The sequence below is a fragment of the Cygnus atratus genome, chromosome Z, assembly GCF_013377495.2.
Source record: "Cygnus atratus isolate AKBS03 ecotype Queensland, Australia chromosome Z, CAtr_DNAZoo_HiC_assembly, whole genome shotgun sequence".
NCBI classification, from domain to species: Eukaryota; Metazoa; Chordata; class Aves; order Anseriformes; family Anatidae; genus Cygnus; species Cygnus atratus.
In genome coordinates this window covers 73,198,472-73,337,168 of record NC_066396.1, presented here as the reverse complement: position 1 = coordinate 73,337,168, position 138,697 = coordinate 73,198,472, and the positions used below count along the sequence as shown (strand labels likewise).

Here is a 138,697-nt window from a genome sequence, read left to right as displayed (position 1 = left end):
GCATGTTTTAGTGCAGACAAGTGCAGCTAACTCCTTGAGAGCTTGGCATCAGAAGGCAACCTTCTGCAGGTGTGTTTCATCCCAGCTCATATGAACTGTCCCTGCCTTTATCCCAGCACTTGGGCACCAGGAGATGCTGAGACTGCATGTTCCTGAGAAACTGTGCTTGGGACATCGGGAGCTACAACTGGGAGCTTCTTTCCTATGACTGAGATGTGAGGTCAAAATGGAGAGAGGTTTATCTTAAATGGAAGTGATGAAAGATGAATGTTAGTTTTTTGTATCATCTGGCAGATGAGGTAACCCAGAAATAGAAGAAATGAGCTAACAGAAAGAAACCCTGAGAAGCATTGGTCAAAACAGGTAGTGCAACAGGGAGCAGACTCAGCATTGCTGAGTCAGGAAGCACTTAAAAGATGAGGAGCGTGGTCAAAAAGAGATGAAGAGAAGGTGAGGTGGAGATGAGAAGGGGCCTGTTATGTGGCAGCAGACCTGGAGCAATCAACATCTGCAGCTGGTGGAAAAAGAGGAATACTCTCTTTTGAAAGGGACACTTCACATCTGCAATGGTCAAGCTACCTTTTAGCTGCCTTGATTTTTTTCCAGGCAGGCAGATTTTCCAGATCACCTCTGGACGTTTATGGGAGAAGAGGACTCTTAATAACACCTCTTCTTGCAAGAATCCATCCCACAAGAATTTCCATTAATCTTTTGGCCATCACATTGCTGAAATATGGATTTTCCAGCTGTGGGAAGAGACCTGTCAAGCCTCGCAGTCCCAAACTCTGGGATAGCTTTTTACAGCACAGCTCACATGCCACGGTGCTTTGCACACTTTTCTCAGATGCACATGTCTTGATTCACTTTAAGATAATTTAGAAGATAATCCAGATGATTAATCTGCCTGTTCTGGGCACAGAGCTAAGAAATGCGATGTTAATGGATTTCCAGGTTCCCGCTGCACCAGCGAGACAACAGCTGTGGATGAAGAGATCCTCCTGCATCCACACACCAGGTTGGGCCTGCTCCTGCTATCATCATTACCATGACGGGGGTGGCATCTGAGCACACAGTCTGGAAAGTGCTTCTGGATCCTCTGGGGTGCAAGGACATGCCAGTGGAAGAGGGTGACATTGTCCCCTTGCTGCATTCGGGCTTTGTTGGTCCTCTAATGTGCCTCAGGACAGATGCACACCTGCATTTCCCCCTCCTTGCTCTGCCAGTAGCTTAGGTTTCAGATAGGATTACCATCATTTCCTGAGCACTGGCGGTATGGTTGTGTCAGCACAGGAGTTAAAAGCTATTTCCAGCCCATATTAGCCATCTGGCCGGCGTGGCCCTTGGGACCTCTCCTGGGATGGGGGGACATCTCCTGGGGACACTGTGTCTGCTGAGCCACACCACCTCTCCAGCACTCCCACCCATGGGGGCTTTGGCAGGCCTGAGGTAGGCAGCTTTTTTCCCCCATTTGTCTGTTTTTTTTTTTGTTTGTTTGTTTTCCTTTTTTTTTTCTTTTGATTGATTGATTTATTTTTTTTAAATAACATGATGCTTGGATAATTTCCCCTAGGCAATCAATGATTACATAATACTTTTCAAGTCTGCTATGTTTGTTAACAGCACTACATGCCAATACATGACAACACTTCATGGTGAGTTACCACATTGCCTGAGGTTACCAACATGGTATTTGCCTCAACTGATTGTGTTAGGCCTTCGTAAAACCTTCGTGCCTAGGTTGGACGTGGACTCACTAGGAGCAGAGTGGAGACCTGCAGATCCACGTGGTTTCACTCTGTAGGCGTGTACATCCTCAGTTCCCTGGTGCACCTGTAATGCCTGTGTCCTTAGATCAGAACATTAATATTTTATTCCATTTTTCCATGCACAACTAGTCCTGCCATCTGCTGAACATGACCCACATGCCAAGAAGTGCGTCACCTTGAACAAAATGTAGGAAAGCCTTTATGCAACAAAGCAGAGGCTCTATATAAATGAGCTAGGGCCCCACTCTTCATCTGTTCTTTATGGTGCTGGAGGATGAATGCTCCTTTGGGCAAGGGGCTGTTGAAGACATGAGCCATGGGAGACAAGAAGAGGTCACTTATGACTACCACTGAGGCTTACAGAGCCATAGCATGTCACCTGCTATCGCTAATCAGGGCATGGAGAATGATAGTTTGAAAACTGTCCAGCATTGGGCTAACTCTTCTCTTCCTGGGAGGAAGGGTAAAGGCAAGTGTAATGAAAAACAAACAAACAAACAAAAGCAAAACATAAAACAAAGCAAAACAAAACAACAACAAAAACATCAAACCAAAACAAACAAAAGAAAAAAATCCTCCTCCAGAATCATGAGGAAACTCATTTTAAGCAACTGTGTAAGAGAGACCTGTACCTGGCTGCAAGCAGTATGTGCACTGGGTTGGAGAATCAAAGGCAATAGGTCTCACACCACTTCCCAGTGACATCACTCCCTGGATCAGACAGACAGAAAAGCCTCTGTCTACAAGGGCTCTGCTTTCAGTTTCCATTTCCTCTCTACAGCCCCCACACTTCCCTTTTCCAACAGTTTCTCCCTTCCTGGTGTTAACACCTCTCGGTACAGTGAGCGTCATCGTGACATCCCTTTCCTAGAGCTATCCCTCAGCTCATTCCTAGTCTTCTCCCATCAGGTGTGAGTGCTCCTGCACAAAATGGCAGGAAATGCAGTCAGCGCTGCTGACACGTCTGTGGTAACGTATGATGGATCATTTCTGGAGAGGTCTCCAGCAGCCCAGCCTCGTTCAGCCATGTTATTTCTGTTCATCCCATCAGAGTTTGCTGCTTCTCGCTGCTGGCAGTGAGCGGTCACAGGGCAGCTCATGCTCCTCAACACTCCTGCTTCAGCTGGAGGTGGGAGAGGACCCTTCTGGGATTTGTAAGGGCTGCCGATACATGGGGATGGACGATCCTCGGGGGTCGGAAATGCTAGGTATGTGCTGAAGGCAGACCCATCTTCGTGCCTGGAATTCTGCGCATTCCCCAGCTGCTTTGGATAGTCCCTTTTGGCTGATAAGGCTCGCACCATACACATCCTTCAGTCAGCCTCCTATCCATTCCTCCAGCTTCCCTCTCTCCCCACCATCCGGTGGCCTCTGCTTGTCATAAACCTCACAATGCAGTGAGGATTTTCTCATGAGGCACTGAGTCTCTCCCTCAGCAGATGTACAACCTTTGCTAACTCTTCCCCAGGACAACCCACCGCTGAGCCAACCCAGGGGCTTGTTGTCAACAGGTGAAGAAGGGACGTACAGGTGAAATACAGCACCTATATTCCCAGTTGCCCTCTTCTTCACTTTTCTTTTAGATGCCAAAATTATTTGCTGAAAAAGAAAAATCACATTGTCTACCAGCTCAAAATTTATTGTAGCTGGATACCCAACTCGGAAGCAGGTAAAAGCAGTTAAAGTCAAACTAAATGGTAATTCATTTTATTCTTGGATATTTTTTTGACTCTGAGAAGGACAACGGATAGTAAACGTCTTTGAAAATTTGAAGGGTAAATGCATTTTAGTACTTAGCTTCAGGGAACAAAAGTTTTTAAGTGTTCACAATGTGTAAAAGGAGCTTCAGAAAAAAGCAGGTTAATCTGAATCCTACCTTTTTGAACAAGTCCCTTGCCTTCATGCTGCTGGGTCTCCAGGCAATCACACCCGCTTCTCCAGGGCACAGAATGTGCCAGGAAACAGGCATTTTCCCAGCTGGATGTGGGTCATTACCTGAATTCAGCGCTCCATTTTTTTCCTTGACTAAAAGACTTGTTGCTCTCAATTCTGAAATCTCAGAAACATACATGACATGAACAGCCCACAAATGGTAGTGGCAGGTTTGTAGGAGGTGTGGAGTTGGATGGGAGTGTTTCTCTGAAATGCATTTGCACAGTTAGTTTGGGATTCCCACTGGCTGAGAAAAGGTTTTTAATTTTCCCCATCATTAGCATTAGTTCTATCCAAGATGCTCAAAATAATGTGGAAAGCTTTTCTTTGGGGATCTCAGCCATTATGTCAAACTAAGAACAGGAACTTTACATTAAAAAAGGGAAAGTGTTATGAGGATAGTGATAACGATGATTGAAAATTAGTGCCTGATGTTTAAAACCAGTCTCACCCAAGTACTATCCATGCTCCACAGTCACACTTGCAGCCTTCCATGCCCTGATCACCTGCAGTCATGGAAGCAGCTCAGAGACTCAACACCAGTCCTTGTCAGAGGGGAACTTTGCCTCAATCTGAAAATTAATCTGGACTTCAGCTTTTTTTTAATGTTCGTCAGTTTTCAGGGGTTACATATCATCAAAGGCAGGTTTAGCTCCCACTCGAAGGATAGTAGAAACACTGCCCAGGTTTTGATCCTGGTTTTATGGACATATATATATGGAGTGGCTTTTCTTGTTCTGATATGGTCAGCTGGCACATACAGAGAAATGGTACAAAATCATGATCGTAGGGATGACAGTAACACCACTTTCTGCATTTCATCTTTTGTGGTTCTGACAGAAGCTTGAACAATCTATTTTACTAGGATTCTAAAGCCTTTTACCTCTTACAGCTAATTTGTGCAGAATATGCCACTTGCAACTCTATGCAAAAAACAATTTAATGAATTTATTGTGGAATAGTTCTCACTTCTGTTGGGTAAAGTGTTGAACACTACAAAAAACCTGATAGAGACTTCATGAAATGGGAATGCTGTTTTCCTCCAAAGAAGGCTGTCCTGTCTGAAGAGCATGTGTTTGCTCTAATGGACATATGCTCTTATCAGATGGACACAAATGGTTGGCATTCCAGCTAAACCAGTGGTGTGCACCACTGAGCATCCTGAGCATCCACCCTGAGGCATGCTGCTGGGCAGTGTGGGAAGCCCTGCACAGGTTTCAGTCCCTAGTGGAGACACGCACTTCCCTCCCTGGTAGGGATGTTCCCACCCAAACCTCTCTGAAGTCAGCAGGACTTCCTTTCACCCCCTTCTGGGGCTGGGAGAAGGCAGCAGACCTCTGAACTCACTGATTGTTCAAAATTACGTGGATGGGAAGTCTTGCATGTGCTGTGAGTCCATTAGCACTCTGTAACTTGAATTATTCTAGAGGCAAATCCCTTCCAATGGCACCAACCTTGTCAATCATGTCAATTGGACATGACATTCCTGTTCAGTTATACATATACTTGCAGGGGAAGATCCATACTGCCTTTCCCTCTGTCTTTACACAGAGACATGAGCACACTGCAGTGAGGCAGGTGTCAAGCCACTGTCCTACCACCTTCCTTCAGCTTTACCATACTTGGTTGTTTCTACAAAATTCAGCAAGACAGCGTTGGGCTGACTTTCAGGAGGACATGGCTACGGCCATGGCCTTGGCTTTGGTGAAGGAAACCAGGATCCTATTTTCAGTTGTAACAATGGGAAGGAAAGAAATAAGCCCAACTAAACTCAACACAACAGGAAACAGGGGCTAGCAGCCGGATGGCTTGGACTCCATCCTGCACAAAGTCCAATGGAAACCAACCCCAGCGAGCTGGCAGCCAGCCCACAGAAGGTCATTTTGATGTGGTCAGTGGAGCCCTACTCTGCCCCAGGTTACAAGTTTCATCTCAGAATTTATCTTAGTTGCCCCTAGGGTATTACCATGCATGAAAGGAAAGCAAGCCCAGGAGAGAAATCAGGGAACATGGCCAGGGAAAAGTCAGGTTATGTTTTTTCATGGGGTGTTGTGGATTCATGCTTCCATCCAACAGACATCTCTCCCGCTAGTGAGTTTGATGCAGTAGGTACCAGCCAAAATCCCTCATAATACATCTCTTGTTGTCAAGTCAGTCTGCTCTAACAAATGTCCCTCTGTGCTCTAGCCATACTTCGGTGCCGTATGGCTCAGCTCCTTGTTTTCCAGGCAAAGTGCATTCCCTCCCCTCTCCTCCCAAGTATCACAGGCTCACCTTCAAGAGTAGCTCACAGGTCCACAAGGTCCTACTGATTTTCCATAACCTTCCTCAGTAGCTGTAAGGATCTGGGTTTGCTTGGATGATAAACTTGCTAACTCAAGCCTTCCAGGCTGTCAGGAAATGTAGTCATTTCCCATTGGACGCTACTTCAGCATCCTACTTTCAAGCAGGTCTTTTGTTGCCTTCCTCATCTCCAGTCCTGCAGAAAAGCAAGCCTTGCACTCTCATTAGCTGTCTGGATGTTGTCCAGCAAGGTGACCGCAAGGAGTCTTTCAACTTTACTTTAAATCCATTACATTCACCTTTTCCTATATTTCTCCTGTTGGTTTACCAACACTGAACATATATTTTGCCTTCTTCCTTCATTACTATTTTTTTTTTAGTGTCTAACCACACTCTGATGTAATTCCCTCTTTCTGCTTTCTGGTCCCAACTCCAAAGAATGAGGTAAGTACATTACTTAGCAGCTCATCCCAGAGTTGACAGAGAGTCAACTGAGTGACTGAGTTGCTCTACTGAGGGACTCCTGACTCCTGCACCAGAAATGGCCTCATTTCCTGGTGGAACTGTCTCTCCTGCGGAGATGCTCATTTATTGCTCCAAGTCCTGCATAAAAGCATTACAAAGAGGCATTCCCCATTTTGTGGTATTCGTGGTGGAAAGGGAACAGAAAACTACTGCCCCTTGTTGAAATGGAAAACTGAGGTACTGCATGGAAATTGCCCACAGTCATGCAAAGCCCATGGCAGAGTCAGGAGTCGTATCTGTATCTCCAGAGTCCTGGTCCAATATTTTACTCAACTGGCTGTATTTCCTCTCTCTTTTGGTTATTTGCATTTTTCGGCTGTGTCCTAGGTCTCTGAATTAGAGGCAGGACCAGAAGTACAGGCTGGGGTTGGTGCAGTGACCGAACCACTGCATTGTGTTGGTGCCGTGGCCCCGTGCACTTACAGCAAGCCCCAGGAGCAGGGCACGAGTGAGACCGCAGCCACAGCCCTTGAGGACAGCACTCCACTGCCAGCTGTGGGGGCAAATCCGGTCACAAATGGGGCTGGCTAGGGAGGAAGGAGGAGGTGGAAGCCCACCCAGCCTGGCGGTGTTATTGCAAAGGCTCACGTAGCATTATTGATGAATGTCTCTTTGATGAATGACTGTATCTGCTTTGTTTTTCATCATACGCCTGACTTCCACACAGTGTTAACTAATGAAGTCATGGTTTTCTGTATTAAAATCACACGTATGTCACTGTTAGTTCATAACAAACAACATGGCTTCATAGTAAATTTATACACAGTGTAATTTTTTTCCACTCTTAATGAAAAACACACTGTTTGGCTTGGGCCACCTCCAGACTTTTCAGTTATGGAGTTACTCACTGAAGGTGGAAGCTTGTGGGAGGTTGCTTTAAGCAACATTACTAGCAAAGCCACTTACTCCAAATATTGGCTGTTCTTTTACTTTATTTGGATGAAGAGTAGTATTTTCAAAAGTGTCTGTGCTACTTAAGAGTCTATGGCCTACACCAGAAAAAAATTCACTGGTGCATGCTGGGCTGGCTGTGATGTTTTTCTTTCATAGCTTGCTCCTTCACACTGTAATACAAAGCACTTGAACAAAGGTGCCTTTTACCAGAAGTTTCTTTTGGTTCCTGAACCAGAATAACCTGGACTGGCACAAGCACTGGTGGACTAGTACAGACACATTTATGCAAGGGAAGTTGGGTCTCTTCCATCATACTCAGCAAAATGGATGTGGCCATGTTCATGATTGACTTGGTGCACTTAGGAAGAAAAGCCTGTCTGACTTTCTGCCAAAGTATTCTACCAAAACTTTATGTTTCTTCAGATAAGCAAATGCTTTGGGGAGATCCTAGACTTGCAAATAAAGGAATGGGGCACCAGAAACAAACAAACAAAATATACAAAACAAAGCAACTGTGCTGCAAAGGCTTTTTTTTTTTTTTTTTGGTACCACTGTATACTGGAAAACGAATAGAAAAAGAACATGAATTTTGTATAGATCACTTCTTACATGTTCTCCTTACGTAACTGCCTGTTGTCTGTTCATTAGTAAAATGGGCAGCCTGGCCACAGCTGTGCTGCAGGAAGCTTCCAACATTCTGCTCAAATGCTGGGGAGAAAAAATCCCCAGACCCTGCTGTAAAGTGTGGGATACTCTCATCCTGCTGGTTGTATCTGCTGTGGCACATACCTCCTGGTGAGGCAATGCAAGCCAGCAATCTCCATTTGCCAGGAGCCAGTGGGGAGGCAGGGGAGCCATCCTGCTGGTGGGTTTCCACCCTTCTGGTGGGACCCTGTCATACAGACAAAGTCATACACATCCTTGGACACATCCTTCTTGGCTAAGCTGTAGCCATCAAGCATCAAGAGCCATCAAGCTGAAGCTCCCCTCTCCTCCACATCCCCCTTCAGCCTCTGCCTTCTCCACCCTGTGGGGTGGGATACAGCATCCCCGGCCACATCTTTTCCTCTGAGTTCACTGGGTGCAGGTTGGATTCAGAAGCTGGTGAGCGTTTTCAAGGACTGCAGTCCTTCTACAGCAGCTAGGTTTACATGGTTTGTTTAAAACAGGAATCTGTCATCTGTGATGGTGATTAAAAAATCATAATTTCTCCTTTTATTATTGCCTTCTGTGCTTTTCCAGACTTTTTGAGCACTTGAGCTTCAGGGTGTGTTCTGCTTAGAAAAAAGTAACACATCCCAGTTTCTGTCAGATTTCCATACAGAAATATAGAACAATACTAAAAAAAACCACAGCCTTTTAAGTGAAAGTCTGCTAACCCTGCAAGTTTTCATGGAGTTTGTCTAAGTAAACGTGCTGCCTGTGTTGCAATTGTGTTTTATTTTTGCACTTAAAATAAGTCATTAAATGTGTCTCATGTTCCTGGACCAAAATAGCCATCACAATGCAGATGCTAAGCATGCCTCCAGCTGACAAGAAAGGAGGTCTGACAGTCAAGGGCCCCAGTTTACCTCTCCATATGCTTCCTTGATCCACACAGACCAAAAAGAAGGATTGGAGCACTGCTGAGCCTGCTGATGGATCATCTCCTCCCGCCCCATGTCAAGCAGTCCTCATCCCACCAGTGCTTCCACTGACACTGCTGCTTGGAGTACTTGCAAGGAGCGTGCACGTCTTGCAATAGCAAGAGAATGGACAGATGATCTGGAGACTAAACAACAGCTCATCCCAAAGCACGGTCATGCAAGGATGCAGGAATTTTGTTTTAAAATAAAAGAAAGGTCAGTCAGCTTTCTCAAGCTCTTAACCCACTCCAGTGCTGGGAAGTGTGTTTTCCTGGTGTTCCTCCTTAAGTAATGCCACAGGGGCAGCCAGCATGCCTGCAGGACAGTGTGTTAGCCGTAAGGATATATGCATGATATTGGCATCTCCTCTGACATAATTTCTAAACAAAATAATTGTCACTTACCAGCATCTAGTTGTGGCTCATACTTAGCCCTTGCTGTCAGCACAGAGGAGAAGGGTCTGGAAGGCAATAGCAGCTGGCCTAGCTCAAACCAGGCACATTTTTGAGTAACTCCCTTGAACTAAGGAGTGTTTACATATTTTGAAAAAGCAGGATTGCAAAGAGACACTTGAGGACAAGAAGAATGTACAAACTTCAAAATCTGTGGCAGGACAAGCATTAAAATATCCAGATATTGTGGACCTTGGAAAAAACGAGAAGTGAAAAAAAATAACCTATGTCAGTCCTTGAAGCATCCTTCAATCTTTTAGTGGTAAAGCATCATTTCTATAAAAACAGTTTAATTTTGTGTTCAGTGTGGGTGGGAAATGGGAAGGCTTATCCTTGTTTCAGTTGGCCTTCTGAGCTCTTAATAAATGAAATACACCTAAAACAACAAAGTTTTCCATCATACAAAAAGAAAAAAAAAAAGGCATGCCATGAAAAGGGCATTATCCTTCCTAAGAGAAAAAAATAGCAGGAACCTTTCCTGAACTTGACAGAAAGCCTCTGAAATAACCACAAAATAAGGCGCTGAAGGTAGAGGGGTGGGTCTCTTCTGTGTTTTCCCTTCCCCTCTGAAACTCTTCACTTCTGTATTCCCCGTGTGCTGTGTTTATCTCCCCCCTCATCCTCAGGGAATTACAAGGAAACCGTACCTGTGGTGGCAAGCACCTTGCAGCTCGTTTCAGGGTTGATTCAGGCTACCTGGAGAAGAAGGCTCAGAGGAAAACAACCCAAACGAGGAGCTGGAAGGGCTCTTCAGAGTGGGTGCAGAGAGAGGAGAAGTCCTGCCGGAGGCTGCGTGCCGTGACGGGAGGAAGGAGGCATGTGAAGGCCTCGCAGCTAGGAAGGGGAAGACTTGAGATAAAAGTGGAGCAGGCCCGTTTGCAGCAGCTCCCGCTCGCCCCGGCCCACCTGCAGCAGCCTGGTGCCAGTGTGAACACAGATAAGCCGAAGTGCTTTCCTAGAGAGCTTGCAAGCTGAGGCCAAAAGCCAGGGAGGCACCTGAGTGAGGAGGCCAGACATGGGGTCTTCCAGCAAACCCAAGCTAATGCTAGGAACCGAAACCAGACACAGCCTCCCACTTCAGCTCATGTAACCTCACCAAGGCTGGTTAGGAAAGAAGACAGGAGTGCATTCAGAGCTTCTGGAAGAAGTATGCTGCCCACAGCAATGGGACTGTAAAGAGTTTTCCCTGAAGAAAACTGTCCCTCTCAGGGCACCTCCTTTCTCTGCTTCTCTCCTGTAAAGCAGGGCCAGTGCTGCCGCTGGCTCCCGTGGGCAGAGACAGCCTTGCTTCAGCTTCCAGGCCCAAGGTCCCCAGCCCCAGAGGCTCTCTCATCCCAGCCACAACTGACCCAAAGGCTGATTGCAGAAAGCACAACACAGGAAAAAAAAAAAAACAAACCAAACCAAACACAAAAACAACAACAACAAAAAAAAACGTGAACAAAAGCAAAGCACTTAAAGCCAGGCAAGCAAAGGCAATGATGCTTGGGCAGCATGCGACACCCAAGGTTGGAGCCTCAGCCCGAGGAGCACACTGGCCGTGGTGGATACCATTCTGCTCCAGCACCACAAGGGACGTGCACCCTCTATTTTTCTCCCTATGAAGCACAGCTTCATGGTTGCAAAGTCCTAACGGACCTAGACCCTCTCTCCTCCAGGCTGGGGCCAGTGGCAGGCGGGTGGGTTGTCCCCTGGTGGGTTGAGCCCTGCAGGCTCTGGGCATCGTCACCCCAAAGCAGGCTGGTTCTCCATGCTTGTGCTCTGCGTGCTTCCTACTGCACCCTGCGGCCCCATCCTGCGTCGCCGCACGTGTTGTGTGTTTAACATTAACTGATCGCCATATAAACACTCTAACCTTGCCAACAAGTGGTGATCCAGCTCTTAAAACAAAAAATCCCAGAGGCATTGCATTGCATTTTCACGAGGCGTGATTTATTTAGCAATTGTGTGTTTTGGCTTTCTGCATGTTATGTCCAGCAATCAAGCCTATGGGGCTGCTTTACATTACACTTCCATGCTGTGCAAATCACCAGGGCATTAGTCATGGATCACCAGTGTTTTGGGAGAGGAAAAAATTGGACTCTTCCCTTTTTCTGTTTTTTAAGATATTTAATAATGTCCCAGTTGATTAGTACTGTAATTCTACTTTAGGAACGTCAACTTTATTTGCTGTTATGCTGAAACAGCCACTTGTATTTTTTTCACAGTATGTAAGTGATCAGCTTCTCTAACAAAAGGCAAGGGGTTAATTGACCCTTTATTAAAGACTGCTTTCCTTCGAAATGTGAGTGAAGTGGGAATTAGCATAAAAATAGAGTTGTAAACCAGTGGTATTCAACCAGCATTGCAGTAACTCTTTTTATTTTCCCGTCTTCCTACTTCCTGTGGCTGTACAAATCTGTGCATGGACACATTCAATTCCATATATAAGCTCTCCAGTCTTGGGTTAGTTATTGTATGACCTTCTATGGTTAAATCAAAAGCAGGGATATATTCTAGGAGAAACATGTCCATGCACAGAAGAAAAAGGGAGAAAGGAAGGGAAGGGAGAAGGGAAAAGGGAAAAGAGAGAAAGGAGAGGGAGAAAGGAAAAGAGGAAACAGGGAGAAGAGGCAGCAGGCTTGTCTCTCTGTACAGGAAGACTTTTCTGTGCATCATGAAGAGGGGGCCTGAGCTTAAGAGATGCAAATATGGACTTGAAATAGAGAAGGGCAGGCAGGTAGGAGTCAGGACCAGAAATGATCATTAAGTGGTCTACGTGAAACGACCTGTCCCTTCATTGTCCCTGCATTTCATCCCTGTCCTGTTGCCTGGGCCAGACAAGCCCGTGCTTCCACACAGACACACTTAAAGAATTCCCCTCCACACCCAACATACCAGCTGAAGGGCCATACCAAATGAAGGGCCTTTCTTGCACACTCCATATTACACATGCTAAATACTTTATTGTACTAGATACAACCTCTAAACATTTACAGTAAGTGCACTTAATAGCAAAATTGTTTGCCAAACCTCATTGGCTCTCTCCATACTTGTGAGTTATGAGCACAATTTTGTTTAAACAGGAAAACAAATGAACAGATTCCTGAGTCTCCCGCATACACTTCTGGTTATCAGAAGTTTATCATAGGCAAGGGGGAACATTTCGTGGAGGCTCTTGTTAAAACGCTGACAGCTTATCAGTGGGTTGCATTTCCTTATACTACAGAAGACAGCAGCATAGATTAATATCCTTTTATGTTTTTGTATCTACCTCTTCTTTTCTCATTGGTGTACTTAGAAAGCTGGAGCTGACTGAATAACTCTTTGGAAAATCCTCCAAGCTGAGAAAATGGAAGGAAAGATAAGGACACCTTTTCTTGAGGAGGCATGGCTGGAAAGGGGTGAGAGTTTGGACACCTGAAGTTTTCTTTTGGAAGTGATCTTTCCAATCAAGCTGCCCAACCAATCCTGGGCAATCCTGGGCAATCTGGCCCCCAAACCACATGAGATTGCAGCTGCAAAGACCCTCCAAGTACATAAATCAGTGTATAGCTGAGACTGGCTGCTATCTGGAAGAACTGATGGGAAAGAACATTATGCACTGTAACTGTGAGGGCACAGCAATGCTCTCCATGGCCTCATCTCTTCTCCATGGAAGAATTCACTGTCTTCTTCACTCGCAGACGTGGGATTAAGCAAAGGAGCCAGCCCTTTGTACTGTCTGTGTTTAACTCAAGTGGCAGTTATCTTTTTTTTAATAATGTTTTACTAAAGGCTGATGCATACCTACTGAGATAAGAAGCCTGAAGCATGCTAATGTAGGGTTCCAGATTTGGGGCCTTCCTATTCTGTCAGCTTTTGTTCTGATTTATCAGTGCTAACTAGAGCACTTGCAAATTGTTGTGCAGACAAGACCCTTAAAAAGACCATGAAGGAGAAGGTCATATTTGAGTTATGGCACTTCTGCAGCGCATGAGAAAACAAGCCAGTTGGTTCAGGCTGGCCTATGCAATCCTCTGCCCATCTCAGGGACACAAAGGGTGCACGGTTGTATCTCCCAGCTCTGCTTTGGCATCATCCTGCTTCCCTGTGAGTGAAAGACAGTAGGAGCATCTGCAGCAAAGCCTCTCCATCTGGTGATACCCTCTTTAATCTCACTTGGGTAGAACAAGTTTATTTCAAAAACTCATGGTTTTAGTCTGTAGGCCTCTACCCGCACTGAGGACAGACAGAGCTGGTGGTGGCAGCATCACAGAGAGAAAATCTAGCTGGCTTTATACTAATTTAACCTGGTATCTGCTAGCAAACTACTGGGACAACAGGAGGGTCAGAAGCTGTAAAATCTGCTTCAGAAGCAGGGCTGGCTTGAGCTGCCCAAGACAGGCTGCACCTGGGGGTCTGGGCTGGCCTGACCTGCAGAAATATAGCCCGAAAAATATACTCCTTGGAGTGACCCAAGAAGTTTCATATCATGCCATACAGGGAGCAATTTATGCTGATATTGACAAGGCACTTTGAGGGGAAAGCAGACGTAAGACATTGGTCACAAAAATATTTCTTCCCTCTCTGACACCCAAATTACTCGGGCGTAGTTTGTACCGTGAGCATATACAGCATGCTTGGCCTTTCTTTTTCACCAAGTGACCAGCTTTTTAAAGCAATGCCATAGTGCTGAGTAGTTGGGAAAGGCAAAGTCAAAAACACACCAACACAACCAATCAACCAACCAAACCAAAAAAAAAAACCACAACCCACAGTGGCTGGTCTTGGGGCAACTATGGACAGGCATGCTTAAGCTTTACGAAGCACTGTAAAAGCTCTTTACTGGTTTGCCATTTCTCCTCGTGCCAGTTATGTGCCCAGCCTTCAGCATCCCAGTCAGCAGCCAGCCTGAAGCCATAGAGAAATCCCAGAGAACAAGAAATGCACTGTGTAAAACAAAGAATATGTTTTCAGCTTTTCGTGTAAACGCTGCAACTAACAACTCTGTGGACCAGTGCGTCACCTAGCCTCTAATGTCAAATGTGATAGCAGTGGGGAGTTATAATTTTAGTTAATAATCCCTCATTCAAGGGCAATCTTTTCTATTACATTCCATACTTGTGCTGCCCCTAAATAAATGAAGTAGGAAAAACACATTTTCTTTGACCTGCAGGTGACTTCATCAGCCATTTTGCTACAAATACGCAGCTCCCACCGCTACAATTGCTGAAACAAACACCATTAAATTTGAACTTCAAGAGGATTTACTTGGACCAGAGGCAGCCAGCAACAGAAGAATTTTAATGACTGTGGGAGGATCACTGGTATTTTAAGAAGTCTTCTAAAACCTTTTGTAGGATTTGAGATAAGAAAAATAAGTGGAGCAATTTTTTCTCCTAAGTACTTCACACCGTGTTTTCACATAGCAGAAATGAGTTTTACATCTGCATAATGAAGGTGCAAAAGTCTGAATGGAGAAGAAAAAGATAGAAAAATCTGAGACGAAACCAAGTGGCATGGGAGCCACTCTAAAGAAGAGAGCAAAAGAATTCTTCTATTCCAAGCTCTTGATTTTATTCTCTTTGCTCACAGCAGCTTTAATTTCATTAGCTTGCAAAGAAACACTCAATCCACAGATCAGATTTCTCAAGGATATAGGGAGATCACGTCAATAAAACATAGCACTAATTAAATCTTTAAACAGCAGCCACATGCTCAGTTAGTTTCTCTAGTGGAATCTTAGAAGCAACTTTTGCATCCTGTTGCCTTTGATCTAAAGCATTGCACTTCACCTTCTAGAAAAAAAAGCCCCATGCTGCCAGAAGTGCTCCTGGATTAATCTACCCCACGGCTGAAATTTAGCTGCTGTTAGGAGTTCGAAAGGTCCAGCTTCTTGAATTGTCGAGTGCCTCCTTGGAGAACGTCTGATCGATGTACCTGGGCAGCACCTGCCACCTGTTGCAATGGTAACGAGAACACAAGAGCCTCCTTGGGCATCTGTCTTCACGTCGGGTCTCTGGACCCACCAGCATGTCATGAACGATCGCGCTCCCCATTAAGTTATTCACCCACTGCTTCTCCAAAACCACCGCGCACTCCCAGCACAGAAAACTGGGGTGAATGAAACACTGCTATTTCTTAACATCACCCTCCCAACTTATCCAGGACAGACTCCGTGAAGAACATGCAAACAGCAGTTAAAAGGACACTGGGAAAAGGAAGACTACCCCCAAAATAAAGTGTCTATGATGCTCCTCTTTTGTGAGGAAGCGGGGGACAGGAAAAAGTGCTCTCCCTAGATTCAGGGAAGAAAGTGACTCGGAGCACTTTTTAGATAAGAAAAAAATAATAAAAAAGTGTTTGTGAGATGTCCTCTCTCTTTGGAGGCACTCTCCTTTCTTCTGCTGACCTGCACTAGCTCAGCCATCATGCAGGCACCAAGAAACATTATGAGTGGCTTTGCAAGCAGATGCTTTTACATGAAAAATTTCATACAGCCTGTTCTCTTTCTCACTACAGTCATGTGAATAAAACACAAATCAACCTTTAGATTCACTTGCTTTTAAACACGATCAGATAAAGACCTCTGCTTTGTCCAAAGGAAGTGCAACATTTGATACCTTGATCAGATGGCAGATAATGCTTCATTTATCCCCTCTTCCCACTCCTCCTTCCACAGTGTCTGTACAAATTTGGCTTAACAGTACAAGTGAATTTCAGTTTTACTGAAAGCAGTGGCAAAACTCTCACTGTGTTTAGTGGGGACAGGTTTTGCTCACTTGCTGTTTTTCCCTCTCTCAGCAAGGAACTGCCTTTTCTGAGCAACTTTTTCCCATGATTTTAAACAGAGATGCTAAAAATTCTGCTTTGAGTTAAGCTGACCCTCTCATCTCCATTTCTTCCCTGCCCACATGGGAGAATATAGTCCCGTATGTTACATTCCAATACATTACATTGACTGATACACCTCACATTTTTTACTTTTTTTTTTTTTTTTTTTTGCTATAGAGACATATTACTATAAGGAAAATGGTCTTAGAAATTTACTGTTGATATATTTTACATTGTTAGGAGAACACACAGTTTCCCAGAGGAAGGTCCCAAGTTCTTTGTCTGCAAGATCCCATCTTTGCTCATGTTTGTTCCCATCAAGAAATTTTGATTAACATCACTGATTCTTGGGAATTGAAATTCACATTAGTGGCATTTCTCTTTGAAACAGCTACATATGAAAGTATCTGTCTGTCAGCTTAGCTTTTCATAGCAATGTGCATATGTGACTATTATATAGAATGGTTCAGTCATTTGCAATAGACTACTACATATTTGGTCTTGACTTTACAAAATAAAATTGTACCTTCATTCTTAGCAGCCCACTGCTTCTGAAATGCAGGGTAAATAATGTAGGAGATACCCTACAAACATTTCTCAGTGCAAAACACAGAAGTTGTGTTTCTAATTAGAATAAAAGTTTTTTAAAAATGTATATATTTTTTTCATGTTAAAAATCCCATTTCGTTCCATCATGAACAAGAAAAGCATTCCAACAGCAAAAATATGTGTTTTTTTTTTTTTAAACTTACCAACATGACTGTAGCCCTTGAAGAGCCCTAGAGATGTGTCCTACTTTAAGAACTTGACCCTGAAAAACTTGGGACCCCTCACATGTTACACATTTCATACCACACTTCAAAGAAGAACATTAAATACCTTGTGACTAGAGTATTGTTTATTTCATAATCTAAACAAACACTGGAATACAGTCTATGCTTTTCTACTTTCCTGCAGACTTTACAACAAGCTTTTTTTTTTCTTCCCATAATTAAAACAATCTGCATACACACAGAACATGCATGCTCTCTAACACCAGTAACGAAGGTAGGAAGAGTCAGTTTCCATCATCTTCCTGTTGCCTGTATTAGAAAAAATACTTTTGTTTTTACTGTAGTTACGGCAGTGTGGCTAAGGATACGAAGACTAGAGCACAGTTTTACTCCCTGCACAGAAAATGTTCATCAAAAGCATGCTGATGGTGATAAATATTACATGTCTATTAAATGAAAGGCATACTTTTATCCCCTTTACTCCCTTTTTAAAAAGACTAAGTGGCTACATGTAAATGCAGTGAAGCAGGTATAAGCTTAATTAATCAGAGTTGATTCAGACTGGCACCAAGACGCCGCGAGGGCCGACGAAGTCTCAGCGAGGCTTCTCAGGGGTGAGCGTGGCTGCAAGGCGTCTGCTTCCCACCTTCTGCGAGCAGAAGGCAAAGGCCTGGCAGCACGGCCGGTCCCGGCACCAGCTGCTGTGCCGGGCTGCCTGGAAGAGAAGCGCTCGTAGTCCATTAGTGTTTGAGAAAAAGAAAAAAAAAACAACAACAAAAAAACCTTTACGAGTGGGTTACCTCCCCGGGGTGGCTTTGTTGGCCGTGTGGCTGGCTGGCGGGGGGCTTTACACCACCGAGTGGTCATTGCTGTGGACGCCGGCCAGGATGGTGTGGTTGAGCGAGGACGCCGAGCGGTCCGAGCCTTCGGTGGGGCCGTTGGCGTTGTCGCTGCGCTGGCAGCAGAGGATCTGCTTGAAGGTCGCGCTCATCTCCTTGTCCCGGTAGGAGTAGATGATGGGGTTCATGGCGGAGTTGAACTCGGCCAGGAGCAGGAAGAACTTCTCGTAGGCCAGGACGTTGCACTGCGGGCAGCAGACGTCGAGGAGCAGCAAGACTAATCCCGGGGTCCAGCAGATTATGAAAGCACCTGGTGAGGGGAAGAGGAGACGACACACAACAAAACCCACAGATATACCAACGTGCTGGCACCCGTCACAACACCACGAGAACCATCCAGCTGGAAGTGGTGGTGTTTAGTTTTCTTATTCAAGGGCATCTTTCCCACACTATTTTCTTCACTGACCTGATGAGATGGCTGCCTTTCAGAGACCCATGAACAGTTATGGGCAGCACATCAAAAGAGCAAGGCGCTCCCCCCCCCCCCATGATTTTAAATGTTCTCCGCTTGGCACATACGCCTGCATTTAAAGTTGATGATGAGGAACATTTTCCCCTTCAGTTAGAGACCTCTGACTAATCAATCTCTTGATCAGGAGAAACAATGCTGTAATTTACTTCTCGAACCAATAACAACAAAGGAAACCTTTCTGTGAGAGCTGTGACTGAAGCATCAGTAATAGAGAAAAAGTGGTGCAGGCAGCAATTCTCAAGAAAAAAGAAAGCCTCGGTCTTGTTAATCCATTTCAGCCCTATTATGTAATGGAAAGTCCTAAACACACATCCTTCTTGCACTGAAATGCCGTCCTTCAACAAATCTACTCCTTTTCTTAGGGCTCTATTCAACAGAAATTCAGAGACTCCTCGGGCTTCAATAGTGCAAATGCCAAAGAGCCTTAGCCTGATTTAAATGCTTCCCCCTCCTTTCTCTGCTTTGCAAAGCCCTGATGGGGACAAGGCCCAGAACAACATTTGGAGCTCAATGCAGAAATGAAATCAAAATGCCTTGCATTTTACTGAAAGTACTGAGTCAAACAGTGATGCTAACTTTTTGCAGGGTTACAAAGGTTTTGAACCCAAGTACAACGGGGGAAGCCCTTGCCCACAGACCCTGTCAGAGCAAAGACAGTGCTCCTGAGATTTTCCAGGCTGACATGCTTGGTGGTGGTGGGAACCGAGGTCTTATCATCAGCCGGCAGGCTTAAGAGAAGCTATGAGGGCTTCCCAGCACTGCCCAGCCAACTCTGTTTCCAGCAGGTTCTTGTATCACCGTGGTATTTGCTAACATGCTGCCTCCCTTTTTTTGGCAGCAATGAGCTCTGTGGGTCTCATAGCTGCCCTCAGTCAGACTCTGCCTTGCTGCTTGCTGTCCGCAGCTTGGGCAGCAGCAGCCGCACGCCATGCAAACACCTTTCCCTTCAGATGCTGCTCACCCAGATCAGGCAGAGGAGTGGTTTCTGAATGGCTCTGAAGGGTGTGCTGTGCTACAAGACGCTGGTTGCCAACCGGGCAAGCACACACAGGTTTTCAACGCACCAAAGAACAACCCCAAACCGAATTTGCTTGCAAACAGTGGTGCCACAGTGCCCCTCAATGCCTATCACTTTGCTGGTCAACAACTCACACAGGGAAAGATGCTGGGAGGTGAGATGCCAGCTGCCAGTACAAAGCCCTGACTTCTTTTGCCAGATTACTTTGTTAGGGGCTGGCAGCAGATTTACAGAATAGGGCTGAAATTCTCCCACAGTGAGGTGGCATCAAACACGAGCACACTTCAGAGCCTTTGTCTGCAGCTCTTTTGGATTCCAGCAGTCCTGGAAAAGAGCACTTGAAACCTGGGCAGAGGGTTTTATTCTTTTGTCCCTTACTCATACCTGTTCCCACAAGAGTAGAAAACAGCATCTTGTTACATGCAGGATTGCCCAGGCTGATTCAGAGGCTGCCTTCCTCACAGAGCAGCCCTGCTGAGCTTGTTTCTGCAGAAACTGAGAAAATCTTTCAAATTCAACCACTCGCTGCAGAAGCTGTGCGTGCTGTGCTCAGCCTCCTAGCTAGCGAGGCAGTGGTGGACTTTGTTCCAGCTTTGGCATGTATTTTCTTCATTACAGGCTGCCTCTGGAGAGTAACATCAGAGACGGGAACTCTGCAAGTCATGGGATCTCCAGTCAAGGACAAAAGACGATGACAGCATCCTCACCCAGCCTGTAGCAGAGAAGTCCAACGTGGGAACAATGGGGCTGACAGGAAGGCTCTCCAAGGGTTGCTCAAAGTTGCGATTGAAAGCTTCCAATTTTCCAACATTTTTTGTTGTTTTGTTTCAAATCTTTTTGTGGAGAAACTAAACGTATCAAACAGATCATTCTGTTGCTATCAGTTTTGGACACGTTAATAGCAGCAACAAGAGGCAGCAGTACGGCGAGGCAGGTTGCCCTTGGCCCCTGAGAAAGCCCCAAAATCGCTGACAGAAGTCCACATGCAGCCCACTGCACTGAACATCTGAACATTGGTCTCAGGTGGAGTTTTGGAGCCTCTCAAGGCTCCTCAGTATCTCAGGTACGTCCAATAAACTACATGCTGAGGCCTGACATGGTTGCACTCCAGAAAAAAGAGGGCTGTGGTCCAGCAAGCAACTAAACTCTCTGCGCTCCTCATTCTGCCCTCAAAAATAAAAAGAAAAAATGTAGGGCTGATGCCCGAGGCAGCTCTGAGAGCGGAGGAAGCCGTCACTCTGCATGCTGCCACCCTGCTGCTCATGCCCACTGGTGACGAGGCTGTGGAGAGCAGAAGAAGCGTGTGGCTCCAGACCCGAGAGGTAACTTGGGCTGTCCTGGCCCCCGGTGGCAGACCCCGCCGACTTCCCATCTGGTTTCTTCCACGCAGTTTCTTCCACGCAAGATCCAGGACTGACCTTTGGGCACACAGTGTGAGTTTCAGGCTTCGGAACAGACGGCTCGTTTGTTATTGGGAAGCAAAGCCATTGAAGCCAGCCCCATTCAGTCTAGCGGGTTTTGTTTCCCTTTAGCCCCTGGGATTTTCCTAGCAAAACTTCCCACCACGCTAATGGCTCCTGTGGCTTATTAAGCTAAGTGCTTGCAAATGGTGACACAAACAATGCCTCCGGTTTTCTCTCACTTGTTATTTAACTGTCAGTGCCCTGGAAAATACTGGAAAGCATCACTCACGGTGAGGGCGTGTTTGAATTAGGTACAGTGCAAGGAATGTAAAAGTGGCAGGCTCCTGCTACTTCAGATGTAGGTCATCTGTTAAAGGTGGAATTCTCGTCCTGGAATGAAAAAGGCTTGGAGTTTATTTTTTCTACTTCTTTCTTGGAATATTTGTCAAAGTAAAGTGATACTAAGCTGAAAGTGAGGTTAAATTCTTCCCTTTTCTGAAATCTGCTGTGCATTGATTTCACCAACAATGAAGATCTAAAAATATCACATCTAATAAAACAAGATCCAAAAGCCTCATGCTGCCTATATACTGAGAAGCCTTCAGCATACTTCAAAGTCTTGATGTATTTTTCTGCTCAGGGACAGAATCAAGAGGAGCCCAAAGTGATCAACTCCCAGGTGCATCTCAGCATTTTACGAATGCCATGAAACCCGCGTTACAAGGACATACAAAGCAGATCTACTGCATTCAAGGAATCACATCTGATCATCTCTACGGGTATGTCATTGTCCTGCCATGGCACTGGGAGAGCCCAACATGCACAAACGAAGCTGCAGATGGTAAGTCCTTGAGTTGCCTGCACAGAGAGTGCCCTGGGGTGACGCCTCCAGCCCTGGCAGCCCGTAAGGTGCTGGCCTCACATGGAGCTGACCTGGCTGCTGGTCTGCAGCGTGAGCAACATCCCCACAGTGCTTGGCCAAGGTCTGCCCTCTGGGTCTGGGAAATGCCCATCAGGCTGAGGGGTGGGAAAGCTTGAGGAACAGGGAAAATAGCACAGCATCCTTTAACAAGATTTAATGTGACAAGAGGGGAAGCATCCCTATAGACCGGGAAGCACAAATCTGAGTTACAACAAAGCAGTCATGACATGAATCTCATCTTCTGGAACTTGCTGCGTGATGATACATCTCACTCAGGGCTGGAACTCCAACTCCTCGTGCATAGTCTGGCTCGCTATGCTGCGGGGAAGTTGTGCTGAGGGCTTTCCAGTGACCATGGTATGACTACATCATGTCTGCCCTGAACCCCTGTCCAGTGCAGCTGTCTGGATTGAAATAAAATCCATGGTAGCTGCAAGCCTGGAAACTCCTGGGTAAGTGTGGCATCATGTCAAGACGTGATTGCGAGAGAGTAAAAACCGTTGTGGGCAACAGACACACGAAACCACGCATGATAAATCACACAAAAATGAGCAACTTGAAAAACAAAAGAGAAAACAACTCCAAGAAAAGGGCAGCAGAAAGGAAACATACCACCACATGAGGATAAACACTGACAAACTAGTCACTTATTGCTAAGTCCTCAGTCCTCTAATGAATGTCTGCAAAAACAACACAACAAATTTCACACAGTACAGAAAGAAAAAAAGGGTAAGGTAAACAACAGTCTCTGAAAACACAGAAATATTGCTTTAAGGCCATACCTGAGAGACAAATCACATCTGTGCTACCACAGGCAGTCACGCCATGGTTTAGTTTATCGCTAAGAACAGACCTTTTGGGATGATTTGTTTTCCTGCCAGTGGAGACTGCCTCACACTGATGCCTGTATTTACAAAAACTTGGTTATAGCCAAAGCAAGTACGGGTCCCCCTCCTGAGAAGCACGCACAGCCAGAAGATTGGACATGGTTAATAGTAAAGGTGTTGAAAAGGGCGGGAGAAACATTCCCAGTATGTCTTAAGGAGCTTTCTTCTGTTCTTCAGAGAAGTGCAGGGCAGACACTGCACAGACCCTAAACCAAGCACAGGTAAGTGCCCCTGTCCCTCCGTGTCCCCCGCCGTGGTGTCCCTGCGGTGGCCAAGGACACAACCCAGCCCAGACACAGCTGCTCTTGAAACTTCTCAGGTTAGCAGGCAAAGCATTTCCTAAGCAGCACCATTTTTTTATATTTATTTATTTTTTATTCAGCCTTTTTGCCTTGGATGAAGACAGACTGCATTTATTCCATGAACATTTATTTTCCCCTCTCTCACAATGGTGAAATAAAAGGAGCAGGGCTGCTCCTGCCAAGTCACACACTGCTGCTGCTCGTACCCTGATCTCCCACATGCAGGGGGGAGCATCCACGGCTTCTCGTGAATGAGGAGAAAAAGTGCATTTCAAGTAGAAAGCAGCGAGGCAGAGCTGGAAGGAGGGAAAGGGGCGTGAGGGAGGTTACTCTCAGGCTCTGGTGCGATGTGACCTGCACCAATACGTCCCTGTCCTGAAACATTTATTTTCCATAACCATTTTCCTTAACAACTGCATGTCCCTGCTGTGAGCCCTCTTCCACCCATCTGCGTGTCCACCCTGACTTCGCTGTTTTCTGGCACGCTCTCAAGCTCAACCTGCAGGTTCCTCATCTGGAGGAGTGGTGGAGTAGGAAAATATGGAAAGGGCTCGATTTAGGGAGAAAGAGGAGAGGTTGTCCTCTCCAAATCCCCTCCTCGTGTCAGAGTATGGTGGGCAGCTACACCACCTGTTCCAGCAGGACATCCAAGGACCAGGAGAGAGAAGAACACTGAGCACCACCACTGGTGACCGACAGGGATCAGGTTCTTGCTGTGCCTTCTGCAACGATGTGGGGACACAACTTCCATGGGAGCACAGCAGCACAGACCTGGCTGGCTGGTGGCTGGCGGAGAAAGCTGGAAGGTACTGAAGTTGGAAAGCATGGAGATAGAAAACAGAAACAGCAGCATCCAAAACGAGCTGCGGGCAAGCGGTGGCCTGCCCGTTGTGCAGCAAGGTGGTGGAGGTGCGGGGGAAACTCTGCGTTACATCTGCCTTGCTAATTAAAAACAAATGTAAAAGCACAGAGCCCTGGCTGTATTTAACAGAGCTATAGCCAAAAGGCTTCAGAAATGCCTGATATTTCCCAGCACAATGACACCTTCAGCAGGGACAGCCGCTTGCTATGCTAGCTGGGGAAAAAACCTCATCAGCTGCAGCACAACTGCACTTTTTCATGCCCTCGCCATCTGTAAAGCTTTATCAATAAGCCTCCTTATCACCCTGCATATTATTGTGTGCATAGCTCGAATGGAGATAAGTACTGCATGAAATAGACCTTGTTTATAGCTATGTATTGTTTTCCCCAGATAGAAATATTATAGAATGAAATCTAAAATGAATGCTGGATTATTATATATGCAAAGGACCTGTGAAGACCATTTATCATGCTGTAAACATACAGAGCGTGGGCGTCATTCTTCTAATGCTAGTCTGACATCACTGTCCCCGATTTTGCCACAACATTACTACAATATAGCTTATAGTTCTTACTGAATGAAAACACAGTTGTTGCTGTTATCTGTAGTTTTCTGCTGGAAATACTCGGCATTGGGGTAAGGTTTGCTTTCACCCATGGAATTTTTATGCTAAAATATAAAATGTGGCTACCAGAAATGGACCAGGTTAAGAAAGGTAAAATAATCCCATGCTAGATTTGGCAAAGTCTGCAAAGATTGAGATATGAGTCTTGCACCTCTATCTACAGGCTCCAAGGCTCCATCAGGCTTGGGGCTTACCATGCTTTGTGTTTCTGACTGAGTGCAAAATACTGCTTTCTATCACATGTATCCTGGCTGAGAAACTCTGATGCAGTAGAAACCTTGGGTTTCACACCTGACATTTCTGTGATGGGTTGTGTGTGAGGGGAAGGGGCAATATCTCCAGCAGTGCAAAATGGGAAATGAGAACAAAGAAAAGCTAACAAAAATCTGCATCCATCTTCATGAAACCGTATCTTACATATGCTTCTTGAAAGATGGTTTGGGGCAAAAGAATCCAGGAAGTAGGAGAAAATACCCGACTAGGAGGTGTATGGAAGGGTCCCAATGATATGAGTTACCAGCCTGTCCTTCACAGCACTATACTTGCCCCATTCCTGGGACCCCTGTTTTAGTCTCCCATGAGCTGAGGAAGTCTGAATTTGCATTTAATAGACAAAATCCTGACCTCCCTATGGACAGGGAGCAAATCTCCCACAGTTTTTCCCAATTTCACATGGAAAACGGACAGGTTTGCCAGATTTTTCAATCTAGTGTATGCATGGTTGACAAAGGGACTTTAAAATAATAAGCTGCTTCTGCTAGCACTGTATACATTCCCTGATTTCCTACCTTCTCCACAGATAGAAGATGCATGCCCACACTCCAACCTCTTCCTGAATCCTACTTCAGGATGTTGAGCTGTTGTGTTTGGTCGGACTTTGCACAAACTAATGGCTGCATTGTAGAGAAGCACAGAAATCATACCTTCTTCCAAAATGCACTTCTTCCCAGGAGGATGCAGTATGCCTGCTTCAAACATGTCTTCATCTTTGAGCTCCTGTGCACAGGATTTGTTCAGTGTTTAAGGCATGGCCATCTTTGTCAACAATAATACTTAATATTTCACCTGTGACTGCTCGTCTCTTTCATCCTTGTCACAGAATCAAAGAACCACAGAACAGCCCAGTCTGGAAGGAACCTCAAAAGACCATCAGGTCTGACGTTTTGTGGGAAAAAGGAGCCTAGATGAAACTATCTAGCACCCTGTCCAGTTGTGTTTTGAAAGCCTGCAGTGCTGGGGACTTGACCATGTCCCTGTGGAGGTTGTTCCAGCGATGGGTTGTTCTCACTGTAAAAAAATACCTTTCTTGTGTAAAGATGAAACCCTGCATTAATTTATGTACCTACATTTTCTGTACACGGAGACAACTGAAGATACAGCTGTCCCACCGCACCATCTGGCAAAGTGCTGACAATAAATGCTATCCAACATCCTCAGTGGCACCCTTTGCTGACCAGCAGCATGGAAATGGACAGACAGAAAACACCAGTGGTTGGGGCTACATCTACAGTCCCCACCACCATCACACCTTCCTGTTTTTTGGGGTGGCTGACACCTTTTGGCCTTCTCTTCCAACTCATGCTTTTGCCTCCTCAAGCCAGCTTGCCTGAGGATGAATGATAACAAAGCAAAACAAACTGAAGAGAAAATGAGACGTGGGCAGAAGCAAGCCATCAGTACTTGGGTACACATTAGACTCCGGCCCAGGTTAGCACTTGGTGTCATTCTCTGCCCGCTGCGAGCAGCGCAGTGAAACGAGTTTGCTGATCTCTGGCCAGCTGACCTGGCCACCCTCAGATAGCCTCTGGTTGACATCTCTGCAGCAGAAATCAACAGTAATGCAAATTTAGGAGACCAGGGCTGTTTTTCAACTGACACATGCAAACCAAAGGTGTTTGGATATACCCTTGTTTCAAACGTAGGCTTGTTGTTGTTTTAAAGGATATCCTCCAAAGATGGCACGCGCGAGCTGCTTTCAGAAAAGAAAAGGAATTGCTTGAGCCTAGGGCAGCTTATCCACATCCGTTTGAATCCCTCAACTCAAAAGGTTTTTAAGGGAAAATGGACTTCATCACTGATCTAATGATGACTGCAGGAGAGAGAAAATGTTTTTTTATTTCCCCCGCCCCCCCAAGAGACAAAAGTAAGCCATTTATCTGTAAAAAAAAAAACATTTTAGACAAAAACAGGAAGTCATTAAGTGCCAATGGTCAGGATTCCAACTGATTTCTAAATTCATAAAGATATGTGAAGCTAATCTCTGAATAAAGGCCTGGCTGTTGCCAAAGCAATTTGAGTATTTATCTCTGTGTAAAGACAAACAGTAGTCCCCGTGGAGTTTCTCTGTTGCCAAAAACCTGACACACAGAGGAAACCTCAGTGTCTTTTTCAGCTTTCAGCCATTCTACAAGAGCCTTTATGCTTTACTGCAGACAGAAATGCCCAGGCAGTCCCAAACCAGTGGTGGTAGCTCGGCCAGAACAGGAGCACCAAAGTCCCGCTGATCAGAGGCTCATGGGGCTCATGGTGATGGTGTCCCTGTGTCACAGTGACACAGCAGAAAGAAACACAAGCAACAGAGCTATGGGGAAAATTAGGAGCAAGAAATCACCTTTCAGTCCACACCTGGCATCCCACTTGTACCACCTAGCTGAAATGCAGCCTCCTCTTTACTGGCAGTGGTTGCTCATGGTCATGAGACTTGACACACCGGGTGGGGGACAGACGTGTCCCAGAGGCAAGAGGAATTTCTGAGGCCCTCAGTCCCTGGCGTGGGGCAGCTGGGGGTGACAAGCAGTGGCCCTGTGGTGACTCTGAGCTGATGGGCCTGAAGACATGCAAAACACCCTTCACGGTGCACCTATGTCTCCATGGACAATGCCAAGAACCCCATCCCTTCTGTCAACATCAGCCGTGAGGAAGCCCTGTGGGTCAGCAGAGAGTGGGCAACCCCAAAGTCCTTGTGGTGGCCATGCTAACAGGGCCACCCCCACGTGAAGGCTCACGGCCAGAGGTCACCTCAGGCAGGAGCGGGACGGCTGGCACCCCGCAGGCAGCTCACAAGTCGGGCTCTGTTCTGCCTGCACCTCCAAGGTATATTTAGCATGCCTGGGACCTGGGCGTTTCTTCGCTCCTGTAACTACCTGCAGGTTTTAAGCACAGAAAAATCTTTCATGGCGGTGTTGAAAAAAAACCACTGTTTTCCCTGCTTTTCTTTTGGGAATCCATAAACCCCCTGCGTACTCTGGCACTTTCCCGGGGACGGTCACAATGCCACACTTAAGCTATACACTTTGTTTAGCAGATTTCAAGCAACATTGATGCATGAGATTGTTTAATTGTATTTTCCTTTGTTGTCAGGGACATTAAGCGTTGCTGGTATTATCTTTGGATAAGCTCCAGTTGCAACACAAGTTTCCAAATGAAGCATGGGTGGATGCAACTTAATGTGTAAAGGCCTGCTTTGATTCTTACGTAAGATGAAACTAGTAATATTAGAAGGAACATATTAGCCTCTATCTGCTTCCTTAATAGGAATAAAAACAGCTTCTCCCATGCTCGTACCAGACTGTGAACAGGACAAAGTGCTACATAAGGGTAGAGACACTTGAAATGGTAGCACTGTACACTCAACTGCAAGAAATCTGTGTGCGCTTTTATTTGACAGAGCCCTAGTGGAATTTATCCAATGATAGCTAGCTGGTAAGGTGTGGTGGACATCCCTTGAGCCAACTGTGTTAAGTCCAGTTACACAAAACACAGATTTTAGAGCAGAATCAACCATGACGTCTGTTCCTCCCTGGCAAAGCAAAGAGCAGAGCTCCAGATTGAGAGGCACAACAGGGAAGGAGCTCTCATGGTTAAGGGGACTCCAGAATATGTCTTCCTGGACAATCAGATGGTCTTCTGTATTTGTTGGGAAAGCCTTCTTCCCAAGCAGACCTTCTACTCCTGATCTAAATGTTAACAAAATAAAATACTGCCTGGGATAGCCCATGCACGCAAGTCCCCCGTACATGCTGCAGGTCAAGCAGCTCTCACATGGAGAAAGAGGGTGTCCAGGCCCAAAGGACGTTGCTCCTGCTATCACCCGACCACCGACACATCTACAAAGAGCAATGACAGAGCAGAGGCAGGATAAAGCCCTGGAACAGCAGACAGGCATGGCACAGCACTTCACAAGAGAACCACCGAGTGATTAACCACCCTGATTTTCTTTGTGGTACGTATATACCGACAGCTTATCGGAGGGGTAAGTTCCAGGTTTCAGCACTTAATTCTACATGTACTCATTTAAACCTGTCTAGATGAGGCTGACAGGCAGAAAACACAGCTTCTAGCTTGTCTTTCTACTCTGCAGATGAGACAAGATTTAAAGGGAAGCAACTACCTCTTGGCTCTCACAGATGCCTCTGGTTTCCCTTGGAACACCTGATGTTCACTGTTTGGATAAGATCACTTTATACTGTAACTTAAGTCTTAGATGTCAGGAAGAATCAAAGACAAGTGCTTTATCAACTTCAGTGAAGCCAGTCTGTGGATTCATTAAAATATTATCATGCAGAAAGAAGCACTGCAAAAGTGTACAGTAGGCACTTTTTTTCCCCTGTCAGAAGGGTGTTCGCCATCCTGCAGCATATAATTTCACTGTGGTAAAAACAGTATTTCCCGTACTTAAAATGGGAGACACAGTGAACGAGCCTGGAAATGCTTCACTGGTGTTGGTGAATACATCTGAATGCCAGTGGCAGCTTCTCTGTAATTTCCCTCGTGCATGCTGTCACTGAATCGATATTGATTAAAACTCTTCAGGCAAACACAGAAGACTGCATTGATAAAATTTAGCCTTTACTCGAGAATCACATTGCCAAACAAGGCTTTATACTGAAAAAAAAAAAAAAAAAGGTACATCTTCAGCTGGTCCTTTCTCTCGGCTGTTGAAAGTGCTGGAATACAGTTACTGGGGAAGTGATGCTCTGCACAGTTCTGCATTATGTCCTCAGTCTAGCGTGAGCAGGTGAAAATCAAAGCAAGGGAGAAATTCGGAATGCATGAGACACCCCTCATCCCTATGAAGGAGGCAACCTCAGTCTTATCCCCCCTAAAGGTAGCCACTAAAACTGCTTCAGGGTTAGGCCAGCGATGAGCCTTTTGAGTGAGTTTCCCCACAGTCACACATTTACCACTGATGTGAGTTTGACTCAGCACACCGGATAATTCCTTGTGTCCCAGCTGCTTTTCGGGAGCAGTGCTCTACCTCTGGCAGTGTGCTCTCCAGGTCTAAGTTTAACCCCTGGTAAGCAAAGCATGGGACCCAGAAGTGCCCAACAATAGTGCTTGCCTTTCAGCTACTGTGTTACCACCACACCCTGCGTCACTGTGGCTCAAAGATTTCTACATAAATAGCTTCTGAAACCACAAAAAAAGAGCACTGTCATACCACATCGAAGGTTGCTCAATCTGCATGTTTCTGAGGATGCGACTCCGTTAACCTCTGGCACACTGCTTGTGCCAGTGTCCTCATAATGGGCTAGATTTGGGCTATGTTAAAAGAAATAACAACAACGAAAAAAATAGTCCAATGTCTTCTCTTTCGGTTCACTCACTCCCACCTACTCAGGAAAGAGCAATTGTATTGCGGCAGAACGCTGAAACACTTCCAATGGCAGAACCAGGCTGGTTCCCAGCCACCTCCGTCCCTCTCGGCCATGCCTGTGAGAAGTGACAGATAAAGATCACTTCGATCCAGCCCCTATCTACCCAGCAAGGAAGGAAGAAGTGTTAACATCACTACTTTCTCTGCAGAGAGTTTCACTGTGTCCTGACTGTAGCTGGGTTTGTTCTGGGTGATGCTGCTGCTGCTGCTGGGCACAGGGGAGCCATCTCTGCTTCCCCCAGACACTTGGCCTCCCTAGTGACCCTACCAGAGATGATGTTAATTATTTTCCACGGCCACCTGTCTTCAGACCAGGGTGGATACCGGCTTCTCCCAGCAGCACAGAGCTCCTCGTGGCTCCCCAGGAGCACTCAGAGAAGCATGCTGCTCCCACCGGGCAGGAGTTTGGGAATGTGTCCTTCCTAGCACCCTCCCCAGCCAGGGACCTCGGTCTCACAGAGCACAAGACATAGGTGAGGGTAAGTGTAAAACCTTTGCTGGTTGAGAACAAAACCATCCAGATGTTTTCAAAACACAAAAGGCATTTTAAACAATTCTCTGGGATGCGAACTAGAGCTGATCTGGTAATACTTCACACAGCTACTATATATAGTAGGATGGTACTTTACGTTTTAAAATAACCAGTAACACCAGTTTGATCAGATGTATCAGACCAGCTGTGTACCAGGCAGGCCACACCATGGGGTGCCAGAGACAGAAGACACCCATGAAAGCACACTTGGAAAGGCAGAGCCTGCATGCTAAGAATGACAAAAGAGTGGCATCCGAAAAGCAAGCCTAATTTGTTTTGCATGCTTGGGATGGCACTTGGATCCTTCTGATCCCTCCTACCAATCCTGCATGCTGTGCCAACTGGCCACATCTGCACGACGTGCTGCTCTGATCGCTCAGCAAGAAGAGGTTCTAGATATGGGATCTGGACATCAGTTCAGGGAAAGGGGACAGTGCATAAGCAGGGGTACACCCATGAAAGACATCATAACTCCTCTGGCTTCCAGTAGCAGTTGTAAAAAACAAATGGTCACAAGAGGTACAGCTTCACTGAAAGCAGCCCCCTAAAGGAAAAACAAAAGGTCCCTCCGGGCTCTCTGGCGCTTTTCACACAAGAAGTTTCTGCAAGGTTATCAGTCTTCAAAAGAAGGTCTTGGTATGCGTCCTTCCACTTGAAACAACACCGTGTTGTAATCATGGATGCAGGTTGCAAAACGGAAGACCTAACTAGTGTACATCTGCTGTTATTCCCTGGTGAAAGAGCAAGTGAAGGACCAGCACTGCTACCAAACCATAACTGCAATGTCCAGCTGGATTACTTTCAGCTGCTGCAGCTGCCTGCAGCCCAGCCACCGGGCTGACGAGGCAGCAAAGTTATGGAGATGCAGAAAAGGTGGAACAGAGCCACTGGGATTTAAAAAGACACCTCCTCAGGTTCCTGCTGCCAGCTCATGGATTGCTCCAAGCTGAAAACCTACAGCACCCAGAAGACAGGCTGTGCTCACAGGCACTGCAGTGACAGCACGTGTCCGAGAGATCGAATCTGGGTACACAGGAACTTTTATTTTATTTTAGTACTACAGCAGCAACACTGAGCATTCCTCCTACAGCACAGACTCAAAACAGAGCCTGTAGGACCATTCAAATGTTTTAATTTGGCAGTGCTCACAGTTAAGTCTGGTTATTTTGGGGTGGACATACTGATGTATGAGTTTGGAATTTTTCTGCGGTTGTTTTTGAGCAGATATCTGTGGGCTTGCACCTAAAGCAAAGGGAAAGCAGCAGGAGATAAATGGAGACCTTCGAGGCAAAAGGCACTCTGCTCAGGATTTTTCTTTTTCAAAAAAAAAAAAAAAAAAAAGAAAGAAAGCAATTAGTACAATGTAAGCAAACTGCTTGCAAAATCCATCTACTCAGCAAAGTAATTGCTTCCAAGAAGTACTCCTGGTGCTCTATGTGAAATACACAGTTGTGTTTTTTTTTTTTTTTTAAACTTGAGATAAGAACAAAAACCCAAACATGCTAAAGGAAGTCAATCAGAGCTGACCTCATTTTCTTTTTAAATGTGTTACAATGAAAGAAATATTGCAGTAACATTGACAAAAATACCCGTGCAGGGGAGGTGTAAGCAGGGGAGCCCTGATGCACCCTCAGATTAGCCTTTGGTGGATGTCAGTGAAAACTCCTGGTGATCCTAGCTGGCTTCTCAACATTTCTCTGCTCAGCTCAGAGCTGCAGGCATAGCAAAACCAGGCTAGGAAAACCAGGGATGAGTGCAGAAGGAAGAAAGGCCATGTCAGCTCTGTGGGAAGAGCCCATGGCCCCAGCTGCTTCTCCTCAGAAGGCAGGCTTTGTAGCCTGGGGATGGATCACAGCTGTGCCTCACATAGTAAGTCCCAAACCAAGCAGCACAACAGGCTGCAAATCTGCTGGGCTCTTGCTAGCTGTTGTGCAAGCTACACGCAGGGAAGAGTAGGGCACAGCATCTTCTGTCTCAGGTACCTTCTTGGAGAGGCAGGCAGTGAGGGATGCAGCTGCCTTCTCCAAAATCACTCAGCTTGGTCAGCTGGTGGCACCACAAGTGTACTGACTGATGCTGAAGTGCTCTGTCTCTGCTGTCCTGTTGTTTGAACCCTGACACGTAATTGTGTCCATTGCTGCTTGATGACAACAGGGGGCTACGAGCAGGGCAATGACGGGGCAAGTGTTCACGACCAACTGACGGCGAGTTTAACAATCCCATGGTATTTCAAACACTTTCCTGAAAACACCCACTGGTGTTGTTTATCCCTGACTGCACTCCTTCCTCAAATGACACTTACCCGGCAAGATGCAGGTGAATGTCACCAGCTTATGCTTGAGTGCTCTGCAAAGCCCCTGGTGCTGGCTGCTGGTGTTGGACTTGGTGCTTCAGCACATGGGTGCTGGCCATGGTGCAGCTGCCCTCCTTCTACACTGACCACTGTTTGCAAAAACAGGGCTGTACCTACCTAGTGAAGGACACGGGAGAGAATAGAGAGGTTCAGGAGCACCACTATGACTTCTGTGCACCCTCCCAAAGACAGGAGGGCTTGGCCCCAGCAAGTCATAAACAGTATTGCTCAGATAGTGCTGGTTTTTGTTGTTCTCCCAGTTGGTCAGGGAAGTTCCCTCGAGACTAAAGTCTGCTGTTGTTGGACTCTGGTGTTTACACTCTATACATTACTGCAATTGCCTTTTTATCACATTCATAAAAGAGAAAAAGAAAGGGGAAAAAAAAAAAAGAAAAGTGTCTCTGATGCACAGCCTGGATGTTCCTCATCTCCTCCTTACTCTGCACCACAGAATAATGCCTGTGTTCATCAGGATCAATTTGGGAAGGACTTTGAGGTTGACAGGAGAAAGTTTAGTTCAGTTATAGCCATCAAAGCTGCTGCTAGCAGCAGGTCTGTGCTTCAAAGCTGCTGCAATCCAGGCATTCTGAGTGGGAAATGCAGTAATTCACAGTAGATGGAGCAGGGCACAGTAAGAACTAACACATCAAGCAGCAAGGGAATGAGTTTGTCCACAAAATGCAGTATGCTACACCCTGTCAGGAGGCTTGAGAGCAGGTAAGGGAATGGCAGAGTGCACTGGTACCTGCAGGAGCTCTGCACATCACTGCACCAGATGCATGCAAACATTTGCAAATGCAATTTAAAGCTGAAGATTTTCCTCAGAAAAGTTCTGTGGAAAAATGTGTTAAACATGGAAAGAGACAACTCCAGAAGTTATTTACAACAGAAGGGGGCAACAGGTGACCTGATGCCTCTCTGTCCTTCTTACCAGCCATACAGCCATACTCTGAATTTCGTGATACGTTGGCAGGCTGTCCCATTAAGCCAGCACCACTAGACCACGAGCTGTCTCCTTCCTGTGCTGAATAATCACCAGACACTTGCTGACAAAACCATTCCTTGCCACAATGCTTAGGCTATTCTTTTTTTTTTTTTTTTTTTTTTTGGGGGGGGGAGGGGGGAAGGGAAGCATTTGTAATTAAAGCGATCTGCAACATGCTAAGCAGGGAGCAGGGAAGGAGTGCAAATTGAGGAATGACCCTTACATCTCTCTGTGGCTTATTTAGCACAGCATAGCTTTTCAAAAGCATGTTATTTAATACAGTGCTGGAAACTGTTTAAGCCACTGCCACAACTGTGTTTGTGCTGGCTGGCTTCAAGGATGTCTAAATGTTTTCTTGTTGCATTTTGTTTTGCGGGGTGGTGAAAGCAAAAGCACCTGAGCATCTCCATGGGGAGGGAAGTGCCGTGGCCGTCTGGGAGATGTTGCTGGGAGATGGACCAGGAGAAGGAGCCAAGGCTTTTGGCCTTCTCGGTGAGAAGGGCCAGGCAAGGCCCAGGAGGCCGCCAGGCACCAGAGGGGTCGCACACACACTCCATGAGGCCTGCTGACACCCAAAACACCTCAGCCATGGCAGTTCTCAAGCAGTGGGACAACTGGGGAGGCAGCTGCTTCCAGTACGTGATGAAGGCACGCTAATCAGCTGCTGAGAGCTCGTGAGCTCCAGGCAAAGCCTGGGGCGAGAGCTGAGGGCATGGCGCTGAGGGCGAACGTGCAGCAGCGGCCACAGCAATGGGGGCATCCTCACAGTCCTCATACACGCGCCTCGGTCTCAAAGGATGGAAATAATCCATCGATGGAAATAATCCAGCACAAGTCCCCTCCACCTACACTGCAGGACGATTCATCCGTGAAGAGTGTTACCAAATGATTAACTGTTTTCGGATGTTTCTGTTACTGATATCTCTCATGCTGGTTCAGGAAGTTTCTGAACCTATCTCTAGCCTAGAATCTCTTCTCTAACAGCTCTTTAAAATGCTGGCAATGTGCCTGACTTTTCCAATCACTTTGTGTTTCTTTTTTTTCTTCCCTTAGGGCATTGGAGATAGAGGTGTTTAAACAATGAAAACATACTTCCAAGTATGCAGGCTTTTTTTCTTCCTCCTTTTTTTTTTTTTTTTTGTTAAAAAAACTGGTCTGTCCATGTCACAGAAGTGGAGGAGATAGTTTCAAGATGTGGTGACATACATCTCTTATTACAACAGATTTGCAAAGCACATGCAGAGGTCCACTATACCACTATTGCAAAATGCTGCCTGCAAAATCATACATTCAGCCTTGTAAGCAATACTAGTACTTTTTCTATACATAGGACTAACTGCTTTCTTAACAACAAAAAACCTCTCTAAAGCAGTATCAGAAGCCTTCATATAAGAAGCTTATGCATATATATATATATATTGATTTCAGCTTTCTTACATGGAAGTTAAAAGATACTCAATAAAATTGTTACATACAGCATACATTTCTCTTTCCTGTTTGAAAGCAACAGCAGCAGGAAGAGGCAGTGAACTTAAACTTCAGATGAAAAGCAGGATGTCAGAGCTTCTCTAATAAAACTTTTGGAAACATTTTATTTAGTCCTTTTTTAATTTTTTTGGGAGACTTCCACTCAGCAATGAAATATGCAATGGAGACATCCCTTAGCTGACCCCTTGCAGGATCTGCTCTGCTGTACAAGTCACAGGTAACTTCATGGTCAGGTTTTATTATCTGGTTCATGTCCCTCCTTTGGATGGAGACGGGCACATCTGCAGCTTGAGGCACTGTCGCAAATGCCGTGCCCTGGACCACCAGCCAGCTTGTGCCTGGACATCCCTCCCAAAGAAAAATAACCAAACAGGCAGAACTGCTTTCTGCATCAACCCACCCCAGCCCTGCCTGGCGTCCCTGGAGTGAGCATTACAGCCTGGCCACTGTTTAGGTGGACCCAGAGGGGGGTCCAGAACAGCGGTCCCCAGCCAAATATATCTGAATACAGATGTTCTGAGCAAATGCCCACCTACCCAGCCTGGCAGGCAAGATTAAAAAAAAAAAAAAAAAGTACAATTTTCAAAAGTAATGTGAGGTTTTAAAATATATATGTATTTTAACAACTCTGAAAGTATCTTGGGCATTCAGAACTTATTCTGAAAGTAAACAACTTGCAGGTGGACTGAAGTGCATGAAACATGTAATTTCAGCAAAAAAATAAAAACAAACCCAAAGCATTTCAAAATCAGAAACAAACAAACAAAAACAGAAAAAGCACGCTGAATAAACAGTTCCCTGTTAATAAAATGCCATTTGCTTGTGAAATTAAAATCCATATCCATAAAAGAAATGTAAGAGATTATATTCTCAATGCACATTCCTGACAGTAGTTTGATTAGATCCACTCATTGTTTAAATAAGTCTTTTTTTAATGCCCACTGAATAAAACATGGGATTGGAGACCACTGGCAGTGTAAGACACAAGAAATGCTTCTTCTGTTTCACAATCTAGTTCGAAAGATGCGTGGAAAAAAAATGTCCTTCTTCCAGGACTAAAGCTCTATATTCTGGATATGAACACCTATCAGGATGGTGGCTACATATTGTTTTAGGGAAATAGGCCTTAAATTGCTTTTCTCTGCCACGCCAGGAGCCTGGAGCACCTGGCAGCATTCTCCTACAGCTTGTGCCCCGACTCCCATTGCAGAGGCTGAGCTGGCTCTGAAAGGTGTTGCCCCTGGTTGCCAGGTGAATGTGAGCAGAAAGGTAAAGCCACAGATAAAAAAAGGGAGTGGAGAGACAGGAACAGAGGGGAGGGGAGAAGGGGCTGGGTGAAGAATGCCCACAAAATTTTAAAAAAGGAAAACCTCATGGGAAACGGTGCCAAGCACTGATGTATTCTTTGCCGTGCACTTAAAAGTTGCATTTCTTGAGTGCATACAGTCTTGTACACACCTCACACGCTTCTTTGGCAGGGCAAGCAAGGCAATGCTGAGCATCCTGAAGCCTCCTGCTCTTCAGAACCAGCACACAGCGGGACACGGTGCGTGGGGCATGCGGGCTTCAATGCACTGCGCACGGAAGTGCTCTCCTCATCTCAAGAATGCTACATTAGTTATTTTTGGCTAATTAGCTCGTTTTATTGGTTTATTTAACCTGACCCCTCCTCGCTTTGCCTTGCTCTACCTTGAAAGAAGCTGAAATGTTCTGCTTTTTAGGAAAATGGTGCCATGAGGCAGGCAAAGCAGGGACAGGCAGAAGGATGTTGAGGGGCTGCAAGGTGGTGGCGGGAGGTGCTGGGGGCTCACCGCTGGGATGGCAGCCCCTGCTGAGACCTGGGAAGGCCAAAGCCAGCCACCTGCATGCCCTCAGCACCTGGTCTGCAGCTCTGGGAGGGCAGGCTTCTTCAGCAGAGGTCGCAGGATGACCCCGGCGTGGCCGAGAACTGCCCCCACCTTCACATCTCAGACGCCTACATCCTGGCACCAGAACAAAGGCAGAGTGAGCGAAAAGCCAGTTTGATGCACTCCTGCTCCATTCGCCTTGTTACGCAACAAGCACCTGCATCGACTTGACGATGAAAAAACTGTTACCTCTTCAAGAAACGATGAACGCGTTCCACTGTTGTATACTACAAAAGATACTTCCAAAAGAATGTTTTGTTGAAATAAATGAATGGGGAAATCACGCAAATTCCAGAAACTATGCCAAGCATTGTAAGAAACATTGATTTATTCTGTATTTCACAACACAGTCTATCAGCTTCTGTGACCAAGGTACAGACACTCTTCCACTCTCCCTGTTAAGTTTCATCCACTGTCACTGAACAGAGATATTTCCTTTTCTCTGCCATGAACTATTTACTGGTCAGCTTCAGAGTACGAATTTTAGCCATGACAAGTTCTTGGAACATCAGTCTTTGGTTTCCTAAGTGGTGCTTGGTATGACTCAGCATGCTGGGAAAAACAGCAGACACGCTGCAGCTGCATGCTTCAGATTAACCTTATGGGTGGTCAATATCTTAGACAAAACACAACATAAACTGAAGTGCACTCAATTTACCTATCTTACAAATCTTTCCTTCGTTCTACTGTCAATCTTACAGATTTTTCTAGCCTTCAAGACTTGTGCACTACCCTGTTACATCCATCCTGCACACTAAGATGGGAAACCCTTCCAGTAACCCACCAGCATCCATGTGACTCCCAGCAGCACAACCTACATTTCACCTGATTTCTGGCAAGCCAGGTTGCCAGAAATCAAAGGCAAACCTCCTTCTGTTTTCAAAACTCATACCTGCAACTGAGGTAACCTAGAAGTTTCATGTGCGGCAAGCGCAGCTAGCAAATGGAGATTGTGGCTTTACTATGGCACATGCTCTGGAGCCTACGGCAGAAGAGCTGCTGACCAAGCAAGCCTTTTGCTCTTCTTAATTATATATATAAACACTCACTATAAATAGGCTCAGCTGACAAGTCACATGCTTCAAGCGAAGCTGTAGGTACAAAAATGGAGGCATAGCTCTGAACTACCCCAAATGCAGACCACAGCCTCTCTAACTTCTTTACAGGTGAAAAAAAAAAAAAGGAAGAGAGGAACTTCTCATTCTCAGATGGAGCCTGAGACTGAAATACCTGAGGGTATCAGCAGGAACACCACATGCTACGTTCACCTCGTACCTTAAGGTAGAAGAACAGCTTGTAGTCTCCTCAAATGCATTCCTCTGCTCCTCCAAGGAGCAGGAAGGGCAAAGTTTTCAAGTTGCAAACTGTTAATGCATGTCTGGAAAGCTCAAAAGGCAGTCCAAATAAAAACTACAAGAAATACATAGCAGTTTCTTTCGCGTGCAGTAGTATCTAAACAAAAGAGTTGCTGCAGAGGGCAAACTGGATACCATCAGTACAAAACACAGACAGAGGAGAAATTTTTGACTCAGAAACAAAGAACCAATTATCTTTCTGCATTGCTGTTACTATCAGAAACTGAAAATATGCTAGTGTTATATTCTTATATTCTTTTGCTTGGGCACACACATGACAAAGGCAGGGGATCTCCTGGTTATCACTGACCTTGTCTGCACAGCACAGTCTTTCTAATGGAATAGACTGCAAATGCTTGTACCCACAGCACCCAAGCCTGAATGTCTAGCTGAGCAAACCTGAAGTGAAGAGTCAGGAGAGAGACACTGGGATTCACTCCTGTGCTCCAAAGTCCCACAAAAACAGCTGCAGTAAGAGGAACCAAGGCAGAAACGACAAGCTGAATGATACAATACACCCTACCAAAACCTCTGTAACCACATAAGTATGTAAAAGAGCACCGTGCCTTAGGGGTGCAAGGCAAGCCTCATTCTGCCTGTGCTGGGCAGTACTGCTGTGCTGGTCAGGCTGTTTTGAGCACTGGCTCTGCTCTGGGGATGCAGCTATATTAATTTCTCAGACTGGCACAGCTTTTTTCCATGCCACTCACTGCCTCCAGAGGAGGAACCAGGCCATCACGGTGTGCGCAGCTGACACAACGTACAACATCAAATACTTGCAGACATGCTTTGCAGGTCTGCCAGCTCAAGACAAACAGCTTTTACATTACAAATTTCTGCTCTGACCTGTGCAAACAGGGATTAGAAACACCCACACAGTCACTCTCACACTGCTTCCTACATGGTATGAGGAAAGGGGAGTTGCCATGCCTTTCTATTTGCAGAAAAGACATGGCTTGACCCCTTCAGCCTGTGTCTTGCCCCATTCATGAGGCTTTTCAGAGCCTGGAGATACGCAACCTCTTTGTGGCCCTTCTCCCAATTAACTGGGAGCAAGGGCTGTTTTCCACATCACTTACAAGCTAACGGTTCCTTATTATGCATTGAAAGAAATACATTTCCCCATTAAATGTTTGTAACCTGGAGGTAGACACCCCATTACTTACAGTATTTAACCAAATTAATGGCTCTGCTGGCAAATTTTTAAATGCAACGCACCTATATCAAACACAGACCTTGTGGCTGCTGATTAATAGGCACAAGATAGACTTTGTAATAATGTTATTAATCACTCTTCATTTCTCACACTGCCTGCCAGATGATGAGAGAAATCAAAAGCCTGTTCCTCACCTGTTCACTTTAAATGAAATGAAACTTTTTTTTTTTTTGGTAATTATGTAGAAGCTTTTCCTCACAATTCACGGGAACTAACTGAAATACGTGTGCGATAGCATCTGCACCAAAGGGACTGGCAGGCAACACTGGGTTCCCAGCTGGGCATGCTGCCCTGTTTTGGGGCACCAGTGCAGCAACCATACTATGTTTGGATGTGTGAGCACAGTTTCCAGTATGTCCTTTCCTCTAACAGAAGTAGGATGCACTTACGGTAGAAAATATGTCATTACATATGTTTACTTTGATAATTAATAACCAACTTAAAAAATACATGTCATTCAAGCAATCCAGTTACACATCTAAAACCACTTAATACCTTCTTTTAAAAAAAACTTCCTTCAGTCTTCCTTTTATGAACTACAATTTTCATTTTTATTTTGTTTAATGGAAGAGAGCATCAGCTATTCTATAAATATGCAATAGATTTACACAGCTTTTTTTTTTTTTCTTTTTTTTTTTCTATCTACACACACTGCTTCTTCTGGGAAAGATTCAACTTTATGTTACTCGTTGTAATTCTAGAAAAGTAAAAACTGGGCACTTAAAAGTGACTTCAAAGAAAGGCAGAAGAGAATTATCAATTCCATATGTAGAAACAACTTCTTCCTGGGGTTATAGCAATACCAGAAAATGGGAAACAGCTCCCCAAACCGCTTTTAGGTGAACAAGGAAGGTACTGAGTCCAGGGTCAGAGGAAACAATTTCCATGAAAAGAAGATAAAGGCAGTAGCTTGGCAGCTTTTCCTGCTAAATTCTAAATTCTCTCCCTTTTCTTGAGGAGACAACTTCCTCTTTCACAAAGGAAAACATTTCAAAAATCTTAACTGTCCCTGCACATCTACAGCTATATTTTCAATTTCATACTAAGATGCCAAGTCATTTGTTAGAGCAGAAAGCCCCAGATACCTCTTAGTCCAACACAATGAAAAACAATAGATGTGCTCCTTCTCGCTTTCCCTCACAAACTTATTTGAAGCATGGTTTTGTTTGTCTGCTAATTTTAAATAACCTCCCAGGCTTTTAGCACCGACATGAAGACATTATTGCTTCAGCCCCCTGCATCACATAGGGGGTGATGCTCTCTGAGCAGCAGCCTGCAGCAGCAAGCTCTGTCACTGATGGTGGTTCCCCGAGCCCTAGTTCCTCGTCAGTGAGCAGATTCACACAACAGACAACACTGAGGGCAGAAAAAACAAACAAACAAAACCACTTTAGACTTAGCAAATGATGTCATTGCTTCTGAAGCCCCGCGACCTTCCATACCAGCTCAGAGTCCTTTTATCTGCTCTCCAGGTTTTCCTCCAAGCTCATACGGATCATGCTTTTTGACCTTTCTCACCAGGCCAAGGACTTCAAATAAACAAGAGAGTAAATTCTAAAGGAAGCCAAGTTCCCAAAGGGTTCACACTTTTGGACAGAGCAGCTACGGGGAGCAAGGAGAAAGAGGAAGGAGAAAAAAATGCCTAGACTCAGGCAGCCACCAAACTCGACACCAGCCTGGCCACGGCCACCAGCCATGATGCAGCAGTAAACTTTCAACTTTAAGGAAGTGCATCAAGTGCGCAAGTGCGTGACAAAGCTTTATTCACAGAAGGTTGAAAACAAAATTAAAAGAAAAAAAAAGACCTTTGTCTGAAAGAAAAAAAGTCCATGTGTGGTCAGTGACGGTGCCCACAGCTGTATGAAATAGGAAGCTGTCCCGCTAATGACGCCAGAATGAGAAGTACTCAAATTACAATTTTCATTCACATATTCCGCTTCAAAATGCATGCACTGAAAGAAAACAAACAAACGAACAAAAAAAATAACTAGGCATTCTCCTTTAACACGTTTCTCATGTTGAGACTGCAAGCAGGGAAGCACAAAGGCTGCTGTTCTTGGGCTGTAGTCACTACCCCACCAATCAGAACGAGGGCAGATGATGCATCTCAGATGTCTCCACAAGCATTTCTACTGGAAGTAATTTTGTATTTTGACATTGAGAGCGGTAATTTCATTAAAACTATAGAAGCAGGAATAATTTCAGACTGAAAATTATATTTTTCTATTTTCATGGACACCCTCAGATAAACAGAGGACTCGGGCTCCTTGCTCCTGCTGCCCAAGTGAGATGAAACACACCGCCAGCAGCACCCTTCTCCTCTCCCACAAAACAGCCTCTTGTTCAAAATGTTTTCCACTGTGGCAAACAAATGATCGTTCAGTGCTTCACTGAACACAGTTTTGCAATGTGACAAGTCAACAGCAGGCTTTTTTGTTCACAGTTTCTCAAGCCGAGGTCTATCTGTAAATTTGGCTTTGACTTTTTGGCTTAGCCCTTCAGTGGTTTCCAGTGATACTCAAATGGCATCTCAAAGATGAAAACACCCAAGCCAGTGCTGGACATGTACGTTACTCCAGATCTTCCCACACTGCAAAATGCTGTATTTTAACAGTCACCAAGGATGTATCAATTTTAGCTGGCAATGCAATAAATTCAATTGGGAGAGTCAGAGAAGAAATTAAACAAAAGGTTTAGAAGCAAACTCTCCATGCAACTATGTGCTTTCCAGAAGATAAAAATGTTACCTTGCAAGCAGCCATTTTGCAAAAGCATTATTGTTGACCCTTCTAAAGGATAGAATCCCATCTTCTGTTCCAAAATATTCAGCTGAGAAAGTCTAAGATCAGCAGGTCTTCTTAGCCACGTGATGAAATTTTACATGCATGTTTTCTTGCACACACAGATGGCTAAATTTTTTCTTGTTAACAATTCCTACCCTGGGCCTTCAGCTTTTTTCAAAGTTTGCTGAAAGTTCTAGGTTAGAATGAACATGCCATAAATGGGTGTCCATCTCAGCTACTTCAGAGTAGCCCAGGTAGATGAGTACGTTCATGGCTGTTGCACTGGTAGGTGGAATTAGGAGACTGAGATATGGCACTAATTCATTTTGTTTTTGTGTGCATTTTCACTAAGTGAGTTTAACTGTACAGAAAGCAGTTTGCTAGTTCACCTGCACCCAATCTAAATGGTTGTCTTCTGTTGCTTGGGGGTAAGGGTGTGTTTTTCAAATGATATTATTCACAAAGAAAGATAAAAATAATTCCCTTGGCCTTGTTGAGAATAAAACCTATTTTTGAAATCCATTTTTGTGAGCTTTTTGGAAACAAGAAACCACCTATGCAAACAATTACAAGAGTTGTTTGTTTATTTATTTATTTAAATTAAAAACTGAACATGAGTGTAAATACTGAACTACTCAGGTTTATCTTTCTCTGGCCATTCGTGGAGGAACCCCTAGAGTTTGCCCTTTAAATTTATTTCTTCCCTGAAAAGTAATAAATTATAGTGAAGTCAGGGGAAAAACTTTTATTAAACAAGGCCTCATTTCCATCGTATGTAAAGAAATGGATTTACTAGAGGGATTTTCCCCCTTCAAAAATGAAATAAAATGATACCACATTCCTGCCTTGGTAAATGATGGAAGTTCCTCAAAGCAGTTTCAAAAGATCCCAAATGAAAATAAATAACGCTTATTCTTAACTGAAGGGGGAAAGATGGGGGAAACTTCCAAATGGTTTCCCAAGGGTGAAGTGATGAATTACACAGGGATACCTGGAATACTTTAGAGGAAAGACTGTTACCAAGGACGTATCAGCTTTAGCTGAGGATGCAATAAATTTAATTGGGAGAGTCAGTGAAGAAATTAAGCAAAACACCTAGAACCAAACCCCCAACACAACCAAACAGGCTCTGGGTTCACAGAAAGAGCTGTCTGGATCCGGAGCAACAGAAACTTCTGTTTCAGCAGTGAGAGCTTGCTCAGGCTTGTTTTGAAAAAGGAAGCTACTGATGAGGTTTATGACGTAAACTACCCACACTGTTATTTTCACATGCCACATTTCCTTATTCTTTATTTCCTTGCAAAATCCTCACCTGCCAGCCAGCAATGAGACAGGATTTGGTTTGGGGCTATACTGCCAAATTTGATAAGATCAACTGGAATTCATTTTCAGGAGTATAAACAATAGTAAAAATGACCTGTGAGTGAGATTTAGAGAGACCAGTAAGTGTCACAGAGCACACATGTTATTGCTTTTACTAGAAGAGTATGAAAAGCAAGCAAGAAAAAAACATCCATCCAAGTCCAAAGTATCTTACACTTAAGACACACTCCAATTACTTCGTAACTATGTATGCACTGCAGCTTACATCCTTAGCAAGATTTCATGCTTCCATTTCTTCAATTGAAAGCAGAAACCCATTTTTCAAAAAACAGTTATTCACGAAAATTATTGATCCTTTTATAAAATAGTGCAATACCTAGCTAATACAGTAAGAAACATTTATCAAGAACATATATATCATATATATTCATATATAAGAATTTGGACACCTGTATGAATATAAAAATTACTAATCCACTCTTGTTATGGATAACAGATATCGGCAAAATTCTATTTTTACTGGTATTAAAACAGACTGATTTCACAGTTAAATACTCTAAAAAATATAAGCAATACTCTGAAGACTTCCGTTTTCCTTCACCTATGTACAAGCTGAAGGTACACAGATTTTTTTTTTAAACTCAGTATCAAAATGTTATTAAGACAGAAAAGAAAAAAAAGGTAACACATGATAAGCATTAGCAGCCCTGGCAACCATCCCCACCCCAAACTGTACGTGTTCTCTATTTTTGTCAAAGGAATCTTCAGAGGAGCGATCACACCTGTTCATAAGGACTTCCACCGAGAAAAGAGAAAGCAACCCAAGCCACCAAAAATCTTACAGGATGAGGTATGTTGTATAAAAATCTTGTATTTTAATGAAGATTTCTTCATGCAAATGTTTGATGATACAGCTTGAAATTATTGCAGTCATGCTGCAGCTCTGAAAGCACTCATTATAAACCTTCCCCTCCTCCACACTGCCCATACAATGGTAATAACAATTAATCGTATAAACTCCACGAGGAGCGCTCCATTTAGACTACGGTCATCAGCCACAATTTCCCAGTTTACTTGACCGTGGGTTAAATTCACAGTTTATGCACTTTTAAAATATACTTATCTGAAAACACTGGGACTGCACATAACTGCACCCTGTGTGTTAGAACAGAAAGTCATTGATGCTCGGGCTCGTATTGCCAGCGCCAGTCCCAGAGTTTATTGCCCTGTTTTTCCGTCTGGACTAAATCAATACACAAGCGACATTACTGTGATGCAGGGGTCAGGCAGGGTTGGTGACTCTGAATGAGCCCCCCGTGCTGGCCACAGGGTAACCCGGTATTTATGGCTTCACACCCCCCCACTTCCAGGGAAGATGTGAAATGTGCCACCCTCAGCCTAACGCCAGCCGGATCTCACTCCCTGGCTCAGCTCTACGTGGAAAATGCAATCTCGTTAAGGGAAAAACATCTGGATGCTACTGTCAGGGCCACCACTACCTTGTGGATGGATGTCTCCAAATGAAGATGACGTGTTTATTTACAGTCATCTCAGGGAAAACACTGCTGAAGAACTTGTCTCTCTTCATGCCAGCAGGACTCCTTACGGAGAAGGTGATGAGGTGAAGCTGTCACCCTCTAGCCCCAGGGCTCAGAGTTTTCATCCTCTCTGAAAGATCCTCGTATCAGCTGCACTGTGCTACCAGAGCTGATGTTTGCTTTGGACCATTAGAGTAACTTTCCATGGGCAGGGAAGGTCTGCTGAAGGTCAAGTGAATCCATGACCAAGCTCTGGCTAGACAGTGTCATCTTGATACCAGCCCATGACCACTTACTCGGTGACTGTCAAAATACATTTCATAAAGCTTAGGTTTAAAACCTTTAAGATTTAGCAGCCGGTGAAGACAGGCCATGCCTGTTAGCCACGTGACACTGCAGGGGTATGGAAATAAAGACATGCCTCCAGTGACACTCAGGGTGTTTTCATTCAGGCTGCAGCACTAATTCTTGCTCTTTTCATTTTCTATTGCCAATTTAGTAGTCTTGCTGCACAGGGGGAGGAAGTGGGAAAAGATGCAGACCACACGTCATAAAAGACAGCGTAGACATTGAAAACATCTTTTTAAAATGTGCTCTCACAGAACTCCATGTTTCTGATTGTGGAATAAAACAGTGCATTTCAATCAAACACCCAGAAAAGTTAAAGTTATCAATAATGCATTCTAGGTGCGTTAGTTGCCTGTCCACGTACAGCATGTTGAAACTCAGTGTGTTACCACAGTTATTTGCTGCTTTCCATCCCCATTTGGTACTTAGTTGTGAAAGAGAAGCTACAAAAGTACAAAAATAAGTCTCTCATGCAATTCATTACTGCGGCAGAAAGAGAAGGCAGGAAAAAAACTGTTACTGAGCAGTTCCACCCTTCCAGATGTTTATACTGAACTTCCAGATGTTTTCCTCGCATCTATTGCCTCCTTATAACACGGGAAGGGACTGTCTTCAAACACAGAAAGACTCCTTTAAATCAAAACAGTTTAGACAAAAAGAACCTTCACTTTTTTTTTTTTTTTTTTAATTTGTGCTTACATCGGTTTTCAAAATTTTACAGATTAAACCTTACTCCTACAAAGTGGATGGTCTTACAGGCCAGGAAGGCCTAAGTGTCTTCTTAGTTCCCGTGAACATAAAGGGTAAGCAATCAGGAGTGCATTGTTTGCTCTCCCTCTGTCCTAGGGGGTAACTGTGGTGCTCAGCTCAACAGGCTTGCCTGGTCTGGGCCAAACACCACTGAGAACTCACCCAAAACAGAAGGCTAATTGGATGGATCGTAGGAAGAGCTGTTGCTATTATTATTTCAAATTTAGTTATAAAACCTCAGTCTCATAATCTCAGATACAGCAGTTTTCCAGCTTGCATCAGGAAGACATAATGACTAATTACAATGAAAGGACTGGCAAAACTACCTCACAATTTTAATGATTCTGCAGGGGGACCACACACCAGGTTCAGTTTTTTGCCTTTATTGTCTCTTGTATCATAATGGTGGCAAAAGAAGGTTTTCAGACAGACCACATTCTAGACAGGGAATACTGTCCAAAGATGTGTACGGAGGTTTAGGGAAGAGTTATCCACATTATGAAAACAGGAGCTGATAAGCAAGGCAGGAGAATATACAGGCTGACCTTCCAACGCTTGTGATCTAAGCTGATACTTATCTTCAAATGCATGTATATAAGAACGCCCAAAAACACCTAGTCTTACATGGCTTGTTTCATTTCATGAAAACCCAAAGCAGAGCTAGTTTTTCAGACCTGAGCTCTGAAATCTGCTTTTTTTTTTTTTTTTTTCTCCTTTTGATGTTTTCATCACTTCTTAAAAGAGCAGTTAGATATTGTCACCCTCTTTTGGAACAAATCTGCAAATCTGCATCTGGCCCTGCTGAATGCTTTCACAGTCCAACTATGACTTCTGCAAGGAACAGCAGTTTAGTTTTGTCCTTAAAAAGAAGATACAAAAACGGGGAGGACAGAAGGGAAGAAAGATGCCAGCTTTCAGCTGTTGCATCCGCTAGGTTTCTGCCTGTTCCTTTGACTGCTCATTTAAACCTAACACATGTTCGTGGTGAAATGTAAAGTGTCATTGGGTTGCAAGCCAAACCAGACCCGGTTTTATGGCCGTGTGCGGTATACAGATCAGTCCTGCCTTAGCCCCAGCACACAGGAAAAGGCATGCTCTGGAGAAAGAGCTTTATGTTCCCTGCTACATTTGAAAGATTTCAAAAGCCGCCTTGTTAGAAGAAAAAAAAAAAGGCTCAACTATGAAATCACTTCCTTCTGTTTAAAATATTTCACTCAAGGAAAAAAAAAAAGCTAAAAACAAAAGGGCACGAAAAGAAAAAAAAAATCTGTTTTTTGCCTCCGACGTGCTCCTGGGACTCGGTACCCCGGCTCTGCGGGATGACGCCGGGTGCCAGACCCCGACCTCTCCCGCTGCACAATCGCCTGCTTGTGCGTGGTGGCTGGCGGCCGTCCCGCTCGCCGGCAGCCCCGAGGCATCGCGCTCGGTCCTGACCAAAATTGGGGTCCTGGCCAGGCCTGAGGACTGGGGGTGTCAGGCAGTTCCCATGCTGACTCCCTCCCACAAAAGGTAGCGTGATGGAGAGAGGGGAAGAGGTGACCTGCTCACACAGAAAAAGCCACACAGCATGAGATACACATTCAGCCATTCCAGGCAGTCCAGGACACCCACCTTTTCAGCCTTTCCCAAAGCAGAAACAAACTCTTCCCCTGCAGCACTGTGGATCAGCTGGCTTTGGGAGGAGGCACTTGGGACGTATGATGCTTTGAAATTAAATCTGTTGCTTGTGAAAACTTTAAACCAGACTTGCAAGTGGACTTCAAGCAGTGCAAGAGCACCAAGACACCCAAAGGATCAATAAATTCTCTCCTCCAAACTCAGACATCCCCTACCTAATCCCCCTACCAGCTGATGCTCAACTTTCATTTCAGAACCAGACTACAGTCCTCCACTGGAAGTGATAACTCAGTGATACGGGACAGCTCTCATTAGCTGGTGGCAACTAACGAGCTTTTCTCACGGTTCAGTTAGCAATCTGCTTAACACCCCGATGTACAAACAATTAACCTCCCCAAATTCTCTCTGGTTGCCCCTACGCCTGATTCCTGGCTTCAGGCTGATCTTTCTCATTTCTACACTGCTGCTTCTCAGCCTTCTTTACCTTGCAGCTGCATCTCCCAGATGATAGCGAGGTGAAAGCATTGCTGCTGCTTTACCCGACAGCCCTATGACTGAACTGTTCCAGCCAAACTGCCTGGAAGTTGCTTTGTCTTCCTCAAAGAGATCCAATAAAAGACTGTCTCTCACTAAAAATGGTGGTTTTTTGCAGATTAGAAGAGGTGCTAAAGCAAAGTGTGTGCACAACACTGAATGAATTTAGCTGCGTCAGTGATAAGAAATAAGGTCCTGTTAGGGTTTTGTGGAAAACTTAACATGTGCTACCCGCAGTACCGACAAATTTTACTCCAAATACTCTAAATGAAGAATCAGAGATATTACTGAACTACATCAGCAGTTAAACTTTAGTCACCTTCAGTTTGGCTAATGCTACTTAGCCATTGGAGTTGTTCCACTGTTTTGAGAACAATAAGTACCTTGAAAAAATGAGGCTCTTATTAGGAAAAATGGGGGCTACTCTAGGTTCTTTGTACACCTGCTGTGGTCCGGGTCTGTGGTGCTGTAGTGGTACTGGGTGGCCTATACCCAGGAGAATGGAGGAAGGTACAGTCAGTACCTATGCTTCCAGCTAGCCCCATGCATGCTTGGTATTAACTACCATTTGCAATTTATTCGGTGACTTATATATTGCTACAATTCTGCATTTTACTGTTATCAGTGCTTTCTATTCCCCATTTGCCTTTTTTTTTTTTTTTTTTTAATGCCTGAACCGGTCATTCTTCTCACAGGAAATACTTCACTGTTATATGAAAAGTAATTTACTCAGAAGAGGAAACAAGGATCTATTTCAGAGAAAAAAAAGAAAGAAAAAAAGAAAAAAAAAGAAAAAAAAAGAAAGAAAAAAAGGAAAAAAAAGAAAAAAAAGACAGAAAGTCTTCAAAACCCAAGTTCTCTTTGTTTCCTTAACCTCATCTTGCCTTCTGCAAGGAGGGAAGTATGGAGAAACAGGTTTCTGAACCACCAGGCAGTCAAAAGAGGTTTAACCCAACACTACAGCCTACCATGCAAAACTCTGAAGGATATTCTTTCCCTAAAGAAAAAAGCAGGACACTTAGGAATACAGCTTTTTAATGGATGGACCGGGTAGTCCTACACAGTCCATATTCTGGTTAAAATGCAAATTGCTAGGTCAGAAAGCAGCATGCACATTCTTAAACTAAAACATGAGTTGTCACAGTGACTCACAACAAAGCTCTGTAACCATTGCCTTTGTCTGTACAGGCAGTAACTGTTAGAAAGCAAAAATCACAGTGTAAAACTGCGGATAGCAGGACCTTAGAGCAAGAACCTTGGCTAAGTTTTGGTCTTTGGCGACTCGGTACTGTGGCATTTATGGATGACTAAGGCAACGTCACCATGCAAAAGGGAACTATTATCCCAAGAGACCCGTGTACCATGCTGGACAGTCTCATGGGTAGGTCCACAGCTGGGGTTGAGGAAGCAACCAGCACCATCCCTGCCTGCCTGCAGCTCACCAGCATCTGCTGCAACAAAGGGCAGAAGAAACTGCAAGGAAAATCGCCAGGGAGTGGTGCCCAGTATCCAACATGTCCTTTCGCATAAGAAAGCTGAGAGCCCAAGACCAAAACTACATACACCCATCCACAGAAAGACAGAAGACATCTGACCCCAAAGTGTGCCATGATATTCACCTCATGTTTCCTCATTTTCCAAGCCCTGAACCTCAGGGACCTCCCGAGTGTAGCGCTGAAACACGTTAAAACCTCATGTTTTATCTTTCTGCATAAATAAAGTGACAGGTTCTTAGATATACTTATAGCAGAGACCTGAGCATACTGTGCATGCAGTTCTGCCTAACGTGTGAAAACCTTTCACTGATAGCCTTTAGCTCCTCTTTGTTCTCCAGACACAAAGTACTGCCTGAATATGCACGCTGCTTTTTGAGTAGCAAAAGGAAACAACAGGTTCTTCAGCGGATAGTGCAGCTTCCCTTGTATTATTTTTATTTTTTTATTTTTTTTTTAAGATTGCAGCCATTTGGCATCTTGCAGAGCAAAAGGGTGAACACTGCCCAGGATAGGCTGCTGTTATAGGTTTCAAACCTGCATTGCTGCAAACAAAACACACAAACAAAAAACCAACAACCCTTACATCTCAAGGTCCTGTTTCTTCATCAGTTTCATGTCACGGGGCTGAGTGACCAAGTCTCTGATATCCATTTCAATAAAAAAGCTTGATAATCCCAACACAGTAATGAATACTGGGGCTTCTTACGGGCCCTGCCTCTTCTACCATCCTTCAAATGCTGCTGACCTTCCAGAAGTTGGACATGCATTACTGCAATCACCTGATAAGAAGCAGAGAGGGGAACGTAGGGGGGACGAAGTAAATACTTACCAAGCACAATGACCACAGTCTTCAGGAGGCTCATCATCGTGTCCCGATTCCTGCGGGGTCCAGAACTGTGTCTGGACATTCTCATAGTCCTTTGGCGGACATACCCAAAGATATGAGCATATAGGACCACCATGACCACGAAAGTGACCAGGTTGAAAATAGCCCAGAAGACCAGGTAGGAGTCACTATAGAGCGGTGCCATGTTGGAGCAGTGAGTGATATCACAAATACAGTTCCATCCGACACTTGGTATGGCGCCCATTACGATGGCCATAGTCCAGATAACAACAATTACCACCACCACTCGCCGGTTGCTCATCCGAGTATGTAGCTGCATGCGAAAGACTGTAATGTGCCGCTCGATAGCGATGGCCAACAGATTGGCTACAGAAGCCGTCAGGCTAGTGTCAATGAGACCCTGACGGAGAAGCCAGGTGCTTACAGTCAATCTTCTAGTGTTGGGTCCTGTGTTAAACATTAAGTAAAAGTAGGCCAGCCCTGCAAAAAAGTCCGCAGCAGCTAAGTTGGCCATTAAGTAATAAATAGGAAAGTGGAATCGGCGGTTGACATAAATAGCCACCATAACCAAGAGGTTGGCCAGCATGATGAAGATGCAGACGGTAATCCCCAAGCCCATTACGAGCTTGCTGACAGTGTTCCATTCAGTGGCTAGATATTTTCCACTCCGGTTATAAAAGAAGGCAATGGTTTCATTGTAGTAGCACTGTGGTTCACTCATGGCTGTGGACTGAAAGAAGAGGGAGGGGGGGAAAAAAAAAGAGAGAGAAAAAGAACGACATCAGAACTAAAAACATATGATTGCCTGCACGGACAAGGCATGCACAGAGAGCAGGGAGAGGCACTGGAGGCAGGAAGGGAACACGCTTCAGAACAAATTTATTTTTTCAGAACAAATAGCATTCCACAACTCACAAACAATTGCTCTGAGGAGTCCAGTAACTGCAACCAGATTAGAAACAAACAGAAATACTTCCATCTGCTCTGGGAACTAGCATGACTTCTGACATAGTTGTAAATTACATAGTAAATATTAAGAGCTTCTGGCCAAACAGACCTGCTGAAAAAACTCACTCATGGAGAAGGGCATGCAATTCATAATTAAAAGATGTTAACTCTGTTATAGAATGCCTTATTTATGTTATCAATGCATAAAAATATTGTTTGTCTGTAGCTGTGTTAAAAGACAAGTTCCTCAATGAGCAGGAAAAGTTATTGCAGTTCTCAGGAGGTTTTCATTCATTTAGGTCTCTGTCAGAGGCATTTCTTGTTGTGCTGTCTTAAAAATGGGGAGGAACAACACTAAATTAAAATCATCAGTGTGTGCTAAGAATGTAAATTCCCAGGGCCATGTCTGTCACCCTGTCTGTCCATAAAGCACAAAGTGCATTTATAAGCCATAAAGGAAGCCACTGGATTTCTAAGAGCATTCTCCTTTTACCATCAACCATGTTTCTAAGCTGGGTTACAAATGCACTGTGCCTTTAGCTATAACTCACCTAAACTTGCTTATTTCAGTTAGAAAAGGAAGGAGTGAGGCAAGGAAAGAAAAAAGCAATATTTGTCTTAGCAAGTGTTAAAAGCAACAGACTTTATTTCTTGCATTAAATATTGTTATGGCTATGTCAAGAAATACATGATTAATTTTCCTGCCAGAGTACCCAGCTGAGCACAGCTATGGGTGCAGCAAGCAAGCCCCGTACCCTACCAGAATATAAAAGTTTTGTGTAAAAACACTGGCCAACAAGAAAATGCTTAATAAGTTTCCTTCCTAAGTTATAATCAATTACTCAAGGTGTAATTCCCAAAAGGCAAACCTCAGAAAAAGAAACTCTTTTGAGTAACACACTGGTTCCTTGTTTAGCATGGCTTATCATAAAGGACTTAAAAATAAAATAATAAAAAGAAAACCAACAAGAAGTTCATGTCAGAAAAGTCTCTGTTTGAAGAGGCTCAGGAGACCTGTCTCTAGTTTTATGGCTGTGAAACTTTACTGACTGAACTTTTTTTTTTTCTTAAACACAGAAAGAGAAGCAGTTTTAGCAAGAAAGTAGGTAATAAGACGAAATGAGGAACAGATCGACAATATTAAAAGATAAGAATTTCTTCCCATTTAAAAAAAAAAAAAAACGTTTTAGACAGGTCCGGCCATTCTGAGGAAATGCTACAGCTAACACAGCCTTCACTTTGAAACCAAACATGTACACAATTGGGAAACAGAAATAGTAATTGGACTCAAGTGAAAATAGTATCTGATAAAGATTTCCTTAGAATTACTACTCAGAGCTATTTCTGCTTGTTTTCATTTGCATCTCTTTGTTGTCACAACTAGGCTAGTTCCAATAAAGCAATGTACAAAACTTCCCACTTGTATCCCAAATGTGCCACATGATAGCTAGATTTGTGTTAAAGAAAAAGGTTTTTCTAAAAATGATTTTACCCCCAACCTAAACATTGATCAGAAACATTTGCAGACCCAGGATAATAAAAAGCCAGAGTAAATACTATTTCTCAGCACACTTACTATAAAACTTTTATTGTTCCTCTAGGATACATCAACTCTTAGGTTAGAAAGCTTTCAGTCTTAATTATTTAAGAATTTAAAGAAGTTCTCATGTAGGATCTCTCCACTGCCTAGAAAAACTGATTTACAAGGGATACTTAATAAAGGGAGACCTAGCTACAAGACATCTGGCTTTAATTCTTTGCTTAAATATTGTGTGGTAATAACAGGTCAACTATAAGAAGCCTTGAGGGAGGGAGGAAGTCATAGGAATGGATTAGTGGACCTTATAAAATCTTGCCAACATCTGCATTAATTATGTGAATGCCCTGTTTTTTGCCCTCTGTAGGAATATCTGGACACAGTCTCAGTTACAAAGGAGGTCACGACTCTAAAATCTAGTGGAAGTTTGTGATCCTGAATAAATTCTATCTTTTTCCATGTATTTACTGATCTAAATGTTTCTTGTAGATGACTGCTGCCCATACTTAACAACTTCTGCTCCCCTGTTGCTCCTGCAGAGAGACAGAAACTACACCTGGCAGAACATATATTTTAATTTCAGAAATTGAAAATGTGGTAGATGTTGCTTTCCTTTTTCTCTTGTGTTGACTTTGTTTTGCATTTGGGGTTAGAATGTGAAATATTCCTCTGATTTTGTAATAGTCTCCCCACACTCCTCATATGAAACCTGAAACGAGATAGGATAACACAAGGCTCATTGTAATATGCACGAAGTGTATTGCATTTGTCTCATTCACAAAGTGACAAGCCAGGCCTAAATGTGTGCAACGCCAATATGAATATGCTAAGTGCTACAGAGCCAGACTTTCTAGGTTTGAAAACAGGGTAGCACCTGAATAATCCCAGATGAACAGAATGAGGCTCACTAGTTTCTTTTCTTTTGAATACATAAGAACAAAAGACTCTGGTCATGTAAAGGATTTTGAAAGACGTTTTGTGCTCAGGGCATGCTAATCTAAAACCTGGAATCCTCCTTTAAGAGCAATCTTTTCAATCCCAGGGGAAAGAAGAGTTTTTCAGGGCCTCGATCATGCAGGTGTTTGCTCTTGAGAGTTAAATTGGGAATTGATTCGTGTTCACCACTGGAGTTTCCAGACACCACAATAAATGGGTCCATTAGCACAGTAATAAGGAACAGGTCGCTAACAAAGGTTCAAATAGGGGACTTCCAGATGATGGACTTTCTCGGATGCCAGCAGATATCCACAGGAAGGTTCTGACCTCACGGGTCACAAACATACAGAGATCCCAAAACATCACATTTACCCATGATGCTGCTGTCTGGCTGCAGAGGCTTGAGCAAGAGGAAAATAAAATGTACCTCCGAGTACTGAAAGTGTTAACATACCATAATGACACACACAAGCAGGCAGACCCAGCCCCTCTCCTGCCCCTGAAGGAAAAGGGGCAGGGAAGTTTATATTTTAATTTCCTGAAGTTTCACTCAGTGTGTTTCATTGCATGGGTGAGCCAGATGTGCAGTGCCCTGAGATTTACCTCATCCATTTCATAGATCTCAACAGAAGTTTAAAACAAACTGAGCCACAAATTGCCCATGCTAACTAAATCTCCAGGACATGTCTGCGCAGAAAAAAACAGACAACATCTGAATTACAAATCAACAAGACACATAAAGGAAAATTGAACTAACTTGCTTTTAAATTAAAAAAAAATTGAAATAACTGGCTGAAATCAAAGCCTCCTCTAACCATATGAAGTTGATTTAATACCCAGGCCAAAGAACAAGAAAATCCTGAGTATATGGGGTTAAAATCTCTCAAAAACATGAGACCTAGGCACAACCCCAACCCAGTGCACACAGACTGGGAAATTGAGCACCAGGACTTCATAAAGAAAACTCACTCTGGTATTACAGCCAACACCTTTTCATCCTGCAGTGAGAATGTCACCTTGGCAGTGGCCTCTCCAGCCACTCTCTGCTACACGTGTCTCCTTGTCTGCTCTGCTGTGGTGGTACTGGACCATGCCACTGGGGTGGCAATGAGGAGGCTGGGCACAAGAGTGACTTTCTCTCCAGTGATTTGTGCCTGATTCATCCTGCTGCTGACCCAGCCTCTCCAGCACGGCTGAAAGAGTGGGGTGAGGAATTGGGCCAAGGCACAGAGAGGCCTTGCACATGGGGTTATTCTTGGGTGAGCAGCCCATTACTACCTTATCCTCCTGGGAGAAAGACTGGAGTGGAGAAGGCAGGGGGTGCCTGGAACAGAAAGGTGAGAGGGGAGCTCTGGATCCTACCACCTCAGTGCATGAATGGCAAATGATCACTATATGAACTCCACTGCAATCTGAGAATTTGCAGAGTTCCTTAGTTCACCTAGCCCCCCCACCTCCCCCCAGAAAAACACAACAAAAGACCCCCCACCAAGACATGTGTGCATTTATTTCTTGCTGAGAGAAATAGAGATGAACAGTCTTAGCATACTAAGGTCTGACTTTTATAGAGCCTTTAAAACTTGGAAGCCACAACAATGTTTCCATATCCAAGAAAATGTTTAAAAAGTATTTTAACCCTAAGCCCTCCAAACACAGTCTGTTTCTCTCCTTTTCCCCTTTACTGAATTAACCTTGACATGCTGCTGTTTTCTTACCCAGAAAACGAAGAGGAGATGAAAATCCATTTATTTGGCAAGGAAGCCTGGGAAAGATGACAACTCTGCATGCAACAAAATGCCAAGTAGAAGCCAGAGACCTCAAATTTACAGAAGTCATTCAACTTGCATGCAGTCTCCTTGAAGTTTGCGAGACTCAGAGAAGACTCATCCTACACAGGATGAGATTTTAATTCTTAGGTAGCTACCCTTGGATCCCCAAAATATTATTTATCATTCTCAGTGCTATCCGGAAGTCCAGAAAATATTTCAGAGGAAAGGCAGAATTGGAAACAGTAGGTTAGGACTCCAAAACAGCAATAGGTGGCTTACAGCTCTACATTTAGTACAGCAGTGAATGGAAAAGCAATAGCACTGCTTTGAATTTAGCTAAATACTCTGAAATTTACCAACATACCAGGAAGGCTTGAGCTGGAAGACTTGGGGAAACTGCCAATTTCAAAATCCTCAAAAAGGGTATCAATTAAGAATATCTTTAAAATAAGCATAAGAGAGTAAGTATAGGAATAATTGATTCAATATGTAAATAATTTCTCAAGCTGCAATTGCAAAATCTTGGTCTTTATAGAAGTAAAGTTGTAACAGATGAGAAAAAAATCCAATTTGCAACAAAAAATTCTCCACTATCTAATGAAAAGCATAAACTATTGTTCAGACTATGGGATGCAAAGGAAATAAGAGGTTCAAAAATAAAGGGGGAAAGGATGGTGGTTTTTACTTTAAAAATAGAAGTTGATAGGTATCATTTACCCAAAATGTTAAGTCCAAAATCAAGAAAGTGTTCAGACAAGGGTGCTGATTCATCAAGCCTTATATCTACTATACCTTATGCAATTATTTAAGTCTGAAAAACAAAAGTATAAAACACTATCACCAAGATCCAATAGCTCTTCACATACCCTTTGCAGAACTGCATCTTCCAAAGCAACTGTTTGACAGATTTAAATAAAAACTTGCATGTTAGATTTAGTAAGCCATCTCAATTTCACTAGAGTAATTTTTCATTTCTCACAGCTGAAAAGAGGGGAGAAATGAATCCCTTTGCAAGGGGATTTCTTTAATTCTGCTATGACAAGAAAAAAAATACTTATAGACCTTGTGGCAACATCTCAAGAATGCTTTTGTAGTAGACTATATTGCTGAGTTTCAGACCTAAGAAATGTCCAAGCTAGCAAAAATCAAACTGAGAAGCCCTGAGTTATCCAAGAGCTTCTACTTAAAAAGAGTAACCTAACACATCTAGGCCCTCAGGGTACCAAAGAGACCCAGCCACCAGCAACACTGGAAAAAGAAGCAGTTTGACTGCTGGAAGGTATAATTCACAAGTGACACAGATCCTGCTGGAAGCCGTGATTACAACCTCCACTGATTGACTATAAAACCAAAGAGGGTGTTGACCTTCCTTAGTGCTTATTCACTATCCACTACTACAAAAGCAAGTTCAAAAATAGCTTCCGTGGGCTAAAAAAAACAGAACGGGCAAGAGCAGGAAGTCCAGCAAAGGATAAAAATGCCTTTCTTTTGGAACATAACTAGTAGGTCTGAAATACTTAGATGCAACCCTACAACTTTTCAGGATAGATAAATCAGGGATCATGCAACGCACAGACTGAATTCTCACTGGTGAAGAGCAGTGATGGTCAGGAGCACACCAAGCTGGTCCAGCAGGTCTCCAGGTAGCTGTCTGGTTTCACGCTCTTGCATTTTCTAGTGCTACAGGAAAGAAGCATGCACATGCAAACAAAATCCCTTTCACTGCAGAATTCTGCGTAAGAAGATTTAGAAAATCAAAAGGTAGAAGGATTGTAAAAAAATACCCAGTGGAAGACAGAGTGAAGACCTCCATACAACAGCCTACCAAACAACTCAGACACTTTTTTATCATTGCTTCTTTTCCACAGACCCATCATTTTCAAATGAGCTGCATCCCTCACAAGTTCTACCTACATGTTCTGATGAATATTTTCCAATACAGTAGGAAATGAAGACCACCTGAATCAGGGTATAATTCCACATTATCATATTCCCCCTTCCCCTGCAAGGCTGGCTTGAGCACTTTGATTACCGAAGACTTGTTCCCAAACTAGTCAGCACTTCTCTGCCGCCCCAACACTGACTTCCAAACCCCTCTCAAAAGAGAGGCCACCACTGCAACACGTTAAGTATTGCAATACACTAATTTACTTTGCAACTATGAGAGACATGACTGTGCATATCTTCTGGGTTGTTGAGCCTGAATATCCCATACAGACTACCTAATGGGTTTTTGCAAAACTCTTTGAGTTTCATTTTCTTCTGGAAGAGCTTTCATGACAAGCTGGGCTTCCCAACCGCCCCTTCCTCCTTGCAGAGGGAGCTCAGACAAGGCCTAGTATAGGCCCAGCACTTCCTGGCACTGTGAGAAACTCAATAAAGTAATTATATTCTATCAATTTACCAGAATATGCTGCTTCTCACACCTTCAAAAAATGTCTGTGTCATGATAAGCCACATGTCATGTCTTCAATAAGCCACCCGGTTCACTCCCCGTAGGCCTACCTGCCCTACCCTCCCAGCCTTACCCTTGCCCTCCACCTGAACACCATGGCACATATCCAACCTGCTCTCGTGTTCCTGCAGGCTGCTCTGCAGGTTGAGTGCAGCTCAGGACAGCCCTACCCAGCCCTGGGAAGAGCTTTTTTTTGAGGGAGATACAGCACACAGTCCCCTCTTTGTGTTGCTTTAGAAGCCTCCACACTGGAAGAAAACAGGGGTTCCAAAAAAAGACAAAACAACAAACAACCATTGACAAAAAAAACAACAAACATCAGAAGAAAATAATACATAAAACAAACAAAAAACACAACCAACCAAACAAAACAAGCCTCCACAAAACCCACACCTCAAACATCCCAAGTGTGTTTCCATGCATAAAGAAATGCAACAAGCATCCTTCGGGCCCAGTCTGTTGCTCTGTGAGCCAAGCTGGGGATTAGTTCTTGGCTCCAGCAGCTGAAAGACTGGTCTTTTATGCTGAAAAAATGCTGCAGGCTAGTGGGGCTACTTCCATTTCCAGGGCACACCTTCCATCACTCCTCACAGAGCAAACCAGCAAAGCAAGCACTTGGGAGAGTTGAGCCTTCAAGCAAATGCCTATTCAAAATTATGTTAATGAGCAGAGCACATTTAATTGTGGGCTGGAAACTAAGATTTCAAAATGGAAAGAAGGCTGTCCTGTGTTTACCACTGCAAATACATCTTTTTCTTGAAATATACATCAGATAGTTTTGGTTTTGTTTGATTTGATGCACTCTTTTGTGAAATGTATTAACAGAATACAGAAAAATCTTTCTCTCTCAGGGTTCTGACAACAACGATAGGGTTCCCTGTCATTAGCTTGTCTGTACAATACTAAACAGCTGCCTATAAGGCAATGCCAGTCTGTTTTGAACAAATTGAAGGTATATTTTGAACACCTGATAATTTCATCTATTATCATTACAAAAAAAAGAAAGGCACATTGGTATTTTAGTTTCCACTGTGGTGTCTGTACCTGGGTAGATACACCTCTAATAACAAACCTTTTGCTTCTTCCTGTTTTTTTTTTTCTTTTTTTTTTTTCCTCTCATTTACTTTATTTATCACCCCAAGAGGTCAGTTTTAATACAGAGGGTACTCTGTTTACTCACTTAGGAAGGGAGAAAAATGCAGTGCCTTTGCCAGCTACAGAAATTTGAGCAGCAAATCCAAGACGTAAAATGTTGGGTTTTACTGGGGAAAGGGGTTCTCCACCATCATTGCAAAGAGGAAAAAGATACCAAACCTGACCATTCTGTGGCAAGGATAGATAGCTTAAATCTCTCCCACTCTAATTTGAACAAAGGGAAGGGAAAATAAAGAAGTATTCAATGGCACTTAGTGGAAGAAGTGGTTTTTAGCTCTGGTAACCACACAGCCATGAAAGGCCACTATAATGGAAAATGCTCCGGGTTTCTCTCTGGAACAGCTGCAAGGCGGTTATTTAAATGTATTCATTTACTTCTAGTATTTGGCTGGTAGGATCCACTGCTGGCAAAAGCAAAGAGAGAATGATGAATTTTTGTTGTTTTCTCGTTTTAAGCATTTCTGAAGCACTGTTGGAAGTCCCTAGCTCATTAAGCAAGTAGAGCTCACACAATTTCTTCAAAGCTTTTACAGAAGAGTTCATCTCATGCCATTCACAAGAAGAGAAGATACTAATCACTCCATAGAGTAAATTGCTCTGTTTAGATCACTACTTGTTATGCTTCCTCTTTGCTAAAAAGAAAGCCCTCTGGGATGCTAAATGTTTCCTACAGACTGCTTTAACTTTCCACTTTACTGCATTATCAGACTAATCAGGTTTCTGTTATCTTTTTGCTTATACACAGCTGAAACATGAAGTTGTCACATCTGCCAAAATCATAGAGAACCTTAAAAATAATAATAAAAAAAAGTTTTGTTATTTTGTTGTTTCTCTCTTTAGGAACAGTATGGCTTGTCTAATTTGAAATGAATAGATTCAGCCTTACAATAAAACCCCATAGCTAAAAAATTCAAGGCATGTTCTGGCAACTTTTCTTTTAATTGACTTCTTTGATACATTGGGAGTGTTGTCGCAGAACCACTTTCTATTCCAGATTCCAGCTATGGTTAGTCAAATGACCCCAAAACTTTACTTATCCTTCACGTTTAAACTTCACCAAGATGCCATGCCTTAAGTCTACTCCCCAGTCCTCATCTCTGGTAACAGGATGCTGGAGGGGAAAAGAAGGTTGGAGCAGAGCTTCTCAGAGGTCAGTGTGTAGGGAGGATATCAAGAGACACTACTGTGGAAAACACCCTTTCTTCAGTAGAAGGTTGTAGAGATGCATCTGAACCTGTTCCTATGTTGACACACTACCAATACTTAAAGTAGTAATAGCAATGCCACACCTCGTACCAAGAAGCTACTTTCAAAAACCCTCTTGTTACCTCACTCAGAAAACGAATCTCAGGAAAAATACCAATAGCAATTAAATTAGCAGAAAATTCCCCAGTGTGGTGCCACCACAAGCATCTGTAGGATCAAACCTAAGCAAAATACTGCCAGACTGTGCTTCAGGCTGCGAAAATGTGCTGCTGAGGTCTCTGCTTGTCCCTATGCGGTTAAAGGGCTGATGATAGGCAGAGTAATATTTGTTACTGAGATCTATATACATACACGCATATAAATGCACGGGTGTATAAAATAGGTAATACTTATTTATAATACTAAACTGACCAAATGAAAGGAAAACAACTGTCCTGATAATGCTTAAAAAAAAAGACTAACGAAACATTTTTTTTTTTAATGTGATGTCATCTAGCTCATGCAGAAAGCACGCAAAACTACTTCCAAGGCTTTTTTTTTTTTTTTAAATATCCTTAAAACATTAGCCTCTAAATGTCTTCTGCAGCACACTGTGGTATCTGCTCAGTTTTAAAGGCAAAATAATGTGCTGCAGAAAAGAACCGTATTGTAATTAATACATTTTTCTAAACTATAATCAAAATTCATAGTAATGTGAACACAAATGCTAAAGGCAAGGCCCTTCCCTGTGAAACTGCTTTACTACAGTACTTGCACTCAGTAATCATCCTCTTTAGATGTATTTCACTACATCCTTTTCTGTTAAAGAGCCATTCCTTACCATCAGAAAGATAAATGTCTCCAGGCTGGTTGTTTGGAGCCATTACTCCCCTACATAGGACTGAAGCCCTGTATCAACCATCACATCCAGGATGGTTTACTGAAATCTGTGCGGAATTCATGCATGCACAAAAGTCTGCCCATGTGGATATCATCTGTGAAACTGGAGTCTGTTTTTACGAAATGAGGTTGAGAGAATGATATTTTGCATCCCACACTGAGATATCAGACTTTTCTTTGTTTCCTGTTGCCATTTCTTTTCTGTTCCCAAATCAAACCTCACGGAAGCACGGCCTCCGTAGCCAAGGCGGGGAGGGAGAGCCATCTGTGTTACCAGTCAATGACTGATATCCTCTGCTTTTCTCTAGTCTTTGGTCTAGTGATCCAAGTCCCATGCAAGATTTGCTCAGCAGAAACTCCTTGCAAACACTGAAAAAGGGTGCATTTATTGTAAATACAACAGAATAGTGACCATGCGTATTAGAAAGACATTTTCACATCAGGTCCTTTACAAGTGGTAGCTTTTCTCCCACTCATTCTTGCACCACAGTTGACCGTATTTTCCCTTCAAGAAAACATTTATCCTGAACAGCAATCCCTAAACAGTTACACACATTTCTTATACACAAAGAAGCCTTTCTTCAAAGTGGGAACCCACAGAGACAGTGGTGCAAGTGTCTTTCAGAGCACCAAGGAGATGGCCTGGGGAAGCCTTTCTCCAGAAAGGGAGAAGAGTCCATCAGCAGCCTTGCACCCCAGGACACAGGCATACCTCATCTCCATCCTACTAGGTGTCCTGACCTGCTGTGAAGACACAAAATCCACCTCCATTTGAAACCAGGAGGAAAAGGAGCACAAAGAAGTTTTCCCCAAACAGATTTCGGGTTCAGCTCTGCCACCCTTTAGTGGACAATTTCCTTGTAGCTTCACAGGGTACAGGTATCTCTGTGAACTACTGCACTTCTCAGTGCTCTTTGCTAAGAGCTGCAGTTCTCCTGAGCCAAAGGATTTTTGGCAAAGAAAAAACAAAAAAACCAAAAACCAACAATAACAAACAAGACAAAACAAAGCAAACAAATGAAAAAACCTTCAGATCTCCCATTTTCTGGCAGTATCATCTACCTTAATCAATTGTAGTGCACTGTTCAGTAAGGTACATACCCTTAAAAGCTTTAAGATGTAACAGACTCCTGGGTCTCAGTGAAGTCAAAGCAATTTTGAAAATACTTTCCGAGATGAAATCTTGACTGGTACTAACATCTCCTTTTCTGTTTGTAATATTTATTTCACCAGCAGGCACAAGTACTTGGCGTTCAGTACATGAAGCAGAAGAAATCGCTTCGGTATTTATAAATATCGTGGCTTAAACATACACTTTGATTCATGAAAGGAAGGTTAGTGTGTTAGTAATTGGAAGTATATGATTAATTTTATTGCTGCTTTTGGCTTAAAACCTTAGCTTTCCTGATAAGAGCACTGAACCTGAAATTTTCTGTAGTACTATTCGAACTGAACCCCAACACGACCTTCTTCTCCTTTGTATTCATTACGCACGTTAAAATCAAACCATACTGCAGGGACCACCTACGTGGAAACAATAAAGATCATAATATGCCATATATTTTCTTCTACAAATAGTATTATAACACAGCAATGTCATGCCTCAAAGTATAACAACATTCTTAGCAAATGATGAGTGTCTTCAATACAACGTTTCAGGGAAAATTCCCTCGATGACTCAGAATTGAGACTGGAAAAAACCTAGGATTTGATGAAGAAATAAAGAGGTTCAGTCAGTTCAGCTGTCAGAGTTTCAACTGCGATCTCCTCACCTCAATCACTTCAGGTTGCGACATCATGGAGGATGGCACCAAATTGGTGGGGATATCCATTTTAGCTCAAAATGTCCCTGTTGTCCTTGCACCCCTCCTCTGCACCCGCGAACTTTCGGTAGGAATACGGAGATGCTTCCTCAGATCCTAGTCATGCTGGCATTTATTCCTGGCAGGAAGGAAAAAAAAATGTTGAGAATAACAAGAAAACTGGGTATGCAGTCAACACATGAGCCCCTCAGCTGCTGCAAAACTAGCCTGGCAGTTTACACCACCCAACCCGCTTACAATGGACTTGCAGAAGTTTCAAAGGGCACCGTGTAATGTGGTCCAGAACAGCAAAACTATTCACTCAGCCACACAAACTGGAATTCACAGGAACTGAACGCTGCGAGAAGGCCATGCAGACATTTCCAAATAACGATGGTCACTTGCAGAGTTCTAGAATCGCATTAACATTTTTTCCCCAGTGAAAGAAACAACAGAGAAACCTCACGGAACAGTATGCATACAACTACTCGCTGGAATTTAGGATACATTTATTTTCTCAGTTGGTGTTTTTTTACATTTTAGTGAGCACACTACTTTTCTTCTCTGTTAACAAAAGTAACATAGACATTGTGATGAACTTACGTTATCCTAGATGTATTTTAACCTTTTTTTTTTTTTTTGCCAGATACATACAGTAGGTGAACATAGTGAACTGCTGATCAGATGATACAACAGAATGGAGCCGTTTCCTTAACTATCATGATTATCAAGATTTGACCAGCTTCAGCATATGCTTCTATTCTTATGCACAAATAAAAGCAAACAAATGGGTAGAAAACTGTAAATGGCCAAGAAATCAAGTCTGTTTAAAAATTCCAGACTGATGCCACTGCAGTTATTAATTTCTTTTCCACAATCAGGTCAGACATATATATAACATGACCCACAAAATAGCTACCACAGAAGGGATTTTGGACAAATTCCTATTGCTCACAGTATCTACCACTTCCTACTCTGTAAGTCACGGTGGAAAACCTCTCCCGCAAATTGTATTCAGCATCCAACAAATACACTAAAAATGATCCCTTACCTAACCAGTATTTCTCAAACGGAGACCATGGTGCAAGCACACAGACAACACTACCACTGCTCCCAGACTTTGGTTCCTTTTTTCAAAGCCAGCCCTTACTTACCCAGCCAAGAAAGGATGGCTAAGTTGCACTCCACATGCTTTTCTGAGTCAGTATTTTCTTTTTGTGTGTCTCTGTCTGTGTGTGTGTTCTGTTCGTTTAAACTCAGCCTTCGCACACCACTGTGGAAATTATTCCTCCTTCTTAAAAAGCATCATCTTTAAATGCCTGCTCCACATTTCAGCACACCCCAGCCTGCCTTACGTCACATGTAGCTGACTGGCTCATCTTCCAAGCTCTAGGATCATTTTTTCCATCTTTATATAGCTTTCCAGTGACCCCTATTCTTTCCTATTAATTTCTTGCTAGTAACCTTTCATTCTTTCCACTCCTTGCTCCAAAGTTTTACTACTATGCTCATGTAGAGGACAGAAAATGGAGATTTAGCATTTCTCCAAGAAAACATTCATTGGAAATCAAAGAGCCAAGCTGCAGATCCTTCCTATTTCCTTTTCAAAACAAACTTCAGTCTATCTTCTGAAATTCACTAATTTTTCCACTGTGCATGACAGATGAAGGAAACATTAACATACTGTCAACTTGAAACTACTGCTTTCTTGATTCAGAGATGATTTGCTGTTTGACCAAGACCGTGACTTCCAGTAAAACTCCATCAAGAGCCTTAAGATCCTCAGCTGGTAGATATTCTCACTGTCTTGTGAGCTGTCACAAAAGTAACTTAAATAACAACTCATCAGACCTTAGTTTCTGTCCTTCTCAAAACACGCTGAAGCGCAGCAATGACACTGCACGTACCTTACATCATTGTTAGTTTCTGTTTAAATTTATTCTACTCTCTTACTCCTGAAATGCGGCTGCGGTTGCATAATGAAGAGAAGAAATATATTACAGATGAAGCAGACTTTAGGGAGGACTATTTTAGACCAAAACTAGATGTATGCTCAGAATCGTGTTTGCCACATATAAAAAGCAGAGAAAATTATGATTTTTTTTTTTTACTAGGGATCATCACACACCAGAAGAGAAAAACTGACAAAAAAAATGTCATGAATCTGTTCACCCTTTTTCTAGCTCTGTGTACTTCTGGTAGTACACCAAGGATAGAATAAGCCTAATCTTGTAGCAGGCAATGAGTACTTTAACACAGATGAGAGAATATTTCTGTAGTCATTTTTCACCATCTCACCAATAAACAGAAATAACAGGATTGGTTAAAAAATACCTAGGCATATGAACATTTCTTGTTTCCCCTTCTGCACCTCCCCACATTTTCATTGCTTGTGCTGCACCAATCCCTCAATTTGTGCAGGGAAAAGGAGGACTCTTCTGCATACACCTTGCAAGGCAAAAGGCATCTCCAACTGGTGCAATAATATAAAATAAAAAAGCAGGATGCAAAAGACAAAAAACAAAACAAAAAAAACAGGGTTCACCCATGATATCTTGAATGCCATACATGCCACTAAACCAATACCCTGCTGCTTCTCTGGCTGAAATTCCAGGGCTAAGGCACCTGGAGCTCTGCCCACCCAACAGAAGTCATGCATGGGTAGGAGTGCACAGATGGAAGGGGACAAGGATGCACAAGATGGGGCCACTGCTGCTTTTGTGCCGTACCAAAGCTATTCAACGTCCTGAGCACAACCTGAGTGGTGATGACGACTTTCTGCTAAATGGTTAGGCTCCTAAATTCACCCCAGCTGTAAGTGAGTTGGGCTGTACAAAAGGACTCTTCCCCCTGCTCCCATCCCACCCTGTCTCCTTCAGCAGTAACAAAATGCAGAGGGGATAGAGCTTTCAGGGAGGTGCAAAAACAGGCTGCCTTCTTTCAGGCAAACAAAGGTGGCAGCTAACTTAATACCCGTGTGAGTTCAGGGTGGAGCCCTGAGTTTTTCAAGAACTGCAAATAAAAGCAATAGGATCTCGTAACGAATTTCACTAAGGGGCATTATGGCAGAAAATGTAATCTCTATTAAACAGGAAGCCTGCAACACAAAAGCACAGGAGTGGCTCCTTATGAGATTTGATGACTTAGTGCCTACAATACACTGAACAAAAGTCCCCAGATCTGCAAACAGATTCCCACATATCACTCCCAAACATAAGAATTGCAGGTGTCACTTGTGAACGCCACTCCACTGAGTCTTCTCTTGATATAAGTTGCATCTCTACTGAGTGCCATCTACAGAACTACCAAAAGAAAAATGGGAAAAGACATTGGATCCATATTTAAAATCAGTAAAATGAAGATTATAGACTTTCTTTTCCTTTGTGAAAGTGATTCATCTTCAAAAAATGAAATTTCACCATAAACTACAACACTTGGAAAGTCATTTATGGTAACACACTGTGTTTTTAGGTAACTTGAGATAAATCAGCTGACACTTGACAGAGTGGCACGTGTCTAACATGAAGACCGGGAGTGCACTCTCACCAAATGAAATGCTGCTCTCAAACACATCATAATTAAGCATCATAATTTCTGGACCAGCTGTCCGATACCACAGAAAAGAGGAACAATGCGGTTTTGGCGTTACTTTGAGTAGTTAGGAGAAATGCAATAATGCATCACAGAAACGTAGTCTTGATGGAACCACTTCTAAAACACACATTACAATGACAGAAGTAATGAACACCCCCCCACACCTCCCCCCGCACACACGATTTCTTGTATAGCACACACATATCTGTGATTTAGAGTGACACAATGGTAGCAACAAATTCTGAATCATTACATATGTCACTTGGACTACAAATGCACACAGTGCCTCTGCTAGAATAAGGCGCTGGGACTGGAAGGCAAACTGGATTTTCAGAATTTGTGTTCGTTTCCCGTGCAGATCGTATCAGTTTTTCTGCACTGTTGTTGTTTTTCAGCTTAGGTTTTCTGTATTCCTATCACAGCATCCTTTGGTACCACTGCTTCTCTCTACAGATGTCAAGTTTCTGGATTAGATGACTCAGAAGACACTGGTTTAGTATGAACTTCAAGCTATTTGGCTCAGCTAAAGAAGGCTACCCTCCCTGTCCACCTCTAGCGAATAAAAGCCTAACTTGCAGTTACAAAGAGGACAATTTTAAGTACTAATTGACCCCAGATGGCTAGGACCAATAAGCCTGTCAAGGAAAATAGAACAACAACAATCACACAACATTTAGAAAGGCAAGAAAATTAGAAAATGATCTGACACAGGGCTTCCACTTCCAGATGTCACTCCAGAGACATTCCAAATTTCATATGGCATCCTAAGCCTTGCCATCCAAGAGCCATCATCTGGCATCACTCACCTCCAGCAGCCTCCTTTGCCAAACAACTGCTGCTTGTAAGCTTGAGCTTGTTCAACACACAAATGAAAGCATGACCCTGCCACGGCAGCCTTACAAGGCAAAAAGACAAGGAAGTGTGGTCGATGGAAGGGCTGTAACCATGACTCAGCCTAGCTGCTGCCTCATTTCTCCACTTGTTAGAGTGATGGAGATAGCATGGCCCACCTCTGGGAGGGGGCAAGTTGTGCTGCTCCCTGCATCCTGCATGGGTTTTGCACCCGAAAGGATGGCCCACAGCTTCACTCAGTGCTCCTGCACCAAAAGGTCTGGGTTTGTATTAGCACACTGAATACTTCTTCATTGCTCATTTTAGCTTATGAAGCCTGTGATTCCTGCCTCTCATTCAGATAGGAGGTCTGGTGGTAAGATGACTCTTCCAGCCTTTTGTCTTTTAGTTTAAAAAATCTGGTTTTCTCTTAAAAAAAAAAAAAAAAAAGAGGGGAGATTTTACAACACAAACATGAATTTTCAGTTACCTGCTATGGAGGTGTTTCCTCTTCAGTAACCTCACCCAGTTAATAGAAGAACAACTATGGATACACTGTCTAGCACATAAAACAAAAATGAAAGGCAGAAAGTTGGTTTCAATTTCGTGCTGCTAAGAAAGGAGAAGAGACCTTACTCTATTCTTTCTTCCTTTAATACAGTGACTGCTAGGAGCTATTGCAAAAATGTTGGTTTTCTTTTGCACATTGCAGAGCATTAGATCCCCTTCCTAACATGGAGATATCACCTGTTTTGAGTCCTTATATTACTTTAGGTAAAGCCTTCATTGCATATGACACTCAGATCTTGAATAGTAATGTACACATTTGTTTACATAAATACAATTCACTCGCTTAAAACTATTTAGAAAAAAAAATATTTCACAGTAACTCTTCAAACTTCTTTTGACATACACTTTAAAGCAGTAACAAAAAATCTGAAAAGCCACAGGATATACAAATATGATTTCATAACTGAGCAGAGGTACCAGCAGCTGTGAAATGATGGTCTCAGCAGACTGGCACAGGGCAATTCATACCACAGAAATGCAGATAAGAAGTTCTTGGTCTCCGTGAAATTCTTGTAGCATGCTCCGAAGTCTGCTGTCAGCACTGACTTCACCAAAGCACTGAGTTTCTGCAAGCCTTTGCATACTGCACTGCTTTTTTTTTTTTTTTTCTTTTTTACACATTTACCAGTTCTCTACTGGATAGAAAAAAGGAGGAAAAGCCGTGTGCCAGCTCCCTGTCCTCTCACCTCAGGACTTTCCTCCTCCTTTCCACATGGCATGCCTTGTGTGGCGTGTCAGGAAAAGTCTGTCTGGTTCTGTGTCAGGGACCAGACCTCTGAATCCCACAGTGAGTTCAGCACACAGTGCGCCACGACAAACACTTTTGCAGAATGATCTGCATAAGAGACATGAAGCTCCACTGAATGACCTGTCAAAGCGTACTGACAAGCTAAATTATTCCAGTGGTTATGATCTCTACGATGAGTATTTCCTCCCACTTCCGCCCTCTCTCTCTGTTTTAGGATGCATTTTGCCTGTAATTGAAGATAACCTGCTGTGCCCTGAGCTAACTCGCTCACTGATTAAAAAACACTGCAGTATGTTAATAGCTATGATTCAGTATTAGGTACAAGAAGCAGAAGATAAAAACAAAAAAGGAGGTAATTTCCTGGCAGATGGCGTGGCACATTGCTGTGTTCTTACCTTAAATCCTTCTGAACAACTGCAACAACTTTGCCTTTTTTTTTTTTCTTTCTACTCAAAGAATCTCTTCCCTTGCAAACACCCCTTCAAGTACCTGATATATCAGAAGAGGGACCTCCCCTTCTCTTCCCTTAAAAGATGTGTCACCATCTTGGAAGCTAGTACAAAAATAACCATACCTTTCAAACCTTGCTGATGTTGTGTGCATCTGAATACACTTTTTGAATACATTTTGCTCCACAGTTTCTGCAGCGTGGTTGACACCAGCCTGGCTCTCTCCAGCAATCAGGATAAAGGCTGCCTTTGCATCCACCACTATAGCAGTAATTATCAGGATAAAGTAATGGCACCAGTTAAGCTGTTTAGTAGCAGTGAATCTGAAATTACACTGCTGGAGTCAGGAATGATTTTGTCAATAAAAGTATGGAAGGCAAATATCTGTTTCTGATGTCATGTGCACAGACTGCATCATAACAATGTCTATTTTTATGCTTATAGGAGGAAAAGTTTGCAACTATTAAGCATGTCTTTAGACCTGATGCCATCAAACAGCATGAGTTACGCCCATGCAACGCCAGCCTCCATGGTCACGGTGGAAAACATTTACACGAACATGCCTCCTCCCAAAGCCCACTCCATTTGCAATGTTGGCACTATGGTCACCTGCTTGGAAACAGCCCGTGCCAGGAAGGTCAGACATTTCTGAGCCTAACTTCACAGTCTAGAAACGTGAATTTAATGAAATTTGCTAATACATGGATAAGTTCAGGCACAATGATGAGAAATCCCTACCTTACAGAAACTGCAAAAAATGAAGAGTAAAACATACATGTCTCTTTCCCACTAGCAAGAGTTCGTATCACAAAAGTTACAACCAGCCCGAAGCTGGTGGCCAAATTTTTCAAATTGAGCAGAAAGACCTATCACAGACTAAAGATGCCAAGAAACCAAGCTACTCATTCAGTCCTGCAGAAAAAAAAAAAAAAAAAATCAAGACACTCACAGGAAACATGATGAGGTTTTCTGCACTATTGTTATGTTATCACATCACATGGGAGGTAAAAGTTGTGTTTTAGACACAGACTACAAGATGCTTGTATAAATAATAACCCCTTTCCCAGAATGCAGCACACACGTTGCCCAAACTGCCACTGGAAATTAATCCATATCCAGGAACATTTTTCCATCAGATCCCTGTCTCTGTGGAGAAATGAATTAGTCATTTCTTTTCACTAATCAATGGTTAATTCACTTTGGCATTAAAGGCCAGTTATTTGCAGACACAGTTTAAGAGATGAAACACTCTCTTTTGCAGGCTGACTGGGTTAATCCAATAGCATTAATTTCTATCCAGGTAATTTCTGCTCTCAGGATATCTGTACCAGTGAAGTAATGCACTGGTTGTGCACAAACATTTCCAGAGCAATTATTAAAAAAAAAAAAAGAAAGATGCATTTCCAACCTGATACAACAAATTAACAACAGGCAATGAATAAAGTGGCTAAATAAAAGGCTGAAAAGGGAGGGGAGGAGTGAGAAAAGGAGTAAGGGAAGGAGATATGTAAAATCAATAATACAGTATTTTACATGCTTCACAGTCATCAACAAATGACTAGTTAGTAATAAGTAACCTGGCAGCTGCAATGCAGTATTGATGTGTTTGGCCCCAAAACCACAGTTGGGCAGCACTAACCCCTCCGTCCTGCTGTCCCCGTTTGGCTATATGGCAGGGCGATGAGGTTTTGCAATAATAGCCATGGAGCTGGTGGCCGCCTCCCAAGGCATGGAGATGTAGGAGCACTACCAGAGCTCCTGCATGCACAGGATGTCCAGTGAGAGCATGTCAAAGAGCCAGCAGCAGGGCAAGCTGACACGGCCTTCTGCAGAAGCACAGAGGGGCAGCAGGAGCCTCCAGCAAGACCTCTGGGCAGCCAGTGCCTGCTACCTGCTGTCCAGCTGCTGGCATGCTTTGTCCCTCCGAGGAGCAGCAGCACCCCAAGGTTAGGTCATGAGAGTGGAGATCCCCTGCTCTGGCTGCTCAGAAACATCCTGCTTTTATCCCGTGCACATCATCTGCTTTCTGGCTCGTCTCAGGCTTTTACAATCTGAGCACTTGTGACATCGGCAGCCAGAAAAGCAGAAGGACAAAAACTTTCACAAGCCCAGACCTAACCCAGCCACTGAACATGTCAAAGCAGATACTGTTTACACTGCTGCTGCTCTGTCTTCAGAACAAAAAACTCCTGAACAGTTGTCCTGGAAGTTATTCAGCATTACAAAGTACCCACAGTATCAGGGATTTTATTATTGCTGTGGTCCGATGTTAGCAATACATCTGTTTCTGTGTTTGCATGATGTCTGCTTTGATTGCACGTTGCATACTTTCTGCATAATACTTGTGCAACCACATCTTAGCCACCAGCAGCATCAACAGCATGATGCTTTTTTACCAGTACGCCACCCCACAGATTGCTTGACCGAGAACAACAACTCTGTCTGGAGCATTTAGCTTCCATGTAAACCAAAATAACAACAAAAAACACCTTGGGAAATTTAATGTCAACTTGCCCATCCATCTGAAAAGCACCTACCAAAAAATTTCAAGTGTAAGAGAACTAACTTAATAAGTCCAAATAAAAATGCAGAAGTCCAAGAGGGTATCACTAAAACATAAAGATGAACCACCTTTTCTACTCTGTCTTTTGCTTTCAGCCAGCTCACACCTGTACACTTCAAAGATTTTTTAAAAGGTGCACCAGGGGACTTTGCAGCTTCCTGCAGCTAGGAAAGACTGACATTTTCTATTGGCTCAGTCTTTCACGTTCAGGAGCACAATACAAATCTTAGCCTTCCTTAGACAGGGAAAAAAGGTGAAGTTTTCAGCAGTAATCCAAGGCTAAAAAGAAAATTATTTCAGCACATGATAAAATTTGCCCTCACATTGGGTAGGAGACTTCTAGAACACAATGATCAACAGAGAACCTCAAAACGATGTCATCTGCACTTGCAGCTCAGCCTGTGCTTTGAAAAAATGACATCAGCCATACTTCTCTGAATAGGGGCTCTGTAGCTAATCAGGAAGAGATCATTGTTCTGGCCTCAAGAATTAGTAATTCTTGAGTACTGCAAGACTGCTGCTAAATCTTTCCGTGACAGACTGCAGCCAGCAAAGATCTCAGCAGGGAATGCAGAAACGTGTCAGGTGGAGCCTCCTCGCCCAAGCCAAGCAGCCTCATGAACTCTGCAGAGAGTAGAACTGTCCCTTCCTCAACACTGCACCATTATGGAGGAAATCCATCACGTTACTCCTTTACCGCACACTTTGCATATTTACCACAGTAAGAGAGTAGTGCTATGCAGTGTCACTCCCTCCAAGAAAACATCTGTTTACATGGGGCAGGAGATAAGCCTTCTTAGTCATCCCAGCAGGGCAACATCAGAGCCTCTGCCCATCCAAAAAAAAGGTGGAAGATCAATTTGAATATATATAAAAGAAAAAAATCTCTATCCACAAATTTGCAATGCAAAAATTTTAGTAGACCGTACACTATCCTGAAGCATTCATCTTGCAGGGAAATCGTTTCCATAAGCCAGCCTGGCTTGCCTTTCACCATGCCTCACTGCCCTTCTGAAGATGACAAAAGCAGGCCGACCACAGCTATGCACTGGGTTCCACCAAAGGGCAGACAGCTCAAACATCTGTAATTAACCTGTGCATTTGTGCCTTTCTCCTTTAGCTACTGTAATGCTGATCCCCAGAAGCATCCTTCAGATGTCCTTCTGTGGCCACCACGAAGTCTCTTCAGTAAGAGGAATATTCCTAAGATTGTAAGCTATTCCTTTTTCTTGGAATTGTTTCAGTCTTTTGTTTGTTTGCTTTGTTTTGTCTTCTTGTTTTTTTTTTGTTGTTGTCTGTTCGTTTATTCTGGCAAACCAAGAGCCTGATCCTGTGCCCACGAAATTCTCATGTGTTTTGTGGATGACCCTAATGACAGGCAAGGAAGTCAGGAGGACTCCCACTTCCCCAAGCATCTGCTGCAGGTCCAGCCCTGCTGAAGTCAGAGAGCCCTGACCCTCCTTGCTCTGCTACACATACCCACACGACTTGCTCCAGTTGGTTACTCATGGCAAAAGGTGTTTGAGGAGATGACTGGGAGATGTCACTACAGTGTTGGTGGAAGCAGAACTGATGCTTATTTGGCCAGTCGTGACATTTGTTTTCAGATTAATGGAAAGGACCAAGAACATCCTGAAGGGAAAAAAAAACATCATCCCTCCTCTGTGTCAATGGTAGCAAGAGGGTCACTTAAAAGGTCTTTTCTAAGGCACATAAACATCCCATCATGAAGGCAAGAAACTAAACATTGTCGTATCTGATTAAAAAAGAAAAAAAAAAAGGTGTTTCTAGTTTTCTGTCCAAAACAATTAACATCCTTTGCCTCGGGATATTTTAGGGGACTTGCATCTTTGCTATTTTGACTTCTGCGATTAAAAAGCAAATGTTACATTTTACTAACAAATAGATAACACATTTTGAAAGAACAAGTCCACAGTGTCTGGTTTTGTAACATGTGAAATCACAAATGCACTCTCCCTAAATCCTGTCAATTATGGTACAGCGTGAATTCCACCTAGCTGGAGGCTAATCCACAAGGCATGCAGCAGCACTCCAAGTTTCTCTGCATACTGCTCAGATGAGCTTCAAAGAACTCAGGAGGCACTCGTCATATCTTATCATTTCGCTAAAAGTGCCACCACCATGTTGTCCATAACTGAATCACGCTCCTTTTCCCCCACTGAACACAGGACACCTTTTCTCACTCTGCCACATATTCAGCTCTCTAGAATCTTATTTACCATCAGACAAAACTTCTGTTTGGTTTGTTTAGGTGTCCCTTTTAAAAGTCTTTTGTGTACTTCCCAGACCGAGGTCAGTTTGCACTATTTAATTTCCATTCCCTGGGTTGCTCAGCTTTTTTTCTTGATTATTTTCATGCTATTTCTGTTCTACAATCATCTATTGGACAGAATTTTCTTGTAATTTCTCCATAATTATACTTCATCTTTTCTTGAAGCTTCCTACTTCTCTGAAGAGCTTCTTCTGAGCTCTGTCTGAAAAATCTAAGAAATTCTTCATGGCTTCCTCAGTTTTCTCATTTTCCTGCATTTCCACCTTTTAAACCAACATACCAACCTCTGATAGGCTGCCTTCCCATCACCAGTCAGAACCTCTAGACTTATTTTAGTCATTACCTATCAGCAGTATAGCTTCTCTTAACAACCTTCATTAATTTTTGCATGTTAAAGACTGCTTACAGGTGCTTTTTACTTTGCGACTCAGCAAGGCTGCAGAGCCTCCTCCTGCTCTCAGTTGAGGGGGTGAGTGGGCATCTACCACCACAGGGATGCTGGCTGGCACATACGCGTTTCTTCAGTTATATTAGGAGCTTCTTCACCAAAATGATCAGTTTGGCATAAGATAAAATGAACAAGCAAACAGAAAAAGCAACCAATGAACAACAAAAAAAATAATTCTTTAAAGTATCTGTACTAACCACAGCATCAGCTGCAAGAAACAATTGTAGGCAGCAGCTGCTCTATTGTTCGTTTTCTCTTTCCTTCTTTTTTTTTTTCTTTGAATCAGTGAATGTTGGAACAATAAGACATCCCTGAAAGTGAACTTCTGATTTCCTTCTTTCAAGTACAGGCAATGTAGACTAGGAAAACGCCAGAGTAATAACTCATGCCATCAATGAATTTCAACATCATCCCATTACTCTAAAATAAACTTTATAAAAGAATAACCAGAAAACAAGAGAAAAATATGAGTAGACACTGACTGCTGGAAAGTAACACCAATGTGCTCAGGCTCATGTAAACAAGTAACTTCAATGTGGATGGTCTCTCAGAGCACAACCACAAGGAAGCTGCCGTCATATGACAATGTTTTGATAATCTGCACTTCCATCGTAATGACTTCTGAAGTACCGAATGCTTCTAAAATAAGCTATTTCAAAACAATTTCTGAAACTCTTTCAACATAGTTTATTCCTACAGACAGACTCGAAATTTGAAGAGTTTAACCAACGGGGAGAAAAGTTCAAAGTCACCATGGATAGCTCATCCTTTATGATGCATCACTAACTGTCACCAGCATCACTGGGGTGGGGGCGTGCAAAAAGGAAATGCAGTGCATACTGTTGTCCTCCTCCATTATAAACAATGACAAAACCCAAGCAAGGAGATGCTCACTGAAACCATTCTGAATGCTGGGAAAGCAGCAGCTTTCACAACACAGAGCCAAGAGGGGGGGCATGGCCTCACACAGGTAGTGGAGAGAATTTAACTCTTAGAGAACTCTCCTCATTATTTTTCTTAGTAATCAGTAACATGAAAGAAGACAACAGTAGGCAAAGTCACTCGTATCAAGGTATAAATCACCATTTAAAATACTAAGATGCTATTATCATTCCTCAGCAGGAAAAGCAGCAAGAAATGTTCTTCATAATAACTTACAGATTTCTACTATGTATTTCAAAAAAGAAAAAGCAAAGTAATACAATTCAACACTTCCATGGATCAGCAATGGACTCCATCTGCTAACCCTACCTGATATGATCCACTTCTTGTTTAAAACACAAAGAAGTAGTAGTAGTAGTCTGGCATTCTTCTGAAACGAGTTTGTATTTAGACATTCAGGCATTATCCTTTTCACTGGATAAAAAACATCTGGATGATAACAGAATGTCACAATTCTCTAAACAGCTCTGAGGGGGACCAAAATTAAAGCAAATACACCCCCTCCACACACACACACACACAAAACACATGTTCATTCTTCAGACAAAACGAACCACCACAAAATACAATAATCTGGAAAGGCTGAAGCCAAGGAAGTCCGCAATTAAGCATGCCAAACCCCAAACCTCAAATTACAAAACGTACCATCTTAATATAGATCTGCATGGACCCTGACCAATGGTGTGCAAACAGGAGTTTAATTAAGTTTATCTGAAGCAGAAATTTGCCCTCCACTCCCCACAGAAAACTACATGAAAGACTGCAAGGCATCAGCTTAACGTGGTTCAGGCCAGCACCAACGCAGTGACTGTTTATCAATCTCTCAAAACAAACTAGAAATAACGCTCAAGCTGCTTCAGAAATATTTCTGTAACATCTGTTATCCTGGTAATTTCTGCTGCACTGCATTTTGCATAGCTAAGCCAAACGAAGTTTGAAAGGACTAAGAATTGACAACGGGAAAGAATTATCTTAATGGCTGGGTTTAAATTCCCTGTTCTCACGTAACTTCTTTTTCCCAAGGCCACAAACAAACTTATCTGATGGACAGCAGTGGCCCAGAAATAAGATCTTACCTTTGATCTCACCACAAGGGAGGGGCAACAAACCCAGTAGCTCAAGACAACAAAAATCCTAATGTTGACAAATTAAAGGTAATTACTTCTTGCCCACCATGCAAGTCACCAGTGTGCTCACAACAATACACATGGAATTTGTGAGGCCATGATGTAAAACTGGGGTTGGATGCTAATTTCTTGGTGGGGATCAAAAGGATTTCCTTTATCCCCCTAGTCCACACCATACTCCTCTCCATCTACAATGCCCCCTCTCTACCAGCTGCAGTTTTTGAGGAACAACTTTTAGGGATGATCAGGAAGCAATATACCCCCACAACATCCTGGGAGCAGCAGCTCCAGAGGTATTTACTGGAGAGCTGTAGCAGAGTATGGGGTTTTGGCCTCAGGTAGCTCATGCTGATCATTCCACGAATTCAAGATTTATAAACACAAATCAGTTCTGAAACATGCCCTGAAAGGAGACAGATGGAGAGAACACCAAAATTTCATCACCTTCCCCTGCAACCCTTCCCCTCTCAACTATCAAGTTAGGTTCGATACAGCTCGGGCTGCTGCATATCTGAATACGCAGGTAAACACAGCGGATTAGCACGCAGCTTGACTAATTCCCTTTAAGAGCTGGCTTGGATTAACTCTGAGTTGTGTTTAGCAGACGGGCTTTCAGGGCATACAAGAGGTCACGTGAATTAAGTAGGTTGTTGTAAATTCACACCATACTTCAGTGATTACTCAGCTTCTCTGACTAGGTCCTCTCTCTGCATACGTACCGTCCAGCAGGAACGACATATTTCAGGCAGAGTGTCTGGGAGACACCAAGAATTCAGGAGGAAAACAAAAAAGCCAGAAGGCAGAATGCAATCGATGTGAGAACAAAATAAAAAAAAAAAATACTTCTAACACATATACAATGAGGGAAAAGTTTGTGTCCGAAGACTAGCTAGTGTCTCTCCTACTTCTTTTCAGATGCACTGCTTCTGCACATCTTTTAAAGAGCAAAGAAAGGGAAAACGTGGTTCAGTCAAAGAAGGATGCAACTGAAGAACAATTGATTATTATAAAAAAGAAAAGAAAAAATAATAAAAAAAGACAAAACAGCATTAAATAGTTTTCCTCAAATGTTCTCCTTGGACCTAACTTTACCACAGGCACAAACACTCAAGTGCACACACACACTCCAAAGCCTCTTTACAACAGAAGCATGAACAATGAAGCATTCCTAGGGAACCACTGCGATTCTTTTTGTGATTGTACACGTAAACTAAGGAGTCCAAGGGATTTTGGCCACACAAGGGGAGCATGCTGCCATCCACCCACCCACTAGACTTTTTGGGCATCCCAGAAAGGCAGCCAGCTTGTCCATGAGAGTGAAGCTGAAGGACTGAGCCCACTGATGATGATCCATCTCTCCCGGGGCTCAGCAGCCTGCTCGAGGTTGGCCAAACTTTTGCAAACGTGCATGACAGTGCACCGGCTGAATCAACACTGTTTTGGAGAAATCCAGTGCTTGTTGCTCGGCCAGCCCCTGAGGATGGCCTCTGCTGGGTCCCGCAGTAGCTCTGCCTCCAAGGATGCTCTACTCACCCCAGCAGACAACCAACCACGCCTGCCGGGAAGCTTTCAGCAGTGTAACTCAGCAAATCCTCAAAGTTTCCTAGTATAGCTATACTGGCACCACCCTCTAGTGGAGACGCAGCTCACACCAGTGAAGAGTCCCTTCTGCACAGTTACGGAGCGGGAATTCAGATCAAACCTCAAGCAGAAGTGATGGAGGAGGATATGGGGCAGGGATGGCTTCTGGCAGAGCTGTGGGAGCTGGAGGCATGGCAGCATCACGCCGGGGCCCGCTGCTGACTGAGACACGCCGCCTGCCTTGGCAGCCCTGAGAAGGACGGTATTTTCTCTCCCTCCCTTCCCACGTGCCTGCCGATGCTGAAGCACAGATGCTGTGGTGCCAAAAAGCAATTGCTTTCCCAAAATGATCACGCTCAGAGCCCCTTTCTTCAGTCCTTGTGGAGCACTCAGAAAAAAATAGACATGACTTAACAAAGTCTCTTGATCAGAAATTTGTCACAAAAATCTGGGCAACTTGGTTTCTGTTCACAAGAAACTACATGGATGAGACACTGAAGATGCAAACACGCAGGGCCGCAGCAGAAATGTTTGTCGAAGCATCTCAGTTTTAAGGCATTTCTGTGTGTTCAACCATCACATGGCTCCCTCCTGTCATCAGGCTGTCATCAGCTTGCACGGCTCTCCCCGCATGTTTTTCTCTAGGCTGAGCCTCTTAGGATGCTTTTGCTTATGAAACTTAAGCAAGGAACAGAAACACATTGTCCTTCTTGGAGAACCAGGCAACGAGCTGTGCTATTCCTATCAGCTGTTTGCAAAAATGCAAAGTTTCTACAGACCTGTTTTAAGCCTATTCACTAATTACCTGAATTGCTTTGATCACAGCAATATCCTGCAGTTTCAGTCACCTTGCAGTCTCAGTTGCATGGGACATGTGAAATCGGATGCTACAACGGCTATAAATAAGGAACTTGACGGCAGCAAACAGATTGACTTGGAAAAGTCATTTCCAGTTTGCATATTTTCTGTAAGGGGATATGCTCTGTTCTCAGGTGCAGTTTTTATGAGTTCCATCCAAAGAGGAGCAAAATGAACTTGACCTGTAGCCAGCCACATAGGCGCAGCTCTCAAAGCCCAGACTGTGCTCAGTGTAGGCCCAGGGCAGCCTGGCTGCAGCATTTTGGGAGGAACTGCAAGCACAAGCAGAGACCACTGAGCTCCACAGACAATTACAGAGGTATCTTTAAAGTACAACACATCACATTTACAATGGTATTCCTTGAATGCTGTATACCTATCCAAACATCGACTATCATTTAGTTACCCTGCTGCAACATCTGAGCAAAATGGTAAGCAAATCCAGCTTCCTTGACAAGGCACAAGGAGCACAGACTGTGTTGGAGTACTGGCCTTGTGTCTGCAAGAGTGTAGCAGTAAGTGAGGGAATTTTTCAAACCATATTTTAGCATCATCCTGAACTTGACGCATGGACAGAAACAGATGACTGTCCCAATAATCCCTCACTGAAAGCCAAGGCTTCCCTCCTTGACGGAATCTGAATGATGTTATGGTACACACACATTTAAATGTGACTCCCAGTAGGTCCCAGGTGTTACTGTGGCACAGAGTACAACGTGCTTCTGTACCTTGGTCTGGTACCTCCTGACAAGATAGGAATGCCCTGGGGCATTCTCGATGTGGACCCAGAAAACTTCAAGATATTGTCTTGTACCAGTAATTTGCCAGAAACCCATCAATCTGACTTGTCAGCAGAGCTGTGTACACATTTGCAAAGATGTCTTCTTCCAAGTGCAATATTCACTTGCAACGGGGTATTAGTATGGAATTTACTGTGCAACGCCTTTCTCTGGGACTTACAGGCTTATTGTCTTCAGTCTGAACCTCTTCTGGTTTGTTGTACACTCCTCTACCAGTTTCCCAAGTGCCTTTGTGCTTCAATAATTAGTTTTATATTTTTAAAGCTACAAGGCAACTACAGATATGTACTAAAATGTTTAATCCTAAAGCATAACCTGAGGCAACGTAGTCAGATTGTCCCTCTACATCCTACATTACAGCTTCATTATCACATCAAAGCAACACCTTTCCACTGCAGCTCACCTCACAACTGTACATACCTTGTAAACCTACAGACCCAATCTCTCCAGGGAATTGCTAGAAACATACCTGTCACAGGATGCATGGGAACACCAGCTACACAAACAGGCATCTAGTGCACACAACTTACTTCTACTAGCTGTACAGTTGATGGAAGCACTCACTACAGCTGCACTGTCTCTCTCCTGCGACCACCAGCAGCAGCCCAGAGGCTTCAGGACACCATCCTGTAGGTCCAATGTCCAGGCTGAAAACAGATTGCATTACCCACAGCTAAACATTCAGTGAAATCCATTGGCTGTGGACCCTTTACCAATATCCCATCACAGCAGACAAATGACACTGACCACAATTGTAAGGTACGTAGGTGTTACTCCTGAGAGGTCAGCGGTCCTTCTCCTTTCCTGCAAATGCCTGTCCAAAGCATAATCAACCACGTAAAAAATGGATGTGACCTGTACAGCACTTCCTTCACTTCTCAGGTATCTGTAAGTTTTTGCCGGAGTTCATACTAAGCCCAGAAGCCCTAAATAATCACTCACCTTCAAAGGAATGCACGAGTTTCACTATTTTTTATTTATTTATTTATTTTTTAAACAAAGCTGCAGATAGCTTTTTCATGACAAAAAAGGAGGAAAAAAAGAGGATACTGCCCTAGTTATACATACATTTTTCCATCCAGGCTGAAAACAATCATCCCCAAATGGCCAAATAACTTCTACAAAAAGTTTCTGCAAACTGCTCCCATAAATAATGTGCTGGCACCATTTTGTATTTGACACACACTCCCTAAAAAGAGGGGGAGGAGGAGGGAGAGGGGCTTACAATGAAAAACAGTATGCATTTCCTTTGCCAGACTTTTACCACTCTAAAAATCTCCAGCATTTTGTACAAAAAGATTTTGCCTTTGATACCAATCCAATGCTTTTTTGCTTGCTCCTGCAAGCAGTACAGTATGCAATACATTTTATAACTGGCAAAGAAACAGCGTACTGTCTAGAGAGTGCCTGTGAAATTCACCCTGCTCGGAGGGTCACTGCAGCATGTAAATTCCTAAGGAAAAGGCGAAATGTTGTGCAGGCCTCATACTGGTGTGTTGCACAGAGGTGAACTTCATCATATGCAGACACCAAACTCATCAGCACTTTTTCCAGCAGTTTAGAAAAATGACTTCTGGAGAGGTTTGCTTGTTATTCACAGAAGCAAAAGCAGAAAGACAATATTAGACTCGCATACTTGGCACCTTTGTATTTCTAAATAGAAGGTGAAAGCACCTCCAAATGTTATCTGGGGTATGCCACGTGGAAGCCAAAGAAAATAAGCAGTTCCAACGCCTCTCGAGTTAAAGTAACTTTAAACAAAAATAATCCAGTCGGCACAAAAATGCGGCGCAGTTCTCACAAGCGGCACCTGTGGCGAAAACACCACATATATGATGTGATGAACAATGTTCATTTTATGAAGAAATTCTTCTTTACCCCGGGGTAAAGGCACCGGCACTCTCCCGTTTATGTGAGCTCACGTAATTGCCGACGTTATCTGGGTCAAAAAGGAGCTGGATCCAGTCGGACGTGAAGGCAGGACTCAGAAAAATGCGTTTAACAAACCACTCCAGGCTGTGCCTGTCAGGAAATGCTGAAGACTTTGCACTGCTCCGAGCATGGCTATTGTTCCCCCATACAGAAATACAGTGCCTGAACCACCTCAAAACGTCTCTTTCAAGAGCTTGCTGGAGAAACGCAATGATCATGGAGTGGGGACACATGGGATAGGCTCATGTGTTTGCTACCTAAACTGGCACTAAATGGGCTCTTTTCCTTACCAGTGCTAAACGTTGAACAAACAGAAAATACATTCTGAAGAGTAAGAGGCACCAAACATTGAAGATAAAGAAATATATTAATCTTAGAGTGCAACCTTTCAGCCAAGCAATGACTGAGGGTTTGCAAACCAGGTATGCTGCTCATCTGCTTGGGAAGAGTGATGGGACGTCAAAAAACAGCATTGGGTGAGAGCAATAAGTTCTTGATATACATTGACAGACCATTCTCAGAATTCTCCTCTGGCTTATTGAAAATCAAAATAAGGCACCAGACTTGCTTCAGATGTTCAATTTCCTTCAGAACAGCAGCGAAAAGAGGGGAATGTATGGGAGAAGCTACTACTTGTTTTAGAGCAATTGAGGTTGAAAGACAAATGAAGAAAACCAAAATTCAAGTCTCCTGAAATGTAAACAGAAGAGCATCTCTTCTTCCCTGGACAGAGCTTTCCCCTGCCCTGGAAATAATTTCATAGTTCTGTCAGAGCGACACATCAGCCTTGGGTCAGATCCAAAGCCGTTTGATCTCGACACAGATTCATCATTGACATCAATAGGCCATTGATGAAGTTAACTATTAGAAAGCAGACAAAATGAGAAATGTTTAAGTTCAGCCCAAAAGGGGCACCACTGAGGCATGTCACCTTTCTGCAGTATTACCTTGTGATGCACGGAAAAGCAAAATTGCAAACACATAATCACTACCATTTCAAGCCATCACCACCACGAGTCACTCGTGATTAGGTCTTTCTGGAGAGCACTGGGCAGAGCTCTCTCCTCAAATTATCATTAAACTGTAAGAACTCAAATGGGTACCTCACCTGAAGGGGAAGCAAACTTAAAGGAAATGAGATTAAAAAAAAAGGAGAGTGCAAATTTTTTTTTCCATCTGTTACAGCTGCCTTTTGATAACTCCTCTGTTTTTGTTTGTTTTGTCTTTTTCAACCACACTGTTTACTTTTTGAAGTCAGTCTGTTCATTTCCTTTTCTTTTCCTACTATTAAAATGCCAAAAAAAAATGAATATAACCTACTGTGAAGGAAGACTCAGTGAAATAGCAGACTACATACAAATAACTAAATCACAAATAACTAAAGATGCTGCAGGGATCAAATATTGTTTGTTCTATCCTCCTTTCAGTAAAACAGCTTCTTTTTTGCTAGCACTGTTTGTAGTTGCAGTTGAAGTCATTCATCTAGATGAATATAAACTGACTGTAAGTGTTCCTTAAATTGCACACATCTTTCTTTTTTTTTTTTTTTGGGGGGGGGGGGGAAGAGGGAGAATTCCCATGAACATATCAAATTCCAAAATGTTTTTGGAAATGATAAGGACAACAGCCTGACAGTACAGTCTGTTCCCACTCCCTAATTCTGCGTGTCCTTGGACCATCACAAATACTGTGAAAAGCAGTTACAAAGAGTTCCTCATCCAGCAACAGAACTACCTCAGGATTTTGGCAGTGACTGGTTTCACCTGTGGCCATACAATAAAGCAGCCAACCGCACAGCAATGACACCGTACTAGTGTTCAGTGAGTGCTGGCAGGTCACCACCTAGAGGTGCTCAAAGCCAGCTCTTCAGATACCCGATGGAGGCCGCTTACCTCTGGGAAACAACAATCAAAGCTGCTGTGTACCCAAAGGTAGGATGATGGTGGTCCCCCAGTGACAAAAGATACTTGGGAGAAATTCTCTCCTTTCAGTTTAAACCCCTGAATGCTGGACAAAACAAGCTCAGTACGGAGGGGCTACAGAGAAGCAATTAAGCATTCATTAAAGTGTTATCAATGGTTCATCACAGAGATGTAAAAGCTGACCCTACGTAACTGCTACCTAAGTTTCAGCTACAGGGCAAAATGCTTCCCTCAGCACCCCTGGGCTCCCCACATAGTATCACTGTGACACTTACCAGGGGATCAACTTAAAGACTGTTTTTTTATTTCATCCCATGTCTTTGTAGTTAAGGAATTGTATTTTAGTTAACAACACATTCTTCCAGAGCTATTGTTGAAAGCCATGTGGCCATAAGTGCCTTTGCTCACAGCGACAGGATTGCCTGTTACTCACACATTAGGTTCACATATTAAAGCTGGGTACACAGTCTAGTTTCGCACTGCACACGTGTTTTGTCTCAAAAGCTGTTTAATCATTCCATTCTCAATATTTGTTTTGAAGAGAGGGAAAGAAAGCAGACACCAGTCAGTATTTTTCCCACTCCATCCAGCACAATTACAGATAACTTCCCAGAACAAGGTTTACTGCAGCAGCCAAGGGTCTAACCAGTGCAACCTGCAATAGGGAGTGATAAGAGCAGCACCACGCTGAGCACAAAAGTTTCCCAGTATTCCTAAATAACATTTCCTCAGTTATTTGTAGCTGAAACAAATTTGCAGCCAGAAAAAACACAGCATATGTACAACTGCATAGGATGGGACAGTGTCAATCTTTTCTGGAGAAGAACAACATCTGATTTTGAGTAGTTAATAAAAGCAACAATAAAAGAGAGATGTATCAAAAATTTCTTTCAAAGTCTGAGCGTGTATCATTTAAGGAGAAATGCACAACATGCCTACAGCCGGTATTGGCAAGCTGCAGGAGAGAAGTTCAGTTACGCTTATGCAGACAGAGTGCTGCCTCAGCCCGTGGCTGGAATTGCCAGAACATATTGTTTTAATACTACACTATACCCATCCTAACACAGGAGTAACGAGGCTGCATGGCACGCAGTCCTGGCTGCCAAATTGAAACATGAGTCTCAGACCTGAGAGTGACTCATTTCAGACCAAATGGTACGGCGCACCAAACCGGACCTAGCATGCAAGAGCCTTTCTTTGAAAAGATACAGGAGCAACACTTTGTTAGAGCCAGCGGCTGCAGCCACCCCACTTCCCCTACTCTTTGGGAACACAGGATGCCTGCAGAGGCTCTTGCAAGCTAGTTTGCCTCGGATCTTAAAAAAAAAAAAAAAAAGAAAGAAAAAAAAAGTGGGGATTAGGGATTAGAGCAGCTTCTAATTTATTCATGGACAACTCAGCTGCAAGAGAAATCAGAGAGGTGTGAGCTTGTTTCAACGAGAGCTCCACGAGACAAAAAATGTTTAGATATTCCAACATTTTTCTGCTAAAGAGCTGTACAGAAGATTTTTCATACGCTTTCACAGGAGGAAGGTTTTTCAGGTTTTCCCACTGCGGAGCTATCTGAAAAGAGCATGCAGAAAAGAGCGAGAGGAACAAAGCTGGTCCCTCTGGTTCCACCTCCCTCTTCTCACTTTAGTTTGCTAACGGCTTTTGTCCTAAAGCTTCCCTCCTGCTCTCCACTCTCCCAGTCTTTCTCCTGTACTCCCTACCCTTGTGCTCGTCATTCATCCTCTCCCCGTCCCGCACCTTTGCCAGCACCACGGACACAGCAGTGCAGCTTCTGCCTGACTTTAGCGGGCTCATCGTCCAAAGTGAAGAAGTCAGGAGAGAAAGGTGGCAACCATTTTTTTTTTTTTTACACTGGGACTCTTTCTCGCCTCAGCTTGGTATAACTAAACCCAAAGAGGCTTCACGGAAAAAAAAAAAAAAAAAAAAAGAAAAAAGAAAATCAGGACAGGCCCTAAGTCATCGAACAATGGCAGCACTGTTAGCGACCCTTAATCAAACAAGTGTCCATTCCTTATTCCAGGCCAACCTCGCAGGCGTTAGCCCGGCAGAAGCAGCGGTCCGACCCAGTATGGACAGCCCTTGAGGCCCACACCCAACCGGCGCACCTCCTCCTCTTCCTCCTCCTCCTCCTCCTCCTCGCACCGCGCCGGGCATCACCGCACACCCACGGGACTTCAAAACCACTCTCAGAAACCGGGAACCCGGCAGGGAAAGGGGGTAGCAGTGGGCTCGGAGACCCCGGGGAGAGGCGAGCCGGGCACCCTTCCAGGGTCCGGGGTGCGCTTACCTGCGGGGGCTGCGCGGGGCTCCGCGGGCGCGGATGGAGGGAGCGCGGCTCCGCCGCCGCCGCCGGCGCGCAGGGAGGGAGGAGGAGGAGGAGGAGGAGGAGGAGGAGGAGGAGAGGAGGAGGAGGAGGAGGAGGAGGAGGAGGAGGAGGAGGGAGTGGGAGGGACGGGACGGGACGGGCTCCCTCCTCCCCCGCTCCGCCCGCCTCGCCGGGCGGGGGCCAGGTGCGCCCCCGAAGCCCCCCGCCGGTCTCCGCACGGTGCCGGGGGAGGAGAGGACCTACTGCAAGGGTTTTTCGGGGAAAAAGCAGCTTTGAAGCGGTACGCAGCTGGAGCGACAGAGTTGCTGCCTCTGCGAAAGCGCCCGGACCTCCGGGAGATGTCGGCGGCAGGAGTTTGCAGGGATCGGTCCGTAGGTTCACCAAACGCCAGCAGCTGGGAAGGGGCAGGGTTGCACAGCGAGTGCTTTATCCAGGCTTAGGGGAGTCATTTCATTATGCAAAAACAGGTTCAGATGACTTCTTTTTACTTTTTACTTTTTTTTTTTTTTTTTTTGTCACCGCGAGTTTTTGTTGTCCGGTAACCTCCGATTTAGTTGGATTGCAGTAGCATCTAGAGGCCGCTTCTGCATGTGCACGCATCTGGTGCAAAGTTTCAGTGCTTAGTGGCTGACATGGCTAGGTGTTTCTACATGCTGTAGAGAGATTTCTAGAGAGATTACTTACAGCTAAACACGGCGGCAGTGCCTCCAGCAGTACAAAAGCCTATAATGAAAGACCAAGCCCATTTAAAGCACTCTTTCTTGTGTTTCTCAAGGAACCAGAAACCAGCAGAGGTAGCTATCCTGAAGGCAGATCTTTGCTTGTGCACCATCAACACAGCGATGACACTGTCCTCAACACTTTCTGACGGGTCTTGGGTGTCAGCATGACCAGATCTCTTGCTGTCATGGCTGACTGGGAGCTTTTTCCCTTCAGGAAAGAGTTGAATGCATGTCTGTGTATCGACAACGGGCATGTGTGTATATTTCAAAAAGACATGTTTATGCCCCACACAATCCCGGACTTTATTCTGTTCTCAGCACTGTGCTTTAGCACAGAGATTGGTATTCAGCATGCTCAAAGGACTTGTAAAGCATTCAGCAAGCCATTAATTTGGCAAAAGGTTTGGTTTCTTTTGTGCTCAAAGCAAGCTATCAAGTGTTTGCAGATGAGGCCAAGATGGATGTACTGTCACAAGCTGTAATACCTGGTTTAGCATCCATATACTAAGGACCACAAAGTTCTGGATAGCTTCCCATCTATGCACAGGCTGCATCCAGTCTGGACAACTGCATACTTAAAACAGTATGGTTAAATTAGACAGGTGTCCTGACCTTAGGGCAGAATTGGAGTCGTCTGCATGACCTACTGTTTGAAAAGCAGGTCTTCAGAGAGTAAAAGTGATTCCTCCAGTTCTGTAGCAATATGCTTTCCATACGTAGCTTCATTGGAAAAAGGATTTTCCTTGGCTTTGTGGACCAGGAACTGCCTGCACATGTCCACAGTTCCTGTCCCATGCTCATTCAGTTGCCCAGATGCCCCTACAACAACCAAAATTAACACAAATTATCAAAGCTTCAAGCGAGGAATGACCTGACAGGGCTCACATGTCGATGGTGAGACCAACCACCTCTGAGCATGCAGGAGCATGTTTCACTGGGATGGTGCAGGTAGGAAGGCATTTTGTGGGAAGAGCTACAGCATCTGTGAATCGGGAGTTACCAGCACTTAACTCCATAAAAACAGTGTCTCACCTAGGATGGTTACAGTATGGCTTTGATAGTCAAGACCTTCTCGGCAGTGACTCGAAGTTACTGACGCCTGAAGGAAAATAGCAGTCTTAGCTGTGTTTGTAGGAAAATGCTGCTCTATGCATGAGATGGAATTATGTGATGGCAAAATGATGACATACACTTAAAAAAAAAAAAAAGCATTTCTTAGTCCATAGAAGTGGTGAAATTATATACTTTAAGCTACAATAGCTCGCAAGTTCCTTTGATTTCTGTTAGTAGCTTCAGACGTCCCTGAAACAGTGGCTTGTTATTTTTTAAGGGCTAACATGATTAATTAAATCTCAGTTCTCCATTCTTTCTCTGACTAGAAAATACAGGGGAACTTCAGTAAGGTTAGAAACAGGCAAATATTGAAGGTCCGGGGAAGATCACATGGTCCAGCAGAGTTTAATGAATGTAACTTCTATGAGACTTGGCTATGCTGCTCTGCAGCCTGTAACGTGTTTCTGTAATCACATACAGATGTACTGAATCACATTAGATAGGGAAGTAGTTTTCACATCCTTCAGTCTGGAAAAAACGTCTGTTTCCAGAACAAACCACATAAGTTCCATGTGCTTGGTTTTGTGAATCGATTCAAATCATAAATATGCTTAGCATGTACACATATTGATATATTTACATTTAATTCTCAGTGTTCATACAGTTTGAAGCTGAGTGTCTGCAAGATTACTCATGCAGTTCCAGAAAAGTTAGACATCTCATTCCTCTTTAGTCTGGGCCTGGAAAGTACCTCTGGTGTTTTTAATTAAAAAATAAAAATTCAGGGAATTTACAGTTAAGATGTCTCTTCACTCTGGCACTTCTATGTGCAGCGTACTGTGGAGTTCTTTTAATGATGGATATTTCATTTCAGATTGGGAGTGTGTTGCACTTCATCTACATCTTTTAGTGCAGTGGGTGTTTTGAAGGAAGCATTAGATGAGAAGGCAATTGTTAGTATCTTAGCGAATAAAGAAATGGTGAACATCACTGTCTCTGAGATAGGAATGACTGGAGAACTTGAAAAATATTTTCAACATACACTTTCTGTTGATCAGATGAAATGGCCTTATAAGCAAGCAGCTTTTAAAAATGTTCCAGTTTCCTAAAATACTGCGGTCCATAGTGCATTGCTGAAGCATGTGTTATGTTATGAAGAGCAGCGACAGCAATGCAGGCAGAAGAAAGTGCTCTCTAGAGTTTGAAATTTTACTTATTTGTTATATCTGTAATACCAGAACTCCAGTGCTCACATTGGAGGTATCTGTTTGGAGCCAGGTGCAGAGAAGTTTGAGCAAATAGCAACATTATCCCATGGCTGGAAAGTATACTGCTTGCCTGAGCACCTTCAGATGGATCAAAAGTCATGCAGAAAATAACACTATCCCCAAAGCCACATCATCTTTGTGTCATTGTAGTTCTTCTGCCCAGGTTCAATCTCATCCAGCCTCCTGCTATGTACTTAGAGATGCTGTGTGCAGCATCCTATGAGCCATAGACTCTGAAACCTGGAGAGCTCTCAAGTCAAAGAGCTGCTTTTTCCATGCAAATTCTCTCTCTCCGTGGCTCATGCTCCTCAGCCTAGAGCTCATCCTGGTTCTCCTGCACCGTAGCTGGTTGCTGGAATGCTAACATGACTCTACCATGCCTGGAAGCCAGGCCTTGCCTTTGGGAAAAGACTTTCTGCCCATGCCCATCCTGGATGGTTGTGCCCTACCATCTCCGTGACAAGATCTGGGCCACGTCAGGATATTTGGAGCAGCCTTGTGCCAGACAGGAGAGCAGCATCTGTCCGGGTGACCAGTGTGTTGACTCTGTTTGCCCTGGCTCTTGCACCATCCATGTTGCACTGAGATGATGTGGTGGTTTTACCTTGCTGGGCAGCTGCACTGCACCACAACCGCTCTCTCACTCCCCCTCCTTAAAAGAAGAGGGGGAGAAAAAATTATGCTGGAAAGAAAAAAAAAAAAAAAAAAAGGCTCACGAGTTGAGATAAGGACAGGGAGATCACTCAACAATAATCATGATGGGCAAAACAGACTCAGCATAGGGAGATTAATGTAATTAATTACCTAACTAACTAGTTTATTAATTATTATTAATAATACTAATTAATTATTAATAATACTAATTAATAATAATATAATAAATATAATATAATATATAATAAAATAATTAATAATAATACTAATTAAAATAATATATATATATAAATATAATATATATAATATATAAATATAATAAAATAATTAATAATAATACTAATAAATTACCTACTAACTAGCTGGAACAGTGATAAACTAAAAGCAAAATACGAACACCTTCCCCTGCATCCACCCTCTTCTACTTCATCTCCAAATTGTGCAGGGGAACAGGTAATGGGGGATTCTTCATCTCCACCACTCCTTCTCGGTCACTCCCTGCCCCTGCTGCACGTGGGGTCCCTCCCACGGGATGCCGTCCTTCCCGAACTGAGCCTGTGGGGGCTGCCCACTGGCAGCAGCTCTTCAGGAACTGCTCCCACACGGCTCCGTACCACGGGGTCCATCCATCCCCCAGGAGCAAACTGCTCCAGCACGGGTCCCCCACGGGTGGGCGGCAGCTCCCCCCAGACCCCCTGCTCCTGCGTGGGCTCCTCTCCACGGGCTGCAGCTCCGGCCCGGGGCCTGCTCCTGCGGGGGCTCTCCATGGGCCGCAGCCTCCTCCAGGCCACATCCACCTGCTCCACCGGGGGCTCCTCCATGGGCTGCAGCATGGAGATCTGCTCCATGTGGGACCCATGGGCTGCAGGGGGACAGCCTGCTCCACCAGGGGCCTCTCCACAGGCCTGCAGGGGAACTACTGTGCTGCGTGCCTGGAGCACCTCCTGCCCTCCTGCTGCACTGCCCTTGGGGGCTGCAGGGCTGGCTCTCACCCCTCTCTCCCAGCTGCTGTTGCCCAGCACTTCTTTCCCTTCCTTAACTCTGCTCCCTCAGAGGCCCACCCAGCAGTCGGCTCATGGCTCGTGGCTCGGCTCTGGCCAGCAGCGGGTCCCTTTTGGAGCAGCTGGAGCTGGCTCTGCACTGACATGGGGCAGCTGCTGGGCTCTGCTCACAGAGGCCAGCCCTGCAGTCCCTCCTGTTACCAAAACCTTGCCACGTAAACCCAATACAGATGATTGCAATGGGGTTTGTAAAACGCTTTGAGAAAGTTATTGTCAGATATGCAAAGAAGCTCGACATGTTACTGGATAATCCGATGGTAACTTACATAGGACCGTGATCCTCAGCATTGCAGTTAATAATCTTTTGAGCCACATAGCATCAAGTACTGGAGTGCGCAAGATCCAGTGGCTGTGTGGAGTGTGGGATGCTGGCTTTGTTGGGGCCAAGGTGTCTGCCATTGCTGAAGAGCCCAATGTGGCATCTGCCTTTCTTGGTTGCAGGTGTAACCAGCCTGTTGTCACTGCCCCTGTTTTGGGGAGGATGTGCATTTATACAAGATGCTGAATAGCCCACGTAGCTGCCAGGACACTGAAACCCTATTAGCATTTTGTTAACTTTACTAGGAATGTTGGGTTTTGGGGCAGTTGGGGAAAACTGGAGGGTGACTGTTGCTCTCATTTGTCAAGCACAGGGCCCAGGTCTGCCACGGAAGGACTGAAATCGCCTTTTTTGTGAGGATGCAAGGAGACAACCAAGAGCTTTAGCCTCAGCAAGTACAGCAGGATCTGGAGGGTTGCACTGCTTCGACACCCCTAATGCAGCCACTCCTTTGGCTGCAGGTGTGAGATGCAGCTGATGTAGAGTCCTTCCCCATGGACATCCTTAGCTAACACAGGCAGCATCCAGAATGCATGATTTATTCCTCTCTGACCTTTCACCAGGAACTGAATGATATTTTGCCGCTAGTAAGCTGAACACTATACTCCTAATAAAACGGTGGGTTAATAAATAAACACTTGGAATAGTCTGGTGGATGCCTCTGTACTGTATATACCCTTGTGCATCGGTTTGGTCTGCTTAAATGTCAGATCCCTGAAGAGCTGCTGAAGGTTTCATTTGAAAAAGTTAAATAATGACAAATGAGAAAATCAGTCCTACATTAGAATCGCTTTCACTTGGAGCAGCAGTAATTTATAATCAGTGTTATTATTTTCACTTGAAATACAGTTTTCCTCTGCTCTTTCTTCCAGAGCTCTGGCACCAAGAACCACTAAAAGTTTTCCAAAAGATGCTTTGCCGACAGGGAGATTGGGAACACACATCCCCAAAGGAGATGTGGCTTAGGATTGAAGCAGTAGCTGAACAAAATAAATGAATGAATAAATAAGTTCACTTCCCCCGCAAAACAAAACAAAACAAAACACAACAAACAAACAAACAAAAAACACAGGACCACAGGACAGAACCTGTAATATTAGCTGAACTGTAAAGAATTTGGATATATTCAGTTAATGAAAGCTCTTGCTTGAAGGTAAGATTGTGTCATTTATGTCTGCACAAGAGCAGCCCCAGCACAGAACATATGAATGCCAGATGGCTGGAACTGTTCCATTAATGAACTGATGCTTTCATTGTTCTGAATTTGATTTTGTAGCTTTTTGCATTATAATGACTTGACTGCACCATTAAAAACCTTCAATAACCTCCCGATAAATTATTCAGTCCTCAGAACGCAAAAGAGGAGATGCCTCAGCCTCCACTTTCCACTGGGCTTAAATGGGACCTGCAGGTGTGCAACACCTCTGGCAGTCAGGCTGATGAATACATTTCATTCTGTTTTCTTAGTACTGCCATTTAAATAATGTATGCAGGACCCACGCACAATATATTCTTCCAAGGCACGGGCAAATTCATTCCAGGTGACTCTCTGTTACAGTCAACAGGATTACCTGGTGATGAATATCGCGGACAAAAAAAAAAATCATGGGTGTGTGTATAGGGAGAAATTCCTTCCAGATACATGAAAATGCAGGAATGATGTCAGGTTCTGGGAGACTCACTCTTCCTCTAGAGCACACACCCCCTTCATTAAATAACATTCCTATTACAGTAATTTACCCAGTCTCCAGGTTTTAATTAATGACCAGTCTAGGAGCTCACTACTTGGGTGTGTTACTACAGGCACTTTCCTTTTTTTCTGGCTTAAACCTCCATTGTAACACTGTAAACTCACTCACAGCTCCAACACTCAACTCTACACTAGATGCAGCTCCATCACGGCTCTGAGGCCACCTGCTCTCACAGACAGGCCTCCTGTAGTTAGGTCTGAAGCATGTCTCTGTCCTCTGCTGCTCACCTGTGAGCCCAATGTCTGAACAGACCTTATGGACAGGAGCCTTTGGGATGCTGGAGGGGCTGCAATTCCTACTGCCACCAGTAAAGCCAGCTCTCTCATTTCTTTTTTTTTTTCACTCCCATGTCAGCACTTTGAAGGTTGTACTTATCAAGCAAGCTAAAAATATAGTAAAATGAAATGAAAAAAATAAAATAAAAACAACAACAACACATGGGAAGAAAGAGGGAAAGATGTCTTTCTGTGTAGAGCAGTGTGGATGCAGACAGCTCACAAGACCCCGTCTCTGCTTTTTTTCTGTTCCCAAGAGCCCCCCGTACCCCCCTTTTTTACCTAGTTCCCACTGAGGCTTTCAGGGACTAATTCTGATGCAGCTTTTTGGTGGCAGTATCACACTGAGAAAGAAGGTGGCTGAGGGATCTTTTGGTGTCTGCTCTCCTCAGCTCCCCCTTTGGTGCATGAACACAGGAGCACAAAGGCGAGCCAGGATGGGAGAGGCAGTGACACCAGGCAGCAGAGCCAGCAGCCCTCCATGTGGTTTGCTTCTCCTACACTTCAGTTTTGCTTCTCAAGTGTGCTGAAGGCAGGGGCTGTAATGCTGCTGACCTCCAGCCTCAAAACCAGGCTGTAAAATGGGATTCACCCCACCATCTCATTCTACCTGGATACTATGGGGTATCTGAGATGTGGCACAGAAGCAGAGGGTGCACACAGCTTTCTGGAGGTCTTTCTGGAGCAGCAGGGTAGGACACTCTGGGGCATCTCAGGTGGAAACGACATGTGGGTTTGGATCCAGCTTCCTCCTAAGGGAGAGTGAGGAGAACCATCATGGTGGGGACATCCTCAAGTCTCTTCCCACCACCCTGGCAGCAAAGCCCACATAACCCAGAAACCCACACTGCACCCTTACATCTGCTCTGCCTGCTGATGGTGGGAGATGAGGGCCACCACTCTGCCTTCCCATCAGCCCGACCCTGCACACTCGGTGAAATGCCCCCTCTTTGCCTCACCCATCGCAGAGGGAAGACTTTGGGCCAGCCCAGCCTCTTTAGTTAATAATTGAAGGCCTGAGTGCCTGCTGCAATCTGTTGTCACTTAGGGCTGAATCACTGCTTGTGTTTACAAACCCACACATAATATTTGCAGTGTTTGTTTGCAAATGTTCCTGTCATTCCTTTGTGTCGCCTTTGTAGGGCAGGCAGAGTAAGGGCAATGATGAAAAACAAGTATTTGTTTAATGCCAGTAGGTTAGGGGATCAGACCCCTTGATTTCATCAACTAAAGATATTTTGAGCCTGATAAAAGTCTAGCCCTATATTTTTAAGAGATGAGTCCACCTTCCCTGATGCCACTTTTGCTTTACTGAGCAGCTGCCAGAAGTTTGCTGGCTCAGACTGTGGTTTTAGAAGACATCTGGATGTCCAGTTCTCATTTATGTTAGTAGGAAGAGGGTGTCCAAAGCACAGAGGAAGTTTTGGTAATTTCTATGGTAACTCATTGGAGACATTGTCAGCCTGACTGTGACCTCCTCAGCACTGAGAGAAACCAGAAATAGCTCCAGTTCGGGCTTTTGAGTTGTGCCATGAAACGGATGTGAGGCCACATCACTTTTTGATTTTTAGGTTTGGTTTCAGGAGCAGGCAGGTTTTCAGTTCCCAGGCAAAGCAGAGTGGAGGGTTGCCCCAGCAGAGGCAGGGAGGAGGACACAGGACGACACAGAGCTCTGAGGGGGACTGGAGAGGAGCCCATGCTGGAGCTGTGGAGTAAGGAATGAGAAGACCAAAGTCAAGGAATCCCAACACACCTGCCCCAGCCCCTGTGCAACCCCGTGCTGCACCAAGGGAGGAGAAGTGTCAGGAGCAAAACTGAAATGTCTCTCTAAGAGTTTGTTTAATTTTATTTCTCAATACTGGAATAAGTAATTAGAAGCTTGTTAATTGGAAATAATTTCCTGACATAATATATATATATTTTTCCCTCCATGACAGAAAGGAGCAAAAAAAGCCCACCTTTGCTGCCTGGTAAGGCAGAAGAACACTGGTTGAAGGTTCCTACAGTTTTGCTGGTGGAAGTAATGGATGTCAGGTTGTACAGGACCAGAAATACCTGAATCCAAGGCCTTGCTGTACCATAGCGTAAGATCTTAAAGCCAAGGGTATGTAGATTTTTTTTTTATATTTTTATTATTTTTTTGACAGACATGCTTTATCAGTCACCAATTTTGTACACGAAGGATGAGTAGGCAAGGGAAAGTCTGTGACGGGTATTGTACTGAGGGCAGACTAAGTGAGTTTTCAGATATATACACTGAATGAAAAGGGCCAGCCTAATTCTGCACCAGCCTGGGCAAGAAACATCCTCACTTCCAGAAAGCAATAACTGTGTTAAATGGAAGGGGAAAACGTGTGCTGCATTACAGGAGCAAGGCATTGACCTTTCCAGGGGTTAAGAGGCAATGCACAGAATGGAGATTTTCTGTTCATTAAGAGGAAATATGAGTGTGTAATTAGAAACAGGCTGTGCTTTATGGTTTTGCCTACTCCTACTGTTCAACAGAGCAGAATAGAGAAAGGCACCCACTAGTTTGGGGACCAAATTAACAACTGGAAATTCAACAATGAGTGATTAAAATAGGCACTTTATTATTATTTTTTTCCCCAGTGGGAATTAGGAAACTGATCTGCAGTTGTGTGTTTGGGCTTAAATCAGTTGAATAATGGTAATTTTAGACATGTGAAATTTTGGATTGTTTGATGGTATAGGGTAATGAAGAAGAATATACGCTGCTCAAATACGTCATTAAATGGATGCCACAATAAGAGGCAACAGCAAAAATGTAAACCTACTGCCTGAGACTGATCTATTCAAACTGTCCTGGAAACCTGTTCATAGAAGACCCTGAGGCAAAAATTAGTCTCCATCTTACCATCTGTGCATGAAAGCTAAAAACTAAGATATTTTCTTTTCATTGAGGGTATCTCCATAAGCCCTCTGAAGGTTAATGAGAACTTACCCCATAGAAAAGTGGAATTATAAATAAAAGATTATTAAAATGCTTGACCCGAAGTTTGGTCTTTAGCACCTCAGCCTACACAGATACATCGAAACTTTTATTTTTTTTTCTCTTCTAAGCAAAAATTCTCATCAAAGTTTTGAATTGTTAAGGTTGAGTAGGATGAAGTAGATCGAGATGCTAGGCTGCTCAACGTTATATACTGAGAGCCTTACCTCTGGATGGCATGTGTTGCGCCCCAGTCTTGAGCTGCTTTAAGAAGAATCTTTAAAAATATGTCCCATTCTGACTGCTTTCTGCTGAAGGCCACCAAGTTCTTGCTAGTCAGGAAGAACATCTGAAGCTAGGGGTTTAACACAATCTCTTGGTAATAAAAAGGAATCCTGACTCAGGTGGTGTAATGCTTGAATCACCGGAAACAGACGTGTCACAGTGCCTCTTTCCATTCAGCTGGCATCTACAGGGCAAGATTCATACCGTCAAAAAGATCAGAAATCAACCTCCTCTTCAGGCAATATCTTCTGTGTACTATTTCAGCTTTGTGGTCACAGATTTATTGTCCTAGCAATGTGTCTTACTTTCTGATACACAGCAAAAATCTGTGTTTGAAATCTTTAGGAAAATAGCAGATTGCAAGGACAAGAAAGAAGGACTTCCTCTATGTGTGTGCCAGAAGCCAATTTTTCTTCCTCAAGGCACTCTTAAGGTTTCAGGACAGCTGGATGACCCAAGTGAAATGCACCCTTCACCCTGTGTCCTTCCCAGCTGAGGGTGAATACAGGCAATAATGACAATTCTTCTCACAACCCTGACCAGGTGGGTACCTGGTCCCATAAGCAGTGAATAGGTGAAGTTAGTTAGTTAGTTAGTTAGTTTGTTTGTTTGTTTGTTTTAACCACACCAACAGTGCTTCCCCATTTGGTGGGTAGAATGAGTGTCTGCTCCCAGGACTTGCATGTTTGAGACCCCATGACCTCCTGATTTCAGAGTTTAGGGCAAGGTAAAGGAGGGGTGACTATTTCTCCTTCAGGTAGAAGAAACTGTTTGCAAGCGTAGATGATGCCAGCTTCCAAAAGGTCCATTGTGCATGTTCCCCAGGAGGTGAATGGGGATGCTGACAATCTACCTGGAGCACTAAGCAGCTGGGGGTGAAAAAATCCTGAGGCAAAATGCTTAAAAATTCTCTTTATAAAAAGACTGGTATCATGTATAGCCTTTACATTTTTAATAACAATCTGTAAAACTTGCTAAGGAAGCTTTTTGAATACCATGATTTACAGCATCTTCATGAACATTGCTAGGATATTTTTTGAATTTGTTTCATTAAAGGAGATATTCTCAGCCAAACACTTTTGGACCCTATTGTTCTTTCTTGCCTTTTGAACTGTGACCTGTTCTCATCCTCAGCGTGATTCATCCAAACTTTTATTTACTGCAATAAGTGAAGGATTATGTTTTGTGGAGACCTAATGCCTAACAAGAAAACCTCTGTAAAGTCATTCACACAGTAACATGCCTATCTTCTGTGAACTCCAGAAATCAGTTACTGCCTCAAAATACACAAGTCTTGTAGGCAATGATGAGTTAATGATTGAGGTCAAAATCAAGTTCTCAGTGTCAGGGGAGGGCTAACGTGAGTTAAGCGGCTTTACATGAAGCAGTCTACACCACTGTCTGCATGCTGAGGTAGTTCAGCATGTGACTCCCATTAGCACTTGAAAGGAGTGCGATACAGCAAAATCCCTCATCTTCAAACTAGCAACATACCCCCCTATTTCAGCACATTCCCAGGAAGGCTGGAGCAATGCACTCATTGTGGCTCAGGGCGGGTGGCTTCCAGATGCTCTTTTGGTCAGTCAGTCAAGCAGGGGCTGAGAGCAGCGCTGCTCCTCGAATTGCAGTGCTCCTTACACTGCTCATTCTGCAGAACAAATACCCGTGTTCCCCTGGAAGAAATTTAAGAATAAGAGGCAGCAGAACTTCCCTGTTCTGCTTCCTAGTGAGTCAGGAGAATTGGCTTTGTTACACCAAAGATTTATTGGCCTTACATTACTGGAATTACAGGAGATTCTGGGTACAAGAAAGAGCAGGTTTTCTTTCAGAGTAAGGGGATTCCCTGTACAGAGCAGGAAGAGCTCGTTTCAATATCCTTGGCAAGACGAGAATATTTCTCCCCTTCTCCCTTCCCATTCTAGTTTGTTGGTTTCCACTCTGCCTCCCAGGGACCACCAAGAACAATAAATTTGCTCCTCTTCTTCCCATGCATGGATTTTGTGATATATCATTTGAAGATCTTCATTTAAAGAGTATATCTTTTAAAAGTTCATCATCCTCAGAAACTCCTGTCAGTTAGGAGTGGTGGAGAAAAGGTAGGGGAGGAAAAGTGGAGGAGGAGGACATGTCCTTTCAAATGCTCCATTTAAAAGCAGCACAAAACTTAGCGACAGCAACAGCAGGGATTGTAAACTCCTTGGTGCAGAGACTGTGTGTTGACACAAAGAGCAGCATCAGTTTTGAGTGGAACTCATGGGTGTTACCATAAAAAAATAGCAATGCTGTTGAAACACTGCCACCCCACACATTTTGTCTTGGGAGTAAGTGAATCCTGGGTTTGAGCTTCAAATGACACAAGAAGTCTGTTAGCATTGAGAGTATCTTTGCTGCTGGCCGCATGCCTTGCTGCAGACATTCTCCTGATTTCACTGACTTTCTGAAACAACTCTGAGGTCCCTGCCGTAGTGCTACAGACACAAATTAGTGTTCCACGATGGCATCACAGCCACCTCTTTCCTCACTGGCAACGGGTATGTCACGATGTCCCACCTCCAGCCATGCAGAAGGTGAGGGGATGAAGTGCAGGCCTCGGTGGTACACGGAGGCCTACCTCCCTCCAATGGTGCCTGTGCTGTGCTGTTAGAGTGGCCCCACAGCAGCCAGCAGCCTCCTTGCAGCCTCTCTAGCCTCTGCCATGAGATGGCAGACGTGATGGCTGCGGAAAGCTAGGAAACCGTCAAATAAGCACAGCTGGAAACCATCAAGTCCCCCTCCGAGCCCGCGGCAAGTGTGTGAGCAGGCTGGCTTTGAACGTCCCCCCACTGCTGCTCCACGCAGCTAGTGCGCTGCAGATCGCTCCTTTGGGGGCTGGGGGTGCCGAAGATACAAGCCCAGTGATTGAACTCCCTTTAATTTTGGGAGACCTGTGCTGAGGAGTTGGATTTGATGGGATTATGGGAAGCACTGGGCTGGCAATGGGAATCTGGGAAAGCTCTATGCTGCTGCTCTGAGATTATAAAGTAGCAATTTATGGAAAGACAGGAAGAAAACTGAATTTTGCCTAAGTGATTATCTAGCATAATAAAATAAAAACAAAAAAGACCTTTTTGTCTGTGTGGGTTTCATTGTTTCCTCTTGCAAACAATGTTATCTGGAAAACAGGCAAAAATTCCATTTGGTCCAAGGACTGTGGCTATCTCCTCCTTTCAATCATCTCTACACTACAGGAATAAGGGGACAGCACAGATGACTTGTCTTTTTAATTGATTTTTTTCCCCATACCTGAAAACCTCCCCTAAGATGAAAGTCTCAGAAGACAGCATATTTCTCTTTCATTTTTGTAAAGACTAAAGAGTCATCAGTGCTGTCATCTGCTTGGAAAGTAAATCCCCCCCCTTCCCTCCTTCTCTCCTGCCAGCAGGAAAAGACATGTTTTGTCCCATAGTCATGACTGATTTTAGATATCACGTTAAGAGTTGACCAACACATGACTAATGCATCTGAGCAGCTCAGTGAATGAGGGCAGCCTGGCAGTCCAAGGCTGAGGTAACTGCTTGAAGCAGAAATGTATATACCCAAGGACACACATTTCTCCTCCTTATTCGGGTGTCTTCCTTTCCAAGTATGTATATCTTGACCTCCTCTGTCTCCTCATCCAAGTATATACTTAAAAATGCCAGCCAATTTAGGCATACAGAAACAGAGACTCTGGAAAAGAACATGTAAGCTAAACATCTCTGTCATTCTGAGTATTGCCTGCAGTAAGTTTTTTTGGGGTGGTTTCCATGCACGACCACCTTCTTGTGGCTTTGAGAGGCGAGCACAGGATAAAAGCAACCAGTACCGAGGATGCCAGAAGGCAGCATCATCAACACAGATGAAAAAATCCATTACTCCTTTACAACAAATAAATGCATAAATAAACTCAAACCATAGCAGTGGTAAAGGCTGCTTTTGGTTAGAAAATTTTGGTTAGAAAATAATAGAAAGAAGGAAAGAAGGAAAGAAACAAACAAAAACACCCAACCTAACAGGAAGTAATTATACATCTCTGCTCTTTAGTTTAATCTTGAACCGTGTAGTATTCACCTTTTGCTGAAGGTGAGCAGTAGGTTGGATGAAAGCTCTAGTGGCTCATGGCTACTCATACGCTTTTATCTATCAAAAGGCAATCTCTGCCCAGTTGCCTTCTTACCCTTCACGGAATCCTAGTCCTTTACTGGTGAATCTGGAAATTATTTGTACTGCAGTAGCACCTATTCTCTCTTCTGCCTCCCAGCTTCTACCCATGGGGATTAGGACTGTAGTGTGCCAGATATGCATATGCTGGAACAGTATTTTATAGTCTCTATAGCTTACAATTTAAATAAGCAAGATATGCAGAGAGCAGGAGGGAAAGAAGAATTTTATTTCCCATTAAGAAATGAAGGATTTAGTGATTTGCTCAAGTTGCGCATGTAATTTATCAGAGCTAAGAATTGAAAACAGGACTCTGGAGCTCCCTAAGTGCCAGAACTAAGAAACTATACTTCTGCAAAATTTGCTCAGCTCTGATTAAAGGAAATAAAAATACACCTTAAAAAATAAACCTGAAGGTTTTATATGCTTGACATAAATCAAAACATGCGCAAGTAAAATCCCTTCTTTCTCAAGCCCAGATTCCATATGCGTGTACAGACACACACGGAGATGTATTCAGAGTTTAAGTGGGTGAAGCTTGGTTTATTCCCCTGGAGCTGTGCCTGTTTACATAGGGCTGAACTAGAGGTATTGCATCTTTGACAACATACTCCATTAGTATTTTTGTACATATGCATCTGCACCACAATCTCCAACTGTTGTCTATTACTCTGTTTTTCAGTTGTTTAAACTTTTCACCTTCCTGCTGAGTTCCTAATGGAACAGATTCCTAATGCTCTGGTTTCTGGTTTCTTTTTTTTTTTCTTTCATTTTTTTTTCTCTCTCCTTTTTTTTTTTTTTTTTTTCTTTTAAGGTTTGCAAACATTGTCCAGCACTTTGAGTAAAAATTTTAGGAATAAATATGTAATAGTGGGGCTAATCCTTCTGCCCTTCCTCATTCTGAGGTTCCTCTTTTGGCTTCAAGAGCAGAATCTGCCGAGCAAGACGCTACTCAGCACAAACAGAGTTGGCAGAAAGAGCCATTAAGCAGAAACAGAACTCCTGTCTTTTGGCCAGAAGGCATTATAATTTCTGTGACAAAGGAGATCATGTTGCAGTGTTGTTCCTACAGTCACAATAAGAGGAACAGTCAGTTCTCAGAAATCTGTGATTTTATTTTATGCAGTTTTGCACAGAAGAGAGCTTAACTAACACTGCAGCTAGCCTTCTGCAAAGATAAAAAGCAGAAAAAAAAAATCTAGGGTCAGATCCTTCTGCCCTCTTTGGTCTTTGAAAATACAGCTGGAAGGGATTAGGGGTAACACACCAGCCAGTTGTGACAGCGAGAGGATTGCACCTGCCCAGGTCTGTCTGAAATCGACCTACAGAAACTTCTCCACAGAGCACAGCAGTGGAAAGCACTCGACCAAGGTTCTTCTGGTGAGATTCAGCTATGTCCTACACCGCACCTTGTTCCTACAGTAAAATATACCCTATATTTTATACAGTAAAATATACCCTATATACACAATATACACTAATATACCCTGTTTATCACAGAGCAGGTGCTAGATCTAACCATGTCCTGTAGACTGAAAGTACAGGCGCACCTGTGTGACTCCAACTTTTCTTCTGAAACAGGTTCTCCACCTTCAGAGGGGGAGAGACACAATGGAAAATGCAGAGTAGGTGCAGTCACCAAAGGCAGAGCATGTGCTGGCAAAGAAAGATAGTGCTGTGAGAAACTCCCCCTTTACTGAAGGATGGGTTTGACAGGAGGGAGAAAAAGCACACTGGAAGAAAAAATGATGTTGTCCAGAGACAGTGCAATTCAAGCTGCATGTGGGACAACTGAATGCTCACCCAGTGAGCATGAACAGGAGGAGCTGAGAGGCGTGGAAACTTTCTGAGCTAAGCTCATTGAAAAACTGTGGGGAAAAAAAAAAAGAAAAAAAAAGAGAAAAGTGCAAGCAGTCAGAGGAGGGAAAAACAATGCAGAAAAGGTATGTGAAAAATACTGAATACCTAATGATTTGGGCAGAAACTGTAGTGAAGTGGGGAAACACAGAGCCTTGTGCCAAGTGACAATCTGCAAAAGAGGAAATAAGCTAATCAAATGCAAAGGAGGAAACACCCTCAGATTTGGATAGAAAAAAAAGAGAAAAAGATAAGCAAAGTCAAAACCACAGAACTTCCAAAAAAAAAGTTTAGTTCCACCTTAATACAACCTTCAGTGAAATATGGGCACTTAGCCAAATTTTCATTAATATCAGTCCAATAGAGATGTCAGAAACACAAGCTGCAATTGAGAAGATGAAAAACAATAGAGCAGCAGTCAAGAAAGTCTCAGTGGTAATGTTAACGATATGTGACATGTACCACTTAAAAGAAGCTGTGGTGGAGCTCATCAGCACTTCCTGAAAAAGAAAAGAGATGCCTCCAATGCACTGGAAACACAAAATTGTTGTCAAAATGCCCCCAGCACGTAATCACAGCAACAGTGATGTCTGGAAAAGAGTTACAAGCTGTCTGTAGTCTGAAAAGTTTTCTGCAAGTGCTGCACCCCACGGGGTGAAAGGAGCAGTAGATGGAAAGTTTTGAGAACAGCCCTCTGTAGACCAGACACATCCACTTAGCCCATCATAGCATATGCAACACAAGTCTCCGTTCTTCAAAACTCCCAGAATACCTTCAAGAAATCTTTGCTGTGAAGCATCTTTTGGTCCCAGTTGCCACTATTATTAAAGCTAGGAAAGAGAAAAGTGAAGAGCTATATGATATATAATTGATATATGATATATGATATATGATATAGCACTTCACTTTTCTCTTTCCTAGTGTAAGAGAAAGAGTAAACAGTGATCTGTCATGAATACTCACTCTTATAAAATGTGGCTGTACTTTGCTTCCAGTTATACTAGGTCTTGCCATGGATGGATCATGAACATGTGCATGAACAGTACACATCCTAGCATGTATGGATAGTCAATAGGTGCTGAGATGACCTTCATTGCTGGTATGCCACTGAACAATGCATCTAAGGAGTGATAGCTAAAAGCAGAACACCTGGATAAGGACAAGCAGATCAAGCAAAGCTCAGATTCAATTAAGCCAAAGAAATTATCCTTAAAACCTGGGTAACATCATCATTATTTATTTATTTATTTATTTTTAATATATCTTTACATGAGAAGTTCAATAACAGCTAACAGAAACCACAAGAAAGTTTGGCAATCAAGAACAGAAAGATACCTGCAGCATTCATGCAGCTTAACACAGTACGAAACTCAAAGATGCATGTTCACAGAATCAAACAGAGAATTTTGAAATGAAATTCAGTCTGCCCAGCAGAGATCTGTGGGAACTGGGATCTTAACAAAGTTTCAGACTGGAAAACTAAAAATAAAATAATAATGATAAATAATAATGAAAAAAATATCTGTGCTTCTGGAATATTTTGAGAGTAGAAGACTTCATTGCCAAGCAGGAAAAATCATTTCACCAGCCAGAAAGAAGTTCTGGAAATATCTGGGGCATGAATGCAGAACACACCAATATTCAATGTCCCTTAAAAGCATCTAATGGAAAGCCAGAAGAGCAAGGAAAGGAAGATGCATAGGAGAAACATTTAAGAAGATTGTTTCCCAGGGAAGACAGATACCTGACTGCAACCTCAGAGCAGACAGAATCAGCAGTGAAGGAGAGAGCAAAACTAAAGAGAGAAGTTCCCACACTGAGCACTACCTCTGCTTGTGAGGAGATGCTACTTCTTCCCTCCTGACAGCACAAATGTGCCACAAGTCACAGTGTCCAGGCTCTCAGGAACTCTCAGGAAAAGAAATAAATGCTAGGTCTTTGCATAGCTGCACATGGACATATAGAGATTGTTTTTTGGAAGAGATAAAAATAACTGTGCTTTAGAGGAGAAATTTCAAGACCTTCTGGCCAGGTGATGGGAGACAGTTGTTATGCCATAGATGTGACCCATGATCATAGCCCTTTCATGTGCTCAACATGTCGAGGACTTCTCTGAATGGTGTAATTCACTGTGCAACCTCAAGTTGACTGCAGTGCACATATGTAGAAATAAACTCCTGCACATTTTCAAAGGCCTCTGGGAAAAGCTGTGGGAGGCTAACACCAGAACAACACATGCAAGTTACTCCTTTTTGTCCTTTTTTTTTTTTTTTTTCTTCTCTCCTCTGGGCATTTGAGAACAGGCTGGGCGTATTCATCTCATGGCAGCAGCAGCAGCACACTCCATGTTGTTACCTTTGCTGCAACTGCTCCTTATTCCCATGGCAGTCCCATTTTCTGGTTGTAAAACAATACCAGATCCAAATGAGACTTACATTGCAGCTATTGTTAGCTGACTGTTCTGCATGCTTTGGTCAGTCACAAGCAGTGAGAGTCTCCTGCTTCTCCTGGAGGACATCCTAACACACCTCTCTGTTTTCTTCATCTGACAGGTGAGCTTCCATGCCTTCATGGTGTCTCTTCAGCAAGGCATTGACCCTTCGCTGCCATGCTCAGCCATTTAGGTTACTCAGCAGTATCAGGATGGATGCACAGCTTTTGCGTGCACGGTGATATTTCTGAGTGATTCTTGGGTAATTTCCCACAGCAGACTTGAGGTTCAGCTTCTCCTGTTCATTTGACAATCACTTCAGTGCACCAGAGTAGCTAAGTGTTTACTAACATACTGGCAGCTGTACCAAGGTACACGGAGTAAGGAAAAGGTTACCTGAACCCTTCTTCTCATGCTGCTTAGCACTGGAAGGCTAAGCCATGAGCAGGTGGACATCCTCATGGAGTGAACAGGGTTTGATTAAAAGCACTGAGACTCCACTACCTCCTACAACATGGGTAGGAAACATTTTCAGATGCTCCTAACAGAGTCTTTAAAGGATGAGGCAGGAAAACATGTGGGTGAACATGTGGATGTAGGTGGTTTTTTCTTTTTTTTTTCTTTTTCTTTTTCTTTTTCTTTTTCTTTTTCTTTTTCTTTTTCTTTTTCTTTTTCTTTTTCTTTTTTTTTCTTTTTCTTTTTCTTTTTCTTTTTCTTTTTCTTTTTCTTTTTCTTTTTCTTTTTCTTTTTCTTTTTCTCTTTCTCTTTCTTTTTCTTTTTCTTTTTCTTTTTCTTTTTCTTTTTCTTTTTCTTTTTCTCTCTTTTTCTTTTTCTTTTCTTTTTCTTTTTCTTTTTCTTTTTCTCTTTCTCTTTCTCTTTCTCTTTCTCTTTCTCTTTCTCTTTCTCTTTCTCTTTCTCTTTCTCTTTCTCTCTTTTTCTCTTTTTTTCTCTTTCTCTTTCTCTTTTTCTTTTTCTTTCTTTTTTTTTTTCCTTTTCCTTTTCCTTTTCCTTTTCCTTTTCCTTTTCCTTTTTTCCTTTTTTTTTTTTTTTTTTTTTTTTCCTGCTGTGATGGGTATTTTTCCTCCGTCAGCTTGTTGTGATACAGACAGCAGACCCTGCAGAGACACTGGGGCTGTGCCTAGGCACACAGGCTCTGCTCACACTGAAGCAACCCACAAAGCTGCCATTGCAACTGCTTGTATTGCCAACAGCCATAGGCCACAGACAGACTTTAGTTGGACAAACATAGAATCATAAGGAAAAGCAAACGACTCTTTTAATGAACATTTCCTTGGCCTTGAGTTTTGTCACTTTGTGGAAACTTATGCAGCACAGCAAGAAAGAAGGGGAAATTCTCCTGTTTTGCACCATTGCTTTTTGCCAGGGGCTAATTATCACTCATGCACTGTAGTTGTATAACTGATTATCCCAAATTTAATTGAATCCTTACAACCCTTAGAACCCCATGCAGTTGGGCTGCCAGATTTAACCATTGTATTTAATCAGTCAGCAGCGGAAACAAATTCTGGCTTAGAAAAAAATACATTCTGAATCTCTCAGCCTTTCCTTGTATCTTCCAATATCCTGCTTCTTCAAGGAAGAACTACTTCCAGTTTGCAAACTGAAGTCATGTAAGGATCCTGTCTGCTTGTCCTTCATGCAGACAGCACCACAGGAGTCCACACGCTGCCACTCATGACTCTGCACTGAAAGTAATGTGTGCACATAATTATTTAATCTCTCTGTCTCACCCTGTGCTTGAAGAAGTAACCTTTTCCTTCCTTTCTTCCTTGATTTTCACCTTGAAGAGAACAGCTGTTGTGGGCTGAGCTGAGATGCCTACTGCATGCAGAACTATTTTTTTTTTTTTTGTGTACTCACATGACCTCAGCTGCTTCTGCATAACACAGTTCAACAAGGAAACTTTGTGCCATAACTGAATTGAAACAGTACTCCAAGACACCAGGAAAATGTGAAAACTGCCTAAGCGCCTTAGCAATATTTTCTATACTCGGTCAGAAGATGGGAAGGTTAGAAAGAGGCTGCCAGCTATTAGCATGAAGAACCATTGTACCCAGCAGAGGGTACACATCTTTCTTCATGAAACGTGTCATTTTCCTCCAGCAAAGAAGCCATCCTTTTTTCTTTCTTTCATCAGCTAAGAGCGATAATATTTTAAAGAGCAAGTGTGTTAGCCAAAACTGACTCAGTATTCTCAGAAGTGAGAAGAGGAAAACAAGCCCAAATTTTTTAATGCACAAAAAAGTTAGAAGTCTGCTTCTCTGGATATTGTTTGTCTCAGTGATGCAGTTGCTTTGGTATGAATCTGATGGATTTCATGAGCAAACTAACAAAATGTTGGCTAACGTACACTATTTCTATTGTGCAGCAAAGTAGAGAAAATAATTGAAGATGGCTCCTTCTCAGTTACCCTGGGTGGCTCTTGAATGTTGGCTAGAATGAAAGCCAACAAAAAATAATAGTTTTGTCACTGACGCGCCCAGACATGACTCTAAGTTCAGACCAGGAACAGAACAGTAAAGAATGGAAGTGGCATATTTTTCGTAGTTAGAGTAAAGCCACATCCCAGGCAAAGAAAGAGTGGGATGATCTTCAAACTCCGATTCCTCAGTAGGGGACAGGACATCATGTAGGAATTGTGATGTCCTGGCATTTTGCACTTGGCAAACCACATTTTTTAAGTACAGGGAAAATCCAAGATGCATGTAAGTAAACACAGAGAGGAGAAAGCTTATGCCACATGGGAGGGTCACGAATAGAGTGAGCCGTATGCCTTCAGCAGTGAATTACAAGCAGGTCAGAGGTAACGAGTGTAACAAATTGTGGTTCCATAAGTGCTTTTCATGCCATTTAACACCCCACTGCTGCATAGTTCAGAGAGGACATGGAATGATTGGACAACAGGTGAATGCAGCAGGTTTCCCTCTGACTTTGGCGCAGATTTATGTGCAGCCTGAAATAATAGGCAGCCTCAACATGTTTGAGTTTGGTTTGAAAAAGCACGGAAGCATCCTGATGCTTAATGGATCCTTGCAGCCTGTATAGTTAGTGAACATATGCACAAGAGGTTCCTTGTTGGAATTTTATGTCAGAATAATTTGGCTGGAAGCATAAAGTTTCCTGTTGAAACTATTTTTCCTATTTTTCCTATTCCTGTTATCCCTATTGAATGGAAACAACTCCCTTGTCTGTTTTCCATGTCTCCATCTTGCAATTACACAAAAGACTCAGAAAGTCTTGGGAGAATTACAGATTTCCAGCATGAGAGGTCCCTCCTTTGAGTGTATTCAGTTTGTTCTTCTCCACATCCTACCTTACTTCCCAGGGTCCTCTTCCTCCAAAACTCATTTCAGAGTTTTGCAGAGTCTGAGGTACGTTAGGGGCATTTAATTGCAGCTTCTGTCTAAAGAATACTTCACAGAGAGAGGGCTGGGAGAACTGCTAGCATGAAAATAACAACCCCACTAATATACCCCATCGCAAACCACAACAGAGCAACTTCCTGACTAATATTTTCTAGAATCTTTGCTCACAGTTTAGCCATAAAAGCACTAAAAACCCAGAGTTCAAGTCACATCAGATGATTTTGCATGATACATTTACTTTCATCCATACTAAAAATCTTTCCATAAATGAATTTTAGATCAAAAATGATCTGGCCTTTGAAGTCCTATTGCATTTCATCCATTCCCCATGAATGGAGAGATACTATGAGAAGGACTAGGTCAGCCTGGGGAAATACCTTAAAGAAATAACAACAAAATAAATAAGAAAAAGAAGATTTAAGAAACAAAGAAGGAAAGGACAGAGTAAAGCAGTTGAAGTATAACAAGACAGAGAGGTTGAAGTTTTGTGTTGTCCCTTCCAGGAAAGCAATTTAAATTTCTACTAGTCCATTTGTTCTTATTAGAATACAGGATTGTTTCCATGCTAGTCTGGTTTCTCATCTTAACCCTCTGTCCTCATTTATGTATATTTCTTGTATCTGAATCCTCACAGCACTGACCTCTGAGAAATGATTCAAGTTAGGCTAAATGGAAACATTTAGTAGATAGTTTCCATTTAGCACGTGATTAAAGTCACATGAGCTAGCTCCTAATTCTGTTTTGTACTGAGAGGAAGAAATTAATTCTGCAATTAAATTCTGCCCAAGACAAATGGATTGGAGAGAACTCCCAGGGCATATGGATTAAACCATTGCCTGCTAAGTCACACCAGTGTTTCAGCAGAACTTAATCTAAATGGTCCAGGAAAAGTCCAAGGCACCTTCCATATGACTTTCTGCTGGGCTACTTCTAGGAGGGACTACAAGAATCAATATGATTGCTACAGGGGCTTTACTTCTTTTGTTTAATAAGGAATAATAAGTTTAATTTAATTTTATTTTATTTTATTTTATTTATTTTCTTTTTTAGAAAATTAAAACCTGTTTAGTTCACTGTTTTCTTGTAGTGTTTTTATTGCATAGTTTTCATTCATTAGTATTCATTATTCATTATTCATTATTCATTCATTTATATATTAAATGATATTAATTCATATTCGTTATTAATATTCATTAGCAATATCTCCTACAAAACCAGCCCCTGTTTGGACTAGTCTGGACTTGACTGGATTCTAGGGGCAGACCATCAGGGCATCTTTTGCTCAAATTGGAAATATGACCATCCCTTCCTAATCTCTGGACTGAAGCTTTGCTTTGATACCAAGAAGAAATGAAAGGAACTCTTTATACAGTGGATGGTCCAACTCATGTTTCCCATGTAGTCAAGAGGAGAATTTTCAACAAGAACAAAAATCAAATTATGCCAAACAAAGTCATTAGTTAAACAGAATGGGATAGTTTCTTGATGCTGATGTTGACAATGTGAAAAAAAAATCTTTATTTATTTATTTATTTATTTATGGTGGAGTGACCCAGTCAAGCAAAACAAGAGGGTTTTAGCCTGCTGTAACACAGGAGTGAAGTACATAATTGTTTGCAGAGTTGTGAAGGGTATATAAATCATTTAGAAAGTTACCATGTTTGTGTGTCTGATACCTTTCAAGAGGGTCTGAATAAGTTGTTGCAGTCACACTAAAATAAAGAGGTTGGAAAACAAAACAAAATGGAAAATGCAAAACCTACACCAAAACTTTGGGGTCAAACTAGAAGACTGTATGAAATAAGACATGCTGGAATTTGTGGCCTGTCCAACCTCCCCTGGTACTTAGAAATAAGGATGCCAGTAATACCCACTCATACAAACAGTAAATGTAGTTGATGGATCTCTTTTTATTCCCATCATCTGAATGGGAATATCATCCCATCAGAATGTTAGAGACATCTTGGTTTTCCTTTCATTTCATACATAAAAATATCAAGCTTTGCTTGGAGAGAGGTGTAACAGAACTTAAATGTCTTAGCTAAATGGAAAGGTAAAGTGTTTGCAGTCACAGATTGGCAAAGGCCACTGAAAGCACTTTGCTTTGCAAATTCAGTGCAGACGCATCCTAACCATCTTAATCACATTTGCTTTGGAGTGGAAGACAGATTTAGGAATCTTAAAGCAAATACTAGAGCCAGGTTTTGGGGTAATTCTGTCTTTTTATTTTTATTATTATTTTTCTACTATGAAGCAGTGTAGCATTTTCTCACTATCAAAAATGTATTTCATTATGGGACAAATTTTGTCCTTCTGGAGGTAGGTACTGCAGTCCCTTTGTAGTTTAGAAGTACTGTTAGGAGTCCTAGAGAGGCTGATATTCCACAAAAAAAGCCAACAACTGTTCTTGATGGTGAGTACATAGTGTGTCCAATGGGAGCTTCACAGCAATCCTTGTGTCCAATATATGTTTATAAAAAGGGAATTTTGAGGTAAGACAACTTGTTGCTGCTTTATGAGTTTTCATTTTCCTTGATTGCTCATAGCTCCGTTTCAGACACAAATGCACCATACTGGAAGCTTCCACAACTTAACCTTGAGGCTTTCTCAGAATATTTTCTTTAATTTTTTATAAGCCAAATTCAAACCCGTGATACTGAGAAACAACATACTCTAACTGTAGGCTGGGGCCTAGCCTCCTATATTAGTTGGGCAGAGTAAATTCTCCAGTATAGACAACTTCTGTCTCTCATCCTAAACCCTTAAACCAAGGATCTGCCTTCCCAATGACATCCCTACTATTGGTCTTCTGCTCTTGCTTTAATGTACTTGGACTAACTCTAGATTTAGACTTATCTCAGTGATACCCAGTGGAACTTGCATGTCTGTCTCTTGGAAGCTAGAACCGACTGTCTTGAATTCTTTGCTTCTCACCACTGCCATAGCTCTGTAGATCCCACTGTACTGAAACAAAAAATTAATCCCAACGTGCCCATTTCACAAGATGAAGTGATACCCTGAAGACTGACGTTTATAAGTGTCCTACTCAAGGGACCTTTAGGCCAGAGATCTACATTTATGGTGGTCTACCCTTGCAAACACCATCCATAATTTACCTTTAGTGTTTAGACTTCTGTTTTATTGCACTCTCACTCTGACCCTACCTTTGGGTCAAGAATAAATTTAGAGGGCTCATAGGGGAATGCTTTCCTAATATTGTCACTGGAAAGCCCTGTGGCTGTCCTAAATAAATCTGGAGCCCACTTTCACCTGACAAACATTTTTAAGCCTGAACTCAAACCCCAATGCCTAGTTTAGGCTCAGATTTGCTTCAGTGATACCCATAAAACGACATTGCCAATTTTATCACCAAGGAAGCAAACAGCTCTTCATTTAAGTTTGCTCAGGGCAGCTCAGAACGCAATAGTAAATACACTCCCTTTCTTCACCATGAGACTAGTCTTAACCCTTGTCCACACTCAAGGACAGAAAACTTCAGTAAGTTTCTCTGTAACTCTATTAAAGATATCTACTGTTCTGAGTTTTGGGGGATATGTCTCAAAATGTCCTTGTTACTGTATGTCTTTACCTTCTGTTTTAAGGAACAACTTTTCTCACCCCCACCTTGCTAGTTATCAGCATTGTTCCTGGAAATGCACTCCTACCACTGAAAAAAAAAATACTAAAAATCTCTATTTATTTCCTGGTGTTTTATTATTAATTTATTTATTTTCCTCAGATTCAGTACATTTTAATTCACCTAAAACCTAAACCTGAACTAGGGTAAAATAAGAATTAAAAGAATACTCTACCTGCCCAGGCCAGCTCACTGGTTCATACAGCTCGCTTTTTGGTCCTGAAAATCAGCATAACGAGATAGTGTTTGGGAAAAGCATGTGTGCCAGGCTGAGCTCTTCAGCTCATGGCCCTTGCTCTATTCCCCTAGCATCTCTTTGTGTTGGGGATGTTAGGATGTACTTCCTTATGCCTTACAGACCCATCATCCAGGAATTTACCTCAATCCATTTTTTTAAACTTTGTTGTTCTTCTCATTTAAGGAATGTTTCCTTAAAAATAAAAATAAAAAATGAATGTTGATTTTTTTTAATGTTTTGATAACTCCTTAATTTCCATCATTGTGAAGTAAGAAGGGCTAGGCTTGCTCTGTTTTCTTTTTTAGTTGTGGCACTCAACTTTGGCTTCTACAATGGTGTTTTTTTATAAGCTTCCTGCCTGCCTCATAGTCTTTTTTTTTTTTTTCTCAATTTTTGATGTATGTGTTGTCTTTACAGTTTGCTAGTTTTTAATGTGGTTCCTTTCCTGAAATTGAGCAACTGCATGCTACATTTATTTGGAATATTCTCTCCTGCTATAACGTTAAACTTAATGTTGAACCTTACAAATGGAATTTCTACTATAGCTCTTAATTTTATTATAAAGACCTTAGAGTTATTCTGCTAAGCTCATTCTGTGGGATTTTCTGTTTGGCATGCTTATTGCTGCTCCATAGCTTCTGCTTTCCTGAATTAATACTTTTTCTAGAGTCAGAGATATAGTAAGGAATGAAATTTGTAATTTTTCATTGCAAAACTTAGTGGCTGCTCGCATAAACTTAATTTTGATTTGCCTTGCAGTGGCACACTTACTGTCGTTTCATAGCTTTTACCTTTCCAAGCCATAAAATAATCTTAATTCCAGACATGGAGAGCATCCAGCAGTACCCTAAATAATGACATCCTCATTATTGCACTGAGAAAGCTAAAGTATCTTGTCCCCCCAAATAGTCTTGAACAAAGAAGTGATTTTGAGATATCTTTAGTGAGAAAGATCACTTGTGAATACAACAGAATGAATACAGTTACTTAATACTGGTATTTAATGAAAAAATAGCCAACTCTGTAAATAATTTTTTATATAGAAAATATTACTGAAATTCCTAACAGTTTTTAGATATCAAGATAGATTGCCAGACTTTTTACATATGTATCTTTCCCTTTTGCTGGAAGGAAACAGGGGTGTCTGTGTACCTGCTGGAGAGAAGCTCGGCATACTGTGAGTTGAGAACAGAGGAATATTTTTCCAGATGAGAGGTGTTTTTTTCATTGTCTAATCACCATTACTAATTCTTGTTAACACAAGTGGCTGTACTTGATTTGTCACTCTTTCCTTTTCTAGGAAGGATGGATCAATGTTTACCCTAGTTTTTGTGTTTTGTTCTTGTCCACACCAGTGAGATTTTGTTCAGTGGCCAGTTCCAGCTGAGGAGCTCTTCTTGTTCCTCTGTCCTCAGCCTCCTGGGCTCTATTTATATACCCAGAACTATATTCCTCATTTTCTCCCTTAAAAATCTCATGGCTACAATCCTCAATACACTTGAGGTCCATTATGCAATTACAGTCTAATTCTCACTGCAGAGTTTCTATTTTACTGAGCTGTAAACATACTGCTTTAGCCATAAACTGTACTCTCGTGGTGATAATGCACGTAATAGCTTTTCTAAATTTTCAGGTTAACATCTCACATTGCTATGCCTGAACTACGCTTTCCAGCTGCACTCTTCCTTTGATGAAGATCCGTGATACTTTGGTGGCTTTGCTCTCACGGGCGATGCTGTGACTCTCGCCTCTTCGCATTTCTTCTGCCATGGCACCTGAGCACAGGTCGGATTTATTCTCCTGCACTCCTGTGAGATGCTGCTCTGCTGCACTGAGACTTGAGCTGCTTTCCCATGGTTACTGTGGGAGTTTCTGCCAGTGCAAGTAATTGCTTTCTGTTCTAGATCTAGGCATCCCTGCCTCAGAAAAATGAACTCCTTTGAGTGAGTGTCAGGGACAGCCAGCAGAAGGGGCCCTGGCAGTACTGTCCCTTGCATCTTTGCCACCGAGCACAAAGGAAAGGCCTGAAAAGACCAACTTCTCCATGTAATTTTGTTGCTTTTTAGGCAGGGCTCTCCTTTGGCAAGCCACCCATTCCCTGCTGCAGGAGCCCATCCAGAGATATCTCTGGAGCTGCTGCTGGTTTTACCTTCACTCTTTGGCCTCACCTGGTACCAAATGGCTGTGGCTAAAATCAACACTTCTGAGTGGTGAAAGCTTAGAGTGAATTTGCCTTTGGGTTTTTCGGCAGTGGCTGGTTTTCAGATAACACAGCAATTTAAATGCTGAGATAGGGCATTATCTTGGCTGAGGCATTACCAATATGGCAAACAGAAGTCTATATGCAGTTAACCCCAGTTATCTTTTCCTGTTCAACGCTCAGTACTATTGGGCCTGGGAATGCGCTGTGCCAAATAATGCTCTGAAAGAGTGTGAGCTAACATAACCCCTGACATCCCTGTTGACTTTTCCAGTTGTGCTTGGGGAATGTAAATTTGCCTAAACGTGAAGTGAAAGTAAGTCTGTGAGGCCAGGAAGCAAAGCCCCTGGCACCGCTGCTATGCTTGCAGGCTGTCTGCCAGGGGAGGTTACTGGGAACGGGCTGGGACCTCCTGGCCCTGCTGGGCAAGTCCTGGGCATATTCCTGACACAGGAGTGTTCTCCTGAACGCACACATGTGTGCACAAAGCAGGGCTCTCAGGGCCTCCACGTTGAAACAGAACAAAAATACAACCAATGACTCCTCAGGAGCCACAACTGCAAGCTCAGAAATGATGTCACATGTACATTATAAATGTAAATAAAAATAAAAAGCATTTTATTGTTTTGCCCCTTGCTTTTTAGGCAGGGATATGACTCTGGGTACTGTACATATCTAAGCAGCTTGTGGCTGCTATTGTATTTATCCCTGTCCTATGCCCATGCTGCTGCTCATCTCAGCCACTGCCCTCCCGCACAGGCATGAGCAGGGCTACGGGGACGAAAGTCCTGCCCATGTCACACGCGAGGCCCTGAGGCAGGACTCCACGATGCAGACAAATGCCTTGCTCATGTGCAATCCAAATGTCACCTTCTCTAGGTACTGTATCAGCCCAGGCTCTGCTGCAGTGACCAAGCCTGGTCTGGAGTGGGTTGAGAAAGCATCAAGGGGTTTCTAGACACTTCTTTTCCTCTTCTTTCCAGGTACACACACGAGGTGAGAAAGGACTGTTTGCTATCAAGGCTGGATTTGAGGGTAAATATGGAATGCTTTATAATTGAGGACCAATAAAAAAAATCCCTTATCCCTATTAGCATTTTTTTTTTTTAATGAAGCACTGGGCTACTGAAAGAATACAAGAACAAAGTTTCCTCCTGCTACATTCTGTTCTCCCAGATATAGTTCCAAGATATTGTTCACAACAAAACAAAGACTATTAAAAAAAACAACAGACTTTCCAAACAACAAGATAGAAGCCGGAGGCAACATCCCATATCACCCACCTCAAGTGTGAGCTTTTAGGTCTGAGTCACCTCTTCTCTCCGAAGCTCTGCCTTCCTCCAGTGCCAGGTTTGAGGCATCCACAATTTATTTAGAAAAGAAGAGATTTTAGCCCTTAACAAACCAGCCATCCTATATTTACACAGCCAGATGCAACAGCCATCTGACTAAAAGGCTGGAAACTCCTACAGCGAAGGACCTGACTGGTGCTTTCAACACTTTATTTAAAAACAATCCTTGTTGTTTTTGTAGCTTTTGGCTACATAGACAAAACATGGCTTGTTAAAAAAAATAATAAAATAAAGTAAAATCTCAACGTGTCTGATGGGACTTAGGCTCTTTCTTTCCCATGACAATGCTAATGCAGTAAGTCTAGTTTGTTCTAAACTGTGCTCCTCCTCTTATTCCTACCAGGTTTTATTTCTTCTTCTCTTCTTGTTACTGTACTCAGAAACCTTCAGGTTTGCAACAGCACGGATGCTTTCCTGAACACATCCAATCATTTTTTTTTTGGTCATATTAAAAACAAATATTATTTCTTTTGTCTCTTTCACATGGCCCAAATCCTGTAGAAACCCTACAAGAAGACTTGTTAAAACAGAAAGAGATAATAAATATATAAAATTAGTAAGTAAGTAATTAAATAAATAAAGTATCTCTTCTGGGATCCAGCAAAATGATCAGAGGAAAAGAAGCTTGTGCAGCTCTGTAAATATGAAGACTCACAGATGCCTCGTACAGTGGCTACTTTCAGCTGGCTGCTGGAGAGACACAAATCCACATACACAGCCCTAAAAAAATACACCTTTATAAGCATGAACCCGTTCTCTGGTCATTTTTGTCTATTCAGTCAGGTGTTCTGAGGTGGGTGCTGTATAGTGTTTTGTTTTGTTTTGTTTTAAGTGCTGTGGGGTACTTCAGTGAACTGTTGCTCTGCAGAGCTGTTTTCCTGTCAGTGTATGCTCTTGTAAACCTCCCTCTCAAATGGCGGAGAACAAGCTAAAATTAAAATCATATGTCTTTCCAGTTGTAGCCAGTAAACGAGGATAAAGGCATTCCTGAATCCCATTAGAGGATCCCTGTGGTATTTCAGACATCTTGAGGTTGCTGTCATCAAGCCTGTCCTTACTACAGACCACTCCAGCACTGTAAGAAGCTCACCCTCACGGTTATCCTCACTGCAGCACTAAATGTCCCAGGAGCTGGGCGGTCACAACCAAAGTGAGGGCACTCCCTTGCTCCTGCAACCCTGGAAGGATGAGCCACCGTCCTGTCCCTGGCCTGTGTTGGCCCAATCCTGGAGCCATTTACACAGCCTGTGGGCATCAGGGTGGGCTTTGGTGGGTTCCTGCTTGGGTAGAGAACTCATCTCCATCCCAAAGAGCGCTCAGGTGATGGGTGAAATGCATCAGCAGGGGCAGAGACGCAAAGGAAGCAGGCAGCAGAAGACGAGCGTGACTTTGGGACAGACCAAGTCAGTGTGAAGCAGGGAAGTGATTATGCATGGGTTATTGAGCAAATACGACATGCAACAGAAGAGGAAGGAAGCTAGGCTTGGTGTCCAGTGGACAGGGACACTTAACGTCATTCGGTTTTCTACTTTAGTCAGAACCCCTGATTTTTGTGCCTTTTCTCAGCCTCTGTAAGCTCTTTTGACTTTCCAAACATGCTAGCACCATCTGACAAATCACCTGCCATCTCATTTGCTTACTAGCACCAGAGAACAAAAACGGCTTTCATCTGCAAAATGAGGTACGGCCCAGCAGTTTCTTGTGGTTATTGCAAGGCCAGCATGGGTTTCCCACACACAGAGCCATGCTGCCCCGTGGGACCTTGCACCACACAAGGCAGCCTTGTGCCTCTCAGCCCTTGGGGGCTCGGGTCATGTTAGTTATCGGTTGCTCTATCAACCTTGCTTCTGTGGGCCCTCCTCTCAAGGCAGGCACGCCTGCAGCTGCAACCTTGAACACTGCTCTCAGTAGGAAAAAAAAAAAAAAAAAAGGTTAATTAGTGTGGGTGAATATTTCCTCCCTGCTCGCTTGTGACTGCTTGACCCAGCAGGAGGGATACTCAGCAAGTAGCAGTGTGCATGCAAGTAACAGAAAGCAATTATTATTACAAAGAAATAAGAATTTTTATTGAAGGATATAATGCCTCCTCCTTATTTTTTCAAGAATTCCAGTGTATATTCTGGAAAAAGAAAATGCTTTTTTCCTTATTTTATTTATTTATTTTTAGACACTAAGATCCTTTCCCTTCCCTTCCCTTCCCTTCCCTTCCCTTCCCTTCCCTTCCCTTCCCTTCCCTTCCCTTCCCTTCCCTTCCCTTCCCTTCCCTTCCCTTCCCTTCCCTTCCCTTCCCTTCCCTTCCCTTCCCTTCCCTTCCCTTCCCTTCCCTTCCCTTCCCTTCCCTTCCCTTATGAAGGCATTTTCTTGCTTCATGTTGCTGAAAGTATTCAGCTAATGATTTTATGATTACCCACCATTACCACAGCTAAATGGATGCAGTAAGACTTTCACCAAATTAAAGTAGCAAGCAAATGTATGGGTTAGTCCTTCCTCCTGTGTTTTGGAAACCCCAAACAAGGTTACACTCTTGTGAAAAGAAGCCTGCAAGTCGGAGTTCATGAGGAAGGTGAAAAAAAGGGCCACAGAAAGTCTTGGTTACCAACAATAGTGAGAAAAGTGACTCGACCTTTAGCGCATGATGATAATCTTTGGGAATATAAACTGCTTATAAATAATGTGCTTCTTGAGGTAGAACTTACCAGTTACCACTCTTCCTTTGTGCATATTTTTCAGCCAGATTATAGCAGAAATATTCTTCAGAGAACAGGGTGAGAAAATTAATAACCTTGCAAGGACCCTTGACCTCTCTGAAGCCATCATCTACTCCTGGGGAGGTAAAATTAGTACCTTCTGTGGGGCTTTTTTGTCCTTCTGGTGCAAAGCTGTCAGGGTCACCACTAGGAAAGGGTGGCAATGACAGATGGGAAATAGGGGAAGAAGAAGAAAAATAAAGGTTTTGAAACACAGCCCATTCCCAAAATAGAGGTTCTCATATATTATTCTAACTTCACGTTCTGGGATGGGATGTTTGCATGAAAATGCTTGTTTTGCTGTAACACCTGCTTAGCACAGGCACCATTTTCCAAAATATAATTCCTTCTTCGTTTCTGTAGCCTTGCTATGAGCTATACACCACTAATAATATAGTCTTCTGGGTGCCATTGAACAGTCTGCAGACCATATAATGACATTAAGTGTAAGAAATTAGATGTATGTTAAGCATAATGAGAAGTATGCTTCAAAAAATAATGACTTTTCATATCCCTGGAAGTGAGAAACTCTAAATCTGAGAGAGGCTTGAATGACGTGGATAAAGTGCAAACAGTGATACAAGTATTCCCAAAGGCTGGTGGTGTTTGGATGCCAAATTTTCATTAGAGCATCACAACTGCGGTGAATTCTCAATTTAGTTTCAAGCACAGCACTGAATGCTCTCAAATCTCCTCTGGATGCAAAATCTCGGTCCAGGCCCACCTCTGTTGAGCAGCTCTGGCAAAACTCAGGTACTTCAAACTCAAGCTTGGTGAACCTTGTGTCTGTTTCTGCCCTCTGCTGGAAACGAACCTGGTGGCACTCAGACAGCCACAGCAAACTGGAAACACGGTTACTGCCAGAAAAAATATTTCGTTGCACACTCGTGGGTGAGCCCACTTATTTTCTGCTTTTGTGATGTTGAATAACTTCACCTGTAAGACCACTATTTGGGGTGACAATACCAGAACTGAAACAGTCTGTGACACTGAAAGTCTGAGGCACGCCTGTGAGTCCAGTGAGGATTTTAAGACAGTGAACCATGGGATAATAATAATAATAATAATAATAATAATAATAATGAAATAAAACACATGGCCATTTCTGCATTCTATGGTAGAGTGTAGATTAGTTTCATCTAGCCCTAACTGAGAGGAGGGAAAGTCACACGTGGGTCATGGAAAGGAGTACTTCTCCTTTTCTACTGGGGTGGGATTCAGGAGACAGTTGTCACAGGCTTGCTGGTGATGGCCAGATGTGCCCTAAGTCATGATTATCATTGCATTACTATACTGGTGTGTGGGTATGATGGTCTGCTTGTGAATGGGAGACAGCTTTTTTGAGTTGTGAGAAAGAGGGAAGCAAATCTTTTCAGGAAAAAATAGCCATGAGAATGTGGATGAAATTATGAAGGATACTACAAAGTCAAACTGTGTAAATGAACAGGACTGTTACAAAGAGAAGGAATTTTTAGCAAAGGCACCCCAGGGTGAAGGAATCATCCATAGGTGCAATGCTGCAGGTGCTGGGAGCTCTGTGCAGCTCTCTCCTTGGTGTTTTAATTTCCTTTCATGGCGTGCCATGCCCCCAGACAAGTTTAGGAAACAAGTTTAATACACTTGGAGTGATCCCAGAGCAAGTATTCACTGCAAGGAAAACTGTCCCAATCTAAAGAGCTGCTGTACAAGTGAACAGATGGATTACACTTTCCTATTTAACATCAAATCAACATTATGGTTGTTTACAGATACAACATTGTTGTCTTGATAAGAATGTAGTATGCTAACAGACAGGAGGAAATAGCATGGTTTTGTATCTGAAAGTCTGAGTCAGTATTAATTAAGCTCCCAGGAACCTTAGGAATTTTCTGTTTATTGGTGTAACCTGCCTTGCAGAAACTACAGGTTTTCCACATTTTGTTGTTTAAAAAGAAACTCCACTCAGCCTTTTTTTCCTTCTTTGTGCCATGCTCCTCACTCTTCTTTCTACTAGCACTTGCAGAGACTAATTCCCTTGCAGGGAGACTAAAGAATATCAAAGCAATTAGGAGGTGGGTGGTTAATCTTCACGAAGCTTCACAACTGGTGTCACTTAACATCACTCTAAACAGCCTCAGCTTAATTAGGCCAGTGCTTCTGGCTTTCTGGTCGGGCCTCAGCAGCATGCTCAGTTCTTGCAGCTGCTTGTAAGTTTAAAACCTTTGCAGGAGGCTGTAGGTTTCCCAAGCTGGTAGCGGAATGCACGTTCAAGCTGATGTCTTCAATGAGCAGCATAGTGGCAGTAGGCAGCAGGCAGGCTTCTGGTAAGATGGCTTGCAGAAAAAAAACCTTCAAGCCTGACAAAAAACCCACAGTATATTTTCCAGAAGCAAAACCCCAAAACCTCATTGTCTGCATGGTCTGACCTTTCCTGCTCTGCAAGCGTCACGTATGCAGGGGAGAAGCTGACTCTCTCTGACCGCTGCCTGCAGAGCCCCTCCTGCAGCCCCAACTGCTGTCCTGGTGGTGACGGGAGGAGGACGTGGGGCTGAGTCATGCTCTGGGCGGTTTGCAGCATCAGGCTGGGGCTCGGTGGGAGCCTGGTGCATCACAGCGTCACTTCAAATGCTTCGTCAGGGCGGTGATTTTCCCCCTGCTCTCAGGGAGGGAGGAAAGCTGCTGCACTGCTACACCCAGACAAGGCTTCAACACTGCTGATGAATGCGAGCTGGGGTCAGCCACAGTTTGCATGGCACGGCAGGGCGCTTCCCCTCTGTCTCCCCACCTCAGGGCAATGAGAGCACATGCTTGTTTCTCGGGTCTGTGCCCAAACCACCGGCCAGCAGTCACTCCCATTCCCCCAGGCTCCTGAACCTTGCTGCTTCTGTTCTCCCTGCAGATGCTAGCCCCAAAATACAGTGTTGATGCAAGCATCAGCTTATCCCTGAAGAGGTGACGCTGCCTTGTTTAACTTCAGCTTACTTCACTTAATCTGGAACAAGCATTTTCCTTGCCAGTTTTTTTCCCTTCTCTCTCCACTCTTCATCCTATCCCAAAAAGGACTGGAGAGGGATTCACTTCCAGCTGCGCAGGAAAGGGAAGAGAGCAAAACAATTCACAGTGCAGCCAAATTTCAACTGAAAGATGACATTGCATTTACCAAGCTGTAAATGCAGATGAAATGCTGCTCCGTTACTAGGAATGGGTGAAGGGAAAGCCAAACTCTGTCCATACCTGTACAGGCAGCTGCATTTCGTAAATTTAACATCACTTTGCACTAATGTATGGGGAATGTTTTGCTCAAGGTTAAGAGACAAAAGGGCTGAAGCAGGAGGAAACGCCCCCACTTCTGCAAAGACCACTTCATCCTGGGCAGGAGCTTCTTGTTTGCCTTGGGGTTAGAAGAAGCCCGGTCTTAACACTGCTTAGAATCACACCAAAGCAATCGAGGAAACAGCAATGTCACAACAGATGGAGCTAGGGGAAAGGTGCATGCTGTTCATCAACTGTATATGAGGTAGCTCTGGGGAAAACTGATCTGCAGTTACAGTCATAATGCAAAGTCCATTTAATTCTGATTTATACTCATCTCTGCCTGACCTAAAGCTTGTCCCTTTTTCTCTTTTTCCAAGTTTACACTATGACAAAATCTGGAAAATCAGAGTACAGTTAGCTTGCGTTTCAACCAGACCCTTTTCCCTGCTTCTTGGTTCAGATCTACCCTAAGAGAGAAGACACTTGGCTCAAGGTTTATGTGTTGGGATGGGACCACCAATCTGAGCTCAGAGCCCAGCGTGTCCTTCGAGGCAATCAGCAGGACTTGGGGCGATGCCACATGAGTCAAAGCTTTCCCCTCCTGTCCCTAAATTGGGCTGGTTGCTTATTCCTTCTGCCAGCCTCATCCGACTGCTCCAGGTGCTTTGCAGGGACTGGACAGGTCGGGTGTGTGAGATGCCTCTGTAACGCTGGTTCAGGAAGCATCCTCCTGCCACGTTCAGAGGTCAGCGTGCAGATGCAGGCAGACCCAGCTGGCAGGAGCTTGGACAAGCACGCAGGACCCAGCGGATGTCCGTGCCACACCAGGTCCGAAGGACACCCTGCCCTGCCTTTGGGCAGGATTCCCTCCTGCCTGCGGGGACAGATCCACCACAGCTCTGCTTCCTGAGTGGCTTTCTTCTCTGTGAGGCAGCGTCAGTTCCCAGAAAACTGCACGTGGCTGCGGCTGCAATACCAAGAGTGTGATCCTGTCCCAGGGCTTTGCTGCCTTCATGCTGCGCTCCAGCTGTGCTTTCATGGCAGATGACATCAGCAGCGCTCCTCAAGCCCAGCGTATAATATTCTCAAAGCAATACAGAAACTAATTAATTCCAAGTGTGCCCCTAATTTCCTGACACAGCTTGTATCTGCCTTTACTTTTGCACATTCAGAAACCAACCCTTCTTCTTTCTCCTCATCCTAAGTGGTCTTGAAGTAAGCAACATTAAATAAACATGCAAGGTTGTATATATTCCCTACAGACTGCATGGGGTTTTTGCAATGTGGATCTCATTAAGATCAAATGGGCTAAGGGAATAGCAAACCTGGCATTGAGTAATAAAATAATCATGATAGTCCTTGTGTAAGCCAAAGCTTTCAGAGGAATTTACCACCAAATTCAACATTCCTTAAAGTGTCCTTTAATTCTGCGCATATAACTACAGCCCTTTTGCGATTTCACAACCTATCTCACACTGAATGCAAACTACCAGGGGCACCAAAAATCACGAGTTTCCATTATCATGCCAATCCCACAGCTGTTTGATCAAAACTCTGCAGAATCAATAAAAAGCCTTTTCAGAAAAAAATCTACAGCTCCTAGGGCACTTACTAAAAAATAATCCCAACCAAGACTGCATCATTTTTAGGACTTAATTTAGATCAAAATCCATTTGAACCACACATAACAAAAGTTAGCTGTCTCACAGAGGAGTTATACCTGTTTTAACACAATAAGAAATGGATTTGGCTGAATTTATGTAATTTTAGCAGAAGTATACTGTGGCACTATGAACCTCACCTGGTTGCCTATCATCGGAAAAGGTGATTTTGCCACCCTTCCTGGAGTACAACGCTCAGTTGTGAACCCCTCTCTGCCCACGAGGGTGATTCCTGAGCTCTGCAGACAGTTGTAGCACAAGTCCATGCACTGCAGCTGCTGTTGTAGCCTACATAATGATGTGCAGAAGCTGGCAGAACTAATTAATATATTTGCTCCAAAATTCTAATTGATAATGGAAAGAGAAATATCAATTTGGCATGGATAGTTTTTTTTTTCTTTCCCTATTTTTCCTCAGATAAGTGTATTTCTCTTGCTCATCCTGTGTCCCCATTCAGCTGTTTGCTTGAGGCTACACTGAATGAATGAACATGAATGAAGCTCCAGGAAATGCATTTTTTCTCCCAGAGTTTCTGCTGTTCACAGCGGTGGAGAAAAGCTTAAAAATGTGAGTAAAGTAATTGCTACGGCTTTTGTAACTGTAGGAAAATAAAATAAAAGAAAAAAAGGAGGGTGGCGAAAGAGGCTGCTCAGGGTGTGTTCGCCTAAGCTGAGTCCAGCCATCCTGAGGTTCTCCCTCAGGATTTGGGGGTGTTTGGTAAGTCCAGCAGCAGCTTGGCTTGGGCAACTGGCACTTGAAAAAACCTGGGGCGATGAAAAAAACACATCATCTGATGCCTGCTGGAGATGATTACCCTGTTTTCTGCTTTATTCACCATCTATCATATCCTCGCCTGTAATCACTCACAATTAAGAGGGTCCTGTGCAGGAGACTATAGCACATTCCTATATAGCACACCATGAACAACATGTGGTGTTGGTCTGCAAAGATGCTTTAATTTAGATAATTGAGCCTGAAGCCTATTTTATTATTATTATTATTATTATTAATTTTTATTTTTTTCTGCTGTTTTTAGGAGTTCCTGGTGTTATGATCTGGGGACACACTGTACCATCCAGTAGTGATGCAGCCTTCTATACAAACCGTGATGTATAAGATTGCTTTGCAGCTTCTGACTTCCAACCCCCACAACGTTCACGATGCTCCAGGCCAGCTGCGAATTAGGTGAATTGCCTCAAGCTATTAGCTGCAGCAGCATCTCCTTCCAAGCAATTAATGGGGAGGAGGGACGAGATGTTTTCCAGACTCCTGCTGTGAGGTCAGAGTTGGCTTCCTTGGGCGCAGAGACGGCTGGGGAGGCCCCCGCCCTTGTGAGGCTGGGCTACGTGGAGCAAGGACTCCTAGCCAAGGGAGCAGCCTGTTGCACAACGTGCTGCACGCCACTCAGGAGCTAATAAAGGAAAAGAAGGGGTGGGGATGAGGCTGGGGTTATGTCAGCACCAGAAAAGGTGTTTGCAGCTAGCAGTTTTTGCAGGAGAAGGGACAGGAATGACAACCCATCATCCAGCACTGGGATCCAGTCATGAGCTACCCACTTCTAGAAAGCTGTTGCAACTCTTAATAGCTGCTTTTTTTTTATTATTATTATTATTTTTATTTTTTTTTATCGTTCCCAGAGTTTTCCATTACAGTACGGAAGATAATTTACCAAGTCTTTGCTCCACATCCACCTTGGGCTGTACAGACTCCTGGGCTGAGATTTCCATTGGGCCACAATGCCCAAAACTTCTTCCCTTGGGTGTGGAAATTACCATTGAGCACTGTGAGTTGTGATCCCATGACTGGGGTATTCCTCAACAGAAAGATGATCGAGAGCCCCAAGAACACTGAAGGCTTGCATGTGAGGTGGAGAATGAAAATCTGAAGGAAACTTCCTTCCTCTCTCTCTGTTCTGCTAGCTGTATCAATACCCTTGTCAAAAACACTAGCAGATGTTTTAACTATACAGACACAGGCTGAAATCATATCCCTTGTACCCAGGTAGGTGGTATATAACACCTAATGGATTCAGAAACGTTGTGAACCAGCCCCGAGGAGAGCCATCACCTCAGTACTCATTTATGAAATGGTACAACTACAGGGACATTATGTGGAAGGGGTGGGAGCTGTCACCTGTGTACCCAAAATTGTGGCCTCCTGGCTGGTCATAAAGACGTCAGCAGCAGTGGTCTAAAGGCCTGAGGGGCACGAAAGCACAAGGCATGATCAGGGGTTAATTTGGCAATAACAGAGGCAAATGTGGCAAATGTTTCTGCGTCCTTGGGGTGCAGTGGGGCCTGAATGTGAAAAATAATTCAGTGCAGCCAGGAGTTCAAGCACTTAGATGCATGATCTCTGAAGTCTTATCGCTCTTCTACACGTATTATTTTTTATTTCAAAACCACTGTTGTATGAAACATTAAAATAGCTATTACACACACTACATTATCTTATGTTCAGTCTTCCATGAATGTAATCAAGCCCTGGGCTATGCTGTATATTAAATGTTGGCTCGGCTTACTCCCTCCTCCTTATATTTTTCCTTATTTTGCTGATGCTGTGAGTTTCTTTCCTGCCTAGAATCTTATTATTTTTAATTAAAATAAATAGTTTCAATATATCCTTTCTCAAATAATGCAAACTATCTAAAGAATGCTGGAACAGCTGTTTTAATTCACTTCCTTCTAAAAATCTTCATTGTAGTTGAAGCATTCTTTGACCACTTCTGAGATTCTTGCCTAGTGCTTTCCCCCTTGAACATTTTGTTCTGCTTTCTTCATCATTTCCTCCTCAAAGCTATCAGGCAGACTTTTCAAGTGTGAGGTTAGGGCAGATAAGACATCTCGATGTCCCTCGGGGAAGAACTGCTCATGTTCTTCACAATCTCCACAATCATTCTGCATTCATTGTGCTGGAGCCCACCTGCAGCACCAACAAGTACCAGGGGGATCTCCTGCGGTGGGACATGTCCTTGAGGTGCGATCAGGCTGAAGACTTTTCCTCTTGCTAACATACATGTTCACCATCAAAATCACAGAATCACAGAATCATCTAGGTTGGAAGAGACCTCCAAGATCATCTAGTCCAGCCTCTGACCTAACACTAACAAGTCCTCCACTAAACCATATCACTAAGCTCTACATCTAAACGTCTTTTAAAGACCTCCAGGAATGGTGACTCAACCACTTCCCTGAGCAGCCCATTCCAATGCCGAACAACCCTTTTGGTAAAGAAGTTTTTCCTAATATCCAACCTAAAAATGCTGCTCACATAGATATTACAAGTAAACAAAAACAGTCTCCATACCTTCTTCAAATGAAGAGAAATGCTGCAAGGCACCACAGACAATACATTAATATAAACCACAGACATCACTTTGGCAGATACTTTCAGTGATTTCATAAAGTATTACTCATGTCCAGTCTCCCATTTCTTGACGATGTAATTAATTCAGTAGTAACATGTATGTCCCTACCAGCATCTCCTGGCTCTTGGATCACTGTTTCTGACAACCCACTGAGGTCTGCAAGCAAACTGCAAGCCTCTATACCCCAGTTTGAAGTCATTGTCTATAGTGTCACAGTCTATTGGAGGCAAACTATGGACACACCCCAATGATGTCAAAAAGACACTTGAGCCATCTAGAAAAGATAGTAATTGACATTACTCAGTCCTTGTGTGCATTACAGATGACATTTGCAGGCCTCTGCCCTTCTATCTACCTAAATCATCTTTTGCCTTTTTAATAAGTATAAAGTGAATATAAGTATAAAGTTAATAGGTGAAATTGTTATATCAAATAGCTGCACACCACAGAAGTGTGAAACACACAATGGCAAAGGAGTTCTGAGGCCTCACACAGCTCATTTACAGAGTGATACAAAGCTGTGCAATTTAGGTAAGAAAGATTAAAGGCAAAACCGGAGACCACAGAAAAATCTCTGGACCGTGGGTTGCCAGGCAGCCTAAAGTCAATGAACACTTTTGCTGAAGTTCAGAAGTGGAGGCTGACTTTGGTCAAACATGGGCCTGTTGTCATAGAAATAGTTCATGCTCTTTTCAAAGCATAAGCTACTGCTTGCATTGCTGAGATGGAAAAAAAAATAGGTGTGGCTTGTTGTTTACTAATCTTTCCTACTGGATTTTGTGTTTGTCTAAAGCTGAGTTCTAGGCAAAACTCACAGAGACCCTGGACATGTCGGAATCATAAAGCTGAAATAATTGCTGATTACAACATGCTACATTACAGCATGAAAATGCCAAGGACAGAGGCTTCTGAAGCTATTAGTAACATTCAGTTTGATTGTAATTCTCTGTCACTGAAAGCTTTGTTGGGGAATTTCCTGAGATTTCTGAATAGATGTCACTACACTAAGGTCTCCAGCAATATACTATAGATTTAAAGAAATGAAATACACACGCTACTGATGCCTCTTCTTTAAAACAAAAACAACAACAAAAAGCCATCACAATGAGACACAGGTCCAAGTTACCAGTCATCTTCACTGAGTGCCTGGCAGGATGTAACCCAGCAAGATCCTCGCTCTGGAAAGCCTCATGGCTTATCCTGTGGACAATGGCAAGCATTTGCCTGGTGATGCTAGCCACAGCTTTGTGGCCATACAGACAGACAGGAGCTCGCTCTCCTGCCCCAAGGCAGCCTGCAGGTTCCCAGACACAGGCATGCCTGCACATTTCTCACCCTTCCCCCTGGACCCAGGGGCCTCTTTCCAATTCTCTGGGATGTGAGTTTTCAGCCCAACCACTTCTTCAAAAAGCCCTGCCACAAGAAGCCCCTTCAGGCAAGTACCACCACGGCCCCTCTGCTCCTTCCCTGTGAGCCAAAGAAACTGCATTTTCCATCCTCTGAGTCCTTCCATCATCTTTTTTGAGGTCCTATGGTGCCCCTCACAGCACTGGCTTCATCCCTCCACCCGTGGGGGCTCTTCTGTGCATCACTGGGCCCAGTAGGTCTGATTTCACCACCCCTCTCATCAACCCCAAGTGCTGTGTTTCCTCACAGTTTAAAAAGAAAAATCTCCCTCTAACATCTGTCCTGTTTTCCCATGAAGACAAATTTTTGGTATGAAAATGAAAATTTATTCCTCCCAACTCATTTTCTGCTACAAATAAGAGAGAGAGTTGGTGGTTGTATTGTTTGTAATCTATCTGAAGGTTTATGTGCTGTTGCATCTTCTGTTTTCTAAATTAAACACCCCTAGTTGTTTGTAGGAGAAACCAGCTAATATTTTCTAAATATTTCATGGCTCTTGTTCAGCTCCATCTTTCACAAAGTGAAGAGGTCAATGCACATTCTTGTCAAAGATTCCTCAGCTCCAAGCAGGAAATTTGGGTGTATTTTCCCCAAACTGGTCCTGTTTAATTTTAAGTGTCTTCTCTCACTGTGAAGACCTCTTTCAAGCTCTCCCAAAAATGTAAGGCTTGTGACAGTGCAGTTCAACCATTTTTCTCTTCTGAAGATAAATAAACCTATTGCTATTTGCCAAAAAGGTCTTAAATTGTAAATGGACTGACTCTTCAAAAAGACAGGGACAACAGAATTTGTAGCTGCCCAGGAAAAAAAAAATAATGCATCAGCTTTTATGGGGGGATAAATATCACCGGTGAAGCCATGCCTATCTCTGAAATCCCCCCTGGCTGCAAAAATCCCAGTTTCATGATCCCTTCCCTCTGTCCTTTTTTTGAAGACAGGCAGCTGGTACCAATTAGCCTGGAGGAATGCTCTTCCCCTGGACTGTACAGAAGTGAATGTGCCATATGAAACCTGCAGTCTGCATGAGGACTGGAAAAGAGTATCCTGCAAAAATTATCAAATAATGATGACTAATGGTCCATTTCCTACCTATATGATCTATTCAGAGGCATTATCTGTTTGACTTGTTTTTTCAGCTTCCCTTTAAAAAAAAAAAAAAAAGCATAATAGAGCACAGAAACCACTGTACCAACGCAAAGAGACAGTGTGTTAGACTGTTTTTTTCCTGTATTCATAATAACTGCATACCTACTGTATTTATAATATCTGCAAAATACAGTCTTCCCCACCTCACCAATGTATGTCTAGTGGCAAAAGTTGCTTCTTTCTCTGTTCTCCCAATTCTTATATCGTTCTTGCCACCTCCCTGTGCCACAGACAAGAAAGTGACTTCAGTTATGAAAATGGGATGATTAAACTAATTTCAACATATGTTTGGCTTCCAGTCCGTTGCTCCTGTTTCAGATATACAGAAGGACTTGTGTGAGTGCCATATGATCTGGTTTTGGGCGAGTATTGGATCAGTTTGTTGAATAAAACCTACAACTTCTGGCAGTAATCCGTGCACTGTCAATCATCAGCAAAGTCATGCTCAAATAATATGTACTTAGCACCAATGTATCCAAACACACCTGATTTTGCAAAAAAGACAATGAGTGAGTCATGCCAGATACATACTTAGTATATATGGGAAAGTACTGATCAACCAGCAGATGCCTGTTCAGTTATGAGCCTTAGATTTCTTTTGCCTCACAAGACGATGAAGGTCTTTCAGACATAAAGTGTAGACTTTATGGATGGCTGGTTTGAATTTGACACTGGAGAGAGAGAGTCAGCATAAAATGGGAGAATCCTTTTTCAAAACTGAACAAACAAGTTAAAAAATCTCCATAAGCATTGTTTTCAGACTGGAAAAATGTAACGGAAATTTTAAGTCTGCATGTTCATTTTTCATGTATTATTTCTCATTTTTGAAACAGTTAGTTTTCAGAACAGAAGTATACATACCAATTTTAATTGCCAGCAGGCAAAAAAGCCTGCTAAGTCTAAGAATGAAAGAGTAACGTGGAGAAAAAAAAAAAACACAAAAATAAACAAAATAAACAAGTGGGAGAATTTGGAAGGTAGGAAAAATAATAAGAAAAAAAATGCGTTCAGTACTTGCAGATGGTAAATTAGCTGAAGATTGTAAATAAGCAATTAGTAAATAAGCTAAAGAACAGTTGAGAAATAACAATCCTTTCTCCCATTTTCACAAAACTTTGATTTTTCCCCCTGGAAGCTCCTGGTGACCTGGGAGGCTCCTTGCACCTCTCCCTTGTAAGCGACTTGAGCAGGACATCAGAGGTCACACGTGAGCTTAATGACGGACAAGCTTGTTTTATGCACTGTTTGGGAAGCCTGGCTTGGAAAGTCATGATGAACGTTTTTCTTTTCTCGTGAGTAAACCACCCTTCTAACAGAATTGTAATCTAGACATGGGCCAGAGCCCTAAATATACACCAGCTCTAGGAGAGGCAGGCAGTTCAATGAGTTTCTATTGGTTTCTCAGTGGTTTTATCAGGGGTTACCCCTGACTGCCATGTGAATGAAGCCATGGGGAGCAGACCATCTCACCAGACCTTTTGATTTCTGTTCTGTGCTGTGGCATTTTTTCAGCTGCTCAAGAACGTATGCAATGTCAGACAAACACTATCAGATCCAAACAACCGACAGTCAACTTTTTTCCGGAGCAGTTTTGGAAGGAGACCCTAATGCTCAGAACCATTCTCAGAATCATTCCCTGGGACCAAAGGACAAAGCTCAGACAAAATCGTTTCCTCCAATCTTCTCTTAAAAAGGCTGTGTCACTGCTGCTGTGGCTGTCCACAGTGTTTGAACATGGGAGGGTGGTTGTGGTTTTGAGCCACCTTTCCCCATATGAAGTCCAGATTCACAGCAATAACACGGAGTTATCTCTTTCAGATCATGCACACTGTAAACTGCAAAACACTGAGGTATCACTGTCTGATCCTGATGCTATTCCTGTTATCAGAGATTTCACTACTGTTTTCTGTGTCAGCAACATCTGCCATGAAATGTGCACGTTTCAGATACATCTGAACATGCGGGAATTATCCCTGATTTGAAGTGCTAAACATTTCTGCATTGACACAGAGCTCATTACCTCATCCATCACATTAACCAAAAAAAGCCCAACAAAATGAGAAGTGAAACAAACATTTTAATTGTATTCAATAATTCTTTGCTCAAAACCTTATTTTATTTTATTTTATTTTAATTTAATTTTATTTTATTTTATTTTTATTTTATTTTATTTTATTTTTTCCTCAAGGGCTAATCTCATTATCTAGAAAACTGCATTATGTGAGAAACATTTTCTACTTGAAAACCATTTCATCTTCCTAATAGCAGGTTTGATCATATTCATGTTGATATCAATAGCATATTTACTATTATTTCAAGATGGAAAAGTATTAAACCTTTTTCTGTGTGTGTGTGCACACTTTCCACATGTTTTTTCTCTGAACAAATAAAAGTCCTATAAGATGGTAAGGAATATTATAAGAAGGTATTTTATCTATGTTCACCAGACTGTTGGTGAACAGGTAATACTGTATTTTCCCCAAGAATCTACATTTTTATTTCACTTACACATGCATCCTTTCAATAAGCAACACAGAAACTAAAAGCTAACCTGCACAACCACTGCCAAGAAAGGTCGTGGCACATATGTAACCCTTTGAATACATACACACTGGGGTCAGCAGTTCTGCTTAACATCCGTGAGATATTCCACAAAGACATTTAAGGTCATATGTATTCTCATGCTTAGAAACTAATCTCATTATCAGATTTCTAGGAAATACACAAGCACTTCCTCCAGGCTCCTCAATTCTTAGAAAACAAGTTATTGTAGTCTACTCTTTGGAGTCAGGGGAAGATGACCCTTGCCATAGATCCAGGAGATAAGGAAAAGGTTCTCCAGGGAGGAAGAATAGCTATGCAACAGCTGGTCCAACAATAGGAATCTTTAAACATCGTTAGGAGTGAAAACTGAGGCTACCCAAAGTCCAGCTTTGTAAAACAGGAATTAAGAATCGAAGGAAAGGAGTGTGACATTCTCCCAGGACCATTCACATCTGCAGCAGAGCAGAGAGCAGCAGCCTGCCTGACAAATCGCAGTGATAACAGCAGTATCCCAGGCATGCAGGGGCATTGCTTAGCCGCTTGCTCCTCCCTTCAAAGTCTCTCAGGGAGAGACAGAGGAGATAGGCCAGCCCTGCTGAAGGCTCGTTTTGCCCAGTCTCCTGCCTAGAAAATGAAATAATTATCAATGAGAAAATGAGATGGCTAGTATTATCCTTCCAGCCCCAGCTGTCCAAATAATTCAAGAATATTAGAGATACTACTGAAAATGCTGGCCCAAGTTCATCACTAGCTTAACTTCACCACAACCAAAGGAGGCAGAGCTGCAGTAGCTGAAGGTAATTTATTAGGTCCAGAGAACATAGCCAATAAGGTAGGCAGAGCATACTGAAATGGGGATTTCATAGTACTGTCTTTACCTTTTAAAAGAACAAATAAATCTACTTTATAGGTAGTAAAGGCCAAAAACATTAATGTTAGTTAAAATTGCACTCAGACTAGACTGTTGCTTGGGGTGAAATGTCTGTTTGACACCACCTACACCTTGCTGGGAAGAGCACCAACCCACATTCCTCCTCCAGGAGTGAAACCAAGCTGATGGTGCTGGGGTCTGCCTGGTTATCAGGTAATGCCAGGGAAGGTTTTCACCTGCACGCTTCAGATCCAAAGTAGAACTTCAATTTCCAGGCAGCTGAATCTCTCATTGGGATTATGCACACATCCTCTTAGACTTAAATTGGATTCTGCTTGTGACTGTGATCTGGCCCAGGTTCATGTTAAAAAGCCAGTGGTGGCTCTCCAGAATACGCTGACAATAGGGACCTTATCAGCATGCTCTTTCAGTATCCCCCACAGATAGGAAGCTGTGCCACAAAAAGGAAGAATAAATCACCCCGACCTTGCTTGCTTTCAGGCTTGTATTCCCTTTCCGTTCGTGCTGCAGAATAAACAACTGCCAAGAAGAAACCAGAGAGGTTTCATTACGGTGCAACAGGAGCACATCTTATAGTGCAGAAGCTCTGTCCTGCTGCTCTTAAAAATGGTTTTGTGACATTATTCACAGTCTGCACAGAAGCTGCACACGACAGTTCAGAGCAATGTATGCTAAGAGCTTTAATGTCAGGCTTAGGTGGGAAAAACTACCCCAGCCCCACTGCCTGGCCTCCTGCTCCATCCACATGTCTGGACTCACAGCCTCCTGGTGCAGGATGACAGCAACCCAAAGCGGAAAGCAAAAGCTTTATGTTCTGTTAGCTTCTGAGTGCCCCGCAAAATCTAGAGAAACCTAGATTGGTGCACAGGGACGGTGGGGCTGTGGCTGCTTTGAGGTTGCTCTTCCAACCCGAAGGAGAAACTCCCAGGAGTGCCCCAGGTCTGGCCTCTTGCTTGCTCCACTTCTCCCCCTCTACTCTGCTACTTTTGCAGCAGCACTCACAGCCAAATTGGCCGGCTTTGTCCCGTTATCAAGGGATTATCGCAATGTAAACTTTTGCTTTTTAACAGAAATATTCCAACAACATCCTTTTTGCAAGCTCACATTTCCTTGGCTTCCCTTTCAGACCGACTTGCCCCACAGAACAGCTCACCCCACAGCCCTTCTCACCCCCTTGAACCTGAAAGATTTTCCCCAAAGGCTGCCACAGCCCCAAGCCCATGAAGGATACGTAGTTCGTGTGAATGGCAGAGGTGCTGAACATCCTGGGTCTGAGGTCCTGGGTGGACTCCAGCAGCTGGGCATCTGTTTTGAGTCAGCACTTATCTGCTCTCTGATCTTGGCATGCCATTCACGTTCAGTCCAGGAGATGAAAGGAAGAGATGCCACTGGACAAAAATAATATTCTGTATGAAATGGAGTTGCCTTTTTCACATGCAGCTGAGCTGGAAGAGAATGGAGTTTAGTGTGGTAAGAAACATCTGCTTTTAAATGTCAGGTTGAAGGACAGTACTTCAGTACTTCAGAGAAGAAATGCCACAGGATATGTTTGTATATACAGACTTCATCCCTAGTACATGGTACTACAAGTTTTGGTGACGGGGGGTGGGAAAGTCTTTTTTTTTTTTTTTTTTTTTTTTTTGGCCATGGATGGAACTTTACAAACTCCATTGTGATGGCAGGAAAATCCTGGTTTTGGCAAGCCCAATGGCTTGACAGGGCAACACACATGACCTAATTTTACAGACAGCTTTGTGTCCGTTGTTGAAAGGCTTGCAAATGAGTGCACATGAAGAAAACCAGCAGCAGTGGAGTATGAGTAATCCAGCCAGGAATGCAGCTTGTTACGGGCTTGCAGAGAGCCTGCTCACAGTGGTGTGGGACTCCCCAGCCCAAGGAGGGGATGTGCCACTGGTCCTGGTGGTGGTATTGTTGGATGGGGATGGGAGCAAGGAGTGCAGGGGCTGAATGATGCCATGTTGTCAGCGTTGGCCCCTTGCCTTCACCTCCTGCACCTCCTGCGGGGATGCATGCTGCGAGGTTGGTTTGCTGAGTAGCAGCCCTGACCCTCCCCTTGTGCCATTCCTCATGAAATGAAGTTTTACTCCATGCAGTCTCTTCACACTTGGGAAAGGCCCCACTTATGTTGCATGTCCCAGCCAGCCTACAAGTACATGGAGGCTAGGTAGAGTCATTGAACCACAGAACTATAGAACATCCCCAGCTGGAAGGGACCCACGAGGATCATCAAATGCAGCTCCTGGCTCCACACTCCACACACCAAGCCAGATAGAATTGGTCCTGGAATCCAACCTGTCATTTCAGAGAGGATATAGCTTAGGCTGAGCTCTTTTAAGGCACACACAAGTCCAAACTGAAGAAGAGATGTGAATACAGAAATAGAGTGTTACAAGAGGAAAATAAGCAAAGAATAACCCCAAACTACTCTGCCATATCTTGACAGAAGTGTTGTCCAACAACTTTGTGACTGTCGTGACAGAAATGAGTTTGACATCCATTTTCCCTGTCTTTCAGTCTGTGTCCTTGTTGGACATCTCAAGCACCTGTGGCAAAGGGTGACATTTAACACACTTTGTTCTGATAGGAGTGGTGGTTCATTGTCTACAGCAAAGTACATTGGCCCAGATTTTTGGTACATGTTGACTGGTGCTCCCCATGCAGTTGGCTGAGACTGAGTAGTTGTCTCATTGAGAGCCCCATTTTATTTTCTCTCTATCTTTTCAAAACAAATTTTGATGCTTGGTGCTAACATTCATACTGGAGTTGGGGTTCAGTCTATGGGAGGCTGTAGTTATGATAGGGGATGGATACATGAATAAAAAGATTTACTGGGGTTCTTGCACACACATTGACTTTGGCACATTTTTATTTTTTTCAAATTCTCAGTTTTCATGTAGAAACATAGACTCAGAAATAGATCCTCCAGGTTAGAAATGCCCAAATTATGCTATCTACACCCACCATATAAAATAATTGTCAGGTGTTTCAAAAACAGATATTTAGCAGGTATTTATTAACTTTTAAGCTTAGGGTTTCTAGGTATCATTAGATTGTGGAAGGAATAGAAAAAGACTTAGATTAGGGTTCTGTTTTTCAGAAACTACTATATCACAAAAAATCACTTATATTATCCCCAGGGCTATTTCCAACAAAAGTGCTTGCAATACTTTAACCTTTGTGTCCTTAATGTTCTAAGACGCAGACAGAAATTAGTGTTTCCACAAGGCATGTGGAAAATTTGTGACTAACCACAACATGGTCAGGTTTAGGTTTGTTATTCATTTGGTAAAGCTTGTATTCAAATTTGGCATTTGGTTTCAAGTAGCTTTCTGAAATGGTCCATTGGGATGATTTGGGTGTTTTTCCTGGTATTTGTTTTAATCCCTTTTGAGATCTTGAATTCTTTGTTGCCATTAAATTAATGTCCAGAGTTCAGAACGTTGCTCTGCTTATTAAAAAGCTCTGGAAACAAGAAAGGGGTAAGTGGTCTACAATGAGAATTTGAGGACTAATGTCCAAATGGCTCCCTGTCATGTTTTTAGACTTGGGGTTCCCAGCTTTCTTGACACTAAATCTGTATCTACGATTAATATGAGATGTATGGACTGATTTCATACTGTGAAAAACAAAAATACTGTCTCATCAGTATCACACTTAAAGACCATTTAAATGAAATAAAAGCTGCTTCAGCATTTGTCTTTGGTTCTTTTTATACATCTTTAAATTAATGCTGGGCTACATAGCTGACAGCCAGGGTCAGAAATCAAAGCAAAATATTGAGCTGGAGTTGGAAGCCCAGAATGCATCATTAGGCTGAATTAAAGCATAGGACAAGAGTTGGTCCTCTTATTACTTTCAGCCCACAAAGTATCTGCAGATCAAGAGGCTCATTTAACATTTTGGTCAAGGTTAAGATGGTATGGTTTGGGGAAAGAGTGGAGAGAATCACAAAATATATGGTATATATGGGCATTACAGCAAATGGAGTTAGAAATATGGGTAGGATTTGTACAACAGCTATCGTTACCAGCCCAAACTTAGGACAGCAGAGGCCCATCTCAAGGCATGCTTTGAGCTGAAGGTGACCATGACCCCAGCCTCATCCCAGCTCTTGGGAAGTCATGGGTCTGTGGTACAACCAACTCCTGTCCCCTCACTCCTCTAAATGGGCTGCCCAGCAGAGCCCCCAGCCATCCCTCTCTGGGACACAGGCACCGGAAGGGAGCTGGGAAATGGCTAGCGAGAGGCTGGTGGGCACTCAGGGTTAGGGTTCAGAGTAGGAGAACACAATAAGCAAGGTCATCAGGCCAGGTGCAAGCACGGCCACAAGCTCAACCTCATCTCTTTGCATTTTCTAATTTTGTCTTTTGTCGCCACTCACATTCTCCCTTCCCTTTTCCTAACAGAGCATCACCAATAATCCAGTGCAAAGCCTTAGATCAAGCCTCACCCACCCCACAAACCTTAGATCTAAAAGCATGCAGCAAGCCATGCAAGGTTCTAACTTAGACTGCTAGGCTTTTCTTAGTCTTTTTTTTTTTCTTTTTTTTTTTCTTTTTTTTTTCTTTCTTTTTTTTTTCTTTCTCTTAGCCTGCACTTCAGACTTAATCACAGCCCTTGTTTTAGTAACACTGTCAGATCTGGTCTGGTGACCTCTATGAAACTCAAACCTCAACATCATTCAGCGTTGAGGATTTTTAGAAACCGAAACTGTAGTTCAATGACATGAAAGCAGAACTTCACAGTTCCTCCCTGGTTTCTCCTTTCAAGTACTGTGATAATAATACCGCTAACAATATTCTAAATCTGGACTCTGGTCTATTGACACCTATGAGCTTAATCTTAAAATAGCTTGGAAATAATGGTAATACTATCTTTAAATATAGCTGTTGTCCTATTTCGAATTTATTCCTCTGCTCAGTTATTTACCTGAACCAACACCAAACTAAGCCATGCAACACCCATGAAACTTAGTTCTCAAACTAAGCCATGCAACACCCATGAAACCCAGACTTAGAAGTGGCTGTGGAACTAGGCATTACAGCTACCAGTCCCAAAGCAAGATTAACTCGCAACTGTAAATTACTTTTTTGCTTTAACCTTTAGTGTCCCTTTCTTGATCCTAACCCCAGTATGTATATCAAAGACAAAAAAGTAACTTCCACTGGCTAAAATGCTCCTGTTGCTTCAGTTCTTAACTTCTCAAAGCCTGAA

General features: G+C 43.2%; 1 protein-coding gene across 6 annotated transcripts; it reads right to left on the bottom strand.

Annotated features, from left to right (window-relative positions):
- Positions 1-17,152: 17,152 nt before the first annotated feature.
- Positions 17,153-86,903, bottom strand: LPAR1 (lysophosphatidic acid receptor 1). Of its 6 annotated transcripts, none has more exons than XM_035564560.2 (5): positions 86,808-86,903; positions 63,821-63,989; positions 51,146-51,893; positions 17,846-18,194; positions 17,153-17,760 (listed from the first exon to the last, which is right to left on the bottom strand). In XM_035564560.2, the coding sequence occupies exons 2-4, from the start codon at positions 63,878-63,880 to the stop codon at positions 17,893-17,895; spliced, it is 1,110 nt and encodes a 369-aa protein (XP_035420453.1). In that variant the 5' UTR covers positions 63,881-63,989; positions 86,808-86,903; the 3' UTR covers positions 17,153-17,760; positions 17,846-17,892. The 6 variants fall into 6 exon arrangements, with proteins under 6 accessions (XP_035420453.1, XP_035420454.1, XP_035420449.1 ...); XM_035564561.2 differs by lacking the exon at positions 86,808-86,903 and adding an exon at positions 65,005-65,162; XM_035564556.2 differs by having other exon boundaries at positions 17,153-18,194.
- Positions 86,904-138,697: the final 51,794 nt, after the last annotated feature.

Excerpts from the sequence above, each read along its gene's own strand:
- LPAR1 (XM_035564556.2), bottom strand. The coding sequence starts at position 63,880 with ATGGATATCCCCACCAATTTGGTGCCATCCTCCATGATGTCGCAACCT. Across the intron at positions 51,894-63,820 it reads CGCAACCTGAAGTGATTGAG|TCCACAGCCATGAGTGAACC; the intron begins GTGAGGAGATCG and ends CTCTTCTTTCAG. Across the intron at positions 18,195-51,145 it reads GACTGTGGTCATTGTGCTTG|GTGCTTTCATAATCTGCTGG; the intron begins GTAAGTATTTAC and ends TCCCCTCACCAG.